At 34.3% G+C, this 144179-nt stretch overlaps 1 protein-coding gene and 1 long non-coding RNA gene across 2 annotated transcripts; both read left to right on the forward strand.

Moving 5' to 3' along the window:
• The first annotated feature begins 21826 nt into the window (after positions 1-21826).
• LOC117332390 lies at positions 21827-33377 on the forward strand. Its single transcript, XR_004533722.1, has 3 exons — positions 21827-21933; positions 32026-32088; positions 33314-33377. It is a non-coding gene; the product is annotated as an uncharacterized LOC117332390 (long non-coding RNA).
• A 4879-nt stretch (positions 33378-38256) lies between these two features.
• Positions 38257-112017, forward strand: LOC117332109. The gene is made up of 10 exons (XM_033890993.1): positions 38257-38282; positions 38525-38587; positions 39827-39889; positions 42255-42317; positions 49647-49709; positions 62164-62194; positions 64902-64964; positions 110969-110989; positions 111235-111255; positions 111973-112017. The coding sequence occupies exons 1-10, from the start codon at positions 38257-38259 to the stop codon at positions 112015-112017; spliced, it is 459 nt and encodes a 152-aa protein (XP_033746884.1).
• The last annotated feature ends 32162 nt before the right edge of the window (positions 112018-144179 follow it).

Here is a 144179-nt window from a genome sequence, read left to right on the forward strand (position 1 = left end):
CGACATCTAGAAAATCAAATATATACTGTACACCCTTATTATAGCATCTTTTGAAGAAATAAAATGCATGGCCTATTTGTAGAGTTGAATTGTAACAAATAAGAGCTATTGTAATTCCTTCATATTATGTAATACAGATGATCTTACATAACTTTGCATGTGAAATGAAATGTATTAAAAGAGTTCAATAATGTGATATACCACAAGCCTTTAGTACAGTTGTAGTTTAACTGGTTAATCCGAAGAAAGGAGTTTGATCAAGTAATAACTAAAAGACTTACCAACAGGTACCACACACGAGGCAAAATTTAAATACCAAAGGAGCTGCAACAGCTCCAACTTTGTCAGTGGCTTTCTTCCATGAAATTCTTTAAACATCTGAAGAAACCTCTCCGGTTCGGGAACAGGCAATATAGCTTCCATCTTTACTGAATATAACGCAATCCCTAAATATTCCACCACACACCAATAACCTTCTGTGGCGAATGGATAGTTATGGAATCATCTAGCAGATGCAAGATAGTCCCAGCCTTGTAATTTTCACGTGTGATCCAACAAAAAGCTAGTGATAAATTGTCAAATTTCTTAGGGCTGTACCTACATCCGAAAGCTAAGCGCTTGTTGTAGTAATACTCTGATCGTCCCGATTCACACAGAAAAGATGCCATTGCAAGGAATGAATGGGTATTAAATCAAATACGTCGGATATGTCTGTTTTTCATATCGCTATGCTATTTTGTGCTATTTTCTTTACAACATTGATAGCATCCTCTATTCTAACATAAGAAAGATAACACTCCTTCATATTGGTAAGTTTATTAGCACTGGGATTGTTCTCATCCTCATGAGGGGCAGGCAAATCTCCGGTAAGCCTCTTTTTGCAAGAATATTTACCTGTCGCAAGCCTGATAGGACTAACATGATATATTTGTTCAAATGGTGGTTGTTGAAATGGTCCCAATAGAAAACCTTTATCAATTTCTTGCTGAATTAATTTTGTCACTGTTTATTCTTCTAACAAGGCTTAATTGATTTTGTTTTTACATTCTTTACTTTGCAGTTCTGCACATGGTCTTATCCTTTGATCAAAAACCTTGTTCTAGCTCAGAACAAGGTTTTGACCCAATTTTGACCAGGATGATGAGTTAATTCTTCTCTCAAATTTACCACATTAATAGATGTGGTTGCCGTAAATGGATTATTCGAACTGTTCAGTCAACCTTTCTTGATTGGGAAGGACACAGCTCTTACACTTTTACATGCAAGGCCTTGCATGCAGCTCTGAAACATTTCTCGTTGTTAAAACAATTCTATTCCTATCAACTCCTTCCACTCTTGTTCTTCCATATCTATCCAGGTCCCCTTTTGCTGGTTGAATCTTTACATTCTTAGATACGGGTAGTCTTGTTCCTCCAGCACCGGACAAAATGGTGGTGTGTGTTCTGGAGCCACAAGAACAAGCAAAATGTTTGGCTACTGTCATTAACATAGAGAGGATTTGATTGTTTTTAAGGGACCAGTCGAATTATTACTTGGCAGATTGTTTGTCGTTAGCGATCTTGTGTTTGACGAACGTGAATCGACCCCTTGTTTTATTTTTGCAATAAATACCATAGCTTTAGACGTAGATGACGGTGTCCAAAACCCAATGTCTTGTAGCTGTTTCCGCAGAATACCCAGTTTAATTGTTTGAAGTCTCCTTATCATATAGATGCTCCGTACCATTCTTTTGCGAGGTCATCGTCGGCAAATGTTTACATGTACGTGTTCATGAAATGATTCCAATAATGCATGTCTTAAGCGACATACAACTCCCAAATATATTGTCGAAGATACATTCAGCATCAGTCTGGTTTATCATGATATTATAAGCATCGTCTATAAACCAATTAAAAGTCGTAAATAAAATTGTGTGCAACAATGTCTATCTTCACTTAAAACACCTGCTGAAGAGACTGACCGATGATGTGATGAAGTGACCAATCACGTTACTTACTATCGAACTCTGCTGGGTTTTTTTTTTTTTTTTACTTCTAACTGTCTTCCCTATATGCATACCTGATACAAGGAACATAGAAAATTGTGTAACAAAATGGGCTTAGAATATGTAGAAGTGTAATACACCATTTAAAATAGTATTTATCAGAGAGAGCAGGTCACAAGTCATGCAATACTCGACTAGGGAAAACAACACCTGTGATTGACAGGTTGTGTGTAGAATCTGATACAGAGCTCAGGGGTGTAGGCCATGTGATTTCCTGAGTGATAGAACAGGGAAAGGATCACTCAAATCTTAGATGGTATTGCTATAGTCAGGATAAGCGATGACAATAGTAGATAGATTACTTGGAAGGGGAGCAATGATCAGGTACATATGTTTCCGCACGTGCAATGTTAATTATATGCAGAGAGGCGGGGCTGAAGGAACGTTGCTAAACTTAAGTACAGGGGATATGAGATATAGAGGAAAAAGCTAAAGTTGTCAGAGCAGAACGCTGAAGGAGAGGGAGCTCCCCCGGACGGGGAAGGGAGAGCTCCCTTGGGGAGAGCACGAACGGGAAAGGGAGAAGAGAGGCCATGCGGAAGTGAGGGTGAGAGCAAACCATGGACAAGGATGTGATATCATCGGAAAGAAGAGACCTAGACAACCCTTGTTTCTGGAGAAACTTTGCTTTTAGAGAAATCAGCAGTTTGTAGACAATGTTGCGTTATACGAAACTGTAGATAGTAGTAACATTATCTATGTTGTGACGGAGGATGTAACCAGTGTATTCCTTTATGTGTAAATGGAACTTGTGTTGTAAAAGTAGTATTGGAAAAGGCCGTGTGAAATTTACTTGACCTACGATAGCATTGTCTTGAGATCATGTGGATGTGGTGTCAATTATGGACAACTGAAACATTTCAGAGTGGTATCTGAACCACATGGTGACCACGGAAGGGGTTCATGATGTATAGCGCAATGAGCTCAATTGATAAGGCAAGTAAATACAGTAGATATGTGAGTTGATGAAGAATTAGGAAAAATCGTAACGAAACCTAACACTTGGGCGAAACTTTGTGGTTGGTTTGGTGAGTTGGTAATTCTGTAACATATTCCATTGAAGAATTGAGAAATAGGAATTATATCTCGGAGGTGATGCCGTTTGCTGATACGGGAAGTGGGGATTACGCTTTGTGGGAACGTGAATAGTTACCCCATCACCATGGCAAGGACCGATAGGCCGTGTTGGAGAACATTTGGATGGTACCAAAGTTTTCCGTTATTATGTAAGGTGGAAGATGCACCTTGTGGATTAGCGATGGAATCTGTTACCGAAGTTTGCTGAGCACTACTTAGCTAGTAATATTTGTGTCAGGTCCTGTATTATCGTGATTGGAACTCTGTGGAATTGTAACTTGTGTGACCTTAATATTGACAAAGTGTTGTTGTACGTGGAATAGACTGGTGTCGTCTAAACTATCAAAAACTGATAACAATTATAGTAGTAAACGAACTGTTGGATCAATTGCTTTCGTCAACTGTTGGATTAAGTACTTTAGTAAAGGGATGATTCATTTTGTGAATTGAAATATTGTCGTCTTGAACTATAATTGTCGTGTACTGTGTTGTGAACTGATACCAGGAAATATAACTGACTGGTGAAAGATTTATTGCATGTACAATTGTATGTTAGCATTTAGAATATGACACTGGAAGCTTTAAGTTTATTGGACAGGTATAAAGTGATAGTATTCATTCTTAATAGGACATACCTCGGAAGCTTTTGAAAGTATTCTAGAAACGGACTAAACACGAAATGTGTTTCAAATAGGACACTAGAAGTATAATGGACATGAATCGGGAGAAACGGAGTATTCATTATAATAGATTACAATATATTTCATACATATTGATTAGCATGATAATGTGCCATTTTATATTGATTACGGAATATTAGTTAATATTCTTGGCGGTGAAGGTATGTAACAAAATGGGCTTAGAATATGTAGAAGTTTAATACATCATTTAAAATAGTAATTATCAGAGAGAGCAGGTCACAAGTCATGCAATACTCGACTAGGGAAAACAACACCTGTGATTGACAGGTTGTGTGTAGAATCTGATACAGAGCTCAGGGGTGTAGGCCATGTGATTTCCTGAGTGATAGAACAGGGAAAGGATCACTCAAATCTTAGATGGTATTGCTATAGTCAGGATAAGCGATGACAATAGTAGATAGATTACTTGGAAGGGGAGCGATGATCAGGTACATATGTTTCCGCACGTGCAATGTTAATTATATGCAGAGAGGCGGGGCTGAAGGAACGTTGCTAAACTTAAGTACAGGGGATATGAGATATAGAGGAAAAAGCTAAAGGTGTAAGAGGAGAACGCTGAAGGAGAGGGAGCTCCCCCGGACGGGGAAGGGAGAGCTCCCTTGGGGAGAGCACGAACGGGAAAGGGAGAAGAGAGGCCACGCGGAGGTGAGGGTGAGAGCAAACCATGGACATGGATGTGAAGCACAAATAAAATTAACTATTGTAAACCATATGGTGTTTTTTTACAATTGCCACAGATCGTCGTAGTTGATAAACAACATTTATGTACAATACATACATTTATATACATTCTAGCCGTCAATATTTGATATGCAATTAAAACATGGAAAGTACACACATGCTATTAAGCATCTATACATGGAACAAGTTCCTAATTAAATGTCTTTGCAAAATGATTTACAGTGGATGACCCTAATGTTTTTACAAGGAAGTTCAGTAGGCATGTGCATGATCATTCTAAGAACTATCGCTTAACACTACTTATTTCCACAAGAATAGAGTTTCCTGCTTCGATCTTTTATTTTCTCCAAAAACTCCTCATTTCGGTATGGGTAATTTTATTGATATATCCGAATATGTGTTTACATGTGTTTAAGTTTTATAAGAAATAGTACATCCGATGATTAACACATTAGATACAAAGACGAGCAGGAAAATGAATATATATTTCAACCTAGGAATCGTAGTGAAAACTGAAAAATATCGTTCTAATGTACATAGGTACATATACAACCCCTCTTAAAATGTCGAATGATAAAACATGCATATTTCAGAACAAATATTGAAAAATAAATTAAAGAAAATAAAGAAATAAAGAAAAAAAATATATTAGCACCAGGAAACAACAATACATTGAAAAGTTAAAGGAATAAAGGTTCAAATCAGCGAAACGTATGCCAAAATATCGATGTCATTCAATATGCCATCGGGAACTTCTCAAAATGGGAAGCAGTCCGGACAGACTCAGCTCGTACTACAAACGCCTGCTCGTCTTTCCAAGAACACAACAAGACGATCCTTCTTTTTTTTAACACATACACATCTCCATTGACCCCTGCTGTTTGGATATCTGTTTGACTATTGAGGGTAAACAGGAATCATTAAAAATCTGTTTATCTATAACCTGGTCCTTGATGATTCGGATAAGCTCGTTACCTTTAAGCAACATCAAGTGACTACCAGAATCGGTCAACTGCCCGATAAAGCGTGAAAATAATTCTGTCTGCCTAAGCACTTGTCAATATTGTAAAATTGTATGAAATTATTCAATCCTAAGGACTTCTGCGTCATTTTGTTAATGGTCTTGAAACGCTAGCTACCTACAAAATCAGAAATATTTATATTTTTTTTAATACAAAGTTACATCTCCGTCATTCTTATTATTAATTTTTCTATGCTATTTTTGTGTAAATAAACTCAACCCAATCGTATTTTGTTACGGTATCCTTTTTGACTAACTAAGACTAAGGCAGCTCTTATGCGTTGCAATACTATATAAAAAATACCCCATCCGTTGTTTGATATGCTATCGCGAACTTTGAATATATCTTCACCTCGCTTTCGATCTAGGTTAAAGTCCAGCTGTATCCTCTTCCGTCCACATTCTTAATAGTTTCTAAGGTTCTAAGGTAAGTGTTGAGTTTTGTATTATTATCATAAGACATGACTGTAGACTTTGAACTGATGATATATATGTTTTATATTCATTTTATAACGCATTTCAAACGTTAATTGTGTATACGAAACAAAGGAGTGGTGATTACCAGGAAGTTAAATTCAGGCCAGGTAGACATTAGCTCTTTACCGAAGTAAACTTTAGATATACTTGTATGTTTTTAGTAGACGCTGGTTATAAGTATCGAAATGTCTTGTTACAGTGATATATTGTTTAAAACTAATTTCGACCCCTTACCTTGTTTACCCGTACAAACAAAAATGGTAACTGCATATAGACATCAACTAAGATATATTTAGATATGTGACTAAATATGACTGTCCTAACAGAAAAAAATCAGACAATGACAGTATGTTTTAAAGATATAACAGGGCCAACAGCGTATACACCGCCTGATACAAAAGTGCATATAAAATGTATCCACATTAACAGTTCTCCGATTATCACGATGAAGAAGGAAACAATAACACAATACATGCATAAATAGATAAAAGTAAAAAAGTAATACTATTGAGTACATATACTACTGATGATTGCTTTTAAGACCAAAATAAATTATCCCTTCAGGGGCACCTGTTGCGTTGACCCCGGATTGACGGTATATTGCACACATGTATCCATATATCAAACTTTTAACATGCTACCCTAGACCAATCGTATTTTGTTACGGTATCCTTTATGACTAACTAAGACTAAGGCAGCTCTTATGCGTTGCAATACTATATAAAAAATACCCCATCCGTTGTTTGATATGCTATCGCGAACTTTGAATATATATTCACCTCGCTTTCGATCTAGGTTAAAGTCCAGCTGTATCCTCTTCCGTCCACATTCTTAGTAGTTTTATATACGTATGATCAAAAAGACTTTTTCCTGGAAAACTAGTATGTGTTCAAAAACCATTTCAATTCTATTGGAATTGATACTATTTATGAAACAACAACAACAACCAGCGTTTCACCTGAACATCATGATAAGCCCGTCATAATCAAAATATCATCAAATGTTGTAATTACATTACTATCAAAAATTAGCATCGTGCTTTTAAACGGCTCATACAATTAACGATGTAGCGAAAGGTAAAGGTAACGATTTGTATCATTTGGCGCGGATTCAACAGGATTACGGAACATAGCATTCTCGTTGAGTGTTACCTTATTACGTGTCTGAAATTAGAACAAAATTTCATGGATATTGTCAACACTATGTTGTGCACAATAAACAAACAAATGCTATTGCCTCAAGAAAGATAATCCTCTGAACATAGGATTGTTCAACATGCGACAACCTATATCGAAATGTGTAGAGAAGTTATGTACCATGACTTACGGTGCTTGTTGTTAAAAGTTGTTCATATGAACACCACCGACATATGTGCAGTACATTAAAAAGATCACGTTACTCAATGTAGAACTAAATATAACTTTTGTGATTGTGAAGCACATACAGTAGACTGGTCGTAATATCGACATAATAACAGGTACATACTTGGAAGTGATATACACAACGACGAATCATTCGTTAACATCAGACACTTCTAAGGTTCTAAGGTAAGTGTTGAGTTTTGTATTATTATCATAAGACATGACTGTAGACTTTGAACTGATGATATATATGTTTTATATTCATTTTATAACGCATTTCAAACGTTAATTGTGTATACGAAACAAAGGAGTGGTGATTACCAGGAAGTTAAATTCAGGCCAGGTAGACATTAGCTCTTTACCGAAGTAAACTTTAGATATACTTGTATGTTTTTAGTAGACGCTGGTTATAAGTATCGAAATGTCTTGTTACAGTGATATATTGTTTAAAACTAATTTCGACCCCTTACCTTGTTTACCCGTACAAACAAAAATGGTAACTGCATATAGACATCAACTAAGATATATTTAGATATGTGACTAAATATGACTGTCCTAACAGAAAAAAATCAGACAATGACAGTATGTTTTAAAGATATAACAGGGCCAACAGCGTATACACCGCCTGATACAAAAGTGCATATAAAATGTATCCACATTAACAGTTCTACGATTGTCACGATGAAGAAGGAAAAAATAACACAATACATGAATAAATAGATAAAAGTAAAAAAGTAATACTCTTGAGTACATATACTACTGATGATTGCTTTTAAGACCAAAATAAATTATCCCTTCAGGGGCACCTGTTGCGTTGACCCTGGATTGACGGTATATTGCACACATGTATGTGTATATAAAACTTTTAACATGCTACCCTAGACCAATCGTATTTTGTTACGGTATCCTTTATGACTAACTAAGACTAAGGCAGCTCTTATGCGTTGCAATACTATATAAAAAAATACCCCATCCGTTGTTTGATATGCTATCGCGAACTTTGAATATATATTCACCTCGCTTTCGATCTAGGTTAAAGTCCAGCTGTATCCTCATCCGTCCACATTCTTAGTAGTTTTATATACGTATGATCAAAAAGATTTTTTCCTGGAAAACTAGTATGTGTTCAAAAACCATTTCAATTCTATTGGAATTGATACTATTTATGAAACAACAACAACAACCAGCGTTTCACCTGAACATCATGATAAGCCCGTCATAATCAAAATATCATCAAATGTTGTAATTACATTACTATCAAAAATTAGCATCGTGCTTTTAAACGGCTCATACAATTAACGATGTAGCGAAAGGTAAAGGTAACGATTTGTATCATTTGGCGCGGATTCAACAGGATTACGGAACATAGCATTCGCGTTGAGTGTTACCTTATTACGTGTCTGAAATTAGAACAAAATTTCATGGATATTGTCAACACTATGTTGTGCACAATAAACAAACAAATGCTATTGCCTCAAGAAAGATAATCCTCTGAACATAGGATTGTTCAACATGCGACAACCTATATCAAAATGTGTAGAGAAGTTATGTACCATGACTTACGGTGCTTGTTGTTAAAAGTTGTTCATATGAACACCACCGACATATGTGCAGTACATTAAAAAGATCACGTTACTCAATGTAGAACTAAATATAACTTTTGTGATTGTGAAGCACATACAGTAGACTGGTCGTAATATCGACATAATAACAGGTACATACTTGGAAGTGATATACACAACGACGAATCATTCGTTAACATCAGACACTTCTAAGGTTCTAAGGTAAGTGTTGAGTTTTGTATTATTATCATAAGACATGACTGTAGACTTTGAACTGATGATATATATGTTTTATATTCATTTTATAACGCATTTCAAACGTTAATTGTATATACGAAACAAAGGAGTGGTGATTACCAGGAAGTTAAATTCAGGCCAGGTAGACATTAGCTCTTTACCGAAGTAAACTTTAGATATACTTGTATGTTTTTAGTAGACGCTGGTTATAAGTATCGAAATGTCTTGTTACAGTGATATATTGTTTAAAACTAATTTCGACCCCTTACCTTGTTTACCCGTACAAACAAAAATGGTAACTGCATATAGACATCAACTAAGATATATTTAGATATGTGACTAAATATGACTGTCCTAACAGAAAAAAATCAGACAATGACAGTATGTTTTAAATATATAACAGGGCCAACAGCGTATACACCGCCTGATACAAAAGTGCAGATAAAAAAATATCCACAGTAACAGTTCACCGATTGTCACGATGAAGAAGGAAAAAATAACACAAAACATGAATAAATAGATAAAAGTAAAAAAGTAATACTCTTGAGTACATATACTACTGATGATTGCTTTTAAGACCAAAATAAATTATCCCTTCAGGGGCACCTGTTGCGTTGACCCTGGATTGACGGTATATTGCACACATGTATCCATATATCAAACTTTTAACATGCTACCCTAGACCAATCGTATTTTGTTACGGTATCCTTTATGACTAACTAAGACTAAGGCAGCTCTTATGCGTTGCAATACTATATAAAAAAATACCCCATCCGTTGTTTGATATGCTATCGCGAACTTTGAATATATATTCACCTCGCTTTCGATCTAGGTTAAAGTCCAGCTGTATCCTCATCCGTCCACATTCTTAGTAGTTTTATATACGTATGATCAAACAGATTTTTTCCTGGAAAACTAGTATGTGTTCAAAAAAACATTTCAATTCTATTGGAATTGATACTATTTATGAAACAACAACAACAACCAGCGTTTCACCTGAACATCATGATAAGCCCGTCATAATCAAAATATCATCAAATGTTGTAATTACATTACTATCAAAAATTAGCATCGTGCTTTTAAACGGCTCATACAATTAACGATGTAGCGAAAGGTAAAGGTAACGATTTGTATCATTTGGCGCGGATTCAACAGGATTACGGAACATAGCATTCTCGTTGAGTGTTACCTTATTACGTGTCTGAAATTAGAACAAAATTTCATGGATATTGTCAACACTATGTTGTGCACAATAAACAAACAAATGCTATTGCCTCAAGAAAGATAATCCTCTGAACATAGGATTGTTCAACATGCGACAACCTATATCAAAATGTGTAGAGAAGTTATGTACCATGACTTACGGTGCTTGTTGTTAAAAGTTGTTCATATGAACACCACCGACATATGTGCAGTACATTAAAAAGATCACGTTACTCAATGTAGAACTAAATATAACTTTTGTGATTGTGAAGCACATACAGTAGACTGGTCGTAATATCGACATAATAACAGGTACATACTTGGAAGTGATATACACAACGACGAATCATTCGTTAACATCAGACACTTCTAAGGTTCTAAGGTAAGTGTTGAGTTTTGTATTATTATCATAAGACATGACTGTAGACTTTGAACTGATGATATATATGTTTTATATTCATTTTATAACGCATTTCAAACGTTAATTGTGTATACGAAACAAAGGAGTGGTGATTACCAGGAAGTTAAATTCAGGCCAGGTAGACATTAGCTCTTTACCGAAGTAAACTTTAGATATACTTGTATGTTTTTAGTAGACGCTGGTTATAAGTATCGAAATGTCTTGTTACAGTGATATATTGTTTAAAACTAATTTCGACCCCTTACCTTGTTTACCCGTACAAACAAAAATGGTAACTGCATATAGACATCAACTAAGATATATTTAGATATGTGACTAAATATGACTGTCCTAACAGAAAAAAATCAGACAATGACAGTATGTTTTAAATATATAACAGGGCCAACAGCGTATACACCGCCTGATACAAAAGTGCATATAAAAATATCCACATTAACAGTTCACCGATTGTCACGATGAAGAAGGAAAAAATAACACAATACATGAATAAATAGATAAAAGTAAAAAAGTAATACTCTTGAGTACATAAACTACTGATGATTGCTTTTAAGACCAAAATAAATTATCCCTTCAGGGGCACCTGTTGCGTTGACCCTGGATTGACGGTATATTGCACACATGTATCCATATATCAAACTTTTAACATGCTACCCTAGACCAATCGTATTTTGTTACGGTATCCTTTATGACTAACTAAGACTAAGGCAGCTCTTATGCGTTGCAATACTATATAAAAAATACCCCATCCGTTGTTTGATATGCTATCGCGAACTTTGAATATATATTCACCTCGCTTTCGATCTAGGTTAAAGTCCAGCTGTATCCTCATCCGTCCACATTCTTAGTAGTTTTATATACGTATGATCAAACAGATTTTTTCCTGGAAAACTAGTATGTGTTCAAAAAAACATTTCAATTCTATTGGAATTGATACTATTTATGAAACAACAACAACAACCAGCGTTTCACCTGAACATCATGATAAGCCCGTCATAATCAAAATATCATCAAATGTTGTAATTACATTACTATCAAAAATTAGCATCGTGCTTTTAAACGGCTCATACAATTAACGATGTAGCGAAAGGTAAAGGTAACGATTTGTATCATTTGGCGCGGATTCAACAGGATTACGGAACATAGCATTCTCGTTGAGTGTTACCTTATTACGTGTCTGAAATTAGAACAAAATTTCATGGATATTGTCAACACTATGTTGTGCACAATAAACAAACAAATGCTATTGCCTCAAGAAAGATAATCCTCTGAACATAGGATTGTTCAACATGCGACAACCTATATCGAAATGTGTAGAGAAGTTATGTACCATGACTTACGGTGCTTGTTGTTAAAAGTTGTTCATATGAACACCACCGACATATGTGCAGTACATTAAAAAGATCACGTTACTCAATGTAGAACTAAATATAACTTTTGTGATTGTGAAGCACATACAGTAGACTGGTCGTAATATCGACATAATAACAGGTACATACTTGGAAGTGATATACACAACGACGAATCATTCGTTAACATCAGACACTTCTAAGGTTCTAAGGTAAGTGTTGAGTTTTGTATTATTATCATAAGACATGACTGTAGACTTTGAACTGATGATATATATGTTTTATATTCATTTTATAACGCATTTCAAACGTTAATTGTGTATACGAAACAAAGGAGTGGTGATTACCAGGAAGTTAAATTCAGGCCAGGTAGACATTAGCTCTTTACCGAAGTAAACTTTAGATATACTTGTATATTTTTAGTAGACGCTGGTTATAAGTATCGAAATGTCTTGTTACAGTGATATATTGTTTAAAACTAATTTCGACCCCTTACCTTGTTTACCCGTACAAACAAAAATGGTAACTGCATATAGACATCAACTAAGATATATTTAGATATGTGACTAAATATGACTGTCCTAACAGAAAAAAAATCAGACAATGACAGTATGTTTTAAATATATAACAGGGCCAACAGCGTATACACCGCCTGATACAAAAGTGCATATAAAAAATATCCACATTAACAGTTCACCGATTGGCACGATGAAGAAGGAAAAAATAACACAATACATGAATAAATAGATAAAAGTAAAAAAGTAATACTCTTGAGTACATAAACTACTGATGATTGCTTTTAAGACCAAAATAAATTATGCCTTCAGGGGCACCTGTTGCGTTGACCCTGGATTGACGGTATATTGCACACATGTATCCATATATCAAACTTTTAACATGCTACCCTAGACCAATCGTATTTTGTTACGGTATCCTTTATGACTAACTAAGACTAAGGCAGCTCTTATGCGTTGCAATACTATATAAAAAATACCCCATCCGTTGTTTGATATGCTATCGCGAACTTTGAATATATATTCACCTCGCTTTCGATCTAGGTTAAAGTCCAGCTGTATCCTCATCCGTCCACATTCTTAGTAGTTTTATATACGTATGATCAAAAAGATTTTTTCCTGGAAAACTAGTATGTGTTCAAAACCATTTCAATTCTATTGGAATTGATACTATTTATGAAACAACAACGACAACCAGCGTTTCACCTGAACATCATGATAAGCCCGTCATAATCAAAATATCATCAAATGTTGTAATTACATTACTATCAAAAATTAGCATCGTGCTTTTAAACGGCTCATACAATTAACGATGTAGCGAAAGGTAAAGGTAACGATTTGTATCATTTGGCGCGGATTCAACAGGATTACGGAACATAGCATTCTCGTTGAGTGTTACCTTATTACGTGTCTGAAATTAGAACAAAATTTCATGGATATTGTCAACACTATGTTGTGCACAATAAACAAACAAATGCTATTGCCTCAAGAAAGATAATCCTCTGAACATAGGATTGTTCAACATGCGACAACCTATATCGAAATGTGTAGAGAAGTTATGTACCATGACTTACGGTGCTTGTTGTTAAAAGTTGTTCATATGAACACCACCGACATATGTGCAGTACATTAAAAAGATCACGTTACTCAATGTAGAACTAAATATAACTTTTGTGATTGTGAAGCACATACAGTAGACTGGTCGTAATATCGACATAATAACAGGTACATACTTGGAAGTGATATACACAACGACGAATCATTCGTTAACATCAGACACTTCTAAGGTTCTAAGGTAAGTGTTGAGTTTTGTATTATTATCATAAGACATGACTGTAGACTTTGAACTGATGATATATATGTTTTATATTCATTTTATAACGCATTTCAAACGTTAATTGTGTATACGAAACAAAGGAGTGGTGATTACCAGGAAGTTAAATTCAGGCCAGGTAGACATTAGCTCTTTACCGAAGTAAACTTTAGATATACTTGTATATTTTTAGTAGACGCTGGTTATAAGTATCGAAATGTCTTGTTACAGTGATATATTGTTTAAAACTAATTTCGACCCCTTACCTTGTTTACCCGTACAAACAAAAATGGTAACTGCATATAGACATCAACTAAGATATATTTAGATATGTGACTAAATATGACTGTCCTAACAGAAAAAAATCAGACAATGACAGTATGTTTTAAATATATAACAGGGCCAACAGCGTATACACCGCCTGATACAAAAGTGCATATAAAAAATATCCACATTAACAGTTCACCGATTGTCACGATGAAGAAGGAAAAAATAACACAATACATGAATAAATAGATAAAAGTAAAAAAGTAATACTCTTGAGTACATAAACTACTGATGATTGCTTTTAAGACCAAAATAAATTATCCCTTCAGGGGCACCTGTTGCGTTGACCCTGGATTGACGGTATATTGCACACATGTATCCATATATCAAACTTTTAACATGCTACCCTAGACCAATCGTATTTTGTTACGGTATCCTTTATGACTAACTAAGACTAAGGCAGCTCTTATGCGTTGCAATACTATATAAAAAAATACCCCATCCGTTGTTTGATATGCTATCGCGAACTTTGAATATATATTCACCTCGCTTTCGATCTAGGTTAAAGTCCAGCTGTATCCTCATCCGTCCACATTCTTAGTAGTTTTATATACGTATGATCAAAAAGATTTTTTCCTGGAAAACTAGTATGTGTTCAAAAAACCATTTCAATTCTATTGGAATTGATACTATTTATGAAACAACAACAACAACCAGCGTTTCACCTGAACATCATGATAAGCCCGTCATAATCAAAATATCATCAAATGTTGTAATTACATTACTATCAAAAATTAGCATCGTGCTTTTAAACGGCTCATACAATTAACGATGTAGCGAAAGGTAAAGGTAACGATTTGTATCATTTGGCGCGGATTCAACAGGATTACGGAACATAGCATTCTCGTTGAGTGTTACCTTATTACGTGTCTGAAATTAGAACAAAATTTCATGGATATTGTCAACACTATGTTGTGCACAATAAACAAACAAATGCTATTGCCTCAAGAAAGATAATCCTCTGAACATAGGATTGTTCAACATGCGACAACCTATATCAAAATGTGTAGAGAAGTTATGTACCATGACTTACGGTGCTTGTTGTTAAAAGTTGTTCATATGAACACCACCGACATATGTGCAGTACATTAAAAAGATCACGTTACTCAATGTAGAACTAAATATAACTTTTGTGATTGTGAAGCACATACAGTAGACTGGTCGTAATATCGACATAATAACAGGTACATACTTGGAAGTGATATACACAACGACGAATCATTCGTTAACATCAGACACTTCTAAGGTTCTAAGGTAAGTGTTGAGTTTTGTATTATTATCATAAGACATGACTGTAGACTTTGAACTGATGATATATATGTTTTATATTCATTTTATAACGCATTTCAAACGTTAATTGTATATACGAAACAAAGGAGTGGTGATTACCAGGAAGTTAAATTCAGGCCAGGTAGACATTAGCTCTTTACCGAAGTAAACTTTAGATATACTTGTATATTTTTAGTAGACGCTGGTTATAAGTATCGAAATGTCTTGTTACAGTGATATATTGTTTAAAACTAATTTCGACCCCTTACCTTGTTTACCCGTACAAACAAAAATGGTAACTGCATATAGACATCAACTAAGATATATTTAGATATGTGACTAAATATGACTGTCCTAACAGAAAAAAATCAGACAATGACAGTATGTTTTAAATATATAACAGGGCCAACAGCGTATACACCGCCTGATACAAAAGTGCATATCAAAAAATATCCACAGTAACAGTTCACCGATTGTCACGATGAAGAAGGAAAAAATAACACAATACATGAATAAATAGATAAAAGTAAAAAAGTAATACTCTTGAGTACATAAACTACTGATGATTGCTTTTAAGACCAAAATAAATTATCCCTTCAGGGGCACCTGTTGCGTTGACCCTGGATTGACGGTATATTGCACACATGTATCCATATATCAAACTTTTAACATGCTACCCTAGACCAATCGTATTTTGTTACGGTATCCTTTATGACTAACTAAGACTAAGGCAGCTCTTATGCGTTGCAATACTATATAAAAAATACCCCATCCGTTGTTTGATATGCTATCGCGAACTTTGAATATATATTCACCTCGCTTTCGATCTAGGTTAAAGTCCAGCTGTATCCTCATCCGTCCACATTCTTAGTAGTTTTATATACGTATGATCAAAAAGATTTTTTCCTGGAAAACTAGTATGTGTTCAAAAAACCATTTCAATTCTATTGGAATTGATACTATTTATGAAACAACAACAACAACCAGCGTTTCACCTGAACATCATGATAAGCCCGTCATAATCAAAATATCATCAAATGTTGTAATTACATTACTATCAAAAATTAGCATCGTGCTTTTAAACGGCTCATACAATTAACGATGTAGCGAAAGGTAAAGGTAACGATTTGTATCATTTGGCGCGGATTCAACAGGATTACGGAACATAGCATTCTCGTTGAGTGTTACCTTATTACGTGTCTGAAATTAGAACAAAATTTCATGGATATTGTCAACACTATGTTGTGCACAATAAACAAACAAATGCTATTGCCTCAAGAAAGATAATCCTCTGAACATAGGATTGTTCAACATGCGACAACCTATATCGAAATGTGTAGAGAAGTTATGTACCATGACTTACGGTGCTTGTTGTTAAAAGTTGTTCATATGAACACCACCGACATATGTGCAGTACATTAAAAAGATCACGTTACTCAATGTAGAACTAAATATAACTTTTGTGATTGTGAAGCACATACAGTAGACTGGTCGTAATATCGACATAATAACAGGTACATACTTGGAAGTGATATACACAACGACGAATCATTCGTTAACATCAGACACTTCTAAGGTTCTAAGGTAAGTGTTGAGTTTTGTATTATTATCATAAGACATGACTGTAGACTTTGAACTGATGATATATATGTTTTATATTCATTTTATAACGCATTTCAAACGTTAATTGTGTATACGAAACAAAGGAGTGGTGATTACCAGTAAGTTAAATTCAGGCCAGGTAGACATTAGCTCTTTACCGAAGTAAACTTTAGATATACTTGTATATTTTTAGTAGACGCTGGTTATAAGTATCGAAATGTCTTGTTACAGTGGTATATTGTTTAAAACTAATTTCGACCCCTTACCTTGTTTACCCGTACAAACAAAAATGGTAACTGCATATAGACATCAACTAAGATATATTTAGATATGTGACTAAATATGACTGTCCTAACAGAAAAAAATCAGACAATGACAGTATGTTTTAAAGATATAACAGGGCCAACAGCGTATACACCGCCTGATACAAAAGTGCATATAAAAAATATCCACATTAACAGTTCACTGATTGTCACGATGAAGAAGGAAAAAATAACACAATACATGAATAAATAGATAAAAGTAAAAAAGTAATACTCTTGAGTACATAAACTACTGATGATTGCTTTTAAGACCAAAATAAATTATGCCTTCAGGGGCACCTGTTGCGTTGACCCTGGATTGACGGTATATTGCACACATGTATCCATATATCAAACTTTTAACATGCTACCCTAGACCAATCGTATTTTGTTACGGTATCCTTTATGACTAACTAAGACTAAGGCAGCTCTTATGCGTTGCAATACTATATAAAAAATACCCCATCCGTTGTTTGATATGCTATCGCGAACTTTGAATATATATTCACCTCGCTTTCGATCTAGGTTAAAGTCCAGCTGTATCCTCATCCGTCCACATTCTTAGTAGTTTTATATACGTATGATCAAAAAGACTTTTTCCTGGAAAACTAGTATGTGTTCAAAAAACCATTTCAATTCTATTGGAATTGATACTATTTATGAAACAACAACAACAACCAGCGTTTCACCTGAACATCATGATAAGCCCGTCATAATCAAAATATCATCAAATGTTGTAATTACATTACTATCAAAAATTAGCATCGTGCTTTTAAACGGCTCATACAATTAACGATGTAGCGAAAGGTAAAGGTAACGATTTGTATCATTTGGCGCGGATTCAACAGGATTACGGAACATAGCATTCTCGTTGAGTGTTACCTTATTACGTGTCTGAAATTAGAACAAAATTTCATGGATATTGTCAACACTATGTTGTGCACAATAAACAAACAAATGCTATTGCCTCAAGAAAGATAATCCTCTGAACATAGGATTGTTCAACATGCGACAACCTATATCGAAATGTGTAGAGAAGTTATGTACCATGACTTACGGTGCTTGTTGTTAAAAGTTGTTCATATGAACACCACCGACATATGTGCAGTACATTAAAAAGATCACGTTACTCAATGTAGAACTAAATATAACTTTTGTGATTGTGAAGCACATACAGTAGACTGGTCGTAATATCGACATAATAACAGGTACATACTTGGAAGTGATATACACAACGACGAATCATTCGTTAACATCAGACACTTCTAAGGTTCTAAGGTAAGTGTTGAGTTTTGTATTATTATCATAAGACATGACTGTAGACTTTGAACTGATGATATATATGTTTTATATTCATTTTATAACGCATTTCAAACGTTAATTGTGTATACGAAACAAAGGAGTGGTGATTACCAGGAAGTTAAATTCAGGCCAGGTAGACATTAGCTCTTTACCGAAGTAAACTTTAGATATACTTGTATATTTTTAGTAGACGCTGGTTATAAGTATCGAAATGTCTTGTTACAGTGATATATTGTTTAAAACTAATTTCGACCCCTTACCTTGTTTACCCGTACTAACAAAAATGGTAACTGCATATAGACATCAACTAAGATATATTTAGATATGTGACTAAATATGACTGTCCTAACAGAAAAAAATCAGACAATGACAGTATGTTTTAAATATATAACAGGGCCAACAGCGTATACACCGCCTGATACAAAAGTGCATATAAAAAATATCCACATTAACAGTTCACCGATTGTCACGATGAAGAAGGAAAAAATAACACAATACATGAATAAATAGATAAAAGTAAAAAAGTAATACTCTTGAGTACATAAACTACTGATGATTGCTTTTAAGACCAAAATAAATTATCCCTTCAGGGGCACCTGTTGCGTTGACCCTGGATTGACGGTATATTGCACACATGTATCCATATATCAAACTTTTAACATGCTACCCTAGACCAATCGTATTTTGTTACGGTATCCTTTATGACTAACTAAGACTAAGGCAGCTCTTATGCGTTGCAATACTATATAAAAAATACCCCATCCGTTGTTTGATATGCTATCGCGAACTTTGAATATATATTCACCTCGCTTTCGATCTAGGTTAAAGTCCAGCTGTATCCTCATCCGTCCACATTCTTAGTAGTTTTATATACGTATGATCAAAAAGATTTTTTCCTGGAAAACTAGTATGTGTTCAAAAAACCATTTCAATTCTATTGGAATTGATACTATTTATGAAACAACAACAACAACCAGCGTTTCACCTGAACATCATGATAAGCCCGTCATAATCAAAATATCATCAAATGTTGTAATTACATTACTATCAAAAAATTAGCATCGTGCTTTTAAACGGCTCATACAATTAACGATGTAGCGAAAGGTAAAGGTAACGATTTGTATCATTTGGCGCGGATTCAACAGGATTACGGAACATAGCATTCTCGTTGAGTGTTACCTTATTACGTGTCTGAAATTAGAACAAAATTTCATGGATATTGTCAACACTATGTTGTGCACAATAAACAAACAAATGCTATTGCCTCAAGAAAGATAATCCTCTGAACATAGGATTGTTCAACATGCGACAACCTATATCGAAATGTGTAGAGAAGTTATGTACCATGACTTACGGTGCTTGTTGTTAAAAGTTGTTCATATGAACACCACCGACATATGTGCAGTACATTAAAAAGATCACGTTACTCAATGTAGAACTAAATATAACTTTTGTGATTGTGAAGCACATACAGTAGACTGGTCGTAATATCGACATAATAACAGGTACATACTTGGAAGTGATATACACAACGACGAATCATTCGTTAACATCAGACACTTCTAAGGTTCTAAGGTAAGTGTTGAGTTTTGTATTATTATCATAAGACATGACTGTAGACTTTGAACTGATGATATATATGTTTTATATTCATTTTATAACGCATTTCAAACGTTAATTGTGTATACGAAACAAAGGAGTGGTGATTACCAGGAAGTTAAATTCAGGCCAGGTAGACATTAGCTCTTTACCGAAGTAAACTTTAGATATACTTGTATATTTTTAGTAGACGCTGGTTATAAGTATCGAAATGTCTTGTTACAGTGATATATTGTTTAAAACTAATTTCGACCCCTTACCTTGTTTACCCGTACAAACAAAAATGGTAACTGCATATAGACATCAACTAAGATATATTTAGATATGTGACTAAATATGACTGTCCTAACAGAAAAAAATCAGACAATGACAGTATGTTTTAAATATATAACAGGGCCAACAGCGTATACACCGCCTGATACAAAAGTGCATATAAAAAATATCCACATTAACAGTTCACCGATTGTCACGATGAAGAAGGAAAAAATAACACAATACATGAATAAATAGATAAAAGTAAAAAAGTAATACTCTTGAGTACATAAACTACTGATGATTGCTTTTAAGACCAAAATAAATTATCCCTTCAGGGGCACCTGTTGCGTTGACCCTGGATTGACGGTATATTGCACACATGTATCCATATATCAAACTTTTAACATGCTACCCTAGACCAATCGTATTTTGTTACGGTATCCTTTATGACTAACTAAGACTAAGACAGCTCTTATGCGTTGCAATACTATATAAAAAATACCCCATCCGTTGTTTGATATGCTATCGCGAACTTTGAATATATATTCACCTCGCTTTCGATCTAGGTTAAAGTCCAGCTGTATCCTCATCCGTCCACATTCTTAGTAGTTTTATATACGTATGATCAAAAAGATTTTTTCCTGGAAAACTAGTATGTGTTCAAAAAACCATTTCAATTCTATTGGAATTGATACTATTTATGAAACAACAACAACAACCAGCGTTTCACCTGAACATCATGATAAGCCCGTCATAATCAAAATATCATCAAATGTTGTAATTACATTACTATCAAAAATTAGCATCGTGCTTTTAAACGGCTCATACAATTAACGATGTAGCGAAAGGTAAAGGTAACGATTTGTATCATTTGGCGCGGATTCAACAGGATTACGGAACATAGCATTCTCGTTGAGTGTTACCTTATTACGTGTCTGAAATTAGAACAAAATTTCATGGATATTGTCAACACTATGTTGTGCACAATAAACAAACAAATGCTATTGCCTCAAGAAAGATAATCCTCTGAACATAGGATTGTTCAACATGCGACAACCTATATCGAAATGTGTAGAGAAGTTATGTACCATGACTTACGGTGGTTGTTGTTAAAAGTTGTTCATATGAACACCACCGACATATGTGCAGTACATTAAAAAGATCACGTTACTCAATGTAGAACTAAATATAACTTTTGTGATTGTGAAGCACATACAGTAGACTGGTCGTAATATCGACATAATAACAGGTACATACTTGGAAGTGATATACACAACGACGAATCATTCGTTAACATCAGACACTTCTAAGGTTCTAAGGTAAGTGTTGAGTTTTGTATTATTATCATAAGACATGACTGTAGACTTTGAACTGATGATATATATGTTTTATATTCATTTTATAACGCATTTCAAACGTTAATTGTGTATACGAAACAAAGGAGTGGTGATTACCAGGAAGTTAAATTCAGGCCAGGTAGACATTAGCTCTTTACCGAAGTAAACTTTAGATATACTTGTATGTTTTTAGTAGACGCTGGTTATAAGTATCGAAATGTCTTGTTACAGTGATATATTGTTTAAAACTAATTTCGACCCCTTACCTTGTTTACCCGTACAAACAAAAATGGTAAGTGCATATAGACAAGTATATCATTCCATCTATTACGATCCCCCTGATTTTAACTGAATAGCTCCTCATGCAGTGCATGGAATCCTCCGTGTTGACATATAAAGTAGGCTATACACAAGATTGAGAGTGAATACATATAATGATTTCGGAATTTTGTTTATATTACATTCACGCAAATATTTACCTTCACAAAAGGCATTTGGGGATATCGCTGTTGCCAAGTGGGGATTTGATAGAATTTAATATATTGACTAAGAGACAGTGTTTTACAAATGTATTGAAATCAGTGAGTACTTAATATGAAGATAATGCTTGACATCAGTTACACATTAACACTTTTTTAACATCGCCCGCCCCAATTCGTATTTTTCCATTATTTGATGTAACTGAAATTAAAGTGACATTAGACGTCATATTTATATACACTGTATTATTTTGGTATTGTTTGTCTTGTTTCCATGACAATAATGTCTTGAATGAAAATGATAGCCCTTCATCAAAACGACAGCGCTGTGTTACACACTTATTTTATAATATTGATAATTAAAAAGAAACTGACACTCATATTTGGGGCCGCGGTGGCCGAGTGGTTAAGGTGTCCCTATACTTTAACACTAGCGCCTCCACCTCTGGGTTGCGAGTTTGAAACCTATGTTGGGCAGTTGCCAGGTACTGATCGTAGGCCGGTTTTTTTTTTCACGGGGTTCTCCGGATTCCTCCATCTTCAAAACCTGGCACGTCCTTAAATGACCCTGGCTGTTAATATGACGTTAAACTAAAACAAACAAACCAAACACTCATATTTGTTTCTAACTGTAATAGACTTGATATTATATGTGTACAGGAATTCCGTTAAACTCTGTGCGTCGACACTGGAATATTAAGATGTAGTTATACGGTTTTGGCTACGTTTACAAATTGGTTAAAATCGCGAAGACGTAAAGATACCAAACACTTCATATTGTCATATATGTGAGCATTATAACATTATTTGAATGAGTAATGTATCTTATGTATAGTCTGCACAAACATCAAATATAGTAGAATAAAAGTAATCTGTTTATAAAATGATGAAAGGTTTTTACCAAGTGACCATTAGTTTTAAAACGATAGCAGATTGTCGACACAAAGATTTGTAAGTTGTAAGAATTGTAACAACGTGTTTTCCTGTTTCCTTCCATTTTTAAAGGGTCGTAGTAGTAATTGTAAGATAAAATAAGGAATTTATACATCTTTGTCACATTTACCTATGTAAATCTTGCGCCGCTGGCATTCGTTTGATGATGGTATAAAATGTTTTAAACTAGCCAACTTTCAACCAGATTGCAATCGTGGATCAGCGAATGGAGCTCATTGGTCCTCAATAGTTACAAAAGCTCAATGAAGGGGTCCACTTAGGGAAGAGAGAAAGCCTAACACCGTATTCGTAAACCATACATATTTCAATTTCCTAGGAGGACTCAGAGGTACCAAGCAATTGTTTATAAGTCTATTTATCACAATCTTCATCTTGGCCAAAATTGGGTAAAAGGGTACTGTATTTTGATGTATATACAGTGTAGCCGTTAAAACATCAAACTATTGATAATAATGTTATATAACGGCATTAATCAAGCAATGCGTAGAATTTGTAATTTAAACTGTATGTCAATAAAAATCAATTAGAATTATGATGAAACATACATGAATATAATAACTAATAAATCATATGTTAATCCGGCGATATATTGTAACGTGCTCGTTTTGCAAATAAACAAATATAAATTCAACGCATCCATTGTAAACACAGCAAAGAGAAACATTACCTTCAATGATAATCTGGCCCCGGAAGGAATCTGGTTTCATGTTGTTTACTACAGTACAGGAAGGCAGCTAACAAATATATATCCACAATTAGTTTTGTGACAAAACTAAGTCGGTTCGAGAATAAGCGCATGTATTACTATAAACAAAAGGACAGATGATGTGTGAAGCAAACGCCAGTTATCTATCGGCAGTTAATGTTAATATCGCATTACCAAATTACGTGGCCTATAAGGTAATCGTCAAACTCATATAAACTGATATCTAATTATGGAATTTTATTTCTTAATTTTCTCTCCTGATGTCTTCAAAATGTGTGTACACTACCAATCTCGACCTAATATCACATTTGTCCGAACGTAATTTGTCTTCCGGGAAATAGGCAGAGTGAAATTGAGAAGTGTCATAGTATATGTCATAGATGATGTAATCGTTTCCTTATTATATTGTATAAATATGTGTAGTTTTCGACATAAATTATTAAGTTTTTGGGCCAGTGGTCGATTTAGTTTTAGTTTCAGTTGCTGAACAACAAGGTGAATCTAATATTTTATATAATTTATATACAATAACGTGATATGCACTATTATTCCGTTAAAGGAGTGGTCGAAAAAGGCTATCATATAATCATGAATATTGTGTTTAATATACAAAACTATGATTATAACACGTTATAATTGCTACTTATGTCACCAATATACGTTAAAGTCTATTACAATATCCAACATTATTACAGGTGAAAAGTACTAAGTATCACCAAAGTTGTTAAAAAATATAAAATCTGTAATAATATGTACAATAGGGTTCATTGCATTTAAAAATATGGTAGAGACGTTTGTTATCATCTGCTGATATGTTTCAATACTATACTGATACAATAATACCCGGTGCCAGATCTTTTGTGTGGATTTCTGGCCTTTTCCACCGTGATTCACCAATCTCTTTGCCTTGAGCTTTACTTGTATAGATAAACTGATATATATGTAACTACTCTTAAGGTTGAGTTCATATAACCAAACACCCATTGGAGGTAACGCTTATACTACCGCAAATGTTAGTAAAATATTCCGGTAATTAACTTTTAGAAAACACAAATTACTATCTTGGAATAATGATTGAACGCGCATTTGAAGACCTTAGAAATTGTAATCATGGGGTTGGCTGCAAAACTTAACAGAATATTCCAAGTTTTGAGCACGCTTAAGCCTATATTGTCTTCTAAGGCTTTAAAACACTCCGTTATTGATGATAATCAATGTTTGAGACTTGCTCGAAACTCACCTTCCCGATACACTTAATTTCGTGTTATAAAGCACACCCGAACGATTTCAATCACAAAAATACAATTGTTATATGTCAACCAGTTATAAGGCTAAGTTGTGATGGGATGCGTAACATCTATTTGGCGAAGATCCATTTGAACTTATTCATGGTGAAATTGTAAAAAAAAAAAAAGAAAATTCATTGCAAATATAACATAATTGATAAAATAGTCATACTCTAACACAAAGATCAATTATGTTTGCTTTATATTATTTCAAATGATTCGTCTGTTTTAGTATGGATCTGATTTAAAATGCAACTGATAAACATAGCCATCTGAGCTATGTAAGTTAGCATGCACTACTAAACAGTGATAACAAAATGCAGGTTGATGGATATAGGTAGAAATAACGTAAGGTTACTTATTTAAGGAAGATTTACGTTATTTGCAAAATCATGACATATGACAACGAAAATTAATAGATAAATTACTTGGCACAAGCTGCCTTTTGAATATATCTGAAAATACTATTTATTCAAAGTAAACAGAGAAGAGTGACATTAGGTTATATTCAAGTATTTGGTATATACAACGGTATTTGATGGGATTTTATTTGTTTATAATCATTAGTATATTGAAAATACATAGTGCTAATGCCTGTATCATGAAAAAAAAACTAATATTTTAAAATGTTTCGGGTCATTTCCATTGACACATTTGAAAGAAGAGACTAGAACTTGTAATAGCACAAACACAGTGTATGTTTCACCGTCCTTTTAAATCTGCACCAGTGTACACACCGCGGTGCTAGTATCTGTAATCTGATCTCTATTCACATAACAAAGGATTTACAGGTTGAGCGGACTTTGTTCGTTTAACGCTGAAGATATACCTATATCGTTATTACTTCAGTGAGACACATGAACTAGTCTCCTGAGTCATATGTTAGTGGTCACATTAATATTGATATACATTGTGTATTTATTAAATCGTTGCTATCACCGCAACACAAGCTATTCGTTTCTGTAGTCATAGGTGAGAAAATAAATATACGCACACATTAAAATATGGGGGAGAGAACCCAGACAGTCAGACATATATCCGATATACCCTGTTTTCTCTGATCATTAAAACATCGTCTGTATCAAATATTTGAAAGTGATGATTCACAATGAAAAGTGTTATTTTTTATCCGTTCAATCTCAATTTCCTATTGCTTATTCTGAGCTCATAGTAGTTTTGAAGAAAAATAAACATGATTTGTCTCAAGTTCCAGTCTTGAGCTGTGTCTCATTTAATTGTTCTTATATTGAGAATAGTTCAGATCCGTGGATATGTTATTTCATAAAACAGGATACATACAACAAGGTTAATTTTCTCGCATATTATTTAATCTCATTGATGTAAAGTATGTTTCTTGTCATCTATGCAAACATATTTTGTTTTCATTTTGCATTTCCTCCTTCTATCTTCGTCATATTTACCTATTCGATTGTGTATCTGTCGTGTCTTATGCATGTCTCATAATATTGTGTTTTCTGATCAGTTCTGTCAAATCTCTTATTTGATTGTCCTAGACTGTCTGGAATTTTGACAGTCCTTCACTTGCCAATCTTTACAGTAATGGTTTTGAATGAATCTTTAGACATTTTTGTTTGAACATTGTTTGGCTCGACCTACTTTTGTTTCGCAGTTTACGCATAAATAAATATGTCCATTCTTATCCGCCGGATTGTCCCATTGTACTTTTCCTGTAACGTGCATTTTTTTTTAATATTGACTGGTCTGGTTTGAAATTTGACTTTACTAGCTGGTATTACTAAGATACCGAACACAGGGGACTGTTGTCGATAACAGCTTTGCCGTACTTATTATTAGGAAACGTAATTTTGCATAGCTTTGACAATGATTTAAACGGCGCATATGTGATATAGTAATGTAATAAGTAAAATTGATGAATATGTTATCTGCCTGACCCTTGGGTGTAACCCATGTGTTTAACCTGGCCAAAGCGTATCGGTTAACTTATGTAATAACTGGTCCTTTGGATCCGTGTGACCCTTGTGTTACCTAGCAAACGTATATTGATTGATTTGCTTATGTAGTTATCTATTGACCTTCCTATGTACCTTCAATCCGTTGGCCAGCTATTTCGTATAAGACCATGTAATAGTTTCATGTAATAGTTAAAGGTCAAGAAAAAACAACTGGCTTATTCTTGTATATATAAGGAACACCTTATACCTGTTAACGGCGTCAGACTACCTGGGAGTCAGAGGAACAAGATCTATGCTCTGTCCCGGGCTTTCGCCCGGGACGGGACGGTACAGGACTGACCAGTACAAATGAATGTATGCATGCTACCGTTTACGAAGTCAAGATACATTTATTAAGCATATGGCAAATTGTATATACATAAATAATTGCGGTATTTAAAATTAAATACATGTAATGGACTCTGTCGATATTGATATAAACTAAAAGGGCAATAGGCTTTGTCTGTTGTTAGTATGCCACAAATCACTTTCGCAGCGTTTATATATCAAATCTTAATTAATCACTGTTAACAAAATATACTAAGACTCTATACCGAAGTCGGATTTTGTTAAAAAATGTCATTTGGTGTCACTGAAAATATGACTTAATTGGTAAAGGGAAGGTATTACTCTATTACAATGATTAAGAATTTGATTTATTTATCTCCTGAGAGGGTAAAACTTGGTGTAAATATGCAGATAGGCCATACTTACTCCGTAGTTAAGGTAGTTTGCATGTAAACATAATTTTTTTTCTAGTGTTAACACATGTTTTGGACATGAATACATGCGAATGAACAACATGTCGATATGGACACCTTTTTGATATAAATTGCTGAAGTTTGCGTCTTAGATGAGAACAAAACAGCATGAACGATGAACGTTGTCAGGAAACAGTTGTGTACACTAAATAAACGCTCTTACCGCAAGATCGACAACTCCTTTAAAGAGAGGGTCGTTCACCAAGTGGTATGTTGAATCATAACGGACGAGGAAGCTTTTCAACGTTTGTTGGTTGAGGGATGGTCATCACTGCTATTCATCGATATGAATATAAAAACTCTCATTAAGTGCGTCTACTAATGCATATATCATAATCGATAATACAGATAACAAAGATGGTAATGTTGCTCTTACGATTTCTTTGTAATTACGATAATTCAAATCCACTAATCAACGATGCATTATCTAATTCTACATGTATTTGACATATATTCCACTTATATCTCCATTAATTATCTTAATCTTTCCTGCCCCTCCCCTTTTTTCACTAGCATTTATTTTTGTATTCAAGTAGGCATATTATTAATAGATGTTGATGTATCGATATCGATCTGACATCTTTAACTATCTGTATATTACGTTCTTATTTTTGATGACAGCTCCTGTATGTAAGGTACGGAATTTTTTTCATGTGTAAGGGTGACTGATTGATCAGATATGGAGTCCTAAGAATCCAATCCTTTCAACTTTATCATCCATCATTTTTATATTTCTTACAATACAAAAATCTCGACACCTTAATCGAGAAATCAATATAACCACAAATGCGTTTTTGTCTCTAATATTGAAACTACTCATACTGACTAGTCATCAATGAAATTAAATCATTTGATAGATGGGTTATATAAAAGAACAAATAGTAAATAAAACAACCATATTTGCAGATAAAGACGTTATGTCTATAAAACCGACAACCGAGAAGACATTGTAGCAACGTGTCGCTGACTGGTTATCACAACAAAACAGTTCTGCAACGATAACCTTGTGTATATACACACATCTAACGTGTGTAGTGTATTTTAAAAGATCATGTTACTCAATGAAGAGCTAACGCATTGCACATGTTAACTAAACAGCCTACATTGAGGTGATACACACACCGACGAATTAGTTTACATCATTTACTTCTAAGGTTCTAAGGTAAGTGTTACTCAGTGTTTAGTATAAGATGCCGCTTTAGACATTGATCTGACGATATACTTGTTTTATATTTATTTGATAACGTATTAAGTGTAGCTTGTTATATGTAACAAAGGGAAAGTAGATAAACAGGAAGTAAAATACAGACTGAATAGACAGTAATGCTTTACCCAAGTGAAGTTTCTATGTACGTGTATGTATTTCAGTAGACGAGGATTATAAGTCACGCAATATCTTGTTATGCAGGTAAACATATTATTCTGTACAACCAAAACAATGACGATGGATAAATTGGTTATTTGGAGTATTTTTAGACAAGTTTTTGACAAAATACTCGCTTTACGTTAGCTATTCATGCACAAATTATCCTATAACAGCAGACAACGCTACTTTCAAAATTACATCGTTAAGATTACGTGTAGGAACGTCACAAAGAGATGGCGTCAAAGTTATCTTACTGATTACGACACTTTTTGACACTGTTAATTTTTCGATGTGTTGATTTTTGTTTTTAAGTATATATCAAACGGGAAACAATTCAATATCCTCTATAGGATTCCTAGTTAGTTTTAATACCAATATATAGTTTATGGTAAAGTTGCAAGTTTGTAGATGAATTGATTTAGTTTGCTTCCGTCTGTTGAATGTTTGAGGTTTTTCTTTAAAAAAAAGACACAAACGAAGAATTGAATTGTACAAACTCCCATTTTCCTCCCCGCTGTTAATAATTGACGGTTTGAAGGGAATACATATGGTAAAAAAAAATCAATTTTATGATTATGAAACACCATATAAACTATTAGAAAATGTACATAGTGATTCAGAATCGAAGTTTTTACTTGGCATAAAACGGGAAACAATTCAATATCCTCTATAGGATTCCTAGTTAGTTTTAATACCAATATATAGTTTATGGTAAAGCTGCAAGTTTGTAGATGAATTGATTTAGTTTGCTTCCGTCTGTTGAATGTTTGAGGTTTTTCTTTAAAAAAAAGACACAAACGAAGAATTCAATTGTACAAACTCCCATTTTCCTCCCCGCTGTTAATAATTGACGGTTTGAAGGGAATAAATATGGTAAAAAAAAAATCAATTTTATGATTATGAAACACCATATAAACTATTAGAAAATTTACATAGTGATTCAGAATCGAAGTTTTTACTTGGCATATTCCGTTCATCATTCAATCCATTTTTGTTCGACCAATTCGAATTTAACTTAAACTGAATAGCTATCGTTGTTATGCATTGAACACGTCACGTTCGCATTTAAAGAAGGCTTAATGCAAAAGGTTTTTCTATATAAGAGTTTTGTGTTATTTATATATCAGCACGTGAAAATCATCAATTTTAAAATCTGGTGAGCTTTTGTTTGAATACTGAACAAATATAAAATATTTCAAAATAGACAAATGAAGTGGTTAAACAGACATTTAGATAACTAAATCAAAGCTGAAAAATATTAAGCTATATATATGTGTGCAAGAACAATACCCTATAATCTATGATAACTGTAACTGACTATATCAACCGAATAAAAGCGACGGATTTTCTGGGTGTATGATATATTTTGGTAATTGAAGGTATCAGATAGATAATCGATTTTTTTCCACTTCACAATTTTGCAGCTAAACATACTAACATGAATCGCCCAATTATCGATACTATTATGGATATGTGATCGGAATACATTACAAAAACAACAGCTGAAGCATAATGAAATTAATAGCTAATTGAATGACTTGTTATATTCTAGAGCCATAGGAAGCAGACAAAAATCACACTCTATATCTAAATAGCAAGTATTTCACATGAGTGAACAAATAACGAAAGAAAAATAATAGAATAATGTGGCAGGATATATCCAAAGAGTTCAGATTACTAAGTCCATATTAAAAGATTACAAAAAGAGCTGCTGATAACCATCAAACATTTTTCTTTTCCTGGCAATATGCGATTGTTTTCAAATATATTGTTCAGTATTATCCAAATTAAAACAGCGGAATCCACAGAAAAAAAAAAAACATTTATTTTCCGTTATTTACACAGACTTCGAGTCAAAATGGGGGTAGAATTCAAGTTTGCTATTTGTATTGAAATACGATCCAAGTACTAAAAATGTATAACTATATCTACATAAACCTGAACATTTTGACAAATCACGAATGGATTGTTCAATAAAGCCTGAAATGCCTGTGTTATCATGTTTTAATCAATAACAATAAATGAACCCCCTTTCTACATAGTTTGAAAACAATGCAAAACGTAGTTTGTTAACAGTTCTCTATGGTAATGGAAATCATTATTGTCACGATCATCAAGGTACGGAGGCATATAGGGACATCAAATAAATACTACACCTTGATAAATCAGTTCTACTTCTATGTTGATAAAAGGATTTGTCTGCAAAGTCAAAATATCTCTGATGTGTTAGTCAGTTTAAGGACGTAAATGTATATGAGAAAAGTATGTTAATACGTAAGTTATGTATATATAGTGCTACAATGTCGTTTCAGTTGCTTTATCATATACACATTAAGTAGCTATATTATATCAACATTGAGTAGCTTTATTTTCAATACTGATTAGATAGCTACAAGTAAAGAATATAGATTAGTGTGCTAGTTGAATGGTTATGATTTACAAATTGAGATATTTATATTACGATAAGTAATTGTAAGCATAATAGAATGAATAAAATGAGTCACGTGAGAATCACCTATTATTGAATAGTTTCACTTGATATGTTGCAGGGGTCAAGATTATCAAGCCAACATCGATAAAATGGAAAGGGAATTGCAAAATGACAGGAAACGGTGAGTTTGTTCAATAGAAAAATATTATCTATAGATTTGAATGAAAATTAAAACAATAATGAAATAATCATGAATAAAACGTACTTCATTTAAGATTAACCAATCTGATGTTATCAATTTATTTGATAGATAATGGATACATGATCGGAATAAATAAAAAAAAAAAAAAAACAGATGAAGAATAATGAACTTAATACATAATTGAATGACTTGTCATATTCTAGAGCCATAGGAAGCAGACAAAAAGTACACTCTATATCTAAATAGCAGATGTATCACATGCATAAACACATAGCTAAAGAAAAGTAATAAAATAATGTGGCACGATAATTCAAGGAGATTACTAAGTCCATACTAAATAATGCAAGAAGAGTGGCTGATAACCATCAAACTATTTTTTTTCTGGCAATCTGCGATTTTTTCCAAAGATATTGTTCAGTATTATCCGAATTAAAACAGAGGAATCGACAGAAAAAAAACCCATTTATTTTCTGTTATTTACAAAACATGTTATACAGACTTCGAGTCAAACTAAGGGTAGAATTCAAGTTTGCTATTTGTATTGAAATACGATCCAAGTACTAAAAATGTATATCTATATCTACATAAACCAAAACATTTTGACAAATCACGAATGGATTGTTCAATAAAGCCTGAAATGCCTGTGTTATCATGTTTTAATCAATAACAATAAATGAACCCCCATTCTACATAGTTTGAAAACAATGCAAAACGTAGTTTGTTAACAGTTCCCTATGGTATTGGAAATCATTATTGTCACGATCATCAAGGTACGGAGGCATATAGGGACATCAAATAAATACTACACCTTAATAAATCAGTTATATTTCTATGTTGATAAAAGGATTTGTCTGCAAAGTCAAAATATCTCTGATGTGTTAGTCAGTTAAAAGTATGTAAATGTAAATGAGAAAAGTATTTTAATACGTAAGTTATGTATATATAGTGCTACAATGTCGTTTCAGTTGCTTTATCATATACACATTAAGTAGCTATATTATATAAACATTGAGTAGCTTTATTTTCAATACTGATTAGATAGCTACAAGTAAAGAATATAGATTAGTGTGCTAGTTGAATGGTTATGATTTACAAATTGAGATATTTGTATTACGATAAGTAATTGTAAGTATAATATTATGAATAAAATATGAGTCACGTGAGAATCACCTATTATTGAGTAGTTTCACTTGATATGTTGCAGGGGTGAAGAGGATGAACTCCACATCGCAAACTTGCAGGATGAATTGGAGAGGGCAAGGACAGAGTAAGTTTTTTTCAAGAAAAAGAATTACATTTAGATTTAAATAATGATAAAAACAATAATGAAATAACCATGAATAAAACGTACTTCATTTAAGATTAACCAATCTGATGTTATCAATTTATTTGATAGATAATGGATACATGATCGGAATACATAAAAAACAAACAGATGAAGCATAATGAACTTAATACATAATTGAATGACTTGTCATATTCTAGAGCCATAGGAAGCAGACAAAAATTACACTCTATATCTAAATAGCAGATGTATCACATGCATAAACACATAGCTAAAGAAAAGTAATAAAATAATGTGGCACGATATATTCAAGGAGATTACTAAGTCCATACTAAATAATGCAAGAAGAGTGGCTGATAACCATCAAACTATTTTTTTTCTGGCAATCTGCGATTTTTTTCCAAATATATTGTTCAGTATTAACATGTGATACAGACTTCGAGTCAAAAGGGGGATATAATTCAAGTTTGCTATTTGTATTGAAATACCATTCAAGTACTAAAAATGTATAACTCTATCTACTAAAACGTGAACATGTTGACAAATCACGAATTGATTGTTCAATGGAGCCTGAAATGCCTATATGATCATATTTTAATCAAACACAATCCATTGTCGCCCATTCTACATAATTTGAAAACAATGCAAAACGTAAATTGTTAACAGTTTCCTATGGTAATGGAAATAATAATTGTCACGATCATCAAGGTACGGAGGCATATAGGGACATCAAATAAATACTACATCTTAAAACAATAATATGTTTATTTTGTCTTTGTTTATAAACGATTCGTCTGCAAAGTCAAATATCTATTTCATGTTAGTTACTTATACGTGTGTAAATGTAGATGAGAAAAGGATTTTACTTCGTCAGTTATTTTCATATAGTGCTACAATGTCATTTCACGTTTCAGTTGCTTTATTATATAAACATTAAGTAGCTTTATTTTTTAAATACTGATCTGATAGCTATAAGTGAAGCATATATATTGTAGTGAAAGAGTGCGCGGTGAATCTCAAAATAAACAAGGGAGATGATCACTTACAATATTTACAATTTATTTACTACAAATATACACAATATACACTCTACCCGTTACACACACAACTCTTTCACTCACTCAGATGGTATTTACACTGCATATATATAAATGTCTCTGAACAGTTCATGGATTTTCCTGGCCTCAATCAAATGTTGTCTCCTCCCTATGGCCATCATAGAATATGACACAATGACGAAACGTGGTCTTTGACCAGTCCATGGTTTCGCTAAACCAAACAAGAGATCCCAGAGGGATCTTGGCGCCCACCATTGAATGATCTTCATAGATTACATGTCAGATTGATCTTTTCTCTACTTTTCCCTTCATTTTACTAATCTGTGCAAATTGAGACATCCCTCCAGTACTTTTCAAACAAGGGAATCCGAGCTATATAAGAAATTTGAGATTTAACGATAATGGCTGTTTGTTTGTCAGGTTGTTTTCAGGACAGACTGGTCCAAAAATGCAATACAAGGGACCAAGGGGAACCTACTTATGAAATTTGAGAAAGATCCCTCCAGTACTTTCTCAGAAATAGCGATAACAAACTTCAAATGTCAAAATCCAAGATGGCTGCCTGTCGGCCATGTTGTTTTCAGATTGGTCTCAAAACGCAATATGCATAACTAGGCACCAAGGGAAACTTACATATGCAATTTGAGAAAGATCCCTTAAATACTTTCTCAGAAATAGTGATAACAAACTTCAATTGTCAAAATCCAAGATGGCTGCCTGTCGGCCATGTTGTTTTCAGATTGGTCTCAAAACGCAATATGCATAACTAAGCACCAAGGGAAACTTACATATGAAATTTGAGAAAGATCCATTCAGTACTTTCTCAGAAATAGTGATAACAAACTTCAATTGTCAAAATCCAAGATGGCTGCCTGTCGGCCATGTTGTTTTAAAATTGGTCTCAAATCGCAATATGCATAACAAAGCACCAAGGGGAGCCTACATATGAAATTTGAGAAAGATCCCTTCAGTACTTTCTCAGAAATAGCGATAACAAACTTCAATTGTTAAAATCCAAGATGGCTGCCTGTCGGCCATGTTGTTATTTGATTGGTCTCAAAATGCAATATGCATAACTAAGCACCAAGGGGAACCTTCCTATGAAATTTGAGAAAGATCCCTTCAGTACTTTCTCAGAAATAGCGATAACAAACTTCAACTGTCAAAATCCAAGATGGCTGCCTGTCGGCCATGTTGTCTTTCGATTAGTCTCAAATCGCAATATTTAAAGCTAGGCACCAAGGGGAACATACATATAAAATTTGAGAAAGATCCCTTCATTACTTTCTCAGAAATAGCGGTAACAAACTTCAATGGTCAAAATCCAAGATGGCTGCCTGTCGGCCATGTTGTTTTCTGATCGGTCTTAAAATGCAATATGCATAACTAGGCACCAAGGGAAACCCACATATGAAATTTGAGAAAGATCCTTTCAGTGCTTTTTCAGAAATAGCGATAACAAACTTAAAAGGTCAAAATCCAAGATGGCTGCCTGTCGGCCATATTGTTTTCCGATCGGTCCCAAAATGCAATATGCATAACTACGCACCTGGGGGAATCAACATATGAAATTTGAGAAAGATCCCTTTAGTACTTTCTCAGAAATAGCGATAACAAACTTCAATTGTCAAAATCCAAGATGGCTGCCTGTCGGCCATGTTGTTTTCCGATTAGTCTCAAATCGCAATATTCAAAGCTAGGCACCAAGGGGAACATACATATAAAATTTGAGAAAGATCCCTTCATTACTTTCTCAGAAATAGCGGTAACAAACTTCAATGGTCAAAATCCAAGATGGCTGCCTGTCGGCCATGTTGTTTTCTGATCGGTCCCAAAATGCAATATGCATAACTAGGCACCAAGGGAAACCCACATATGAAATTTGAGAAAGATCCTTTCAGTGCTTTTTCAGAAATAGCGATAACAAACTTAAAAGGTCAAAATCCAAGGTGGCTGCCTGTCGGCCATATTGTTTTCTGATCGGTCCCAAAATGCAATATGCATAACTACGCACCTGGGGGAATCAACATATAAAATTTGAGAAAGATCCCTTTAGTACTTTCTCAGAAATAGCGATAACAAACTTCAATTGTCAAAATCCAAGATGGCTGCCTGTCGGTCATGTTATCTTCTGATTGGTCCCAAAATGCAATATGCATAACTAGGCACCAAGGGAAAGCTACATATGAAATTTGAGAAAGATCCCTTCAGTACTTTCTCAGAAATAGCGATAACAAACTTCAATGGTCAAAATCCAAGATGGCTGCCTGTCGGCCATGTTGTTTTCCGATCGGTCTTAAAATGCAATATGCATAGCTAGGCACCAAGGGAAACCTACATATGAAATTTGAGAAAGATCCCTTCAGCACTTTCTGAGGATTAGCGATAACAAGAATTGTTTACGGACGGACGGAGGGAGGGAGGGACGGACGAACGGAGGTACGGACGGACCACGGACGCAGGGCGATTTGAATAGCCCACCATCTGATGATGGTGGGATTATAAAAGGGCATTCCCAAAGCCTATATCATCTGATGATGACACTGGTGGAGCCGCAGCCTGTATCCAGCGAGCCACTCCGACCTCTATATGCTACTGAGACCAACCAACCAATTGTTTTCCCATAGACCTTAGTGTTAACGTTTTGGATTATTTCATTCAAATTCCTGAATTGAATATGACGATTATGGTTTATAACAAACGTTTAGGGTCTGATATAACACCTAATCAAAAAAAAAAGTTGGGTCCTTCAGCTCAAATTTTCTCCAGGGTAGCCATTTTGAAAATAGGTGAATTTCGCAGAAAAAATTCTCAAAAATCTAAAATGTTTACCTGTTTACTATTATGACGTGAACTTTTGGGGAAAAAATCAATCGGACTTAAGAAATTTATATCAACATTTCTTATTGATAGTTACCTATCAGGCTACATATCTATTTTCTCACTTCGTAACATACTGGCCAATCAGTGGCTGCCAGACATTTTATCCTTGGCTCAACGATCTATACACAGGGGCTGTTTCAAAAATGTATTTTTTCAATTGTTTGGTTGTTCCCTACTGCTGTACATATTGTATAGTAGGTCCCACGAGTGCTCCTCTATGTGGAACCGACATAATCCACCGCCAGTTGTCTTCCCCACAAATCCATCCAGCTCAGGCCGTGTATGTTTTGGCCGATGTCCCAACGTGAAAACCAGACATCTGTAATGCACAGACGTATAAAATCATACAAACGCGCCATACAAACTTTTACACACCACACATAAACCATTCATATTGATATGATAATAATTACACTGCCTAACTACATCAAGCTACAATTAAACAACAAAACGACTAAACGACACATATTATAATGACCCAGTGTGCATATCTATATATCTATATATATATACATGTATTTATATTATTATGTATGTAATAGACTATAGTCTATATAAATAACATAGATAAATGAATCAGAATTGACCAAACAGTTACTGAAATCTATTTTACTGTATATGCATGACAAAATCTGCGCAGCAGAATAAATGATGATGAAATATACAACTTATATAGTATAACATACAGGTAGAATTTAGTAATATGATCTACAATTACTATAATGAGTGACGCGCACCCTTACATACCTAACCTAGCATACCTGTTAATACATGCACACTGTAAATGATCTTAAACCCCGCTGGTAATAGAAACAAATATAGTAATACAGGTTTGCATAGAGTGAATAAGATGGAAGTAAAAGATACTTACCCCGTCAATTGGTGGTCTTTGCGACTCTATGTCTGGTTATGGCCTCAAAAATGACACACGTCTTACCGGTATGGCGGTCAGTGACTGTGTGTGAATACTTTTACCTGTACAGTGGTCAGTATTATGTTCAAAATCTTCGTCCAGTAAAAATCGGAACGAAACATCATGCTCAGTTTTAAAATATACTGTATACTACATACTAAAATACTTACTTTGCTAATATGTTTCGTGACCTCCATCTGTAAGTATATTATAATGAATAAAATGAGTCACGTGAAAATCACCTATTAAAGAATAATTTCAATTGATGTATTGCAGGGGTCGAGAGGATAAAGAACGCATCGGGACCCTACTGGAAGAATTACAGAAAGCAAGTGAAGAGTAAGATTTTTTCAAGAATTTTTTTATCATCTATAGATTTGAATAATGATAAAAAAAACAATAATGGAATAACCATAAATAACACGTACAAAATTGCACTTCATTTAAGATTAACCAATCTGATGCTATCAATTTATTTGATAGATAATGTATATGTGATCGGAATACATTTAAAAAATAACAGCTGAAGCATAATGAAATCAATAACTCATTGAATGACTTGTCATATTCTAGAACCATAGGGAGCAGACAAAAAGCACACTCTATATCTAAATAGCAAATGTTTCACATGAGTGACACAAAACTAAAGAAAAATAATAAAATAATGTGGCAGGATATATCCAAAGAGTTCAGATTACTAAGTCCATATTAAAAGATTACAAAAAGAGCTGCTGGTAACCATCAAACTATTTTTTTTCATGGCAATCTGCGATTGTTTCCAAATATATTGTTCAGTTTTATCCGAATTAAAACAGAGGAATCGACAGAAAAAAAACCCATTTATTTTTCGTTATTTACAAAACATGTTATACAGACTTCGAGTCAAACTGAGGGTAGAATTCAAGTTTGCTATTTGTATTGAAATACGATCCAAGTACTAAAAATGTATAACTATATCTACTTAAACCTGAACATTTTGACAAATCAACAATGGATTGTTCAATAAAGCCTGAAATGCCTGTGTTATCATGTTTTAATCAATAACAATAAATGAACCCCCATTCTACATAGTTTGAAAACAATGCAAAACGTAATTTGTTAACAGTTCCCTATGGTATTGGAAATCATTATTGTCACGATCATCAAGGTACGGAGGCATATAGGGACATCAAATAAATACTACACCTTGATAAATCAGTTCTGTTTCTATGTTAATAAAAGGATTCATCTGCAAAGTCAAAATATCTCTGATGTGTTAGTCAGTTAAAAGTATGTAAATGTAAATGAGAAAGTATTTTAATACGTAAGTTATGTATATATAGTGCTACAATGTTGCTTCAGTTGCTTTATCATATACACATTAAGTAGCTATATTATATCAACATTTAGTAGCTTTATTTTCAATACTGATTAGATAGCTACAAGTAAAGAATATAGATTAGTGTGCTAGTTGAATGGTTATGATTTACAAATTGAGATATTTATATTACGATAAGTAATTGTAAGTATAATATTATGGATAAAATGAGTCACGTGAGAATCACCTATTATTGAGTAGTTTCACTTGATATGTTGCAGGAGTCAATTTTATCAAGCCTACAGCGCAAACTTGCAGGATGATTTGGGGAGGGCAAGGACAGAGTAAGTTTTGTTCAAGAAAAAAAATTACCTCTAGATTTAAATAATGATAAAAACAATAATGAAATAACCATGAATAACACGTACAAAATTGCACTTCATTTAAGATTAACCAATCTGATGCTATCAATTTATTTGATAGATAATGGATATGTGATCGGAATACATTAAAAAATAACAGCTGAAGCATAATGATATTAATAACAAATTGAATGACTTGTCATATTTTAGAGCCATAGGGAGCAGACAAAAATCACACTCTATATCTAAATAGCAGATGTATCACATGAATAAACACATAGCTAAAGAAAAGTGATTTTCCCCAAAGATATTGTTCAGTATTAACATGTGATACTGACTTCGAGTCAAAAGGGGGATATAATTCAAGTTTGCTATTTGTATTGAAATACCATTCAAGTACTAAAAATGTATAACTCTATCTACTAAAACGTGAACATGTTGACAAATCAAGAATTGATTGTTCAATGGAGCCTGAAATGCCTGTATGATCATATTTTAATCAAACACAATCCATTGTCGCCCATTCTACATAATTTGAAAACAATGCAAAACGTAAATTGTTAACAGTTTCCTATGGTAATGGAAATAATAATTGTCACGATCATCAAGGTACGGAGGCATATAGGGACATCAAATAAATACTACATCTTAAAACAATAATATGTGTATTTTGTCTTTGTTTATAAACGATTCGTCTGCAAAGTCAAATATCTATTTCATGTTAGTTACTTATACGTGTGTAAATGTAGATGAGAAAAGGATTTTACTTCGTCAGTTATTTTCATATAGTGCTACAATGTCATTTCACGTTTCAGTTGCTTTATTATATAAACATTAAGTAGCTTTATTTTTCAATACTGATCTGATAGCTATAAATGAAGCATATAGATCGTAGTGAAGGAGTGCGCGGTGAATCTCAAAATAAACAAGGGAGATGATCACTTACAATATTTACAATTTATTTACTACAAATATACACAATATACACTCTACCAATTACACACACAACTCTTTCACTCACTCAGATGGTATTTACACTGCATATATATAAATGTCTCTGAACAGTTCATGGATTTTCCTGGCCTCAATCAAATGTTGTCTCCTCCCTATGGCCATCATAGAATATGACACAATGACGAAACGTGGTCTTTGACCAGTCCATGGTTTCGCTAAACCAAATAAAAGGGCATTCCCAAACCCTATATCATCTGATGATGACACTGCTGGAGCCGCAGCCTGTATCCAGCGAGCCACTCCGACCTCTATATGCTACTGCTGTACATATCGTATAGTAGGTCCCACGAGTGCTCCTCTATGTGGAACCGACATAATCCACCGCCAGTTGTCTTCAGCACAAATCCATCCAGCTCAAGCCGTGTATGTTTTGGCCCATGTCCCAACGTGAAAACCAGACATCTGTAATGGACAGACGTATAAAATCATACAAACGCGGCATACGAACTTTTACACACCACACATAAACCATTCATATTGATATGATAATAATTACACTGCCTAACTACATCAAGCTACAATTAAACAACAAAACGACTAAACGACACATATTATAATGACCCAGTGTGCATATCTATATATCTATAAATATACGTGTATTTATATTATTATGTATATAATAGACTTTAGTCTATATGAATAACATAGATAAATGAATCAGAATTGACCAAACAGTTACTGCAATCTATTATACTGTATATGTATGACAAATTCTGCGCAGCAGCATCAATGATGATGAAATATACAACTTATATAGTATAACATACAGGCAGAATTCAGTAATATGATCTACAATTACTATACTGTGTACTATACATCGATGCGGCCAACAGTAATCATGCAATATACATGTTAACAAGTTACGCTTGAGTGACGCGCACCCGTACATACCTAACCTAGCATACCTGTTAATACATGCACACTGTAAATGATCTTAAACCCCGCTGGTAATAGAAAAAAATATAGTAATACAGGTTTGCATAGAGTGAAAAAGATGGTAGTAAAAGATACTTACCCCGTCAATTGGTGGTCTTTGCGACTCTATGTCTGGTTATGGCCTCAAAAATGACACACGTCTTACCGGTATGGCGGTCAGTGACTGTGTGTGAATACTTTTACCTGTACAGTGGTCAGTATTATGTTCAAAATCTTCGTCCAGTAAAAATCGGAACGAAACATCATGCTCAGTTTTAAAATATACTGTATACTACATACTAAAATACTTACTTTGCTAATATGCTTCGTGACCCCCATCTGTAAGTATAATATAATGAATAAAATGAGTCACGTGATAATCACCTATTAAAGAATAATTTCAATTGATGTATTGCAGGGGTCGAGAGGATAAAGACCGCATCAAGAAGTTACAGGAAGAATTAAAGAAAGCAAAGAAAGAGTAAGATTTTTTCAAGAATTTTTTTTTATCATCTATAGATTTGAATAATGATAAAAAAAAACAATAATGGAATAACCATAAATAACACGTACAAAATTGCACTTCATTTAAGATTAACCAATCTGATGCTATCAATTTATTTGATAGATAATGGATATGTGATCGGAATACATTAAAAAATAACAGCTGAAGCATAATGATATTAATAACAAATTGAATGACTTGTCATATTTTAGAGCCATAGGGAGCAGACAAAAATCACACTCTATATCTAAATAGCAAGTGTTTCACATGAGTGACACAAAACTAAAGAAAAATAATAAAATAGTGTGGCAGGATATATCCAAAGACTTCAGATTACTAAGTCCATATTAAAAGATTACAAAAAAGAGCTGCTGATAACCATTAAACTATTTTTTTTCATGGCAATCTGCGATTTTTTCCAAATATAATGTTCAGTATTATCCGAATTAAAACAGCGGAATCCTAAGAAAAAAAACGATTTATTTTCTGTTATTTACAAAACATGTTATACAGACTTCGAGTCAAAATAGGGGTAGAATTCAAGTTTGCTATTTGTATTGAAATACGATCCAAGTACTAAAAATGTATAACTATATTTACTTAAACCTGAACATTGTAACAACTGTTATCATGTTTTAATCAATAACAATAAATGAACCCCCATTCTACATAGTTTGAAAACAATGCAAAACGTAGTTTGTTAACAGTTCCCTATGGTATTGGAAATCATAATTGTCACGATCATCAAGGTACGGAGGCATATAGGGACATTAAATAAATACTACACTTTGATAAATCAGTTCTATTTCTATGTTGATAAAAGGATTTGTCTGCAAAGTCAAAACATCTCTGATGTGTTAGTCATTTAAAAATATGTACATATAAATTTGAAAAGTATTTTAATACGTAAGTTATAAAATATGAATGCAAAACAAAGACATCATAAATAGGTTTGATTGGATTTATTAGTCACAACTTTATTATAATTGGCAGTCGTCCCAGCATGGGTATAAATGACATGCCACAAATCAATAATACAAACAATGATAATTAACGGTTTCTAGTTGTGCAGCTCCCCGTTAATTATGAAGCAAATTCAATGAGAAATCAAGTAATCAAATCAATCAACGGTTCATTGGTGACAACTCCCCGTTAATCAATAGTTTACAAATAATCAATATTTAACAGATTCTGGGTGCCAGCTCTCTGTTAATCAAGATGCCAAATCATTGAAATCAATATTCAACAAATCAATATGCAGCAGCAACTGCATTCAATATAAACAGATCAGCAGAACAATGTTCACAATGAATAAAATGTCCAAAATATTGTAAATTAGACAAATCAGTTAATAAACTGTATCCTGGGCAGCAGCTCTCCAAAGATTTATAGCGAAAGTTCAATAAAACCTACCTAAAGTAACTTGTACCGCGAACTATGCTAAAATACCAGTAAGTCCTGTATAATACACAGCGAATACATGAAGTCCTTAAGGTTGGCATCATTTGTTCCAAAATTCATGTTACAACAGGAAAGTTCCAAAGGATCACAGCAATTTAATGTTGGAAACAGGTGCTCATCGAAAGACATCAAAGTTGTCCAATAAATATTATCTGCAATACAGAATAAGAAAAAGACAGCAGCAAAATAACAAACAAGGGGTGGAATATGGGTGGGTTTTGAAATCTTATTTCCTGCTAACAAACAGTTTCTGATACTTAATTGGACGAATTTGTTCCACAGCCAAATTGATTTCATCTTCTTGCTGAAACCGGAAAGAGCTTACAGACAAGGGAGATAGCTCAGAAATGTATCCTGTGTTTTATATTAAAGCGTCTTGCTCCAACCTTTTTCGTTAATACATGCAAGTTACAAGTACCAGATTTCGAATCTAAAAGAAACAAGTAGTATCTGCACCCAATTTTATAACGTGAATTGCGGGTTATTCCGCAATACGTATTATCAAATATGAATGCAAAACAAAGACATCATAAATAGGTTTGATTGGATTTATTAGTCACAACTTTACTAGAATTGGCAGTCGTCCCAGCATGGGTATAAATGACATGCCACAAATCAATAATAAAAACAATGATAATTAACGGTTTCTGGGTGTACAGCTCCCCATTAATTATGAAGCAAATTCAATGAGAAATCAAGTAATCAAATCAATCAACGGTTCATGGGTGACAACTCCCCGTTAATCAATAGTTTACAAATAATCAATATTTAACAGATTCTGGGTGCCAGCTCCCTGTTAATCAAGATGCCAAATCATTGAAATCAATATTCAACAAATCAATATGCAGCAGCAAATGCATTCAATATAAACAGATCAGCAGAACAATGTTCACAATGAATAAAATGTCCAAAATATTGTAAATTAGACAAATCCGTTAATAAACTGTATCCTGGGCAGCAGCTCTCCAAAGATTTATAGCGAAAGTTCAATAAAACCTACCTAAAGTAACTTGTACCGCGAACTATGCCATATGAACGAGACAACTCAAATTGGCTTGTTCACCGCCAACGGCCAACAAAGTCGCGGACAAGGTTGTGACTAATAAATCCCTTCCTAAGTTCAGGGAAAGTCCTACCATTAGTTGTGAAAAAGGTTTCAATCGCTCCTTGCAAGGTGTTTACAAAAATATCATTGCCCAAACTAGACAAGTGAACATTGTCATTAGCAAGGAAGAACTGGTCTTCCAACTTCAACTTAGGGTATTGAATAAAAGCACTTCCCCTCTTTATCATAAATGCAGAAAAGGACCCATTCAATCTTCGCCTGGCCCTTTTTGATGATACAGTGTTATTAGACCCTCTCCAATGCAATCGAGGTAATACCTGTGACCAAAGCATTAAAAGTTCTCGGGAATTTTACCTCTAACCAAATTACGGCCTCTTTGATTTCTACTCTTAATTTTCCCCATCCTTGTCTCCACAAGGTCATTACCCCCAACATGTGATATGAAAAATGCATGAAGGATCCTCAAACTTAACCAAATGCTTAACTACCGGTTGCAAGTGCTTGATCTTCATCCCCCCTTTGCTCTGCACCACAAGGACAGTCCAACTCTGCCAATGCTCCATTGCATGCCCCCGGTCTACTTTGGGCATGTACAAAAGCCCTCCTTATTATCGAGGACCCCACCAGCCAGACCTTTCCTTGAACATTCTTAAGTGCCACATTTAGCATTTTGGTCCAAACATGTTTGTGTTGGAATCCTTATGTACTTGTTATATGTTAGTGACCGCCAACGGCTGTGTCCATGACTCCCCCTCCAACATGTTGGTCATTGCAGCTGTTGTTGCTGCTCCGATACGGAATAATGAGATGTATATCATTGTTAGTCTCTATGCCTACTGCCTTAAAAGCCTCTCTTAATATGCTTGAGAATTTATACCAGGTACGTGGTTTACCACCAAAATGACAAAGGAATGGGCCCCTTACACCAGGCCTAATGTCCAAGTATAACTTTATATTTGAAACAGGGCAGCTGATATTGTAAACATAGGCAATATCATCGTAGTTCCCTTGTCATATTGGTCTGTCTTGGAAAATGATAACTGTATGTAAGCAAAGCCATCTTTTACAATAACTAATGAGCTGTCTACACATCTTACTTGTGTTTTGCTACCACATGTTAACTCCCCATCTCTGAAAAATCCATAAAATACCATGGAATAAGCACATAAAAACGGTCACACTTCAGAGGAGCTACAGATCTGAAGAAGAATTATGAACAGAAATAATCTTTATCAACAAATCCAATGTAATTGACAGTCGTGAACCAGCCACACCATTGCATCTTCTAATACCCTTCAACATTTTATGTGCAATGGAATGCTGAGTTGGGTCAAGCAATTTTTTTTTTTTTTTTTTTAAACCAAGACCTGCTAAGTAACATTTTACTATTGAATGCCTTGAACCCTGTAATGACATATAAGCTGTGTAATGAACTATTTGTTTAATAGATGGGGCCAATTATACACCAAGTTCATATCACTTAAACATTTTTCCAAACTAGTCATAGCTTAATTGTATAATGCCTTAGCATTTTCTGCCAAAGAACTCCCTATCAACCTGTCAACTTCACTGTCAATATGTAACACAGAAATATTTTTGGTATTTCTGTCGATCCTGTGTCTGCCCCTGGGATTACCTGCCGAAACTTTTAGAACTAAAACCATGATAAAGCATCAGCTGCTGAATAGGATACCCCTGTCACATGTATTGTCTAAAACTGAATACAATTATTCATGTAACACAACGCCAGGAGGCACAATAAGGACATAAACCCTCAAAGACTTTGCAGTTTTCTTGTTGAGTATAGTAACAAGTGCCTCATTATCAACATACAAATTTTTTATTTTTTTTTTTTTTTTTCCTTTGAAAACTGTTTTCCAAGTAAGAAATGCAAGAAGAATTTGTAATATCTCTCATGAATGGTTCGTTCTGCCATAGGGTTGGCTACCTAAAAACAGACCAATGGTTCCCAAAAAGAGCCCTACAACTAAAGGTGTTATTTCCTGCACTGTCTGTAAGTAAGCCCTAAGGCTCCTAAGATGACTAATCTACTTCAGAAATATAGGATTCGCCATTGAAATGATTTAGGAAACTACCCATAATTCAAGATCCTGCCTAATTCATTCAGTACTTAGAACCGAGTGTAATGATTTATTTACATGCACCTGTCATTGCATCAAACATCCGTCTGATGAATTCACATGCCACAGGGATTGCCCTAGCATAAATTGACAAGGAACCAGCTAATGATGTTAATTTCAACAATAAGTACTACTTGACACTTGGTTGTCATGGGGAATTTTCACATTAATCTTTTCTGTGTCAATTTCTAACCCTAAATATATCAGTATAGTTCTTGGGACCCTGTGCTTTCTCTCTAGCAATACTAGGAATACCAAGTTCATCAAAAACTTCCCTAAACTCTCCCATCAAAATGCCATAGGTTCCTGTGTTAGCTCTACCAGAAAACAAGACTTATCTAAATCAATCTAAATAATGATCCAATGATATATCCCCAGACTTCTCCTTTACTATCCATTCAATAAACCTTGCAAATTTCTCAAAAATGCTACAATATATAGAGCAACCCCTTTGGAGACACTTGTCAAAAATTAGTATTACCCTTTAATTGAAAGCCTAACAGGTCAAAATCTGAAGGGTGTATTGGAATCAACCTGAAAGTGGACTTAATGTCCATTTCCCCAAATGACGAGTACTGAACTAAAGCCTCCTGGGGGTCAATCATATTATTTATGCCTCCTCCCCTAGGATAAGATAGGTGTGTAATGAGCCTCCATTTACCGTCCTTTTTAGGTTCAACTCCTAAAGGGGGATATATGGAGTGTTGAAATAGGTTTAACCGTGAAAGGGCCAGCTATTCTACCTAACTCAACTTCCTTCATGATTTTTCAATTTTTTTTTTAATGTAGTTACCATGGGCCCTTGATATTGAATTTTGAACCCCTCTATAGCTACTGAGACCTGTGGTACTCGGCAACCATTTTCTGAGCCCTGATTACCAGCCTGATAACATTTTGAAATGGGATGTGCCCTGTTGCACCGCTATCACTTGTCAAAATTCAAAACGTTCCTACATCTAGCTACTAGTATTACATTATGCTTGTCCCTAGGGCCTTGAGGGGTCATGTACAGTAAAATGTAGTTCATTGTCCACCCTTCCCCATGAACTTTCTGGGTTGCGAGCTTTTCTCAACCTGAACAGTTCATCATACAGTTTCCATTGAACACCTAACCGCACTGTATACATCTATTTCAGAATGCTATGCCAAATGCTAATGATCATCAGTATTTTTAGCTGTTTTAGGCCTGACTATCAGCTCCCCATCAAATGACAATCAAGCATATTTCTGTGCATTACCACATTCACCTAGCTTGTTTAGCAACAAAGTTCCCAGATCAATGTATTTCACATTGTTTTAATGATCGAAAAACATTAATCCCCAAATCATCTTCAACACTGACAATTTGAGTTATTGGTGTACCTGTAGATAGTTCTGATGACTTGTCATGTGACTGCTGGCTGCCATAGGCGACTCCCTTGTAAACGTGGTATCTAGAGGATCTCCACCTTCAATGACCTGCACATGTAGATCTGAATGAGGTTCATTGTTGCCTGGATCAATCCCTCTATTCCTCTTTGACATAACCGACTCGGATGGTCCCTTTTTAATCATGTAACGACATCAATCAACAGCAATTTAATGTCAGGCGAGGTAATATAATGCCATACTATAAAGCACATGGGTTCCGTTACACAGAACATACTCATAATCTTAACACCATGCTATGTTTCGTTTTATAAATAGGCAACATAATGCATCTGAACGATTGTTATCACTGATAATAATGACACATAATCATTTAACTTGGGTTCCAAATCAATCGGCACCCCGTGGTCATCGACCATATTATATATATAACTGGCACGGACATTTCCCAACATAAATTATTGACTTTATAAACATCTTCAAATGTAGTACTTAATTTAATGCTCCGAATACAAGAATGAAGTTGCATGACTCGATATTTAATATCTGATAGTCGCACTATATTTATAATGTGCATTTCATCCGCGCCATGTGTGACTAGCATGGCGTCGGATAAATTTTTTGACACGAAAAGCAATCGGCCACAATCAGGCCTAAATTTGCACATCTACGGGTAAATTAGGTTCATCCGTAAAAAACAAATATCTATACATATTCTTGAAATCTTATTTCCTGCTAACAAACAGTTTCTGATACTTAATTGGACGAATTTGTTCCACAGCCAAATTGATTTCATCTTCTTGCTGAAACCGGAAAGAGCTTACAGACAAGGGAGATAACTCAGAAATGTATCCTGTATTTTATATTAAAGCGTCTTGCTCCAAACAGTTTTTATTAATACATGCAAGTTACACGTACCAGATTTCGAATCTAAAAGAAACAAGTAGTATCTGCACCCAATTTTATAACGTGAATTGCGGGTTATTCCGCAATACGTATTATGTATATATAGTGCTACAATGTCGTTTCAGTTGCTTTATCATATACACATTAAGTAGATTTATTATATAAACATTGAGTAGCTTTATTTTTAATACTGATTAGATAGCTACAAGTAAAGAATATAGATTAGTGTGCTAGTTGAATGGTTATGATTTACAAATTGAGATACTTATATTACGATAAGAAATTGTAAGTATAATATTATGAATAAAAAAAAGTCACGTGAGAATCACCTATTATTGAGTAGTTTCACTTGATATGTTGCAGGGTTCAACTTTATCAAGCCTGCAGCGCAAACTTGCCGGATGAATTGCAGAGTGCAAGGACAGAGTAAGTTTTTTTCAAGAAAAAAAAATTACCTTTAGATTTAAATAATGATAAAAACAATAATGAAATAACCATGAATAAAACGTACTTCAATTAAGATTAACCAATCTGATGTTATCAATGTATTCGATAGATAATAGATATATGATCGGAATACATTAAAAACAACAACAACAGGTGAAGCATAATGAGGGAGCAAACAAAAATCACACTCTATATCTAAATAGCAGATGTATCGCATGAATAAACACACAACTAATGAAAAGTAATAAAATAATGTGAAACGATATATTCAAGGAGTCGAGATTATTAAGTCCATATAAAAAGGTTGCAAAAAGACTTGCTAATATAGTTTAACGAGAAACGGTACGTTAAGCGTAAGAATTCTACTTTCACTTTGTCACCGCATTCCTGATCGAAGCCGGGATCGACTGTTATGGCAACGACGAAGGCCTTGTTTTATTAAATTATCAAACGTACAAACTTGTACGTATGATTAAAAACCTTTCATATAATACAGCATGTCATTATCTGCAAATAATACATTCAAACAATTACGAGTCGTTGCATTCGTGTAGTGATGTTTGTTCGTTCTATGCCGCCTTTCGACAATAAAACACTGAAGAGTTCCAATATCGGGACATGAACATTAATATCTATTGCAGCTTTTCTGAAAGTGCAACCTTGCATCAAATTTTGAAAAAAGTCTGGAATGGGTCTTTTCTAATATGAAATTAACTCATTTATATGAATTTTGCTGTGCACCTGAATGATTTCCGTGATATATTTGGTATAAAGTTGGGCCTTTCCCAGACAATAAATCACCGTTTTTGAAGAAAATCGTTAAAATCAATCAGATGCATAGGGCTTTTTAGATGCATATTGATATACCCTTTCCATTGATTTAAGATACCTCGTTCAAAAAAGTGATTTAGAGGTTGCACTTTGCAAAAATATATAACGGTGTTAACTCTTTCCGTACTTTGCCTCCTTTCCGGATTCCGTACCGGAAGTAGTTATTAGCCTCGCCCCCAGACGTTTAAACAAAATGGCAGACTACATGTGCGTTTTTTGGTGTGTTGTTTTTTTCATATAGGAACACAAAGGTTAGTGTGATCTTTGTACATAATTAAGAAATATTTAACTTAATAAGATCTAGAGGTCAGATTGAACATTCTGAAACGCAGTGATATCTAAAATGCAAATGTAGCAAGCCGCCATATTGTTTACATTTACAACACAGAGAAAATATCACCTATTGCTCTAACGGAAAAACATGTAACCCAAACGAAATAAAAAGGAATATGTCATCAAAAATGTTTGTTTCAAAAGTTTTGAGCACCTTATATTTGTCATTGCCTCGGATGGTTGTATATGTCGGGTGATAGTTTCAACAAATCTACACTTTAATAACGTCAACTAAACCTGTCGACTATAGTCGACAACGGGGAAGAGGGAGCACATTTTTATGTCGACTATAGTCGACAACGGTACTGAAAGAGTTAATGCTACCGCATTTACCAGTCACGTGATCTTACTAAATATGCGATTAAACTGAAAGGGCCGTCGTTATACAGAGGAGAATGTGTATTTTCATTTCAAATGCTTATCGAGGACGTCAAGGTGCTTATAAAATGAAGGACACGTAATTGCTAGGAGTAGTGATATTACCCTCATCATGCAGTCAAAGCCCCTCAGCTATTCGGATTACTCGAGTCACTGATTGACATATTAGTCACAGTGCCACATAAACTTCAACTTATGACAATGCGAAGATAGAATAAATGCTTATTTTCCCTAAAAAATCATTATCGTTTTAAAACGAAAGGAAGATCAGTCATAAGCATGTAAGATCACATCTGTCTTCGGGAAAGACTAGAACTAGGTTGTAGGATGTCATTTTAGGCCACGTCATCCATAATGCGGTCTACAATTATGCACGCGTGCGACATCAAAGTCGAATACATTTGACTCGTGCATATTTAACTAGTCTAAATTGTTTGTGTTACTGAAAATTGAAAGGCGAATCCCCGTTTACATTTTTACGGATCAGATAAATCATGGTCTTGCTTTCGGCGGCGACGATTCAATTATAAGCAAAGAACCGAATAACATTAACAGTCCCGATGCGACAAAATCAAGTGAAGCCAATTATGAAGCCTTTATCATGGCGCTTTTATGATGTCATTGTTCTAGACACGGTCAATACTAGGAACCACGGAACCATAATGTAAAGGTTTAACACTGTCCTGCTTAAATGGAGTCTGCTAGCAATATTTTTTTTAAATAATGTTATATCGGAAACCTGTAAATAGAATCCTTAAAAATACTACCAATTTTATTTTTTTTTATATTAAGGCCACCATCTTGTATTGAATTCAACACCAGAAATTCACCTTAATTTAAAACAAAATAAAACTTTTCTCATTCTAAGTTCTCTATTAAATCTTCAGTCTAAACGGAGAAAACTCACAATATATTTTTGATTTAGTTCTGAGGTCCCCACACAATCGTACACATTTTTTACATTTACCTTTTCTGGGACTGGATATGACCATATGGTATGATGTCCAAATAGGAAGTGGATGGCTTCAAGTCTTGGGCTGGTGGGTTAAGTCTTCTATTGGTACCAGAGATGGAGATTGCTATCATAAAAAGACATGAACATTGAAACCATTTTCAAATTAAAATATACATTTCTTGATGAATTTTGGATATAGTCAAATGTCTTTTAATCATAACCAAATATGGATATTGTACTACTGAGAAATATATAAAATACGATATATCTGTAGATCGGGGATATAGCATTGTCTCCACAACCCCATTATTTCTTGTCTTAATCTAAAACACCTAAGACAAGTGCAGTTATTTATGAAAATAAGTCAAAACACAGACACATGGCATTGAAGAGGGCTTGGGACAAGAGAACAACTATAAACACCACCAAAAATCGAACAGGGGTAGGGACAACAGAACAACTAGACACATCACCGAACACCGAACTGGGCTAATGGCAAGAAAAGAAATACCACCAAACATCGAACCATGGTAATGACTACATAACAACTAGACACACCATGTGACTACGAAACACGCTTTGTACAGCTACCATTGAAATACAAACTATATATAAAAACGAAAACCTTTTAACTTTGCGTTGTCACCTTTAATGTATTATTCAGCAACCAAGCAAGAGGCCATAAGGGCCTGTATGAATTGTTTGATTATCTGAACGTATTTTTCATTTAAGCATGTTTGACTGCCGTGACCTCGAATTTTCGTCAATGTCGTTCGTTTTCTAAACAGATTTCGTATCCCTTCCCAGCATACTACAGGTCCAATACCAGGTATCTTGGCCTAGGGGTTACTGAGTTAAAGATTCGCAAGGTTTTTGCATGTCTGGCTCTAGTGGGTTTTAGTGAAGCTTAATGTCATTCATTCAAACAAGACAGGTAGCATTCGTAATTTGGACAATAACTATAGAATGTGCATTTCAATTGTAGAAATACCCTTTTGGGTCCTACCCCTCTTCCTTAGCAGCCAGTCTCAAATTTCTTAAACAACAATAAGGCCAAAAACATTGTGATCATCAAGTTAGCCATACATAGGGAACAATTAACAGAGATGTTGTCTTGCACTATATGCTCTTTTTAATCTCCTTTCCACTATCAATAAGTTTTTCCTCTATTACAAACTGTCACAATTAGATTAAAACCACAAGGAAAAAAATGTTTGAGTCAGGTAAACTTAAAAGGAATTCAAAATGTCCCACAACATTATTATCAAGCAAAACAACAAGCACAATACTGATAGTAATGGCATCTTCTTTTTTTTTTTTTTTTTTTTTTTGCCAATTCAGAAAGTCAATTACGGCCCACAATTCAGGAGGCGCCAATAACGGTCTAGGCAAGAAAGGCGGCAATACCGGCCAAAAAGTCAAAAGGCGTCAATAACGGCTAACACAAGACAGGGCGTCAATAACGGTCATTACAGAACATAAATAAATTAAAGACGTCAATAACGACCCAACAGGCATAAATACCAGTACAATGAAAATGCAAATTGACTGAGAATTAAGACAGTTGTTGATCAAGGAGTATTCAATGATCATCCATACTATGCCAATATATGTGAAAGAAATAAAATATATAATTATTCACTGCACCAATGTTAGCAAAGCCCTATATATATATATATATATATATATATATATATATATATATATATAGATTTGTTATCTTGAATTGAGTGCCTCAACTTCTATCAGAACATTCTCTCCAAAATTTAAAATTAACATGAATGGGTCACCTCTTGCAATTACCATACCCTTGTGAAATTACTGAGTCCCATCTTATCCCACTATGTCCCACAGTTCTTCCGTTGCAATCATAGATTCTGATAACTAAGCCTACTTGAGGTACGTGTTATAATAGACGAGCAAACTATATATGGAGCGTCTATGATTCCCTAAAAACTTAAAGTAAGCACATATATTTGTGTAAATGGTCACAAGCTAACAATAATGAGAACAAGGATAAATCAATGCTCTGGGACAAGATCTAATAAACACGTTGAAGTAAGTGTGAACATGCCTTGCGGTGGGGAACAGGGATAAACCGGTGTTCCTGGCTGATGTTGGTTGACATTTTTCAGGTATTCTAATGTAACGTTTAAACGAGTCTTAACTCCAAAAAAGTTGCAGACTTTTCAAAAGCTGCACATAAAATACTACAGCCATTGGTTAAGCATTTACCGAGCTTTTGAACCATTTGCATTGCTTGATCGAATGACGTGTAATGCACTGAAGTACGTGTCTCATCGATGAAATCATTTACACTGTCTATATTAGGATAAAACGTGTTTTGAATTAGCTTCAATCCTCATTTCTTTTTTTTAAACTTAACTTACTGGTGAAACCCTAAGATTTGGAATTGGTTTTTATTAAAGGGGCCCATCATCCTACCGGCTTCAACCGCGTCCTATAGTTTTGTAACCAGCATATCATGATTTTGTAAAGCCGAACACAAATATGTTTGACTCCTGGGTATCTTGGACCATAATATTGACGCTTTAAACCGTGTTGATATTTCACACTTTTCAAGTTAGCATTGTGAGACTGTATTTAATTGCATCATCAACAAAATATGTCTGCAAATAGCTTAGCTAGCATCATACTTCAACGTATAAATAGTAATATAATTGTAAATAGTTATGTTAAAATACAAGTAGTATTTTATCAATAATCGTCGATTACATTGTGCTATCAGGTTTCTAAAACAACTTCCTTTTCAGTATCTAAATTAGTTTCGAGTGTATCTTATAGCTCGGTATGGAGATCTGTAATAGACTATTGGACTACTGAATTTATCAGTGATATAAGCTACCTTATTATAAATATTAAAAGTTATGACTGTTTGTATTCCATGTAAAGGACTTGGTATTAGGTTATGATATGTAGTAATTATTATGAGTTGAATAGTAGAAATTGTCAAAATATCAGTTTAGTTTACAGTTTGATAATACATAGATATAAACAAATAGATATAAAATCATTTGTTTCTCCACATACATAAAGAAGCAGATTTTGATAGTATGACATGAAAATAGGATGTAGGTATACTTTTAGATCACAATGTAACTTATATCATCACTTCTATTAGTAAATAACCCAACAATAAGACCCTGTTATAAAGTGACACGTCAATCACCAAACAAAAGGAGTATAACCTTTGGTGTCTTTGGCTGTTGTTTTAGCTCACCCAGGTATCACACCTTCACGTCTGAGTGAGCCTCTCTTTGTCCCTAGCTCTACAGGTAAATACAAACACCAGTATAAGCAGATCAGTATTAAACAAATTGTTTATTCTATTTTTTCTTTTTATTTCTCTCTAAAACACTGACCCATTTGATAGTTCATAGCTTGAAATATAACTTTATAGTATATAATTTTAGGTAATATAATAGAAGTTAATCGTTATATAATCATGTGGAAAAAAACAGATCCATAATTGCTGCATGCTTACAGGGTACCGCCAGGTTCTTTTTATGTAAATTGACATTCGCCAGTATCTTATTTTTTTCAAGATTCAAAGTTGAAGTGCGCATGTACATTTTTGCTTTTGATATTTTGTTTATTTCGCATCAGTATTTGTAGCAAAACATGCATGATAGGTTATTCCTTATTGATAGTAATATTTAAACTTTTGCCTTCCGTTTATAAATATTTATTTTTGATATACAGTTTGAGAAACCATGTGTAGTAAAGAGTTGGATTAGACATGAAAGAGACATGGGAGATATATAAAAGATATAGTCATAAAGACATATAATACATCCTCACTTCTTATTAATAAACAGCCAAACATGAGAGCCTGTTATATAAAAGGTTTGTTCTCCCTTCTTCCACTTTTGCGGATAAAAAGAATTATGTAAATACTCGTTCATATTGTTTTGTAATGATAATTTACTCCAGATTCTATTTACCCAGTTCAATTAATAATACAAAAAAATCATTTTAAAGTTTAAATTTTTTTGTTAAAACATAATTTGCAGTGTTATCCTATTCCATGATATATAATGCACAACTCCTAAATCATATGGAAATTGATATTATGTTACACCATTTAAAATGGCACTTCAATTACTAAACAAAAGAAGTGTGGTCCTTACTCTCCTTGGCTTTTGTTTCGGTTTGCCCAGGTTACACACCTTCAACCTTAGTGACCCTCCCTCAGTGCCCTGCTCTACAGGGAAAGATTAACACACTGAAAGCAATATTGTGCCTTTCACAGAAGTTTTAGGTACATTTCACAAAATTCGGCTGTAAGGCACAAAAAATAGTGTATAAATTTCATAATTAGGTATGTTTCAGAAAAAAATAGTCTATGCTGTGCTAAATAAGTGCTTATTTGGTAAAATTGGTAAAAATTTCAAAATTTGTAGAAAATATGAAAAAAAAATAGGGCATTCGTGTCTCCTAGTGGCAACCTCTAGCAACAGTATGTCTATTATGTAACGAGTTATCTCTAGTCTAAGATATGCCTGTAGGCAAACAAGTTAACCACAATTTCCCGTCGACTACAGCCATGACCAATCAAGCTGACGAGCTTGACGGACACTGGATTGCTCGTTGTAGGTTTTCACTCCATATCCTTGATGGATTAAGCCGCCAACCTGACAATAGACATGTATTTGAGCGATTTCTGTCCCCTTATCATGTCTCAGAGTAAAAAAATACGCTGGATATCATAAAGGCGTCTGTCCTTGCTTCGATCGTGTCAATTCGATGCTTGTACCCTTTGGCACCATCTACTAGGCTAATGGTCTGTGTATTAAGGGTATCTTGACTAGTCTCAAGCAGTAAAGCCAAGTTTATGAACTCAGACCTCCACATATTGTCCCTTTATTATTTGTGACGTAGTCTCCCATCTTGTCAATGGGGACGGCACTCCTGAAGCCGGGACTGCCTGTCTGACTGGCAACGAATGAGTCACTTGTGCATTGGTAACCAGGGTCGCCTCAGGCTCCTGGACCTCATTCTATATGCCTCGTCCTGGACATCATGATCAGGTGTTGAATGACCTCTGTCGTATCGAGTAAAACCCCCTCGCACTGCTCGCGCATATGGATTAATAGTTTCCTTTTACCTGGATGGAGACATTCTCAAATGTGTAAAAGGAAGATAAATTGAATTATAAAGCAATATTTATCAACTTCATGTATAATGGCAAGATGCCTAACACCTATATCTTTCCCTTGGTTATCATTAAGATTAAGAATAATTTAATATTTCTCATTTGATATAGAAACAGAGAATATTTCCCGACACATAAAGTGTCATCGCGTCAGACATAACTTGTATTACTGTCTAAGTTTGTGGTTTAAACGGGAATGGACTACACAATGCAAATATTAACATGTTACTGTGTCATTAAATCTAAATGCTTTCATCTAATAATTGAGGTTTTTGTTGTCATATATATAATTATTTATAGATAAGATTATGCCAGAAAACAACCAAAATTACCCAACAGGTTGGCAGGGATTCGATTAGTAACAATACACATCTCCATATACCGATTACAACCGTTCGTTATGATATTGTCCGGTTCAAACAAGAACCGATTCGAGTTACGTAACATGATATGTTTGTTACCAAATGAATGTATTCATTCATTTCTACACATCAATCGTAATAATTATTGATAAACGAAAACACTCAAACTATTCAAACGTGTAAAAAAAAACTGCTATAATTGAACTTTGCCGATTCGTAGCTTCCACGATGTTTACACGTGAAAACAAATTCGGGATTTTAAATCTTTCGTGTATGCCTAAAATCGTCAAAAGTGATATTCACATACAAATTACCATTCATCGCGACGAATAGCGCCAAAGAATAAATCTCCGCGATGACGATGTTTGTCGATATTTGTCAAACTTTAATGTTTTTCTTCCTTCTTTTTCTCTGCGACGATATATGATCAAAATGTCAATTCCGATGCAAAACAAAAGGTCAACGATGTTTGTGACTGGTACAAGGGAGGTAACTCTAATAACCAACAAATCAATAAGTCCCCAGACTTCGTTTAGGAACTTAATTCTACCGTCCAAAAGGAATTAACAAATTTGCTGTTCGTTAATAGTAACTTGTATTATGGGAAGTTGTAAACAAACTCGAGCATGAGTAGAGCATGTCTGTATAAATGTTATTAAGACATGCAAAATATTGATGTATTGCAAAATAAAAAGCAAATTTTGAAAATAAACAAATTCTCAAATTTCAACGAAATATTTTTCACCATAAGGAAACTGGAAATCTTGAAATGGATGAATCGGAGAAATGAAGTCAATGTGACTCAATAATATAACCTATTCCATGTTTTAACACTTTCAAATAGCATCAAATGTATTATAATGAGGTGTAGAACAATTAGATATAAATATGAATAGCCAACTTCAAGCATAAGATTGATAGGAAAGAAAACAAAAGGCACAACGCTTCAAATTGGGAAAAGTCACACCGTGAACTTAGCATGTGATCATCTGTTATTTGAGAATATGTTCCTAAACTAAACAACTGTATGCGATTTTGTCAGTATCAACTTCCGGTGTTGGGGCCAGAAGAAACTATGGCTACTCACTGATTAGTCCCACCAAAAGTCTTTGACTTGTTAGAATGTGGTGGTTGTCAGATATATTGATTGATAAAATCTGACATTTTGTATATTTTAATCAGACTATTAGAATTGCAGTATTTTTGGATTCATAGTCCAAATATGTTTTCTTGATATTTTCTAATCAAGGCAAATACATTATTTTACAACAATCATTTTAATTATATATTTGGGTAAATAAGGACATGTTTCTTTGTTCGAGTCGATCAAAGAGATATAAAACACCGTATTACAATGAATTAATTGTCACATAAATATGTCAACTAATAATTTGCGGAACGCAATGGATGTTGAAAGTTAAGTAGTCAAGAATCATATTCTTTTAATGTATACATATTTGACTTTAAAATGTTATTGCGAGGATTTATAAACACACAAAAAAAACAGAAAACAAAAACAAATAATAAATTCCACAAATGAACACAAATTTTAAAGATGGACAATAAAATTGGGTAATTTGTGTAAAATGAATTTGCTTTTACATGTTTGAAGCTGTTGTCATTTCTCTTATCTTCAATAACCAATTGTATTTTTTATTGTTTTTTTTTATTGTTTTTTTTTTTTTGGGGGGGGGGGGGGGGGGGGTATTTCACCTTTTCATGACTTAACCTTGCTATATCTTTTTTTTAAATACTATAAAAAACAACTTTGACTGTACTGACCCGATTGACTCCTAAAAGTCTTACATGCTTTTTTTTCAAAATTCAGTGTATTATTCTATAATAGAAATATTTGTTAAGATTGTGTAGTCCATTCCCGTTTAAACCACAAACTTAGACAGTAATACCAGTTATGTCTGACGCGATGACACTTTATATGTCGGGAAATATTCTCTGTTTCTATATCAAATGAGAGACATTAAATTATTCTTAATTTTAATGATAACCATTGGAAATATAGAGGTGTATAGTGATGGAACAATCTTAAAGAAAAAATTAGTTTTCCACGTTAATATCACAAGGAGACATAAGCATAAACACAACGCAGACTCCTGTAACATGTATATAGAGGATATCTAACAGTGTCTTCAGTAATACCAAATATATTTCACGAGTGGGGCTAATATTTTGATATTTTTCACGAGTGCGCAGCACGAGTGAAACATATCAAAATATTAGCCACACGAGTGAAATATATTTGGTATTACTGAAGACACTGTTCGATATTCTGCTTATTACATTTTTTTTCAACGAAAAACCTACCCCGTATGCTAACTAGGCCTACAGCGATAATTTGTTTACAAAAAAAGTAGTTCCCCCTGTCCAGGTGCTGACATATATGTCGGGCTTTCTGATTGGTCAATTATTTTTGTATTTTCGAATCATTAATTTGATTGGTCAAATCAGCAAAAGTGATATTTTTCACTAGTGAAAAATATCACTTTTATAGAATGAATAATTTTGATATTTCACTGGTAAAAATGTAATAAATACATTTATTCACACATTCAACACACACACATACATGCATGTCACAAACATGGAAGGCTGTCCATAATTATAAATGACCCCTGTTGGTAAGTTGTACATAAACAATACATAACAAAACATTTATTTGCATATGGAGTATATGTATGTTGGTTAAGGAGAAGGATGGCTATCTAGAGGTCCCAGGTTCGATCCGTAGTGAAGGCATTGAATCAATCGTATCATCCTCTAAGCTTCGTTTGATTAATTTCAAAAAAAATAATACACTTTTTGATTAGTTAAATGTAACTTCACCAAAATTGAAACTGCACTGTATGAATCATTGTATGTTTTTCAGTTATCTATGTGGTTGTCTTAAAGTGATGCTTTATACATTTAAATGCTTTCATCGCCTGACCTGGAATCAATTCTTAGCCTTGCCAAGGCAATACCATTAAACAAAACGATATTTCTCAATAAAGTAAAAATTGACAACAATGTACCCCCTGTGCTCAGTGTCTAAGTAATGCCAGTCAGACACTTGGCCACATCACTATTGTATTGTTTTGTAAACAATTGGTAAGTCTCTAGCGGAACTAGGTCAATCATCGGAGACCAGGCCACATAGCTCATTGTCACAGTTTCCGTATAGAGTTCGGATGGTCCCGGGTTCGAACCCCGGTATGGCTATGTACTACATTTGCTCTTTCTCCTGTTACCTTTTTTGCGAGCTTGCTTACCCTTGTTTAAAACACTGGGATTAAGCTTAGCAAGAGTGTATCCGAACTTTTGGTCTTTGGGAGCGAAGACTTGAAAACAGGATGGAGGAATGTAGCGGACATAGGATTGGGTCGATCATTGGCAACAAGGTAGCCCAGTGGTAGAGTTTCCGTCTAAAAATCGGAGGGTCCTGGATGCAAACCCCAGTCTGGCTTCTACATTTTCTCTTTCTCTTGTAACATGTCTGTTTACTAATGACGTATAACCTGTGACACACTTGATTTGTCTATTACCCTATAACTCATTACCAGTAAACCTGTGACAGGTTATGAGTCATAAAGTAAAATACGTGTTATGAGCTCGAGTCATAGGGTATACAGACATATCAAGTGTTTACAAAAGGAAATGATAGTAACGTAGACCTGCGGTCAGGTAAAGTCAAAAACACATCAGACCAGTCAAGTTTAAGCAAAGATGCACTGTACATGTAATGAGAAGAACAAGATACTCTAAACAGAAAACAAACTTAACTCTTTAAAAGGACATAGGACAAAATGAGCACACGGGGAAATAATTAGTTTTGCATTTTCTGCTTTGTAGTTAGCTTTTTTTTTCCAAAAAAGAAAGTATTCGAAAAAGTTATTCAGAAGTGGACATATGTACATGTATGCAATACATTTTTTTGTTTTTTTTTAATAGCATTATATATATATGTATATTTAATTTGTATGTGCATCATCTCAATCGAAACTTTATCTGAACAAATACGCTTTGCTACACAATTAACCGATTATGATATATTTTGGTTACTGGTTATCTGTTGTGTATATATGAAATTAACATCGCCTTTCTAGAATTAACTTCTGACTTATTTTTTTACAATTCCAAACACACTGCGTACTCAACATTCCAAATGTACAAAAGGATTGATCGGTACTGTATTGACATATCCTCTAAGTTTCCAGGGATGAGTATAAAGGTTGATAGCAACTGTGTATAAGTCAATGTTAAGCCTTTATCTTTAAGTGTGTGACTTGTAGATATTTAAATGATACATTTTGCATTTCAGTGAGAAGTCAAACAAACGTATATGCTTCCTTCTAATAGAGTAATTGGATTAGTTACCTGAATGTTTAATAATTACAATTACAGAAGTAGCGGTGCTATGCAGTATCAACCACAGGTAAGCTGTTTGATATGTTCAATTAAATTTACATACAAGTTACATACATGTGAGATACCATATATGTTTAAACAATTAGTCAAAGAATATCTAATTAAAATGTCACGAAAATTCAACGGAGTATAGTCGAGTAATTCTTTTGGTACATAAACTTCAAACATACGTCGATGACAGAGATTTTACTTAAGACAATATTGTAAATTCCTTGAGCTGTTTGATCAATTAAATGTGTATGATTTGTTGAGTAAAGAATGAAGTGTAGTGAGGGGCGATAACTCATTAGAGTTATCGTTCATTACGGAACGTAATGATAATACGAGCTAATTCGCCTATTTTGCCGGATATAATAGCGATTTGAGGACAGAAAAATTGGCACATACAATTCGGTTGATACTTTGAGCCATTGTAAAACTCGGCTCGATCTAGGTCTGGGTGTATCTGGTATCCCTGTGGAAAATCGTTTTTGTGAGATATTTTGGGTCAAACATGCCAAAATCGACATTTTTACCGAGAGGTTCTGTTTAAATCGCCCTCAAAATTCAGAAAAAAATCCACAGATATATACAACGGTCATACAAAGAGATAAATGTTTCCTGAAGAAAACAGTCTGTTTAGTTTTTTGATATCTTTAGCAGAACGGCCACAAAATTGTTTTGAAAATGGCCTATTTTTTCGACCGTCTCAGTTTTTTTTTATATCTTTTGAATTGAAACTTTACTTGTATAAAGGTATTATAGAAAATTATTCGACAAATTCAAACAATGACCATAATTTTAATGATAACCATTCTAAAAAATAGTCTTCTTCATAATGTCATCTCCACACAGGTAAAATACTGTAACACAGGGACTAGTGAACATGTTAACAGTTTATATGTCTCCTTTTTTAGGCCAACACCACCATATGCAAATATTTACATTGGAAAGGGTGTTCTAAATTGTTGGCCAAAGACCGCAGTTAATTTCCTTCTATATTCTACTGAAGAAACAAATTCAGAATTTTGAAACTTTACATAAAATTTGGTTTTAATTTCATATTGTAGAACTATTCTCTCAATATCAAATATTTTGATATTGGGATAACACCATTTTATTGAATTTTCACATCTTTTACAATTGCAACTGTGACAAATAAGAATTAAAAAGTTTTAAACAGTTAGTGTAATTGCAAGCCTTAGACTACAACTAATTACCCTCTATGTTCTACTTAAAAAAAAATGTATTTGAGACTTTGCATGAAATATGGTTTTCATTTCATTTTGTAGAACTATTCTCTCAATTTCAAGCCATTTAGATATTAAGAAACAAATTTTCCACAATTTTCACTGTAATATGGTTTATTAATTATTTATTATTGAAGGGCCGCGGTGGCCGAGTGGTTAAGATATGTCATGACACTATCACTAGCCCTCCATCTCTGGGTTCCTAGTTCGAAACCTACGTGGGGAAATTTACTGGTACTGATCATAGACCGGTAATGTTTCTCCTGGTACTCCGGCTTTCCTCCACCTTTTAACCTGGCACGTCCTTAAATGACCTTGGTTGTTAATAGGATGTTAAACCAAGTACACCAAGTTGATTAATATTTATAGAAGAAGTATAGAAAAGTTTGAACAGTTATCCTGCAGAAGAAAAGGGAAGCTGACAATCAGGCCGGTATGTGCTGTTGTAGTTGTGTCTTTTGGCAAGACCACTTTACCCTTATTGATCTGGATGATTTTTACCTCAAATGATGCATGACATTTTTAAAACTTAGAATACTGCAAGTGCATTTGTTCCTGAGCTGAACTTAGTTTGGTTTCTTTGCTGGTTTTATCACCACACATATGGTTCAGTCATGCAAGATCATTTTGAGACTTGGTCTCCTTGTAGTAGTTGGTGACTACCTCATTGAACAACACACTAGAACCCTGATTTTAACATCATATTATATAATATGCATGACATTTCTTAATCTTTGATGGCATATGTCACTCTTTATGGATTAGAATACTGCGAGTACATCTGTTACTAAGCTGAACATAGGTTTGTTTGTTTGTTTGTTTTATCACCACGGTTCAGTCAGGATCATTTTGAGGCTGGATCTCCTTGTAGTAGTTGGTGACTACCTCATTTAACAACAGACAAAAGGCCCTGAACTTATGCTTGGATAGATGCGAATTGATGTCTCATAATCAATTAAAGTGTCATATTCCAGAAAACTGTAGAATTTTGAGAATTATTATTATATAGGAGGTACCAGTTATATATCACTGTATCGGAGGTATATATTGGTATAAGAGGTGACTACCTCATTGAACAACACACCAGAGACCCTGAACTTTTGCTTGGATAGATGCAAATTGATGTCTCATAATCAATTAAAGTGTCATATTCAAAAAAACTGTAGAATGTGTGATAATTTTTGCATTGGTAGCCCCATAACTTTCAATTTCCTCACGCCAGTATGAATTTTTAAACTTAGATAAATGTCGCGTGTGTCAATTAAGTGCAAATGTGGAAATTTAGTGGAGGTGAGGAAAATCAGTGCACGTGAAGGTATTAATGCTAAAGGAAGGGAATTTATTTGTATTTATCTGTCTTTCATGCTCAAATATAGTTATCACCCCTCACTACACTTCATTCTTTCTGTGACACTCCTTTAGGTGTCACCCCACTAGTAAGACATGTCACCCCACATATTTTGCATTTGGCAATTTTAAACACAGACACAGGGCTTCAATATGCAGATGAACTGGCCATCGGTAAATCCACCAATAAACAACTGTCAGGTGAGTACTGTAGGAACAGACCTTACTTATATATCATAACAATCAATATGATTATGTAAATTAACACAGTGATTAGCATATGACATAACTGAACAGCTCTTTCATGTGATACATATGTGTTATTAATAATCCAAATATGGAATGAAGTGCAGTAAGGAGGAGATAACAGAGTTATCGTTCCTTACGGAACGTAATGTTTACACGGCTACTTCTGCCTAATTTACCGCAGATAACTGGGATTTGAGGGCAAAAAAAAAGTCCGTAACTTCGTGATGAAACTTTCTATACTTGTAAAACTCGACGTGATCTATGTCCTGGCATGTCCCGTATATCTGGGAAAAATCTAGTTATGGAGATATTTTGGGTCAAACACGCCAAAATCGTCATTTTGACTAAGAGGTTCTGTTAAAACCGCCCTCAAAATTCGAAAAAAAAATCCAGAAGCATATACAATGCACATATAAGTAGATAAATGTTTCCTGGAGAAAATCGTCTGTTTAGTTTTTCGATATCTTTATCAGTACGGTCACAATATTGTTTTGAAAATGCCCTATTTTTTCGACCTTCTCAGTATTTTTCCACTCGACAGGGGTATTTTGCTACAGCAGACGATCGCATGTTTTGATGACGTAACACGCCCAACCTGAACTCGTCACGAAAGTGTGTTGTGAAAGCGCCGGTTGATTGAAGTGCTCGGTGAGCTGGGTTCAGTTGTATTTTACTGTCACTGCCAGTTTATATTGCTATTTTTCAATATCAAAGGCAATGCTCCAGAATATAGATGCTTTGTCACGATCATTGTATGTCGCTTTTCACAAACATGCATGCGAAAAATCAACCCGGCGTTCAGAATGTCAAGCAAATTCCCGAAGCCTCGTAGGCCTAACGCTGACGGTAAGTAAACTTGTTTGTTACGTTGATGTAAACAGACGACGGTAAATATGCACGAAGAATAGTTCCTGTTTATTTGACATTTACTGCACATTGTCTCCAATTTTCAGATTTAGATAGTCTCTGTATTTGTTTGTGACTAGCTTCGACAGGGATTTTTTTCATCGTATTACGTCTAAAAATAACAACGGAAATCTCCAGATTGATGTGACAAATGTACACAGAACCGTGTGCTCTCGGACACTTTCTCGTGAACGAATACATTCCAGGTTACTCAGATTCAGCTTTGTAACTCCTGTGATATATGCATTACCTTTAGGGAAGAGAGATGGAATAAATCTTGATTTTTTTAGCGATCACACACTAAGATAGACTTACTAGAGTCTCCAACTCGGCTCGTCTTCCATGTTGCTGTACGTACAATGTACGCTTGTATTATCGGTGAACATTACAGCGGATGTGAGCGGTTACATAGAATCATAACAAGTTGATGCAGAACAGGCGACTGATAGATTCTACAGGACTGATATTTCAATTAATTTTGTAAAACTATCTAAATTGAACCTAACAGTTACAGTACAGGGAGCTGGACAGTTCCATGGGTTCTGTCACCTGACTACATCACATGAATTGATTAAAAATAAAAATCTTCAGAGTTGAAATAGGTTTCAGCATGAAATATTGAATGAGTACAGCTTGTGTGACATTTTACATTTTGAAAGGCCAATTTAAACTACATACACAATTGTATGTAGATTCATTGTTTTCTTTACATCATATAATTTTTTTTATCAACAATGTGTTCAATAATTTTTCAGGCTTTTAATGAAATAGTCCATTATAAATTCAAATGTTTATAATTTTAAATAGAGATTGCTAATCTGCCCTTGATTAAGATTATGTCTCTGGACAGGGTCAAATTATTTCATCTTTTTATTTGAATAAACAACGTAATGTAAATTTTCAAATTCTTTGCCACAAATACCATACAACATATTAAACCTCTCGCTTACTTGTGCCAGAGAAAACAATGTATGAGAACCATGTTCTGACAAAATTATACTAAAATAATGTCAATTATTTTGTGGAATTAAGTGAAATTAACTAATTTAGGGTGTGGAACCATGTTGGATTTGTTTTATATTTTGAATGTTAATTAATATCAACATATTCAAAAATGTATTCTAGAAAATTATTTGACACATACACATAAAAGATATTTTTTCTTCAAAATGTTATCTCCACGCAGGTAGAAATTAGTAAATTTTCAAATATCTTTACCTAAAATACTATTTCAACATATTTTAACAGTTGTTTACATACATGTGCCAAAGAAAACAATGTGCGAGAAACCTGTTCAAACAAAATTACAATAAAATAATGTCAGTTATAAATTTATTAACTTTTTCGCAATTTATATGGGTTGGGAGAAACCTGTTATAACAAATTTACACTAAAACAACTTAAATTAATATGTCACATTAAGTTAAATTCAGGAATTTCAGGTTATAAATCATGTTATCATTTTCAATGATTATATTAGGGCAACAGATATGGACACATAGGATGAGAAAGGCATGCCGATAACGAATATTGCAAAATTAGGTCACTGTGACATATTTTTTCAATAATTGTATTAGAGTAACAGAAATGGACACCTAGATATTGTCCTATTTTAATGATTCTTGATTTGTATGTACATCAAGGGAAACCAATCACTTTCGTAGCCTAATTTTCACATTTTAAGAAAATGGCCGCCATCAACTGAGCTCTGCTTGGTTTAAATTTAGATATTGTCAGATTTTGATCAAATTTGATGTGAAGGAACATCATTGGATATCGGTCCCTTTCGTAGCCTTACTTTCACATTTAAACAAAATGTCCTCAATTTCCTGCACTCTGATTGGTCCAAATTTAGATATTGTTCGATATTGATGAAATTTGATATATAGGAACATCATTGAACACCGGTCGCTCTCATAGCCTCACTTTCACATTTAAACAAAATGGTCGCCCATTCCTGGCCTCTGATTGGTCGAAATGTAGATAATGTTCAATTTCAATTAGATTTGATGTATGGGGGTATTAAGGGGACTACAAATTCAACTTGTTGGGTTTTGTTGCCTTTAGGAACAACAGTCTTTTTATTGGTCGAAACTTAGATATTGAGCGATTTTGACAAAACGTGCTCAAACAGAGTTATCGCCCCTTACTACACTTCATTCCATCTGTGACTCCTTCATGTGTCACCCTCTAGTAAAGAATGAAGTGTAGTAAGGGGCGATAACTCAGTTATCGCTCCTTGCGGAGCGAAATGAAAGTATGGGCTAATTCACCCATTTTGCCGGCTATAGTAGCGATTTGAGGGTGGAAAAAATGGCACATACAATCTTTATGGTTTTTTGAACCATCGTAAAACTCGACTCGATCTAGGTCTGGATGTGTGGGGTATTCCTGTGAAAATTGTTATTTATGAGATATTTTGGGTCAAACATGCCAAAATCGTCATTTTGACTGGCAGCTTCTGTTTAACCGGTCCTTAAAAATCAGCGTTTCAATCCGAAAATCTGAAACTCCAATGATAGTAAGTAGAGATAGATCTGAAGAAAAGGATATCTTTAGTTTTTCTATACCTTTCATAGAACGGCCACAATAGTGTTTTGAAAAAGGGTCGTATTTTTCGAGAGATTACGGATGTTACGTCACGTGTACGTGACGTAACCAAGAATGTGTGGAATGTAGTGTATTGCGGGACGGTAATATACATGCGGCTAGTTCAGACTACTTTGCCGGAGCTAACTGAAAAACGACTCTATACGTTTTGATTAAACTTTCCACACTTGTAAAACTCGGTGTGATCTAGTCCTGGCATGTCCCGTATATCTGTGAACAATGTAGTTATGGAGATATTTTGAGTACAAACACGCCAAATTCGACACTTTGACTGCTGTTTTCTGCACAACTCGGCCTAGAGAATTGACGCATAAAGCCAACTTATTGAAACTCCACACATCGCAAGTACATGTAATTCCAAAGAAAACTGTATCTTTAGTTTTTCTATATCTATCACAGAACGGTCACAATAGGGTTTTAAACATAGGTACTATGTACCGCGAGGTCACACATTCCGGAGAGTCTATTACATGTACGGACGTACGTCAGGAGTGACGTTACTAAGTCTCTGTTCTGCTTGATTGAACTTGTAGCGCTCGGTGAGCTGCTTGTATTTATTGTCACTGCCAGAATTTCTTACAATTTTGCAATATCAGGGAAAATACAAAAGACACAATTCTCTACAATTTTTTTTTTTTTTTTTTTTTTTTACATATTTATCACAAACATCTCTATCCAAAATACATAATTAATCTTGTTTCTACATATATGGTACATTATGTGCTTTTTTACTGTCGTGTCCGTGATGCAACAGTTTCCGCTGAGGTCACACGGGTACGTATAATCGAAAGACAGTAAGCCCGACATTTACACTGCACTGGGGAACCCACGCCTGGGGAATTCCCGACTTTTTTTACACCAGAATCCTACGTCATTCTATTTTCACAGTAACAGTGTGTATTTGTGATTTTCTAAATCTCAACATACTACTCTTTATCCTCGTATCATTTACGAAGTACCCGTTTCATGTCTTACATGTATTTACTCGGGAAAACAGATACAAATCACAGAAACGCATTCTACACAGGGACTTGGTTCACGTGAAACACAAGCTGATTGGCCGGTTGTGTTACGCAAATCAATAACACACTTTTGGGTGTGGATTTGACCTCTACGCCTGACCTGGATATATATAATTTGTATTTGGTGACAGCTGTTGACAGACATCTCCTGATTATGTCCAACATGCTGTGTTGAAACCATTATACTTTTGTCTCTCAGATGTTGATCTTGGCCAAGTGAAATAAAAAAAAATTGTAAATCCAATTTTAGGAAGTTATTATGAATTTTAATATTACAATGAAACATTAAACGAAGATTATTTTGAACTCGGTCCCTATATATGATTTTATAACCAGAAGTGATGTTTAGGATTTTGTGTACGCTTATGGAATTGTTTTTTTAGTATTAATACTCAAGAGGTATTCTAAACTTAGGAATAAAAAGACTTAATTAATTTTAAAATATAATGAACGGCAGTATAAGCAACGAAATTTATTAATTATTCATTATTCTACCATGTTTGCTATGCAACGACAGTTTTGATTGGTTAAAAACAATGTATTATTTTCCAATATACACGCACGTGTCAATATACACGTTTGTGAGTCACGGCTGTTACAATGCTATATATCTAAAATATTAATTAACCCAACCAGTCATACGGTAACTGTAGCCGAGTGGGTTAATCGTCTTTCTTCCTTTTTCATCAAGACGTGAGTTCGAATCCTAAGAAGGTCTCCTTTTTCCATCGCCTTTTTTTAATTTTCAAAATCAATGCCATATGATAGATGTTTTTGTAGTAGTTGTAGTGCCTACAAAGAAATATATATTTTATGAACATCTTTAGTTTGTCTATATCTTTCATAGAACGGCCACAATAGGGTTTTGAAAAAGGGTCGTATTTTATCGAGAGGTGGCGGATGTTACGTCACGAGTGTTACGTCACAAGAATGTGTGGAATGTAGTGTATTGAAGGACAGAACGTAATGTACATGCGGCTAATTCAGACTACTTTCTGGTGCTAACTGAAAAGCGACGATATACATTTTGATAAAACTTTCCACACTTATAAGACTCGGTGTGATCTACATGTATGTCCAGGCATATCCCGTATATCTAGGAATAATCTAGTTATGGAGATATTTTGAGTACAAACACGACAAAATCGACACTTTGACTGCTGGTTTCTGCACAACTCGGCCTAGAGAATTGACGCATAAAGAGAACATATTGAAACTCCACACATCGCATTTAACATTACCGTTGACCGGTATACATTTAACACTATCGTTGACCGGTATACGTTTAACACTAGCGTTGACCGGTATACATTAAACACTAGCGTTGACCGGTATACATATAACACTATCGTTGACCGGTATACATATAACACTAGCGTTGACCGGTATACATTAACTACTAGCGTTGACCGGTATACGTTTAACACTAGCGTTGACAGGTATACATTTAACACTAGCGTTGACCGGTATAAATTTAACACTAGCGTTGACCGGTATTAATTAAACACTAGCGATGACCGGTATATATTAAACACTAGCGTTGACCGGTATACATATAACAATATCGTTGACCGGTATACATTAAACACTAGCGTTGACCGGTATACATATAACACTAGCGTTCACCGATATACAATTAATACTAGCGTTGACCGGTATACATTAAACACTGGCGTTGACCGGTATACATTTAATACTAGCGTTGACCGGTATACATTTAATACTAGCGTTGACCGGTATACATTAAACAGTGACATTGACCGGTATACGTTTAACACTAGCGTTGACCGGTATACATTAAACACTAGCGTTGACCGGTATACATTTAACGCTAGCGTTGACCGGTATACATATAACACTATCGTTGACCGGTATACATTTAATACTAGCGTTGATCGGTATAAATTTAAAACTAGCATTGAGTGATATACATTTAACACTGCCGTTGACCGGTATACATTTAACACTACCGTTGGCCGGTATACATTTAACATTACCGTTGACCGGTATACATTTAACACTACCGTTGACCGGTAGACGTTTAACACAGGCGTTGACTAGTGCCACTTTAACAAAAGCGTTGAACGGTGTCCATTTAACAATCACCGGTCAACGGAGGTGTTAAATGTATACCGGTCAACGGTAATGTTAAATGTATACCGGTCAATGGTAGTGTTATATGTATACCGGTCAACGGTAGTGTTAAATGTATACCAGTCAACGGTAGTGTTAAATGTATACCAGTCAGCGGTAGTGTTAAATGTATACCGGTCAATGGTAGTGTTAAATGTATACCGGTCAACGGTAGTGTTAAATGTATACCAGTCAACGGTACTGTTAAATGTATACCGGTCAACGGTAGTGTTAAATGTATACCGGTCAACGGTAGTGTTAAATGTATACCGTTCAAAGGTAGTGTTAAATGTATACCGGTCAACGGTAGTGTTAAATGTATACCAGTCAACGGTAGTGTTAGATGTAAACCAGTCAACGGTATTGTTAAATGTATACCGGTCAAGGGTAGTGTTAAATGTATATCGGTCAATTGAAGTGTTAAATGTATACCGGTCAACGGCAGTGTTAAATGTATACCGGTCAACGGTAGTGTTAGATGTATACCGGTCAACGGTAGTGTTAAATGTATACCAGTTTAGTTAAATGCATACCAGTCAACGGTAGTGTTAAATGTATACCGGTCAATGGTAGTGTTAAATGTATATCGGTCAACGGTGGTGTTAATTGTATACCGGTCAACGGTAGTGTTAAATGTATACCGGTCAATTGTAGTGTTAAATGTATACCGGTCAACGGCAGCGTTAAATGTATACCGGTCAACGGTAGTGTTAAATGTATACCGGTCAACGGTAGTGTTAAATGTATACCAGTCAACGGTAGTGTTAAATGTATACCGGTCAATGGTAGTGTTAAATGTATACCGGTCAATGGTAGTGTTAAATGAATATCGATCAACGCTAGTGTTAAATGTATACCGGTCAACAGCAGTGTTAAATGTACACCGGTCAACGCTAATGTTAAATGTATACCGGTCAACGGTAGTGTTAAATGTATACCAGTCAACGGTACTGTTAAATGTATACCGGTCAACGGTAGTGTTAAATGTATACCGGTCAACGGTAGTGTTAAATGTATACCGTTCAAAGGTAGTGTTAAATGTATACCGGTCAACGGTAGTGTTAAATGTATACCAGTCAACGGTAGTGTTAGATGTAAACCAGTCAACGGTATTGTTAAATGTATACCGGTCAAGGGTAGTGTTAAATGTATATCGGTCAATTGAAGTGTTAAATGTATACCGGTCAACGGCAGTGTTAAATGTATACCGGTCAACGGTAGTGTTAGATGTATACCGGTCAACGGTAGTGTTAAATGTATACCAGTTTAGTTAAATGCATACCAGTCAACGGTAGTGTTAAATGTATACCGGTCAATGGTAGTGTTAAATGTATACCGGTCAACGCTAGTGTTAAATGTATACCAGTCAACGGTATTGTTAAATGTATAACGTTCAACGGTACTGTTAAATGTATACCGGTCAACAGCAGTGTTAAATGTACACCGGTCAACGTTAATGTTAAATGTATACCAGTCAACGGTAGTGTTAAATGTATACCGGTCAACGGTAGTGTTAAATGTATACCGGTCAACGGTAGTGTTAAATGTATACCGGTCAACGGTAGTGTTAAATGTATACCAGTCAACGGTAGTGTTAAATGTATACCGGTCAACGGTAGTGTTAAATGTATACCGGTCAACGCTAGTGTTAAATGTATACCGGTCAACAGCAGTGTTAAATGTACACCGGTCAACGTTAATGTTAAATGTATACCGGTCAACGGTAGTGTTAAATGTATACCAGTCAACGGTAGTGTTAAATGTATACCAGTCAACGGTATTGTTAAATGTATAACGTTCAACGGTAGTGTTAAATGTATACCGGTCAACGGCAGTGTTAAATGAATACCAGTCAACGGTAGTGTTAAATGTATACCAGTCAACGGTGGTGTTCAATGTATACCGGTCAATGGTAGTGTTAAATGAATACCGGTCAACGCTAGTGTTAAATGTATACCATTCAACGGTGGTGTTAAATGTATACCGGTCAATGGTAGTGTTAAATGAATACCGGTCAACGCTAGTGTTAAATGTATACCGGTCAACGGTAGTGTTAAATGTATACCGGTCAACGCTAGTGTTAAATGTATACCGGTCAACAGTGGTGTTAAATGTATACCGGTCAATGGTAGTGTTAAATGTATACCGGTCAACGGTATTGTTAAAAGTATACCGGTCAACGGTATTGTTAAATGTATACCGGTCAACGGTAGTGTTAAATGTATACCGGTCAACAGCAGTGTTAAATGTATACCGGTCAACGCTAGTGTTAAATGTATACCGGTCAACAGTGGTGTTAAATGTATACCGGTCAATGGTAGTGTTAAATGTATACCGGTCAACGGTATTGTTAAAAGTATACCGGTCAACGGTATTGTTAAATGTATACCGGTCAACGGTAGTGTTAAATGTATACCGGTCAACGGTAGTGTTAAATGTATACCGGTCAACGGCAGTGTTAAATGTATACCGGTCAACGGTAGTGTTAAATATATACCGGTCAACGGTAGTGTTAAATGCATACCGGTCAACGGTAGTGTTAAATGTATTCCGGTCAACGGTAGCTTTTAATGTAAAACAGTCAACGCTAGTGTTAAATGCATACCGGTCAACGGTAGTGTTAAATGTATACCGGTAAACGGTCGTGTTAAATGTATACCGGTCAACGGTAGTGTTAAATGTATACCAGTGAACGGTAGTGTTAAATGTATACCGGTCAACGGTAGTGTTAAATGAATACCGTTCAACGCTAGTGTTAAATGTATACCGGTCAACGGCAGTGTTAAATGTATACCCGTCAACGCTAGTGTTAAATGTATACCGGTCAATTGTAGTGTTAAATGTATACCGGTCAACGGCAGCGTTAAATGTATACCGGTCAACGGTAGTGTTAAATGTATACCGGTCAATTGTAGTGTTAAATGTATACCGGTCAACGGCAGCGTTAAATGTATACCGGTCAACGGTAGTGTTAAATGTATACCGGTCAACGGTAGTGTTAAATGTATACCAGTCAACGGGAGTGCTAAATGTTTACCGGTCAATAGTAGTGTTAAATGTATAACGTTCAACGGTAGTGTTAAATGTATACCGGTCAACAGCAGTGTTAAATGTACACCGGTCAACGGTAGTTTTAAATGTAAAACAGTCAACGGTAGTGTTAAATGTATACCAGTCAATGGTATTGTTAAATGTATACCAGTAAACGGTATGTATACCGTGTCAACGGTATGTTAAATGTATACCGTCAACGGTAGTGTTAAAATGTATACCGGTCAACGGTAGTGTTAAATGTATACCGTCAACGGTAGTGTTAAATGTATACCGGTCAACGTAGGTTAAATGTATACCGGTCAACGTAGTGTTAAATGTATACCGGTCAACGTAGTGTTAAATGTATACCGTCAACGGTAGTGTTAAATGTATACCGGTCAACGTAGGTTAAATGATAAAGTTTCAACGTAGTGTTAAATGTATACCGGTCAACGGTAGTGTTAAATGTATACCGGTCAACGGTAGTGTTAAATGTATACCGGTCAACGGTGTGTTAAATGTATACCGGTCAACGGTAGTGTTAAATGTATACCGGTCAACGGTAGTGTTAAAGTATACCGGTCAACGGTAGTGTTAAATGTTAACCGGTCAACGGTAGTTTAAATAAACCGGTCAACGCTAGTGTTAAATGTATACCGGTCAACGGTAGTGTTAAATGTATACCGGTCAACGCTAGTGTTAAATTTATACCGGGCAACAGTGGTGTTAAATGTATACCGGTCAATGGTAGTGTTAAATGTATACCGGTCAACGCTAGTGTTAAAAGTATACCGGTCAACGGTATTGTTAAATGTATACCGGTCAACGGTAGTGTTAAATGTATACCGGTCAACGGTAGTGTTAAATGTATACCGGTCAACGGTAGTGTTAAATGTATACCGGTCGACGGTAGTGTTAAATGCATACCGGTCAACGGTAGTGTTAAATGTATACCGGTCAACGGTAGCTTTAAATGTAAAACAGTCAACGGTAGTGTTAAATGTAAAACAGTCAACGGTAGTGTTAAATGTATACCAGTCAACGGTAGTTTTAAATGTATACCAGTCAACGGTAGTGTTAAATGTATACCGGTCAACGGTAGTGTTAAATGTATACCTGTCAACGGTAGTGTTAAATGTATACCGGTCAACGGTAGTGTTAAATGTATACCGGTCAACTGTAGTGTTAAATGTATACCAGTGAACGGTAGTGTTAAATGTATACCGGTCAACGGTAGTGTTAAATGTATACCGGTCAATTGTAGTGTTAAATGTATACCGGTCAACGGTAGTGTTAAATGTATACCGGTCAATGGTAGTGTTAAATGTATACCGGTCAACGGTAGTGTTAAATGTATACCGGTCAATTGTAGTGTTAAATGTATACCGGTCAACGGTAGTGTTAAATGTATACCGGTCAACGGTAGTGTTAAATGTATACCGGTCAATGGTAGTGTTAAATGTATACCGGTCAACGGTAGTGTTAAATGTATACCGGTCAACGGTAGTGTTAAATGTATACCAGTCAACGGTAGTGTTAAATGTATACCGGTCAACGGTAGTTTTAAATATAAAACAGTCAACGGTAGTGTTAAATGTACACCAGTCAATGGTATTGTTAAATGTATACCAGTCAACGGTAGTTTTAAATGTATACCGGTCAACGGTAGTGTTAAATGTATACCGGTCAACGGTAGTTTTAAATGTATACCAGTCAACGGTTGAGTTAAATGCATACCAGTCAACGGTAGTGTTAAATGTATACCGGTCAATGGTAGTGTTAAATGTATACCTGTCAACGGTAGTTTTAAATGTAAAACAGTCAACGGTAGTGTTAAATGTATACCAGTCAATGGTATTGTTAAATGTATACCAGTAAACGGTAGTTTGAAATGTATACCAGTCAACGGTAGTGTTAAATGTATACCGGTCAACGGTAGTGTTAAATGTATACCGGTCAACGGTAGTGTTAAATGTATACCGGTCAACGGTAGTGTTAAATGTATACCGGTCAACGGTAGTGTTAAATGTATACCGGTCAACGGTAGTGTTAAATGTATACCGGTCAACGGTAGTGTTAAATGTATACCGGTCAACGGCAGTGTTAAATGTATACCGGTCAACGGTAATGTTAAATGTATACCAGTCAACGGTATTGTTAAATGTAAACCGGTTAACGGTAATGTTAAATGTATAGCATTCAACGGTAGTGTTAAATGTATACCGGTCAATGGTAGTGTTAAATGTATACCGGTCAACGGTGGCGTTAATTGTATACCGGTCAACGGTAGTGTTAAATGTATACCGGTCAATTGTAGTGTTAAATGTACACCGGTCAACGGTAGTGTTAAATGTATACAGGTCAACGGTAGTGTTAAATGTATACCGGTCAACGGTAGTATTAAATGTATACCAGTCAACGCTAGTGTTTAATGTATACCGGTCAACGCTAGTGTTTAATGTATACCGGTCAACGCCAGTGTTAAACGCATACCAGTCAACGTCAGTATTAAATTCAGATTTATTTGAATCGATTTACATATTTTTTTTTAATTGATTTCAAATTGATTTATAATCTTTTAAATGCTTTCCAGTCAACGCCAAGGTTAAATGCCCACCAGTCAACGGCAAGGTAAAGAATGAAGTGTAGTGAGGGGCGATAACTCATTAGAGTTATCGTTCCTTACGGAACGTAATGATAATACGAGCTAATTCGCCTATTTTGCCGGATATAATAGCGATTTGAGGACAGCAAAAAATGGCACATATAATTCGGTTGATACTTTGAGCCATTGTAAAACTCGACTCGATCTGGGTGTATCTGGTATCCCCGTGGAAAATCGTTTTTGTGAGATATTTTGGGTCAAACATGCCAAAATCGACATTTTGACCGATAGGTTCTGTTTAAATCGCCCTCAAAATTCAGAAAAAAATCCACAGATATATACAATGGTCATACAAAGAGATAAATGTTTCCTGAAGAAAACAGTCTGTTAAGTTTTTCGATATCTTTAGCAGAACGGGCACAATATTGTTTTGCAAATGGCCTATTTTTTCGACCTTCTCAGTATTTTTCCACTCGACTCGGGAAATTTCCTATAAATAGGCTGCCTGTTTTGATGACGCAAGGCCAGGTGTTTCCTTTCCGTTTAGCACGGTTGAACAGATGGACCGGGACGGCATACATAGTTATCAGCATTAAAATCATTACAGATCAACTGGTTTTATATTTGCTTTGCGCGAGTCATCTAGATGATGTCTTTTAAAGCCTGCATTAACATCAACAGGTCCGTAAAAATTGCCATATTAAGTTTATACGGAATAGAAATTATAAACGCACTTGGTTTGGTCGTCTTGTCCGCATAAATAAAGGAAAACTATAGAAATAAAGCCATCCTGAACTCATCGGGTTTATCACTGAAATGATTCCCCGATGAGTTCCGGATGAAATAACACCGGGGACTTCACGCCGCTTACTCGTTCAACTTCAGGCTTTAGCTGCATTCTAAGTGAGTTGTATTACATTTTCCAGTCAGGACCAGGACTTTTTAATATTATGTTATATTAAAAGTAACATTGGAGGTTACAGTTGTTCTATTATGATCATACTTAATGCTTTCCAGGATCAGTATTCATCGTCAACCCAGACCAGCGTCCAATTCTTTCGATAACAAATTTAAATCTAAACTCGTACGGAGTCGTAGGCTTCCAGTAGGCCTAGTGTAAATGTGACGTGCTTATCAACGTTTTTGAGACAGGTGACGTTTATAATATATGTAATATTTAATTTCTTAACTGTTTGTTTGATGAAATTACTGTGTCGTTAGTTGATGCTTTGATGTCTTGATCAGCTGATATTTGTTTATGTTGAGGAGCAACGACATTTCGAGAATCATATCTCGTACATATTAGCTTACGATGACACGAACTTTCAAGGAACTACTGTGCATTTACTTAAGTACACACTAGCAGTATATTGAACAATTCTTTTTCAGTAATAGAAGTTTATTTTTTATTTTTAATGAAATATTTATATTCTAATACTTTAAATTTTGAAATTAAAGTCTCTGACCTGCCCTTTATAATTAAGTTAATTGGGATGGTCCCTAGGACAGTGTCAAATTATATCATCTTTTGCATTAATAAATAAATGTAAAAAGTGTTCAAATATATTTAAACCCTTCACTTTTATACACCAAAGAAAACTGTTATGCACCAAAGAAAACAATATGCAAGAAAGCAGTTCTGATAAATTTAAGCTAAAATATTCTCAATTATTATGTTGTATTAAGTAAAACTATGCTGCTTTGGGCAGAGACATGTTATATGTCTCTGCTTTGGGTGTGTAAGAAGATGTCATGTATTTATTTTTTATCTTTTGAAATTAAATTAATTTCAACTTATCACAAAATAGTTATGAGATGGAAAATTATTTGCCAAAATCAAAGAGCTACCAGGTTTTAGCTATCACAATTAAATTTTAAAAAATAGATGACTTTGGAATTTATTGAATTAGTAAATTTTCAGATATCTATAAGTTGCTTTATTATCAATTCCACATCAACATATTTCAGCTCTTTGCTTACATGTGCCAAAGAAAACCAAGTGCGAGAAACCTGTTCTGACAGATTTTACTAAAATTATGTCAATTGTTATATCACATTGAGTAAATTAACTCATTTATCTTTTGAATTTTTAATCTGTTTCAACTTATTACAAAGGGTATTATATCAAACTACTTGTCAAAATTAAAGAATTACCAATATGTTATTATCTAGTTTTTCTCCAAAATTTCATCTGCACACAGGTTGCAATAAGTAAATTTTGAAATGTCATATTTCAACCTTTCACTTACATATACCAAAGAAAACAATGTGCAAGAAACCAATTCTGACAAATTCATACTTAAGTTTTTTGAACTATTATGTATTTATTGTGTTGCACAATGTTAGGGAACCATAATAATGTAGTTTTTTTTATATCTTTTGAATTTAAACTTTACTTGTATAAAGGTATTATAGAAAATTATTCGACAAATTCAAACAATGACCATAATTTTAATGATAACCATTCTACAAAATAGTCTTCTTCATAATGTCATCACCACACAGGTAAAATACTGTAATACAGGGACAAGTGAACATGTAAAAAGTCTCTTTTATTTAGGCCAACACCACCAAATGCATAATCATTTATTATTGAGGGGCCGCGGTGGCCGAGTGGTTAAGATATGTCATGACACTATCACTAGCCCTCCACTTCTGGGTTGCTAGTTCGAAACCTACGTGGGAGAGTTAACTGGTACTGATCATAGGCCGGTAATGTTTCTCCTGGTACTCCAGCTTTCCTCCACCTCTTAACCCTGCATGTCCTTAATGACCTTGGTTGTTAATAGGATGTTAAACCAAGTACACCAAGTTGATTAATATTATATTTATAGAAGAAGTATAGAAAAGTTTGAACAGAAGAAAAGGGAAGCTGACAATCAGGCCGGTATGTGCTGTTGTAGTTGTGTCTTTGGGCAAGACCACTTTACCCTTATTGATCTGGATGATTTTTACCTCAAATGATGCATGGCATTTTTAAAACTTAGAATACTGCAAGTGCATTTGTTTCTGAGCTGAACTTAGTTTGGTTTGTTTGCTGGTTTTATCACCACACATATGGTTTAGTCATGCAAGATCATTTTGAGATTTGATCTCCTTGTAGTAGTTGGTGACTACCTCATTGAACAACACACTAGAACCCTGATTTTGACATCATATTATATAATATAATATGCATGACATTTCTTAATCTTTGATTGCATATGTCACTATTTATGGATTGGAATACCGCGAGTACATCTGTTACTAAGCTGAACATAGGTTTGTTTGTTTGTTTGATCACCACGGTTCAGTCAGGATCATTTTGAGGCTGAGTCTCCTTGTAGTAGTTGGTGACTACCTCATTTAACAACAGACAAAAAGCCCTGAACTTATGCTTGGAAAGATGCCAATTGATGTCTCATAATCAATTAAAGTGTCATATTCCGGAAAACTGTAGAATTTTGAGAACTATTATTATATAGGAGGTACCAGTTATATATCATTGTATCGGAGATATATACATAATGTATTGGTATAAGAGGTGACTACCTCATTGAACAACACACCATAGACCCTGAACTTATGCTTGGATAGATGCAAATTGATGTCTCATAATCAATGAAAGTGTCATTTTCCAAAAAAACTGTACAATGTGTGAGAATTATTGCACTGGTAACCCCCATAACTTTCAATTTCCTCACGCCAGTATGAATTATTAAACTGAGATAAATGTCACGTGTGTAAATTAAGTGCAAATGAGGAAATTTAGTGGAAGTGAGGAAAAGCAGTGCAAGTGAAAGTATTAATGCTAAAGGAAGGTAATTTATTTGTATTTAACTGTCTTTCATGCTCAAATAGAGTTATCGCCCCTCACTACACTTCATTCTTTCTGTGTCACCCCACTAGTGCATGTGTAAAACATTTTGTTGACGTTTCCGATAATTTATTTCATCCTGATATATATAAAATATTGCTTTCTTTGTAGAGAAAAAAATGTTGTCCCATTACAAAGTATTGGAAGGCTTTCAATTACATTAATAATATGAAAAAAGAATGAAGTGTAGTAAGGGGCAATAACTCAGTTATCGTTCCTTGCGGAGCGAAATGAAAGTATTGGCTAATTCACCCATTTTGCCGGCTATTGTAGCGATTTGAGGGTGGGAAAATGGCACATAAAATCTTTATGGTTTTCTGAACCATCGTAAAACTCGACTCGATCTAGGTCTGGATGTGTGGGGTATTCCTGTGAAAATTGTTATTTATGAGATATTTTGGGTCAAACATGCCAAAATCGTCATTTTGACTGGCAGCTTCTGTTTAACCGGTCCTTAAAAATCAGCGTTTCAATCCGAAAATCTGAAACTCCAAAAATAGCAAGTAGAGATAGATCTGAAAAAAAGGATATCTTTAGTTTTTCTATACCTTTCATAGAACGGCCACAATAGTGTTTTGAAAAAGGGTCGTATTTTTCGAGAGATTACGGATGTTACGAGTACGTGACGTAACCAAGAATGTGTGGAATGTAGTGTATTGCGGGACGGTAATGTACATGCGGCTAGTTCAGACTACTTTGCCGGAGCTAACTGAAAAAACGACTCTATACATTTTGATTAAACTTTCCACACTTGTAAAACTCGGTGTGATCTAGTCCTGGCATGTCCCGTATATCTGTGAACAATGTAGTTATGGAGATATTTTGAGTACAAAAACGCCAAATTCGACACTTTGACTGCTGTTTTCTGCACGACTCGGCCAAGAGAATTGACGCATAAAGCCAACTTATTGAAACTCCACACATCGCAGGTACATGTAATTCCAAAGCAAACTGTATCTTTAGTTTTTCTATATCTATCACAAAACGGTCACAATAGGGTTTTAAACATAGGTCACACATTCCGGAGAGTCTATTACATGTACGGACGTACGTCAGGAGTGACGTTACTAAGTCTGTTCTACATTTGATTTTTTTTTTTTTTTTTTTTACATATTTATCACAAACATCTCTATCCAAAATACATAATTAATCTTGTTTCTACATATATGGTATATTATGTTCTTTTTCCTGCCGTGTCCGTGATGCAACAGTTTCCGCTGAGGTCACACGGGTACGTATAATCGAAAGACAGTAAGCCCGACATTTACACTGCACTGGGTAACCCGCGCCTGGGGAATTCCCGCCTTTTTACACCAGAATCCTACGTCATTCTATTTTCACAGTAACAGTGTGTATTTGTGATTTTCTAAATCTCATCACACTACTCTTTATCCTCGTATCATTTACAAAGTACCCGTTTTACTCGGGAAAACAGATACAAACCACAGATACGCATTCTACACAGGGACTTGGTTCATGTGAAACACCGGCTAATTTGCCAATCGGGTTGTACGAGTTGTTGTTTAAAGACATCCGGAAATTCATATTCCGGAACCAGCTTTAGGGCAGTGAGTGACATAAACGGGATATATATTTAACATTGGCGTTGACCGGTTAACAAATTACACAAGCGTTGACCGGTATACATTAAACACTAGCGTTGACCGGTATACATTTAATACTAGCGTTGACCGGTATACATTAAACACTAGCGTTGACCGGTATACATTAAACACTAGCGTTGACCGGTATACATTAAACACTACAGTTGACCGGTATACATTAAACACTAGCGTTGACCGGTATACATTTAATACTAGCGTTGACCTGTAAACATTAAACACTAGCTTTGACCGGTTTACATTAAACACTAGCGTTGACCGGTATACATCTAATACTAGCGTTGACCGGTACACATTTAATACTAGCGTTGACCGGTATACATTAAACATTAGCGTTGACTGGTATACATTAAACACTAGCGTTGACCGGTATACATTTAATACTACCGTTGACCGGTATACATTTAACATTACCGTTGACCGGTATACATTTAACACTACCGTTGACCGGTATACATTTAACATTACCGTTGACCGGTATACATTTAACACCAAATTGTCTTTTTACACAAACAACAGTAAGGCTAAGCAGTAGTACAGTAGGCTAGAGATAGATTTAGTACTATCTTTTCGTAGCTCATTTGCAAATATAATTTTACAATAATTTCAATATCTTAAATCAGTGCATTTACGCAGAAAATGATTTGAGTTGCTCGTCAATTTGACGTTTCAAATTTTGACTAACACTTGTGCTGCATGTAAGTTCTTTTGTTTTGTCCTATAGCTATTGTCAGTGACACTATTTGACCCCAGGGGGTTAATTACAAGTTGCCAGATTGGGTCACAGGTGAATTCTCCAATTAACAACTTTACCTGAAGTGAAATTTACAACTTTGATATATTTGCTAAGAAACAGTATAATTTCAATTGACTTATGAATATTGGTAGGACTGAACTGCAGCCGTTCTCTCATAACAATCGGCAAAATCTCTCTTTTCTTTTTTTTTCAAACACAACTGATAAACATGATTTTTTATCAAAAAAAAAAAAGACAATGACATATCTACTAATATACATATTGTGACTGTAATAACTGTATGTTTAAAATGTTCTGAGTATAAAAGAAACACCGGTATATATCTTAAATAAATTCTTGTAAAAACTCATTCAAATTAATGCTTTAAATTTTGAAATACAAAAGTGTAAAAGTCTCTCACCTCAGTGACCTGCCATTTATTGAGATGTCTCTTAGGACAGGGTCAAATTATATCATCTTTTGCATAAATGAATAAATGAAGTAAAAATATATTGGCCTCAAATACTGTCCCATACAACATACTTAAACCTTTCATTTTCATGCACCGAAGAAAATAATATGCAAGAAAGCAGTTCTGACCAATTCATGCTAAAATTTGTCAAGTTCAATTAAGTTACTTTGGGTGCAGAAAGATGTCATATATTATATTAATTTCTACTTATTCCAAAAGGTATAAGGGTAACATATGTACACCAGGGTAACATATGTACACCAGGGTGACATATGTACACCAGGGTAACAGGTGTACACCAGGGTAACATATGTTGATATCTCCACCAGGGTAACAGGTGTTGATATCTACACCAGGGTAACAGGTGTACACAAGGGTAACAGGTGTACACCATGGTAACAGGTGTACACCAGGGTAACCTATGTTGATATCTACACCAGGGTAACAGGTGTACACCATGGTAACAGGTCTACACAAGGGTTAACAGGTGTTGATATCTCCACCAGGGTAACATGTGTTGATATCTACGCCAGGGTAACAGGTGTACACCTGAGTTAACAGATGTACACCAGGGTAACACATGTACACCATACTAAAATTGTCAAGTTTAATTCAGTTACTTTGGGTGCAGAAAGATTTCTACTTATTCCAAAAGGTATAAGATCGAACATTATTTGACAAAATCAAAGAGTTAGCAGGTTTTAGTTATCACAATTTTACAAAATGGTCTTCTTTGGAATTTCATATTATAGTAAATTTCAAATATCTGTGAGTCACTTTATTATAAATTCCATATCATCATATTTCAACCTTTTGCTTTCATGTGCCAAAGAAAACCATGTGCCAAAGAAAACTAAAATTATGTCAATTAATTGATTTGTCACATTTAGTTATATTAACTAAGTTAAGATGTTGAGTCATGTTGTATTTTTTTTTATCTTTTGAATTTAAATCATTTTCAATTTATTACAAAAGGCATTATAGAAAACTCCTTGACAAAATTAAAGAATTACCAATATTTTATAATCACTATCTTACAAAATACAGACCCGTGTACGTTCGCAGTTCCGATTTAAGCGTAGCGTTTCCGTAGCACTTCCGTAGCATTACCGTATCACTTCCGTACCATTTCCGTATCACTACCGTAGCATTACCGTACCATTTCCGTAGCGCTTCCGTAGCATTACCGTACCATTTCCGTAGCATTTCCGTAGCGTTTGCGTCCACTTACCGTAGCATTACCGTAGCATTTGCGTTTACCTATTTTCACTCGCTGACCGTCTCATAACCGTTCGGTAGAAAATTTTGCGGAGTGTATTTTTTATCGAAACGAAATTTAGTTAAATATACTTACCGAACGTCACTAAAGCATAGTAGCGACAGCAAATAATTTAATAAGGAGGTGAGAATTAAATATATATGGTTATACATCTTTCTGTATCTTTGTTTAGAAAAAATAACACTCTCACAAAAAACAAGTCAAGTCACATGGTCCATCGATCTTAGTGTGATAAAAAAAATGGCGGATCCTAGTATAGTAGTCGACGCATTACGATGGAAACGAAGATGAAGATCGTGTCAAATAAGCAATATGTCCTTTACTGTGCTATAGTCAAACCTTTAAAACAGTTCCATGTAATATGCACTGGTCAGGCTACATGTATAGGGTACAAATGGTCCAGACAGTATCACACAGGTAAACTAGGGTAGTTAGACTTAATTGTCAGCGATGATACAAACAACACAGCATGTTGTACACTGGTCAACTAAAGGTACGGTATTCTGTGGACCAAGTGATACTAGGATGTGAAAGGTAGAACAATAAGAGATAATTATGACCTACAGGTAAGGCTATAGACTGCTTCATAAAACTTGGCTTCCAACATTAATGAGAATGTCATCGTGATCTACGGAGTTATTCATTATTTATTTCAGTTTTAAAACCCAAAGGTCTAATCACAAAATTGATAACAAATTTATAAAATCAGAGACCGTATAAATGTGATATATATTTCTCTCGGTAAAACTACGACAGGAAATTCAAATCTATATCTTCGGATCATATGTGATATATATGTATGCATCTGATAAAGTATAACAAGAGTAAATTAATTACAAAGTAAGAGCAAATACGGTATATAAAGTACATACACATGTGAAATAGAACTGATGTCCTAAATATAAATCATCCAGATAATCAAGTTAGTCTTGTTATGAACAGTAAAAAAGAGACTTAATTCTGAAAACAAATCTTCGTCCGACATAAATCTCTCAAGTGAGACGTTAAAAACCTGTCAGGAATATGACAAACGTAGTTTTAATTAATTAGGACTCTTTTAAGAACATTACAATTTCTTACAATAATCCAGAATTTACAGGGATAAAGCAGGGTTGAGCTACTCGACCTAGTCAAAAAAAGATGTGGAACTAAAAAGTTAAATTATCCTGTACAAGTTCGATCAAGCAGGCTATGTAAAGATTTGAATAAAAATATATGTATTAATGCCTACATACCAGACTAGGTAAATTGAATTGTGTACAAAACATGTAATATAGACAATGATCGTTTAAATTTGCTTTAAAACACGTAAAAGATGTAAAAGAGAGGGTGAATCATTTGAATCGCGTAGTTTAAGGACTGATATTATACAGATATTTTTTGTATCATCACACTCACATCATCGTCAAAGTTGGAATAGCAAAAACTTTTCTTCGTGGCAACGTTGCTTTACTTCATTAAGAAACACATCCGCTGCTAGTTTGATAGAATTTTATAATTATTGGTATGCACAAAAAATATTTGCTTTGGTGTCTTTTCTAAAATTGTTATTTTGTAAAAAAAAAATAAAAAAAAAAATAATAATAACACACACACCCTCACACATATACACAGATTTAAATAACAGTCATACAAGACACTTGTTAATACTTCTATTGTAAAAAGCATACATTTGTAATTTAAACTCTTGAGATGGCGATGGTTTCATGATAGATGTAAACTGAATAAATTTCGATTTTTACTGTGAATATCTAAGATTTGTTATAAGTAGCCTTTATAAATTCATTTGAATCATTATTGTATAAGTCATATTCAACTTGACATTTTCATATTTTTCATATATAAGAACAGGCTACTGCTATAGTTTAAACTCACTCAGGTGTAAAATTTGACATGTTGGCCAGGTAATACAGGTAAATTTCTGTATGTTGGCTAAGTGAGAATAAGCCATAATTGGACCCCGGGGGGGTTAATTGGGGACAGGTCACCTGGCCAGGTATACCACGTGCCAGACATAAAAGAGCTGGACTGATCGGCATCTTAGAGGTAAAGTGTGATAGGATGCATGTCCTCAATGCTGCGGGTTGCATATTGCGCCCAGTTGGCCATTGGCAACAGGCCTTTCATAGATGTTTGGCTTCAATGTAATGCACATGTGGTCTGGACATGTACATGTCTCAAGATCTGTCGACAGAACATACAATGTATAATATCATATAGATGACTTGTACTGTAAAAAAACCTTTCAAGTTGAGAATAACAATGTAAAAGAAACTTTAGTAAATTAACATTCAATTAAAATTTAAAATATTAATATTTTGTCTGACAAAATATTAACATGAAGTATATGTACACCTGAGTCAGCCATTATTAGGCCTTTGACACAAACTGATGTATTGTAATAGAAGCATGTAAATGATTAAAATGATCGCAAACAGCATCAAAATTAATTTCAAAAGTAGATTCTTCACTCTACACTGTTGAAGTCTTTATATATTGAATCAAAGTATTACCGGGTTATGTCCTTTGTGATAATAAGTTTTTTAAAAAAACTATTGTGCACTAATTATACGTTTACTTCAGTACCTTAAATCTCGTGCACTCCTCACTTCTCCTAGGGTGCAAAGGTTAACTGATTGTCACTCAACTGTAGTTGTAGTCCATTAATAAATATTTTCAGAGTGTTATCCATTATCACGTAAACATACAGAGACTGCTCCATTGCAGACGTGTGATATCAGAGACATATATATGTCTCTGGTGATATACACGTATCTGATTGCACATGTACATTGTAAAGTCTTAAGTATATAATTATTGATGTTTTGTTTTTAGTTTTTATCCCTCCCCATGCAGCCAGAATTTCCTCTGATCCGACATCAGACTTTTAAACAAATCGTCAATGCTTACCATTAATATTACCAGTGATTGTTATATATAGACTTGCCAGGCATGTACATGTACTTGACTTAATTGTCCCCCTTACTTGTTGCCATGGGTACTAATCCCCCCTCCCCACCACCATCAACTTCACCTGATGGCCATGGATAAACACTTGATTAGGAGTCACCGGGCTCAGGTGTGTAAGTCATAACCACACCTGGTCAGTTTCTCCTTTTAACAATTAGCCCTAGGCGGGTCTATTCATAGCCTGGCCAATCTGTGTTCAGAATTCTTGATCTGTTTACCTGTACCTAAATTAACACTTTGATACAAGTTTTACAATTCAATTAGTTTATTACTTAAACCTAGGGGTTTATCAGTACAAATGCGGTGAATAAATGCAGTAAAATATAGATAAATACATAAAAACAAAACGATAAAGTTCGAGCACACAGAGACAACACATACGCGACCGCAGCGCTAGTGTAGAGAGTGATTTTATTTTAAAATTAAATACTATCGTCTTTTGTTGCCGAGAATAATAAATTATGACCTTAATATTTCCGGTTTCTAAAAGTTGTACAAATTCTCGCAAACTGAGGTTTTCTATAGTAGTACAGTTTGATAAAACGTTCTTCCACTTCCCGATACAACATTCACTCCATCAGACACCTTTCACTGTCGTTTCTACGAGTTCGCTTCGTCTAGGATCCGCTTTTTATAAGAACCAGATAATTTATTCAGAAACGGTCGATTATTTGTGAGCGTCAACCGTAGCATTTCCGTAGCATTACCGTAGCATTACCGTAGCACTTCCGTAGCATTTCCGTAGCATTACCGTAGCATTTCCGTACCATTTCCGTAGCATTACCGTAGCATTTCCGTAGCACTTCCGTAGCATTACCGTAGCATTTCCGTAGCGTTTGCGTTTAAGACGGAACATCGAACGTACACGGGTCTGTAGTTTGTCTTCAAAATGTCATCTGCACACAGGTAGCAATAAGTCAATTTTGAAATATCTTGGCTTTAATACCATACCAACATATTTTAATCTTTCGCTTACATATATACCAAAGAAATAAAATGGGCAACTATTGTGTATTAATTGTGTCGCACAAAGTTAAATTCAATTTAATTTGGGGTGGGTAACCATGTAAAATTATGTTCAGTTGATTATTTTTTTATCTTTTGAATTTAAACTTATTTCAACTTATTGCTATAAAGGTATTATTGAAAAATATTTGACAAATTCAAACAATGACCAGGATTTAATGGTAACAATTCTGCAAATAGTCTTCTTTGAGGTGTCATCTGCGTACATTTTAAATACAGAAACACAGGGACTAGTGTAAATAGTTTATATAAATCTATTTTAGGTCCACACCGCCATAGGCAAATATTTACATCTATTTACATTTAATATATGTAAGTGTAACGAGAACCGAACAGGATTGCTCACTTCCCTAATACATAAGGTTAAATACTGAGAAACAATATACACAATTTATTTACAACAATAATTACACAATAAATGGTCACTCTCACATTCAACTGGTTCTCTCTCCCTCTCTCTATATATCTCAATAACCTAGGTATTATGAATAATTGATACAAATGCTTATTTACAGTTATTGAAATAGTAAATTCAGTCTTTCGAACGGGCCTTCTCTGGCGAATCCAATACATGAGTCAATATGGGTTTATGTAGATCACACAGACCAGTCACAATCAGTAGCATTTACATTATAGGTCACACAGACCAGTCACAATCAGTAACATGTAGGTCACACAGACCAGTCACAATCAGTAACATGTAGGTCACACAGAACAGTCACAATCAGTAACATGTAGGTCACACAGACCAGTCACAATCAGTAGCATGCAGGTCACACAGAACAGTCACAATCAGTAACATGTAGGTCACACAGACCAGTCACAATCAGTAACAGGTAGGTTACACAGACCAGTCACAATCAGTATCATGTAGGTCACACAGAGCAGGCACTATCAGTAACATGTATGTTACACAGACCAGTCACAATCAGTAGCATGCAGGTCACACAGACCAGTCACAATCAGTAGCATGTAGGTCATACAGACCAGCAAGTAGCATGTAGGTCACACGGACCAGACATTATGTACATAATCAGGTATGGGTCACACAGACCAGTCACTTCCAGTAACATACTGGTTGATTTCAAAAGGACACCGACGAAACTTTGTACTGCCTGGGACCATCTTTATTATGGTCTCCTGTCTTTACAACGCTTGCCCATAGTTGGAATAACATACGCCTATATATGCATGTACGTATGGTAGGTTAATATACGGTAGGACTTATATATAACAATATTGTACACAAAACCCGGCCCCATACACACGACTATATAGACAGTCCGTTCACGCACCGTACCGAGTACGCATACATCACCGGGTGAAATACACCTAAATACTGCATTTAAACAATGAAAATTGTCTAACCAAATATACTTTGGTTTGTTTGGTTTGTTTTTGTTTAACGTCCTATTAACAGCCAGGGTCATTTAAGGACGTGCCAGGTTTTGAAAGTGGAGGAAAGCCGGAGTACCCGGAGAAAAACCACCGGCTTACTGTCGGTACCTGGCAACTGCACCACGTAGGTTTCGAGTGTTGGGACACCTTAACCACTCGGCCACCGCGGCCCCTGAATACCTCATAGATATATAGTTATAATGGATAGTTTAACTTACAGCAAGCTGTAGTTTGCGCTTTGAACATGTATTTATCCCTAGCGCTCCAATGTAAGGTTTGTTAACCATTTACCTGCATGTCCTCTGTTCTCACTTGCTCACGCATGCGTAACTTACCTTTGTACTCACGAACTAAGATTAAGAAAAGAGTGAGTAATTCAAAACACATATATAACTATACACAAATATAGACAATGGCATGTGACAGAGTATGAGACGCCACTTAATTTTCAGAAACCGACCAAACTGATGAACACTGAAACATAACAAGAGATTGAAAAAAAATAATTTAAAAAGAATAACATGATTTATTATACTTGGTTAAATCTTTATTTACATAAATTATTGCTGAAATTCACTTGAAATATTTTAAAACTTGCTGATTTCCTAATTTGTCATCTGGGATGGCTTATCTGGGCATGATAATAAAGGTACATCACAGTATAAACGTTGCTATTTTCATTGAATGTATGTGTTTTGTTCCTTTCCAGTTATATTTCTGTGCTGGCCCAATGCTCACAGTCGATCCCTATGTCTTGCTTGACCACTCAATTTAGTTGGTTATTCGGACCCTCTAAATTTAGCGTGGAAATTATTTTTAAATCATCATGTGACTGTTTTGAAATCGAGGCAACACAAATATTCCATCTGGGCTAGTTGGATAACAATATTATACAGTGTTTTGAAATGTTAAATTACATGTTCTGTATATATTCTGGCACACATATTTATGTGCAAATAAGTGTAAACACTGTACATATAGTATAGTGACAGCAGCTTTATGCTGGTACAGACTGTATAAATATTACTGAGTTTGTGTAACTTTTACCAACTTTGTGTAAATATTACTGAGTTTGTGTAACTATTATCGAGTTTGTGTAAATATTACCGAGATTGTCATGACCTACTTCCCAGCAATCAAGCAGAATACGAGCTGCAGCGTAGCATTCCTATTACTGCTGTTTTCATGTTTGAACAGTTCTTATCTATTATACTGCTTCCCCAGTTTAATTCTAGGATTGTGTTTGACCCATTTTCCTATTATTCTCTTCATTGCGGAAGCTGTTATAGTTTTCAACCACAGTCGATTCACATTGGAAGCAATTTTATCGTATATGTCACAAAATTTGCATACTCAGACTATTGATCAACGAATTGTGCTAACTTTTTTATAATTAATAATTGATGTTTTTTATGTACATACAGTAAAACTTCGTTAACTCGAACGCGGAAAACTCGAATACCCCGCTTAACTCGAAGTACATTGTCAGTCCCGGCCAAATTCTCTCTTTACCTTAGTAAAGAAAACTCGGAAAACTAAAAAAACTCGGATAATACGAAGTGAAAATTTGGTTCTAACAATAAAAATCCTATTTGAAACGATCGAATAACTCAAAGTATAATTTTCGTGCGCTGACATTTTGTAGCAGCTAAATTCCGTTTGTAATACTGAATATATCGAGTGTAGGACAAAAGCCCCCCTGGATATTAGCCCCTAGGAAAAAGCCCCTCCGGACGAAAGCTCCCCCGGACAAAAGCCCCTTCATTATAAATTTAGCTGGTATACTTTATATAAATCTATACTTTTGAAAAACAAAAACTGTATATATACTGCTGTTTTTATCTCTGAAATTTGGAGACTAATTGTGTGGAAAATGAAGGTCCTTGGTTCAATGTCAGAGCTGCATTATATGTCTGTGGTTAAACATCATAATTTATTTGTTCAAACTTTATATTATTAAGTAAGCTGAAAATTTCAGGAAAGCTTATCATTTAAAACAAAATGTCTTGAAGTTTGTACAATAAATTATGATGTTTTCCCACAAACTTACTCACATTTTCTGTCATATATGTTCCATACTTCAATTAATGAATACACAAACATGGTGTAGATTTCATAGTTTTTAATTTGTTATTATTCATTAATATCACACAGCCATATAACAACACATGATATCAAACTGCATAATGATAAATATTTCATGTACTAAACAGTTCACGCGCTTCACGAATAGCATAACATAGCTGGGCATAGTCTGCAAGCAATGTGGCTACAACACATTAAGGTTCACTCACTTAATATATGAAAAGTCTTTGGTACCACGATTCATGCATAACACACTAGTCTGTGAGTATAACACAATAATGTTTAAGTGCGCACTTTAAACCGTATACAGTGTCCAACACCAAGAAGGAAATCCTCAACGTTTCTCCTACCGGAAGCAATGTCCGAACACAAATTTCGAAGTCTCACTTGTAGATCTCTCGTTGCACGTTTCACACGTTTGGTAGGGGAGCACCACGGGAGTCTGCTAGCAATGCTGCTGCCACCAGTTCCTGTACCTTGTGCCATGTGTTCTGTGTAAGATGGTAGAAGTATCCTCGGGAGTTCACATGTCTAAATGTAGCCCTCAATGCACTGAATACAGCTTGTTCAAAGTCTGTGATAACCGTGGTTGGATCTGGAGCATATCCAAGTTTGTTGCACTTATCCAAAATACCCGAAAACATCTCTTCATAGATGCTCTGTGTCTTGCAGGATAGGAAGGCATACACACATGTAACAGCTGAAGTACCTAATGGAGCACGGATCACATACAACTGTTTGAAGATCTTAGGAGCTGAAGAAAATGTCCCATCCATAAACCAAGTGTCTGAATGACAAAGGTGTTGCAGTCCTTGCTCTGACGCAAACACAACTGCACGACTATGTGACTCTGATCCACTATCATGAATGAGGAATTGTTCGTCATCATCAGTTCCTGTTGTCGTCCATTCGCCATCAATGATGAATTCCCGAAGGGTAGCTGGCTCCTTGGGAAGAGTACCACGTTTCTGTCTACGAATGGCCCACTTAACACTCTCTATGTTCCCCATGGCAACACGAACATCCACTGGACATTGCTGTAAGGCATCTGCAACAATCTGTCCTGGTCGTCCTCAATTTGTTACAACATTGTCTTTCATAGCTACACGTATCTTTGTCGCTTTTACGCTATTGATGTCATTCTCATGGCTGTGATCAGTTGACGAAACTATTCTTTGCATCTGTAGATCTGTTACAATGGCACTACAAACCTACATGCTATTATAAGTGTTTCATAAATTCATTAAAGAAATTGTCGGTGGAATCTTATAACAACAACTCTTGGTGATAAAAAGTACTGCTTTACTTACATCAAGTAATTTCCTAAGGCGGTCGCCGATATTAGTACACACGATAGTCAACAACTCATCTACCCGCTCGCTCAAGCGGAACTAATCTCTGACACGCCGGTAGATCTACTCGGCTGATGTTTTTACAGGTGTAGAAATGAAACAGTCACCGGTGCCTATTAAATCTTTAAACCGCTGAAACAATAGCGTAATTACTGCCGAGGTGTTCAGAGTACGACTGTAACGGTCAGCGATGTCTATTAAATCGGATAACATGCCAACTTAGTAACAGTAACATTTTATACGCACATGCGCAGCCCAACTTCCGGTGCTAATACATGTGGAAATGGCGTGGTTATCAATAACGTAAGTAGGCCTATCAAACAGTATTTTATATGTCCAATAAAAGGTAATGGTTCTGTTACGTTTTACATAAAATCTGTGTTAAACTTAAGCGGTTATTTGATTTGACATGAATAAATTGTTCCTTTTCAAACATGACTTGCACATCAGATCGTTATTGAAGTGACCAAGTGAAAGAAACTTTACCGCGACTCTATATCGGCAAAACTACACCAAACTACAAGTGACAGAATGAAACATTACATATACATTTACATGTATTGATATGTCTTCACACTAAACTGATGAGCGACAGAGCGGAGGTATAATGATTATATAATGTTGACAAATATTAACCAAACTTTTCACCAAAAATGATATTTTGCTTAATTCGAACACTCGGATAACTCGAAGTTTATTCGTGGTCCCGTCGACTTCGAGTTAACAAAGTTCCACTGTATTTCATCAAATTCGAATGGTTATTGTTAGCCCACGTGGCCCGAAGGGCAAGTGAGCTAGCTTATGCCGTGGTGCGGCGTCCGTCATCCGGCCATTCAACCGGCCGGCCATCTGTCCATCCCGCGTCAATTTTTAAGCCCACCATCATCACATCATCGCCCTGCGTCCGTGGTCCGTCCGTCCCTCATAAGTCGGTTCCTCTCTGTGCCTAGTTATGTATATTGCATTTTGAGAACAATCAGAAAACAACATGGCCGACAGGCAGCCATCTTGGATTTTGACAATTGAAGATTGTTATCGCTATTTCTCAGAAAGCACTGAAGGGATCTTTCTCAAATCTCATATGTAGGTTCCTCTTGGTGCCTAGTTATGCATATATCATTTTGAGACCAATTGGAACACAACATGGCCGACAGGCAGCCATCTTGGATTTTGACAATTGAAGTTTATTATTGCTATTCCTCCGAAAGTACTGTAGGGATCCTTCTCCAATTTTTTTGTAGGCTCCCCTTGGACTGTAGTTATGCCTATTGCATCCTGGGACCAATAGGAAAACAACATGGCCGACAGGCAGCCCTCTTGGATTTGGCAATTGAAGTTTGTTATCGCTATTTCTTAGAAAATACTGAAAGGATTTTTTTCAAATTTGATTTGTCGGTTCCTCTTGGTTTCTTATTTTGCATATTGCATTTTGGGACAGATCGGAAAAAAACATGGCCGACAGGCAGCCATCTTGAATTTTGACAATTGAAATTTGTTATCGCTATTTCTCAGAAAGTAATGAAGAGGTCTTTCTGAAATTTCATTTGTAGGTTCCCCTTGGTCCCTGGTATTGCATTTTGGGACCAATCGGGAAACAACATGGCCGACAGGCAGCCATTATCGCTAAATCTTAAATTTTATATATAGGTTCCCCTGGTTTGAAAAGTACTAGAGGGTTGATAATGAATTTACAGATTAGTATGACTTACAGTAAGGGAAAAGTAGAGAAAAGATCAATCTGACATGGAACCTATGAAGATCATTCAATGGTGGGCGCCAAGATCCCTCTGGGATCTCTTGTTCATTTAAACAACTTCTTCTCAATAACCAAGAGACCCAGGGAGTTGATATTTGGTCTGTAGCATGCTGGGGTGAAGGGCCACAAAGTTTGATAAAATAAATGACCCTGACCTTCATTCAAGATCATATTGGTCAAATAGGCTATAATCTTCAAACAACTTCTCAATAACCAAGAGGCCCAGGGACTTGATATTGGGCCTGTAGCATGCTGGGATGATGGGCTACAAAGTTTGTTCAAATAAATGACCCTGAACTCTCATTCAAGGTCACATGGGTCAAATAGGCTATAATCTTCAAATGACTTCTTCTTACTAGTGGGGTGACACCTAAAGGAGTGTCACAGAAAGAATGAAGTGTAGTGAGGGACGATAACTCTGGTTGAGCACGAAAGACAGATAAAAATAAATGCTGAAGATGATATAGAAATGTCCGTCTTGAGTTCAGAGGTTCCATGCACGAGTCATGGTTTACATTAAAATAATTCATTGTCAATATTTCGACCAATAAGAAGCCTCAGCGTGGTTCTATGGCAAGAGAACCCGTGAGGTTGAATTTGCATCTAAAATTTTACCACCTGAATTCCCCCATGTGGTTCCTATGGCAATGAATCCCATGTGGTTGAATTCGAATTCCCCTATTTACCATTTTGCATCCAAATCCAATATCTAAACTTCGACCATTCAGAAGCCTTGATATGGCAATGATACCCATGCAATGGAATATGCAGTCCCCTAATACCCCTATATATCAAATACCAATTGTAATCGAAATCAAACAATATCTAAATTTTCACTAGTCAGAGGCAAGTAAGTCTGTGGCGGCCATCTTGGTAGACCGATCGGAAAATAAAGCGTCATGCAGTTGCACACCCCATAATCTTGAAGAACACCTGTGTCAAGTTTTTTTTAAGTGGGGGATTTAATAAAGTATTGGTTATCTTATAACACTGGTAACCCCCAAAACCTTTATTTCCCTTCCTTTAGCATTAATACCTTCATTTGCACTTAATTTCCTCATTTTCACTTAATACATTTGTATCCTCACTTGCACTTAATGTATTCGTGCGACATTTAAAACTCTCAATTACGTTTAGATATTAATACTGGCGCGAGGAAATTGAAGGTTTGGGGGTTACCACTGTAACAATTTTCACAATTCTTCAGTTTTATGAGACAGCAATTGGCATCTATCCAAGCATACGTTGTAGTCATCCACTACTATAAGGAGACCCAGCCTCAAAACGATCCTGATTGCAATATATATACACGTGGTGATAAAACAAGCAAACAAACAAACCTAAGTTCATCTTAGTAACAGATGTACTCGCGGTATTCTAATCGATAAATAGTGACATATACCATCAAAGGTAAAAAAAAATGTCATGCATATCATATGATGTCAAAATCAAGGCTCCTAATGTGTTGTTCATACTGACAATAACTTCCACAAGTGTACACACAACCTTAAACATCACTTCTGGTCTGAACATGATATTGGGACAGAGATCACAATTAACTTCGATATATTTTATGGAGATAGCTGTCAATATTCATCTATAACCAAAGTGTAGATTATTTACATCTGGGTCAGGGTTAGAGGTCAAATCTACATCCAAAAATGTGTTAACGACTGGTGCAACTCGATCGGCCAATCAGCCGGTGTTTCACCTGATTCAAGTCCCTGTGGAGAATATGTTTCCCTGGTTTGTAGCTGTTTTCCCGAGTAAATAACACATGAAACGGGTACTTTATATACCATACGAGGATAAATAGTGTGTTGAGATTTAGAAAATCACAAATACACACTGTTACTTAAAATAGAATGACGTAGGATTCTGGGTGTAAAAAGGCGGGAATTCTTCCCCAGTGCAGTGTAAATGTCTGGCTTACTGTCTTTCGATTATACGTACCCGTGTGCCCTTAGCGGAAACTGTTGCATCACGGACATGATGAACTTAATGTACCATATATGTCAAAACAAGATTAATCCTGTCTTTGGGATGGAGATATTTGTGAAAAATATGTAAAAAAAAAAAAAAAAAAAATGTGCCGAGAATTGTATCGTTTGTATTTTCTCTGATATTGTAAAATTGTAAGAAATATAGGCAGTGACAGCAAAATACAACCAGCTCACCGAGCGCTACAAGTTCAATCAGACAAGCAGAACAGACGTAGTAACGTCACTCGTGACGTACGTCCGTACATGTAATGGACTCTCCGAAATGTGTGACCTCGCGGTACATAGTACCTATGTTTAAAACCCTATTGTGACCGTTCTCTGATAGATATAGAAAAACTAAAGATACTGTTTTCTTTGGAATTATATGTACTTGTGATGTGTGGAGTTTCAATAAGATGGCTTTATGCGTTAATTCTCTAGGCCGAGTTGTGCAGAAACCAGCAGTCAAAGTGTCGATTTTGGCGTGTTTGTACTCAAAATATCTCCATAACTAGATTATTCCTAGATATACGGGATATGCCTGGACATACATGTAGATCACACCGAGTCTTATAAGTGTGGAAAGTTTTATCAAAATGTATAGAGTCGCTTTTCAGTTAGCTCCAGAAAGTGGTCTGAATTAGCCGCATGTACTTTACGTTCCGTCCTTCAATACACTACATTCCACACATTCTTGTGACGTAACACTCGTGACGTAACATCCGCCACCTCTCGATAAAATACGACCCTTTTTCAAAACCCTATTGCGGCCGTTCTATGAAAGATATAGAAAAACTAAAGATACTCTTTTCTTCAGAACTATCTCTTCTTGTTATGTTTGGAGTTTCAGATTTTTGGATTGAAACGCTGATTTTTAAGGACCGGTTAAACAGAAGCTACCGGTCAAAGTGACGATTTTGGCATGTTTGACCCAAAATATCTCATAAATACGAATTTCCACAGGGATACCAAATACATCCAGACCTAGATCGAGCCGAGTTTTACAATGGTTCAAAAGACCATCAGAATTGTATGTGCCATTTTTTCCGCTCCCAAATCGCTACAATAGCCGGCAAAATAGGCGAATTAGCTCATACTATCATTACGTTCCGTAAGGAACGATAACGAGTTATCGTCCCTTACTACACTTCATTCTTTACAAGTTTGAATAAATTCAAAAATAAATTTAAAATAAATTTTAAAATTTTAAAATAAATTCAAATAAATCTGTGTTTAACGCTGGCGTTGACTGGTGTGCATTTAACACTGGCGTTGACTGGTGTGAATTTAAAATTTATAAATACATTTAAAATAAATAAATAAAAAAAAAATCAATTCAAAGAAATCTGGATTTAACACTGCCGTTGACTGGTGTGCATTTAACACTGGTGTTGACCGGTGTCCATTTAATACTGGCGTTGACCGGTGTCCATTTAATACTGGCGTTGACCAGTGTCCATTATCATAATACTGGCATACTGGCGTTGACCAGTGTCCGTTTAACACTGGCGTTGACCAGTGTCCATTTAATACTGGCGTTGACCAATGTCCGTTTAACACTGGCGTTGACCAGTGTCCATTTAACATTGGCGTTGACCGGTGTCCATTAAATACTATAGTTATTACAGTGTGCATTTCCATGTTGTGTGACGTCACAGTGAAACAGGGTGTCCCCACCCGCAGTAGGGGTTCGACTCCCGTCGACGGATGTTTTTTAAATAGATTTTTATTGTCTATTTCATTGCTTTGTTTATTCTACATTTCTTGAATATAAAATATAGTAAGAAAAGAATAAAATATGTATTTAAATTCATTAATGAAACTCAATGACAGAATTAAACCATAAAATTGAATAAATTTGACTGACAATTAAATCAAATAGCCTTTAACATAGAAAACACTATAAAACCTTTCGTGCTTTGATTCCCACCAGGAGTCGAACCTGGGTCTCCTGCAACACAGTAGCAAGTGTGAAACCCCTTCACTATAGGAATGTGTATAGCACTACTTGATTTCAGACTGATTTTGTTGAATTTCTTGATACGGCATTTCGAAATATTTCCCCTCTGCTTTTACAAGGGCTTGGGACCTTCTAGCATTATGCTAGGCAGCATTACAAATATTTCTATAACTTTCCATTTAATACTGGCGTTGACCGGTGTCCATTTAACATTGGCGTTGACCAGTGTCCATTTAGTACTGGCGTTAACCAGTGTGCATTTTACACTGATGTAGACATACCAGTGTCAAATGGACACCGGTCAACGCCAGTGTTAAATGGACACTGGTCAACGCCAGTGTTAAATGAACACTGGTCAACGCCAGTGTTAAATGAATACTGGTCAACACCAGTGTTAAATACAATTTCCGCTATCGTCCCTTACTGCACTTAAGCTGGTTCCGGATTTCAAATTTTCAGATTTTCCGAAAATGTGTTAGTGCGTTGGATTCTGGGTGTAAAAAGGCGGGAATTCTTCCCCAGTGCAGTGTAAATGTCTGGCTTACTGTCTTTCGATTATACGTACCCGTGTGCCCTTAGCGGAAACTGTTGCATCACGGACATGATGAACTTAATGTACCATATATGTCAAAACAAGATTAATCCTGTCTTTGGGATGGAGATATTTGTGAAAAATATGTAAAAAAAAAAAAAAAAAAATGTGCCGAGAATTGTATCGTTTGTATTTTCTCTGATATTGTAAAATTGTAAGAAATATAGGCAGTGACAGCAAAATACAACCAGCTCACCGAGCGCTACAAGTTCAATCAGACAAGCAGAACAGACGTAGTAACGTCACTCGTGACGTACGTCCGTACATGTAATGGACTCTCCGAAATGTGTGACCTCGCGGTACATAGTACCTATGTTTAAAACCCTATTGTGACCGTTCTCTGATAGATATAGAAAAACTAAAGATACTGTTTTCTTTGGAATTATATGTACTTGTGATGTGTGGAGTTTCAATAAGATGGCTTTATGCGTTAATTCTCTAGGCCGAGTTGTGCAGAAACCAGCAGTCAAAGTGTCGATTTTGGCGTGTTTGTACTCAAAATATCTCCATAACTAGATTATTCCTAGATATACGGGATATGCCTGGACATACATGTAGATCACACCGAGTCTTATAAGTGTGGAAAGTTTTATCAAAATGTATAGAGTCGCTTTTCAGTTAGCTCCAGAAAGTGGTCTGAATTAGCCGCATGTACTTTACGTTCCGTCCTTCAATACACTACATTCCACACATTCTTGTGACGTAACACTCGTGACGTAACATCCGCCACCTCTCGATAAAATACGACCCTTTTTCAAAACCCTATTGCGGCCGTTCTATGAAAGATATAGAAAAACTAAAGATACTCTTTGCTTCAGAACTATCTCTTCTTGTTATGTTTGGAGTTTCAGATTTTTGGATTGAAACGCTGATTTTTAAGGACCGGTTAAACAGAAGCTACCGGTCAAAGTGACGATTTTGGCATGTTTGACCCAAAATATCTCATAAATACGAATTTCCACAGGGATACCAAATACATCCAGACCTAGATCGAGCCGAGTTTTACAATGGTTCAAAAGACCATCAGAATTGTATGTGCCATTTTTTCCGCTCCCAAATCGCTACAATAGCCGGCAAAATAGGCGAATTAGCTCATACTATCATTACGTTCCGTAAGGAACGATAACGAGTTATCGTCCCTTACTACACTTCATTCTTTAATAACCAAGAGGCCCAGGGGCTTGATGTTAAGCTTGTAGCATGCTGGGGTGAAGGGCTACCAAGTTGAATCAAATGAATGACCTTGACCTACACTCACATGGGTGAAACCGGCTTGAATCTGTAAACAATAATTTTATGATAGCCAAGAGCCTCCAACACCTGATATTAGGCCAAAAGAATGCTGAAATGAAGGACTAGAAAATTTATTAATATGAATAAACCTAGCTTACTATGATATTTGAATAAAGAGGTATTCAGCATGGTATCTGTAGAAATAACCGCCATCAATTTCAAAGTTGCTGTAGAGCCAGGTGATCGATACAGGCCCATTGGGCCTCTTGTAGATATATCTTTCTATTCATGATCGATCAATAAATGATCATAGATAGTTTAAGAAATTATGACGATCGATCATGACCTTTATATTTATAGTGATTCCAAACATTAGTTGTAAAATTTTCAAATCAGCAAAAAAAAATTGTAATACCTAACCATTTCCCTATTTGCTCCACATGAACTATTGTAATAGACACTAATACTGACTTTGAATTCTATGGATGATGTATCGAAATATTGTTCTGAGTAAATGGCTAAAGCAAAAAACAAACAAACAATTTTCCTTCTCTCTTTTGTAATCCACTGGGGAATACAAAAAAAAAGGATTTTCCTCATACAAGTGTGAATCATTTCCCTTTTCCTCCAAGATTAAAAATATTGGAGTGAGCAAATTCCCATCAAATCCTGAAGATTTACAAGTGATTGAGTGAATTCCCATTTTTCGAGGAAATAGGTCCAAATTTAGATATTGTTCGATTGCAATGAAATTTGGTATGAAGGTACTTCATGGGACACCAGTTACTCTTGTAACCTCACATTAACTTTTTTAACAAAACGGCCACCATTTTCTGGCCTCTGATTGGTCTAAATTTAGATGTTGTCCGATTTTAAAGACATTTGATATTTAGCTACATCATGGGACACCGGTCCCTTCCGCAACATCATTTCACATTTTAACAAAATGGTTGCCATTTCTTGGCCTCTGATTGGTCCAAATAAAGATATTGTCCAATTTCAACAACATTTGATATGTAGCTACATCACGGAACAACGGTCCCTCTCGCAACATCATTTCACATTTTACCAAAATGGTCGCCATTTTCCGGCCTCTTATTGGTCTTAATTTAAATATTGTCTGACTTTGATGAAATTTGGTATGTAAGCACATCTATGGACAATGGTCACTCTTGTGACCTCAAATTCACATTTAAAGAAAATGGCCACCTTTAACTGGCCTGTGATTGGCCCAAAGTTAGATAGTCGGATTTTGATGAAATTTGAAAAGGATACCGGTACAAAATGGTACACTCTTTACTCTTGTCACCTCACTAACATTTTTTACAAAATTACATTTACTGACCTCTGATTGGTGCAATTTTAGATACTGTCCGTGTTCAATAAAATTTGGTAAGGTACATGGTCCAATTTAAGATATTGTCTGATTTTTATAAAATTTGATATGTTGGTGTATTAGGCAACTGCAAATTTCAACTTGATGGATTTGGTTGCATTGGGACCAACACAGAGACTTCTTATTGGTCGAAATTTATATATTAAGTGGTTTTGATGAAAACCACTCTAAATCAGAGTTATCGCCCCTTACTACGCTTCATTCTTTCTGTGACATCCTTCAGGTGTCACCCCACTAGTAAAGAATGAAGTGTAGTGAGGGGCGATAACTCATTAAAGTTATCGTTCCTTATGGAACGTAATGATAATACGAGCTAATTCGCCTATTTTGCCGGATATAATAGCGATTTGAGGACAGAAAAATTGACATATACAATTCGGTTGATACTTTGAGCAATTGTAAAACTCGGCTCGATCTAGGTCTGGGCGTATCTGGTATCCCTGTGGAAAATCGTTTTTGTGAGATATTTCGGTCAAACATGCCAAAATCGACATTTTGACCGATAGGTTCTGTTTAAATCGCCCTCAAAATTCAGAAAAAAATCCACATATATATACAACGGTCATACAAAGAGATAAATGTTTCCTGAAGAAAACAGTCTGTTTAGTTTTTCGATATCTTTAGCAGAACGGACACAATATTGTTTTGAAAATGGCCTATTTTTTCGACCTTCTCAGTATTTTTCCACTCGACTGGGGTAATTTCCTATAATAGGCTGCCTGTTTTGATGACGCAAGGCCAGGTGTTTCCTTTCCGTTAGCATGGTTGAACAGATGGACCAGGACGGCATACATAGTTATCAGCATTAAAATCATTACAGATCAACTGGTTTTATATTTGTTTTGCGCGAGTCATCTTTATGATGTCTTTTAAAGCCTGCATTAACATCAACAGGTCCGTAAAAAGTGCCGTATGAAGTTTATACGGAATAGAAATTATAAACTCACTTGGTTTGGTCGTCTTGTCCGTATAAATAAAGGAAAACTATAGAATAACGCCATCCTGAACTCATCGGGTATTATCACTGAAATGATTCCCCGATGAGTTCCGGATGGAATAACACCGGGGACTTCACGCCGCTTACTCGTTCAACTCCAGGCTTCAGCTGCATTCTAAGTGAGTTGTATTACATTTTCCCGTCATGACCAGGACTTTTTAATATTATGTTATATTAAAAGTGACATTGGAGGTTACAGTTGTTCTATTATGACCATACTTAATGCTTTCCAGGATCAGTATTCATCGTCAACCCAGACCAGCGTTCAATTCTTTTCGATAACAAATTTAAATCTAAACTCGTATGGAGTCGCAGGCTTCCAGTAGGCCTAGTGTAAATGTTACGTGCTTATTAACGTTTTTGAGACAGGTGACGTTTAAATATGTAATATTTAATTTCTTAACTGTTTGTTTGTTTGATGAAATTACTGTGTCGTTAGTTGATGCTTTGATGTCTTGATCAGCTGATATTTGTTTATGTTGAGGAGCAACGACATTTCGAGAATCATATATCGTACATATTAGCTTACGATGACACGAACTTTCAAGGAACCACTGTGCATTTACTTAAGTACACACTAGCAGTAGGACCTATATTGAACAATTCTTTTTCAGTAATAGAAGGTTTTTTTCAAATTTTTAATGAAATATTTATATTCTAATGCTTTAAATTTTGAAATTAAAGTCTCTGACCTGCCCTTTATAATTAAGTTTATTGGGATGGTCCCTAGGACAGTGTCAAATTATATCATCTTTTGCATTAATAAATAAATAAAAAAAGTTTTCAAATATATTTAAACCCTTCACTTTTATGCACCAAAGAAAACTGTTATGCACCAAAGAAAACAATATGCAAGAAAGCAGTTCTGATAAATTTAAGCTAAAATATTGTCAATTATTATGTTGCATTAAGTAAAATTATGTTGCTTTGGGCAGAGACATATTGTATATATATGTTATATGTCTCTGCTTTGGGTGTGTAGGAAGATGTCATGTATTTTTTTATCTTTTGAAATTAAATTAATTTCAACTTATTTGCCAAAATCAAAGAGCTACCAGGTTTTAGCTATCACAATTAAATTTTGCAAAATAGTTGACTTTGGAATTTATTGAATTAGTAAATTTTCAGATATCTATAAGTTGCTTTATTATCAATTCCACATCAATATATTTCAGCTCTTTGTTACATGTGCCAAAGAAAACCAAGTGCGAGAAACCTGTTCTGACAAATTTTACTAAAATTATGTCAATTGTTATATCACATTGAGTTAATTAACTAATTTATCTTTTGAATTTTTAATCTGTTTCAACTTATTACAAAGGGTATTATAGAAAACTACTTGTCAAAATTAAAGAATTACCAATATTTTGTTATCACTATTTTACAAAATAGTTTTTCACCAAAATTTCATCTGCACACAGGTTGCAATAAGTACATTTTGAAATGTCATATTTCAACCTTTCGCTTACATATACCAAAGAAAACAATGTGCAAGAAACCAATTCTGACAAATTTATACTTAAGTTTTTTTAACTATTATGTATTTATTGTGTTGCGCAATGTTAGGGAACCATATGTAGTTTTTTTTTTATATATCTTTTGAATTTAAACTTTACTTGTATAAAGGTATTATAGAAAATTATTCGACAAATTCAAACAATGGCCATAATTTTAATGATAACCATTCTACAAAATAGTCTTCTTCATAATGTCATCACCACACAGGTAAAATACTGTAATACAGGGACAAGTGAACATGTAAACAGTTTATATGTCTCTTTTTTTAAGGCCAACACCACCATATGCATAAATATTTTTTTTTTTTTATTATTGAGGGGCCGCGATGGCCGAGTGGTTAAGATATGTCATGACACTTTCACAAGCCCTCCACCTCCGGGTTGCTAGTTCGAAACCTACGTGGGGAAGTTAACTGGTACTGATCATAGGCCGGTAATGTTTCTCCTGGTACTCCAGCTTTCCTCCACCTCTTAACTTGGCATGTCCTTAAATGACCTTGGTTGTTAATAGGATGTTAAACCAAGTACACCAAGTTGATTAATATTATATTTATAGAAGAAGTATAGAAAAGTTTGAACAGTTGTCCTGCAGAAGAAAAGGGAAGCTGACAATCAGGCCGGTATGTGCTGTTGTAGTTGTGTCTTTGGGCAAGAGCACTTTACCCTTATTGATCTGGATGATTTTTACCTCAAATGATGCATGACATTTTTAAAACTTAGAATACTGCAAGTGCATTTGTTCCTGAGCTGAACTTAGTTTGGTTTGTTTGCTGGTTTTATCACCACACATATGGTTTAGTCATGCAAGATCATTTTGAGACTTGGTCTCCTTGTAGTAGTTGGTGACTACCTCATTGAACAACACACTAGAACCCTGATTTTGACATCATATTATATAATATGCATGACATTTCTTAATCTTTGATTGCATATGTCACTCTTTATGGATTAGAATACTGCGAGTACATCTGTTACTAAGCTGAACATAGGTTTGTTTGTTTGTTTGTTTGTTTGATCACCACGGTTCAGTCAGGGATCATTTTGAGGCAGGGTATCCTTGTAGTAGTTGGTGACTACCTCATTTAACAACAGACAAAAGGCCCTGAACTTATGCTTGGATAGATGCCAATTGATGTTTTTTTATAATCAATTAAAGTGTCATATTCAAGAAAACTGTAGAATTTTGAGAATTATTATTATATAGGAGGTACCAGTTATTCATGGATATATGCAAATTGATGTCTCATAATCAATTAAAGTGTCATATTCCAAAAAACTGTAGAATGTGTGAGAATTATTGCACTGGTAACCCCCATAACTTTCAATTTCCTCACGCCAGTATGAATTTTTAAACTTAGATAAATGTCGCGTGTGTCAATTAAGTGCAAATGAGGAAATTTAGTGGAAGTGAGGAAAATCAGTGCAAGTGAAGGTATTAATGCTAAAGGAAAGGAATTTATTTGTATTTATCTGTCTTTCATGGTCAAATAGAGTTATCGCCCCTCACTACACTTTATTCTTTCTGTGACACTCCTTTAGGTGTCACCCCACTAGTAAAGAATGAAGTGTAGTAAGGGGCGATAACTCAGTTATCGCTCCTTGCGGAGCGAATTGAAAGTATGGGCTTATTCACCCATTTTGCCGGCTATTCTAGCGATTTGAGGGTGGAAAAAATGGCACATACAATCTTTATGGTTTTTTGAACCATCGTAAAACTCGACTCGATCTAGGTCTGGATATGTGGGGTATTCCTGTGAAAATTGTTATTTATGAGATATTTTGGGTCAAACATGCCAAAATCGTCATTTTGACTGGCAGCTTCTGTTTAACCGGTCCTTAAAAATCAGCGTTTCAATCCGAAAATCTGAAACTCCAAAAATAGCAAGTAGAGATAGATCTGAAGAAAAGGATATCTTTAGTTTTTCTATACCTTTCATAGAACGGCCACAATATATAGTGTTTTGAAAAAGGGTCGTATTTTTCGAGAGACTACGGATGTTACGTCACGTGTACGTGACGTAACCAAGAATGTGTGGAATTTAGTGTATTGCGGGACGGTAATATACATGCGCTAGTTCAGACTACTTTGCCGGAGCTAACTGAAAAACGACTCTATACGTTTTGATTAAACTTTCCACACTTGTAAAACTCGGTGTGATCTAGTTTTGGCATGTCCCGTATATCTGTGAACAATGTAGTTATGGAGATATTTTGAGTACAAACACGCCAAAATCGACACTTTGACTGCTGGTTTCTGCACAACCCGGTCTTGAGAATTAACGCATAATGCCAACATACTGAAACTTTACACATCACAAGTACATATAATTCCGAAGAAAATGGTATCATTAGTTTTTCTATATCTATCACAGAACGGCCACAATAGTGTTTTGAACATGGGTACTATGTACCGCGACCTCACATTCCGGAGAGTCTATTACGGACGTACGTCACGAGTGACGTTATCAAATCCCTTCCTCTTGTCTGATTGAACTTGTAGCGCTCGGTGAGCTGCTTGTATTTTCACTGTCACTGCCAGTATTTCTTAAAATGTTGCAATATCAGAGAAAATACGAAAGACACATTTCTCTTTTTTTTTCTTTTTTTTTTTTTTTTACATATTTATCACAAACATCTCTATCCAAAAGACATAATTAATCGTGTTTCTACATATATGGTACATTAAGTTCTTTTTCCTGTCTTGTCCGTGATGCAACAGTTTCCGTTTAGGTCACACGGGTACGTATAATCGAAAGACAGTAAGCCCGACATTTACACTGCACTGGGTAACCCGCGCCTGGGGAATTCCCGCCTTTTTACGCCGGAATCCTACGTCATTCTATTTTCAGTAACAGTGTGTATTTGTGATTTTCAAAATCTCAACACACTACTCTTTATCCTCGTATCATATATAAAGTACCCGTTTCATGTGTTACATGTATTTACTCGGGAAAACAGATACATACCAGAGAAACGCATTCTCCAAAGGGACTTGGATCAAGTGAAACACAAGCTGATTGGCCGGTCGTGTTGCGCAAGTTGTTAACACACTTTTGGGTGTAGATTTGACCTCTACCCCTGACCTGGATGTATATACTCGGTATTTGGTGACAGCTGTTGACAAATATCTCCTGATAATGTCCAACATGCTGTGTTGAAACTTTTATATTTTGTTTCTCAGATGTTGGTCTTGACCAAGTGAAATAGAAAGTTGTAAATGCAATTTTGGGAATTTATTATGAATTCTAATATTACAATGTAACATATAGCGAAGCTAATTGTGAACTCGGTCCCAATATATGATGTTATAACCAGAAGTGATGTTAAGGATTTTGTGTACAATTTATTTTTAGTATTAATACTCAAGCGGTATTTTATACTTAGTAATATAAATACTTTAATTAATTATAATATTATAATGAATGGCAGCATTAGCAACGTAATTCGTTAATTATTTAATATTATCGTGGTAATGATATCTCAGGATTCCGATCGATAAATTGACGATAGAATATTATAAACGATGAAATGTAGTAACGGAACGTATTAATGTTCGAAGATTTAAGTTATTGTCCGATTGCAATGAAATTTAAATTTGGTATGTAGGTACATCATGGGACACTGGTTACTCTTGTAACCTCAATTTATTATTTCATTAACATTTTACCGAAAAGGTCGCCATTTCCTATGCTCTGATTGGTTCGAATTTACATATTGTTTGATTTCAATGAAATATGTAAATAAAGTTTTTAACGTCATATAAAAAGGAAGGGTCATTTACATTCGGATCATCCTCGAGTTGGCTATACCTACCCTCGGACGCTAACGTTAGTAGTCCAGTAATCTACCCAGATCCTGGAGAAATGCGGTTTCGCGTAATAATGACGGAGCAAAATAACTGGCAATTGAGTTCGCGCATGATTTAGGTAAAACATTTCTTTTAATAATTTTAGATAAAGTTACTGGTTCTAAGGTTCAAATTCGACATTCCACATGATTAAAATTTGTTTATTGAAATATCTTTCATTATTTTAAGTTATACTGAGTACATTATAAGCAAACATGGCAGCGCCCATAGACTTTTTAACGTGTGTTAACATCGCTTTATCTAAATTTGATAATGCAATTAGTTTAAAGACGAAACAAAAAAAACTTCAACATGTATTTAATGGAATTCAAGAATTCAGCGTGTCTTGCTGAAACACAACCTTTTTTGGCGTGGCCGCCATTTTCATTATCAAATGATTTGTCACGTGACAAAACGTTTCTTCAAATATCCATTCACGTCCGAGGTGTATTTTGAAAAAAAACGAGGGGTTCCGAATGGGTCATTTAAGGACGTGCCTGGTTTTGTTGGTGGAGGAAACCTTGAGTACCCAGAAAACCACCGACCTACAGTCATAAAAAGGCATCTGCCCTATATGTGTTTCGAACTCGCTACCCAGAGATGAAGGGCTAGTGAAAAAGTGTCTGGGCCCCTTAACCAATCGGCTACGGCGGCCCACAACACAAGGTCTAATTATTGGTCGAAATTGAGATAGTGAGCGGTTCTGATGAAAACTGCAGGAACAGAGTTATCGCCCCTTACTGCACTTCATTCCAACTGTGACATCCTTCAGGTGTCACCCTCTAGTATGTAAAGAACAATAGTTATTGAAACTTTGTGTAAGACAGAGTTTATTGCAGGTGGAGTAATTTGTCCGTGTTCTTGCAAATGTATTGCATTCGTTTCAGTTAACATCAGTTACTTGTAATTTGTCCGCAATAGGTTATACGATTCGTACTACATATACCCAGATAATCGAAGGCTGTTAGTTTGCTTCAACATTCAACAACTAAATATATGTCCCATTAAACTGCCTGGGGATGTGTATTTTAAATACCATGTTCTTTTTTTAGATATCAATAGCAAATCACTTATTATCCGCGCATTTCATATGGATTAATGCTTATTTTTGTTGTTTTTGTTGATAGCATGATTTTTTTTGTGTTTCGTTAGCTTCCCATGTTACTAGCATAGCAAGAATGTGCATGTCAACCTGTTGACTATTTCATACCGATGGCGCAAATTTGAAGCTTACCATGTACACATTGACATGATTGATCGTTATATAGTGAACAGTATAATTATGTATGCAAACTGGGACATCTGAAGTGAACTGTTTTTCTCAATTTGTAAGTCACCAAAGGACATATTAAGCAAGGTTTTTAAATCGGGTTTAAACATGATACAAATGTATACATATGCAGCTGCCAACCTATGCATACACCATTGCTTGAAAAAAATAGCATCATCGTTTAAATCATTCTGATGATATAGATTTCAAGTAAAATGTCTCAAAACACTACATCTATAACAAGAATACAAAGAACTCGCAGTAATGTTTATTAAAGTACAATATCATTTTTGATTTACAGAGGACCTGCCCTGAATGTCAGGTAAGTACTGACGGGATCTATTGTGGTGGGGACCCTTAAACTCTTGACATGATAAGCAATAGAGACACTGTAAGCTAATCATAATCGTATAATAGTTTTGATCTGATACTAACATTAATTATTTTCTGTCAGAAATAAAAACAACACAAAAGAAATCAAATCTGACAAATATCTAAACTATTTCGACTTTGGAAAATATATCGCTGTATTTGTGTTTATGATGATTCAATGTTTTATACTTTCAGTATGAAGGGAATGACTTCATAGTAAGTATTGTGTTTCACATAATTTGTTTATGTAACTATTATATAATCCGAATATTCATACAATTTGCCAAGCACACTACTGATCGTTGAATCAATACATCAGGATGTATTAACAGCTAAGGCAAAAGGCTGGTTTGCCAAAGTTGCAATTATAATGTACGGAAATACCAACATTGTTCATCCGTAAGAATATCAAACATGAATATTACCACCCCCATCACGGAATCAATGTCATAAGATAGCAGCATTATATAACTAACAATATCGGTAAATGTGCATACTTATTATGAACATCTGACATATATATCACGAATGCTACAATTTAATGCTTACTTGATAATCATGTTCATGTAAATGATTAAGGTAGCCACGGACCTAACCTACATTGTCTGTTATAAATCCCGCTTATAATGCCAGCATAAGGTTCCTCCTTGTCTTGCATTGAAAAAAGTTCAAACCCATTTATACATGTAAACTGTATATACGCTAAGTTAAAAGTTCAATTAATCAGATATAAAGTTTAAATTTTGCCGTTGTGATGGGCAAACTCCTTAATTGATGAAATAAAACTGTTGGTGGTTTGACTAGTTTAATTCAAAAGTAACGATTGAATACCATTGAACATATAATGTACAAACACCACATGTAGTGTACTAAATAACAGGGTATGACATCCCTGTAAGTGGAATCAATCTTTAATCATGAATTTATATCTAGTTTGTCCGCTTCTATGCCCCATTCGGTTCTAGAGTCACCGATTAAATTTGGAACACAGAAACATGAACATTAACACTTTGGCTATAAATCGCTCCAGTGCACCCTATTACTCACAATCATTATTAAAGAACACTGAAGTAATGATTCATAGTTTTTAATAAAGTAATTAATATAATGTGATTATCCTTAATGTCATAGTTTCTTTGGAAATCAAAATGGTTTTGCAAATATACATAAAAAATCTTGCTATTTTATCATCTATTTCTCTAAAAGCAATTTTTAGGACAAGCAATGGAGTTTAGAGCAAATCAATGCCCATATCGGCAATCAAAAGGAATATTCAATTTAATGTGACATGGGCAAGAAGTCGATTTTAATTACTAAGAGTAGTTTTCACAAATCATTTTTGACCCTTTGTTATTCTTATGGAGGAGGAGGGGGGGGGGTCGGGTTTGGGGTTTGGAGGAATTGTGTGTGACCATTCAAGACACCAGGAGATTGTAACACTTAATTATTCCCCTGATCTCGCTCCATCAGATTTCCTTCTATATCAGAAACTAAAACCGCTATTTCAGGCATCATAAGCCTTACACTAGCATGCAGTTGATGACTTTCTGATCGGGCAAGAAAACGAATTCTATAAATGTGGCACTGAGGTCATTATACCGAAGGGGATTATATTGAAAAACCAAACAATATTTCCGGCAAAATTCAAATCCTTCAATATGAGGATCAAAACTTTACTAATCACCCTCGTATGATAATAAATCATTTTCATAAAAAATAACCTTAATAATATTACGAGCATCAGTCTCTGTAAGATTCATCAAACCGATAATTACATAATTATAATCAATCATTTCAAACTTGTATATAAATTTTTTTTTAAAGTGCAAAAAAAAAAGAGAAGAAATGAACAAATATTGCATTTTTAGTAAAAACATATACAGCCTGACATGGTTTCCAATGTTCAGAATTAAACTACAAAAGCTTGATAACATAAATTGTAATAGACATTGACAGAGATTGGTTTGACCTGAAATAGGCTTACCAAGCCTCTCAACTTAGTGGACTATGTTAGATATTAGCTAGAATATAGTGAAATTCAGAGAAGATAAATGACAAATAAATCGTGTAATATATTCATGCGATGGAGTAGTCTCTCTTTATAATACAAAATTAGTTCCAAACCATAATCTAACTGGGAGAATGCCTCTTTTTTATTAACAAGTTCCATAAAATGTTAAATAAAGTCCGTAATGTCAATGCCAATGAATTATTAAGTAGCAAAAGTATATTGATGCAAACGTATGACACTGTACTTTGACAAGGGTGACTAAGGGTAAGTATTTAACACAAGGGTCCTTATAAAAAAAAATCAAAAAAATCATGGTATAGGAATATTATGTACAAGAAAATGACTTTAATCGCATATTAGATATACATCGAGTTGCTCTTTAAAGCAGGAACAAATCAATGTTGAAAAACCATTTTCTTCATAATAAATACATATCAATGATTGGTATACGACAGAATTCATGAACTAATACTATAATTCGAGAACGGTTTTGTTTAAATTGGTTTGATCAAAACGTATTGAAACGTTCTTTCGCAAAAGACATCGTGAACCTGCAAGATATTATGTGTACCAAGCAACAGGGTGTATCATTGTTTAAAGTTAAATTCATTATAATTTTACTTTTTTCCAATTTCTATAATATATTGAAGACCACGTTCGTTATTAGTTTACAGTTATTTTAGGTAAAGATTATAATGTTATATGAATATGTTAACATATATATACCTAAAGATAAAATATTTCAAGACAACTTTCGTTGCTACAAGCATATCATACAATTCATGCAGATGTTGTAATAAGGATTTTATTTTATGTTTTCAACGACATCTATGAAAAACACCAACATACATAAAATTGCATTGATGACAAGCACATGCCCAAACTCTACGATTCCTTCACTAAACAAAATATGAAGAACGTAGTTGCAAGGTTTCATTTATCAGAATTTTGTCTAGAAATCTGCTAACAATTACACTTCAGTTCTTCTGTTTAACATTCAAATCCAATGCTTGTTGGTTAAAATTTGGTTTCCACATCCTGTCGCATGTTCCTGTAGTTGAAAACCTGAATCGTCCCTTTCACAACATAATTTGAGTTCGTGACTGAAAACAATATATCAAGTAGCAGGCATTATTGTATCAGAATGCATCGAAAGAAAAAAAAGAAAACAGAAAGGAAAAAAATAGTCTTCATCACGATTATAATGCCTATCATTTCATGAAAGGTGTCAGATAAACTGTGCAAGGAAATGATAGGGTAAACAAAACTTTTACATGCTTTTTAAATCATTGATTACATTTATCTTCGGATCTTTTCAGGGGAGGTTTCAATACGTTTAGATCAAAACAATATATCAAGTGGCATGCATTATTGTATCAGAATGCATTAAAAGAAAAAAAGGAAAGAGAAAATATAGCATAAACTTTAGAAGGAAATGATAGGGTAAACAAAACTATTCGCCAGACGTACGGGAAAAGTAATACCACAATACTCAAACTTTTACATGCTTTTTAAACCATTGATTACATGTATCTTCAGATCTTTTGAGGCGAGATTGTTAGAGGTTTCCGACAACATCATGCTAACATACAAGTCAAAACATGATTTTATTTATATCGTCCTCCTCAAGCGACATGTTTGCTTTACTTCTGATTTCTTTTGATCGTATTTTGGATTTTGCTAGAAAAAAATAAGACAAATAATATATCGGATGTTATTCAAGAAATAGCGTAGTTACAATATCACTACTTCCTTCAATGATATATCGATGAAGTCCTACTCAGTTGATCGATATTATGTCATTTGCGACCTTTTAACGATGTTACAGATCGATATCCAGGATGTAAAGATACACACATCTAAGGAATTCTACTTTTTTTCTATCTACAAAACCATATTTATGATTTCATTTATAATATCAGTCCTAAATACTTATTTTGATATCAATATTCATATTACTAGTCAGTATTTATAATTTAACACCAAAAGAGTTTGGATATCGCTTGTTTGCACTACATGTGTAAATGAAGCATCGGTTTCTTGAACGAGTAGGTATGAACATATCTTTCCTCTTTATGATATTGAATCAACGAGAGATCAAATAACCTTGAACACTATGAACATTAGGGTACCTATCGGGAATGTACTTGTGTTTAGTATAAAACCATAATCACTTCAACATTATGCAGAATGAAGATGGCAATTGAAATTCAAATTGTACGAAATTGATAGACTTGGGCAATGGTATAGCTGCATTTTAACCAGGATGATAAAAAGTAATCGATTAGCATGTACTGTTCTATTTATAGAGAAAAAAAACAAACGAGCATAAGTATTAACCAAATATCAACTCCCTTTATGTTTACACTGATGCGATTTTAAATGGCAACAGTAGGGGAAGTAGTTTCGATATGAAATAACTTCAACAGCCCTCCAAAGGGTGGTGCAGTATTTTATTACCAAGCTAGAATATAGTGATACCGATAGACGGTCAATCGATGCCTACGATGAAGTAATTTTTAACTATTTGTCATCACTATTTATTACAGTCGTCTTTCTTGATATAAAACATAGTCATGTCACCAGAACACGTCCTTATTCTATAATGACTTTCCGAACAAGTTTAATTAAGTCAGTAACATTAATCTAAGTGTAAAGATTATCTAGTAGCAAACTATTATTGTTACAAATTACGAACCAGAATTTTGCCAGGGGGAAGTGAAAGTGACTTTGTAACCAAATCGTCACAAGAGACACTAAACACTAATCTGTTGCAATACGAATGAAAATAAATCAAATAATACAAATGAAATGATTTTCAACACTACACATTATAAGTATAAGTTTATTTCACAAATCAAATAATTTTAGATTTGAGCTTATATGTAAACGTTGACTATAGCACTGTTTTAAATAATTGTTTTCAGTTGAGTTTAAATGTCTTTAATTGAAAAAATTTACGGTACATTTATTTATGCGTTAAGTATATTCCGTTTTTGTTGTTGTTTTTTTTTTTTGCTTTTTTTCTGGATACATTTATCAGTCTATGTTGACTATTTCTTCGCGATCGATTCGGATTACACTACTGTTGATATTTTATTTTATAACTCCCGCGTTTCATAAGTCAATTGTATTTTATGTTTGTGTTTTGGTTAAAAGGCGGAAATGTCGTGGGGGTCGCTGAAAACAATGATATAAATGATCGATGCCGTATGATTCAAAATGTTCTGTTGTAAATAACTTGTGATTTTTGGTTACAAATCTTTGATGAGGTGTGTAATTCAGTAATAGTGGTGATTTTCGTGCAGATTTTTTTTATAGGAAAGCATTTTTGTCTTTTAACAAGTTCTCAATCATATAATGATATTTGTTGGTAACGTGTCTTTGTCATGTTCATCAAACCTTTGCTTATTTAAATCTAATCTATCTGGTCGAAATATAAAAAAGCGAAAAGTATTTTTTTTAATTGTATAAACAGTATAAGTAAAAAAAAACCAGCAAAAACATATACAGATCCACATGCTAGAATAGTCGTTTATAATTCAAACTTAGTTCAAAATTATACTTCTCTTTATTCATTATGACCTCAACAAACCGTTAATTTAAGTCAGTAACCTCGATTTCGATTTAATGAAATATTTAGTAGCAAATGTGTATTGATGCAAAGGAATGAACCTGTAATTTGATCAGCAGAAGTAAAGGATACTATGCAACCAAATGTAATAAAAGACCAATCGAAAATAAAAAAAAAAAAAAAAAACAATGACTAATCACTCGTTTACATTTACATATGATAGAGTAATCTCTTATAATTCCAAATTAGTTTAGAATCATTTTTCTTATAATTCATTTTTTATTTTGAAATCTTGGTGTATAATACAGATACATGTATAATCACATACACATACATATAATATATATTGTATTAATGCTCATATTTTTACAGTTGCATTCTCATTCACTCATAGAGTACGTAATATATATTCCTACATACACACATACATCCTCACGTACACCATTTTAAAACTTATTCATTGTATCAATATTCATATTTATATATTCATTTATTGTTTCATTTACACCCATACACCCATGCATACATACTAGTATATTCACTCTCACACTGAAACATAACATATTTAAGAGAAGGGAAGAAGGAAAGGAGGAGGAAAGAAAGAAGAAAAAAAAGTGATAGAAACAAGGAGAATAGTTGCGGTTAATTTGAATAGATGTACATAGAGTAAATTATTTATTTCTGTAGAGAGATAGAAATTAAAAGAGTTTCCTTCAGGGTAGAGATGTGGGGAGTAATATTCATAATGGCATCGTTTTAGTTACAAATAGAAAATAATAGTGTTTGTAAACTGTCAGGAATAAGTTTTGGCTATTAAATATCAAGACAAATAAGGTTTTTCCATTTACACCAAGTATTTGCGAATTTTGCTTTGAAAATATCATTCTGACCGTTTGATATGAATTTCTGCATATTGTAGTAATCTTTTATGTTGTTTGACAAAGCGTTGACATTTGAGGATTTATTAAGACACCTCGTTCTATAAATGTATTGTTTGATGATAAGAATTACTATATTATCAACTGTTGCATTAATACTATTGTTTGTGAGTCCAAAAAGAAAAGACTGTTTATTTATTGCAAAAGGAATATAGAGTGCATCTACCAGTGATTCAAAATTTTGTAATAGAATTTGCACTTCCTGGCATTCCCACATCAAGTGAATTATTGTTTCTCTTTCAGAGTTAAATAAAGTGCACATAGGGCTATTTACTATACCATATTTAAACAAATTAGAATTGGTGGTAAGAATATAATGAGATATGCGATATTGAAGCCATTGAAGTTTAGTATTTTTTGTTACTTTACATGGTATATTGTATATTTTACTCCATTCTGCTTCATCAAATAAGAGCTGTTCATTCCATTTTGATTTGCCAGTAGCGATAGTGTCTGTTTTATTGAAAATATTATAAAAGAGTTTTGAATCACTGATACTTGAGAGAAAACACTGTATATTAGGAGGTAGCAAAGGGCGGATAACTGGTGGGATATTTTGGGGTAGAGGATCTGGCAGACATTTCCGAACTGCAGATATTAATCCTTGGACCTGAAGAAAATTTGTATGTAATTGATATCTCTGTGAAAGTTCCTCAAATGAATAGAAAGTTATGTCCTCTGAAATCTTTAGAAGGTCTGCAATTGTATGTATTCCTGATTTATACCATGATTTATAAAACACAGATTTACCAGCAACAGTTATGTCCTTATTATGCCAAATGCACTTAGTCAAAAATGAATTTTGTTGGGGTTCTTTAATTTCCTTAGAGTTAGTCAATTTATACCAGGCATGAAAAACGTCCTTCCAAAAATTATTAGTACATAATTTACTACAGTGAAATATATATTCCCCACAAATATTTAATAGAAGATCCACATCAAAATTTGCTTTTAAGATATATTTCCATTTCCCCTCAGTGTTATGCAGTCTTCTGACCTACCCCAATTTAAGAGAGTTTATAAACGCATATAAATTTATCATTTTCAAACCTCCTTTACAATGGTCTTGAACAACAATGCTTCTTTTAACTTTGTCAGTTTTACTATCCCATAAAAATTCGAATAATAATGAGTTTATTTCCTTTATCACCTTTTCACTTGGGTTAGGAAGAGATATAAATAAGTGGTTAAATTGGGATATCAATAATGACTTGATGATGTGGATCTTGCCAATAGGAGTAAGTTTTCTTTTTTTCCATGTTTTGATTAAACTTTTTAATTTGACTATTTTCTTATCAAAATTCAGTTTAGGGATGTTATCTAGGTTCACATCGAATTCAATACCAAGCAATGTAAATTTACTTTTCCCCCAATTAAGGTTGTATTCTGGGATCATGGTGTCATTACTATATTTCATACTTCCAATCCAAATTATTTCAGTTTTATCTACATTAATTTTTAAGCCAGAGATGTTTTTAAAAAAAATTAATTCTTTTAGAGTCTCACGAAGTGATTTTTCTGAACCGTCTAATGCAAGAAATGTATCATCAGCATACTTGGATGTACGAATTTCAAAATTGTCTGCTTTAATTCCTTTTATATTACTATTTTTCCTTAAACGAATTGCTAAGACTTCAGCACATAGAATGAAGATATAGGGAGCTATTGGGTCACCTTGACGACAAGATCTTTTTATTTAAAAAAATGGAGAAAGATTCCCCCCTTGATTAATTGTTGATGAAACATTTTTGTGTAATGTATCAAACCATTTTAAAATATCATTGCCAAAGCCAAAAAATCTCAAAACTTTTCTGATATAATTCCAAGACACAGAGTCGAAAGCCTTTTCAAAATCTACCATCAAAATCATGCCAGGGATATAATTTTCTTCAGTGAATTTCATAAGGTCGTATAGTAGACGTGTATTCTCCCCAATATACCTCCCCGATAAAAACCCTGTCTGATCATGACTTATAAGTTTATTTAATACACCTTTTATTCTGTATGAGATCACTCCAGAATCAATTTTATATGTTATATTCAATAGGGAAATTGGGCGCCAATTTTTCAAAAAAAGTCTTGGTTTGTCACCTTTTGGTATACATGTAATTACACCTTGTCGTTGAGTTACTGATAATTTTGTGTTCGAAAAGCCAAAATTTAAAGAACGAACAACAAATTTACCAGCTTTATTCCAAAAAAAACTTGAAAAATTCTACAGTGAAACCATCAGATCCTGGACTTTTATTGTTTTTCATATTTTTCAAAAAGTAACTTGCCTCTTTGAGAGTGATCTCACCTTCTAGAGACTGTGACTCTGACTCTGTAAGTCTGGGTATATCAGGAAAATCTAAATAAGTTTCAGGATCAATGTCATTTATGTTTTTGTTCTCTTTATATAAATTCTCATAAAATAATTTGATATTCTCCAAAATATCTTCTTGCTTTTCTATTATAGTTCCATCATTCTTTTGAATCTTAGGGATAATTTTAGAGGTAAAGTTTCTATTCTCTAGGCTAAAAAAGTAACGGGTAGGTTTTTCTCCTTCTTCTTCCCACTGAGCTCTAAATCTTATTATACTACCCCGTATTTTATGCAGACGAATAGCTTCTAACTCTTTATTTTTTACCTCTATTTCTGTAATATTGATAGTTTCACTGTTTTCTAAATCATGTAAGGACTTTATTAATTCATTTTCTGCCAAATTTTGTTGTTTTTTCCTGTAAGATGAGAGGGATATGGTTTTACCTCTTATGTTCATTAAAAAGGTTTCAAGAAATAGTTGGTCATCAATGGTAAACTGTAAGACCATCTCATCAACATTATCTATTTGATTTTCATTAAATACAGGTAAACAATATTCCTTTTTTGTATCAGTAATTACTTCATTAATTAATCTAACATAATCTGTAGCATAAAGAAGAGAACTATTGAATTACCACAGACCCCTTCCTCTTTTGAATTCACTAAATTTCAATACAAGCTTTGTGATGGAATGATCTGACTTATAGCTAGGCTCTATAGAAGAAGAGGTAACATATGTTAACAAACTATCAGTTATCAAGAAGAAGTCTAATCTGGATTGCTTAAGAGGATTTAATTTTCTCCATGTGTATCTTTTTTGGCTCGGATGGTACTCTCTGTAAATGTCTATCAAATTATATTCATCAATTAAATTTAAAACCTCATCTCGAGCTTGTGGATTATTTATATGTTTGTAAGTTGTATCATAATCAAGCTGAGGATTTAGAACCAGATTAAAATCACCACAAATTATAGATTTATTATTTCCAAATTCCTCAATTGTTTCTGATATGTTACTGTAGAAATCAGGTTCATCTTTATTGGGACCATATATTGTTATAAGAGTCAAATTTACAGAGTCGATTTCAATTTCTAGAGCTAAAAACTTACCAGTGTGATCTTTTTTAAGTTTTTTTAAATTTGAATTCAAAGTTATTATTAGTTTAGAATCATACTCTTTTGGGAGGAGTACTTCTTTGTTTTCATTATGATTTCAACAAACGTTGATAAAAGTCAGTAACCTAAATTTCAATGTTATGATTTTTAAGTAGCTAAAGTATATTGTGGCAGGCGCATGATCCTGCAATCAGCAAAAGTAAGGGTTACTATGTAACCACATGTCATTAAAGGCCAATCGAAAATTTAAAAAGTCTCTTTTGCGATAATATTCTCAAAACAAACTTGATCCTTAAGTTGTAGCTAATTAAGTACACACTGAATACGTCAAACCATTGTATGTTTCATTTCCATAGATATACTGTAGTATTCGGGATATAATCCGCGGGTTATCTGTATTTCCTTTTGGCCTCCTGCAGGCTCTGTGTCGGGGCGAACTACCTATTAGTGTGCTCACATAATAGTGTAATATTGAAGGATATATACGTAGTATATACTTGGTTTGGTGTTGTTTTCTTTTACTTGTGATGATCCTTATTTTTGTACCAGAGTATTGTTTTAGTATGTAACATTAGGTAAAATACATTAGACATTCCTAATCTTTACAACAGATTGTCATCGTATAGCCGGCAGGCTATCCGTTAATATTTCATATACACAGTATACATTGGCGCTTTGCAGGCTATCCAATGTCCAATATGATGGAAAATGTTGTACATCGACCTCTAACGTTACGAGTAATTCGTAGTACATTTACCTTACATTTTGATATGTAGTCGTTAGTATATTCAATCCATTTAATGAAACAGAAATAAATCCTCTTATGAATTATCAAAGACAAACTTTAAACAATGTTCTTTTAATACAATCAAATATTAGTCAAATGTTGGTTTAAGTATGTTTCTTTCTAATCGACTTGTTTTTATTTTCAGAAGGTGAGTATCTTGGAACAGTCCCGATGCGGTAGTATATGTAACGTGCAACCCCTGGTAGCGTTCGTGCACGGTTTAGATCTCAATTATGACGGAGCTACTTGCTCTAGAAGCGATTGGGATCCTCGGCTACCTGGCTAAGTAGTTGAACATCAACACGCAAAATTTTAAGAATATATATAAAAAAAATGTACTAAAATGTAGGGCACGGACAGTACCGCTGTCCTCAGCCTTTGCCGTCGTACCAAGACACACGTCGCCTAGACGTACACAATCTCTCGAACCAGCTATCACACTTATATAATAGCAACCACGTAACAGTCAATCAACGCCTAACACTCACAGCTTCTGATATGCCCTTGATCGCCAAGCTCGACACTAACATCTTCAGTGTGTCCTATCACTGAGCTGATCCCTGGCAGCTCCGAGGGAAATAGCCACTGTCCACAACACAGCTCACAAGTTCCCGATCAGCTGCAGGCTTGGATTACCAGAGTAGCCTTCTCAGGCGACCCCTTACTCAGGAGCTACTGGTGTTCCCAAAACATTCACTTAGCGGTACTATATATGCAACTGAACACAATTAAAAGATAGCCACCAGAGTAGCCTTTGCAGGCAACCCCTTATTGCAGGAGCTTCTGGTACACATGTAGTATCTTGAATGTGTTCTTACTTTGCCTGTTTGTCAATAATACCACTTGAAACTGTGTTAAATTTCCAGCAGTCCGCCCACAACGCTGGTACTAGCCTACTTATATGTGGAAACCGTCTTTCCGAAATCACGGTTCAGATAATTTGCATAATAATCACATTAGTCTAATTCAAAACAAACAACTTGAAAAATACACAGAGAAATAATGTCATATCTATGTAAAGTAATCAATAGAATATTCTAGTAATATTGGTTGTGTTGAAACTGCTCTAATCATCAGTAATTAAATAGAAATTAACACAATCGAACATTTCAAGAGACGTTTAACTAACGTTCCTCAAGGGAAATAACTCTAACCAAAATCACATAAACATCACATATGTGTCGCCTTACACTTTTAATGCACTAGTTCGCATGTGTTGTGTATTGAAATCGTGTTAAAATGGTCTAATACAACACATAGAAAAGATTCATTTTCTACTGCAATAGCTTGATGAAATAATATAAAATCAAATTCATATACTAACGCATATATAAGACGTACACGATCTCTAAGGTACACAAGGCAGTGCTTATAGCCTGATTGCTTCATAAATCAAGGGACAGGTAGATTTGATTCAATTTTTTTTAGTAATAGACCATTAGTTTTTATAACGCATTGTTGAAATACAGACACGAACAAAAAAAGGTATTAATCAAATCAATAAATCAATCCCCATAGGTTAGAATAAAGGAAAGTCAATATATAACATATATAACATGGAAATCACAATAACAAACATTATACGCATGTTACCATATCAGTGAAAATAAAACCAGAATGGTAATTAAAACAGTACCAACACTGTACCTTCATACAGGTAATCAAATCTATCAATCTGCCTGATTATTTTTCTTTTCTTTTTATTTAATAATCTGTTACAACAATTCCCTTCCTCAATAAACAGCCAACAAATAATAAATTTCTGGACAATAAAGGAATAAAGGTATACTAAATATGACTTGAAGCGTCTATCAGAGCTACAATATGTGATAGAGTAGAATCACATCAACGTCAAAATTCCTATCATGTCATAATGAATGCATATGAATGATTAGTATACATATTGATATATGCACAGAGATATAATTGGAGTAGGGTGAAGTATCAATTGGTTTTATCTAAGTTAATGCTTAAAATATGCTTTTTACCAACAACATGTTCTTTGTACTAAGCAACACTCTTATGTTATAATGACTCCCCGAACAAGTTTACTGAAGTCAGTGACATTAATTTAATTCAATAAATTAATAGATAGCAAACTGTATTGCTACGATGTACGAGCCTGTGTTTCCAAAGCGGAAGATAAACGATATTGTTAAAATAAATGCAACTAAAGACTACTCCATAACTAAATATGTTACAAGTATGATAGTATTCACAACCGCGCTCGGTCGTTTAGTTGTATGTGAAATATCGAGAAAGTAACACTGAATCATTTAATATTGATTTTTTTTCCAAGTAACATACCTCAGTTCAAGTTTAAACCATTTTTTTTAGATGCGCACGTGCAGTTGATGATTCAGTTCGTGCACACTTAATGTCATACCATTAATACAAATGAAATTTTAAAAAATGTGATTTTGTAAATAAGTGTCTAGATTAAGAAAAGTTGTGTAAGGTTTTGCTTTTCAGATGAAAAAGTAATACTGTACCAATTAAAAACATTTCTGGGTTAAATAATACAATAATTTAATTTATACGATAACATAGGTATTGTAACTAACCATAGTTATACTATTTAACTACAATTGGTACAGATCACTTCAATATACCCGTAATATCATCTTACGTAATGACATGACCAAATTAGATTCATTAAACATCGAACGGGCTGAACTTTAATGCATTTCCTGGATATAGTCATCATTTATTGACAGTAAATGGAGCACAGGATTTAGCTATAAAACAATACAACCATTAGAATGTTGTTACTATGATGACCTAATATGCTATGTCTAAATCTCAGAGAGATAATAACAACTATTGCGTATTTTGAAAAAAAAAAAATTTAAAAAAAATAATAATAAGGCAAGTATTTGATAACTGCAAAGATATATTTATACTGAAATATGGCTAATTTGTTACTATTCGTGTTTCCTTTGACTTCCTGCATTTAGGAAAAAATATGTCAGGTATACTGGAAAAACTGAAGAAAAAATAGCTCTGTTTTTAACTGTACTTTCGAATTTTCCATTTGGCCCTCTTCTTCCAACTCCCTCCATCCCTTGCACCGTTCCGTCAATCTTTTTTTTTTTCATTTTCTGCTCCCTTCAACAACTTGTTTTGATAATTATCATTATCAATCCATATTGAAGGGCTGTGGGAAGTGGATGCTTAAGTGCCTTGTATTAATGGAATGTTATAGAATCGTGCACATTTTTCAAATTTAACTTTTCTGGGACAGCATAGGACCATAGGGAATGACGGCTAAATAGGAAGTGGCTGGCTGCAAGTCTTGGGCTGGTAGGTCAAGTCTTCTATTGGTTCCGGAGATGGAGATTCGTATTAGAAAAGACATAAAAATTGAAACAAATTTTTAGCTAAAATAGAAATATCTTGTTGTATTTTAAATCCAGACAGATGTCTTTTGGTCATATAAGAGTATTGATATTGTACTACTGAAAAATATAAACAAATAAGAAATACCCTGAAGATCAAGAGGAGATATGCTATCTCCCCACCCCCTTATTTCTCGCCTTTATCTAAAAAAAACCTAGGACAAGAGCATTTCTGTATAAAATTGAGTCAAACACACACACACAGGACAGTGGGCCGGGCTAGGGACAACAAAACTACCAAAATAACCACCAGAAATCGAACCGGGGTAGTGACAACAGAACAACCAATCACATCACCGAACACCGAACCGGGCTAGAGTCAAGAGTACAACCAGAAAAAAACACCAAAAATCGAACCGCTGTACTGACTACAGAACAACCAGACACACCACGGGACTATGAAACACGCGTTATACAGTTACAATTGAAATAAATACTATATTTTCCTATTAACCTGGTCTATGGCCCCCTTTACACTGTACACAGGCCCATATTTTCATTATAAAGAAGCTCAGAATCTAATTTCCTGCTTAAATTCTGCCAAAATACCTCCATGATGAAAATCCCAGCCGAACATGTTCAGATGGGTCCCGTAATCTGGTGTCCAGGGACGCTGAACGGCATAAAATGTTAAATCAGGCAGCTCCCTATAGGGACCACGGAACCAAATGATTTCCCATAGACGGTAATGTTAACGTTTATCACTGTACTGCTTAAATAGAGTTTTCAACACTGGTCCAGTAGCAATAATTTTGAAGTATGTCATCTTGGAAACCTCTAAATGGAATTATAAAAAAATCTACCAATTTGAACTTTTTTTATATGGGGGCCGCCATCTTGTTTTGAAATCAGCACCAAAAATTCATCTAAATTAACAGCAAAATACACACGTGCTTACCTCCCCCTGACAAAAACAGGCTAGCAAAAAAATAACTGTTTTTCTATATATTTTACATCTATATGTATTGCCCTACCCACATATTAAAACTTTGGAAACTTCTCTCACCTTAATATCCAATCAGTAGGCCCCGATGTATTCACCTTCCTATTAAATCTTCTGCCCAAACGGGGAAAACCCACATTCTATTTTTGATTTGTTTCTGTGGTCCCTATATTATAAACCGTAGCTTCAGTGAGGGAAACATCTCAAAAGAAAAAGAAAAATATAGTACACAATTTAATGAGTCCCTTAACATCGGATATATCAAGTAAACCCTGACCTGTCACATATTTAAGTTTGGAAATGAGTAAGTAAGATGCGGTGAGGATATTTCCCCCCCCCCCCCCCCCCCCCCCCCCCCCTTCGGTTTCTTTGGTAACACAATACATGTATCCATTGATAAATAATGTTTGCTCCGTGATAATTATAGTAAAGATAGTTTAAGTTATATCATTTCTATCATTCTGTGCTTAATTTCAAAATATTTTTAAGTTTTTGAGATTAACAGTAGCAAACGTGTGACAAGAGTTCATTTCAACTAGACAGTGATATATTAAAATGTTATCAATGCATATTGGGTTCATTTATTCAATTTGTATATTTAATATGACATTATTTTTATCTAACGCCAGGTCATACGTCCTTCAGTTACAATTACAATTATCTAATATTTCTTATGTTTCCATGGATGAACAAAAGGTAAATGATGATCAATGAATCATTGTAAATACTGAAATATTGCCAAACATAATATATGCATGTGTGTATTTTTTCTTTGCTTTTTAATTGTTTGTGGTTTTTTTCTCTTTCAGTGCCCCGTGAGTATCCTTCTACAGTTTTACAGTAAAGTATCTATAGCCTCTTTTTAGATTCCCTTTCGCTGAACTTTTTTTATTATTTAAAACAGTCATTTTCGTGTTGAAAGATGGCCTGATACTTCCATATACTTACTCGCTACTTATACATACATACTAGTACTTAGTATCGTTAGATGTTTTGAAAGAGACATCCAATATCAATTTACTTGATATTAACAGCAAGACTATTTGTGTCCTAGAATAGAATATTACCAGATATTAATTAAGATAACAATTATGTACATTAGTCACCGCAAATTTCTGATTAGTATGTCTGTATATATATACTGGTCTCACAACATTTGAATTAGATGATTGCTTGACGGTGTTTTTTAAAAATTATAGATGTATGATATATCGATCAGATCGACGAATGCCAACATGCTTAGTTTTTATTTACATTGAAGTAATATATGCGAATAAACTAATATGCTAGTTAAAAATCAATTATTTACTTCTTATCCGGTATAAAGAGTAAAGTATATACTATATAGAAAAGTGTAATTTTATCTCATTGCGTATTGTTTAAGATAACAAGCACGGTAATGTTCTTGATAATTTCTTAAATGAACATTGTGATATTTCATTCATTAAGAAGATTTAATACTTTTACAAGTAGGTCCCATTATTCTAAACACAGAAAATGTCAACATTTCATTAGCATCTGGTTAACCTTTGCAGAATGCTTTGAATAACACATTTTTGATGAAATGCGGGTGATTTTTATGCTAAAGCCATCCAAAATAAATAATGTACGTTCACTAGTATAGCTTACCTTCGAGCGAACAGATACCGCATACTATTTAGCAAAATAATTTAGATACTTTAGATGTCCCACACAGCTCGGCGACGCTCAGCAGGCAAGCACCAACAGTGAGACGAATGGAAACGAGGTTGACCTGTTGTAAGGTCAACCGGTGTATACAAAATAACTACTGGTATAAAAGTACCAGGTACAATACACAATACACTACCGGTGTATATGGAAATAACATAAAAATTGGTGATTACAATTTCCGATTTGTTGACCATTCAGTGTACATCACAGTTTTAAATACAAACGTTTAATTGATGTAGTGTTCATGTAGGTTTGCAAATAGGTGGTGCTAAAATGGATCCGTAAACAAATCTATCTAATAATTAAAAGAAAAAATGTTGTACAATCACCAAAGGTATATAGTATATCATATATAGGTATCTTCCACAATCCAAACGAACGTTCCGTTAAATTCACGTATATTCTTTATACAAACTTAAGGACCGTGGTACGATCAATCCGTCACAATAACTACGCCAAAGGAACACGTTCATTGAACGCATAACAAGGAATATTGATAAGTCGTTGACTATACCCGCTTCATAATCTCTCTCGATATAAAACTTTGTTTACACATCTTTACCATATTTTTAAGAATATTGCAGTGACAATTACACTGTTTTAAAAGTGAAAGAAGTTTGAAAAAAGTAAAATGGGTAGGACTGCGCATTAATAACAATCTGTTGAAAATCCTAGTACAGACGTTTTATACTCTCTTTCTTTGGGATAGTATATATGTCATTAATAATATTGTCCGAGAAAAAAATATTACTTATGAAAAAAAAAAAAAAAACATGAAACAAACAAGAAAATTGACGTATATCTATATCAAGGATACATGTATGCCTATCTTCGATAATCCAGAAGTTATGGTCACTCTCAAGAGAGCGTATTGGGACCGTAATGAAGTTTGTGGTTTAACCCCGCCTTCTTGAAAAAATTACATTACGTCAATCAAACATTTTTATTTAAACCTGTAATTAACACCGATTGGTCAACCAATCAGTAAAGTTTTGTCTGATGCATGTCACCGAGCTGTGCAGGACATCAAAGAACATCCAACGTGTTTACCGTTAGTTATTTTGCAAAAAAATATACGGTATCGCTTTAAAACACAACTGATAACATTAGTTACGATTCTACATTCGCCTGTCAACGATCATATTGTTTTATTTGTAATAATCTTATATTCTGGGTTATATCAGCATATGGATAGGTGGTAAGACATTATTTGTTTTGCAAATGATGTTAACAAGGAGAACAAATTGTAATGGGATATATATTGTACTTATAACATAACTCTTACTCCTCCTTTTTTAAGGTATATTGATATAATTTATACTCAGTTGATTAATACGTAGTAAATTGTGGACTTTTATCAGTGTTACATAATATTGGTATCTTACGATCATATAATCACCTTATGAATTAATGAACAGTTTCGACTCTAAATGAATGATATATCACGAATGCTAAATTATAGTTGTTCTGTTTTCGATAAACATCCCACCTTTAAATAAGCATTTATAGATATTTTTAATGTTGAAATGATATACTGCATGACTGTGACATAACGTTATTACTGGTTCTGTTTACATTCATTTTTTCTATTGATTTATGTAGTACACTGCTTTTGTTGCCATCATCTATACAGATTATTTGACGAAACTCTTAAATCAAATACTCATGATATTAATGTTAGGACATAGGCATATCGTAACTGATGTCTTGATATACATTTGTATATTTACCGTGCTAATGTGCTACAGTAAAAATGTATGATTTAGTTATGATTACTTGACATTTAACTAACGCTAAAGTTTGATGAGATAAAAGCGGAGTACAAATAGCTATCTAAAACATCTTTCTGACACATTGATAGATCATCACACAGTTATACGATCCTGGTTGTAAATTCAGTATTAACGGAACAAGAGAATAACAAAATATTTACAAAGACTAATGCTATGAAAATACATGAATAAATGACACACGGCAAGTTACGTATGTAATTTTAATAAGAACAAAACATGTTTATTAAGTGCCCAAAAGGCAATTGTGACCTCGAATTCCAACAAGATCTGTCGACAGAACATACACTGTAATATCATATAAATGACATGAACTTTTAAAAAACTTTCAAGTTTAAAATAACCATGTTTAAGAAATGTAAGTAATTTAAAATTCAATGAAAATGTGAATATTTTTCTCGGACAAAACATTTACATGAAGCATATGCATACCTGAGCAAGCCACCATTACGCCTCTGACACAAACTGATGTGTTAATAGAAGCTTATAAATGATTATAGTGATCACGAATAGCATCAAAATCAATTTCAAAAGCAGATTATGTATCTTACGCTGTTGAAGTCTTTATATACTGAAACATTGCACAATGTATTACCGAGTTATGTATTTTGTGAAAACTAATGAATAAAACCAGTAGTGCACTAATTATAAGTTTATTTCAGTAGTTTAACCTAAAACAGTGATTAACAAAAATCTGCATTAACCCGGAAATGATTGTCAAGCTAATTATGTCACAATAAAACATTGTTTTTCGTTATAAGGGTTATGTTTGTACATCATTGACAAAAAACACGTTTGAATTTGATACGTTAAAAGGGACACAAACTCCTGGGTCTAAAGGTATCGAATATTTAGTATTCATGAATTTTTGGCATTTTAGTGATCAGTAAAAAAAAGGAAAGAATAATATGACTGGTTTAATATTCTTAATACAAAAAAAGGAGAAAAAAAATAAGGTTAAGAATAATAGTCTATTCCTTCGCATTTATATCCGTGTTTACGTTACGTTATGCATATACTCGACTTATTTTATTGAACTTCTTTCAAAGCAGTATAGTTGAAGTGTGTTGTAACAATAACGAAGAAAATAGTGGCATAGTGATTACAAATAGCATAACAACACACAGTGAAAAACTTGTTGGGACGCTTGGACAGTATATAATATTAGTACAATACCATAATATTCTATCCATGCTGTAACATGCATAGAACATAAACATTTTAATCTGCAATATATCAACAATATTGCCTAACTATCCTATTGAAATACCCGCATACTTGTTCAGATCATGTGACTGCTCTTTTCGTCGGTTATATCGATCAAGTATGGAAACATAGTACTCACTTTACGTAAACTATATATATATAGGATTCCATATAATCTTGGCATTCCATAACTTGTAGCTGTAGCTATCCATTAGATAAGGACATTTAACTGAATTATGGATACAGATTACTGGTATTACATACATTGCAACTATACCATTCCATTAGCTATGGGTAAATCATTCAAATGTAGATGGATTGTCCTGACACTCCATCAGCTATATATAACTTTACAACATTACATTACCTTGAGACATCATTTGCCATTCTCTTATGATTTAGTTATCTATGGTCCTGCTGTGTCCTAGCATTAAATGGTTATTTTGTTTTTGTTATAACTTCTAATGCGATTTTCAATGCAATAAATGGTTATTAAAAATCACGCTATTCAATTTGCATACTATTACATGCATTAAGTGCAATGGATAACCTGATGATATATTTGCATTATTATATATGTTATAATCTAATCGTTCTCGGTAGGGTAGGCAAAACTGCTCAACTATAAAAGGAAACATTGATATACTTAGTAGGTTCCCGCTTTATTAAAGTAATGCGTGGACGTTACATTTTTCATTAATTATTCCATTTATAAATACACAATTATGACATTTGCTAAGAATATTCCACAAATTGCTTCATGCCACTCTACAAGAGAGTCATATCAAGAATATCCGTTTTCTATTTCAATTGAAATAGATCGTGCAATTACTATTTATTCTAGTACTAATTTCTTTTGATATAATTAGGAACGTATTATTGCATATCGAATTTAGTTTTTCCATGTTAAATGTAGAGGCATCACTGGATGATCTTCTAGCATATTCAACTGAAACATACACATGGTAGGGCTTTGCTTTTTATGCAACTGGATCATATCTAAATGAAAGATAACGATTGGTTCCAGATATTGTGAATTCTTCTTTATATTTACGTTCACGTGCATAAATGAGTGAGAAATCAGAGGTAGACTGATGGGGCGATATCATCTGCACGAATTGTTTTTAGCATCAGACATGTTTAGTGATATAGTGTTTAAAGGTACATGACAAAGTGGGAAATTAGACTGCAAACAAACTGGTCAAACATCGTGTTTTCCTCAGCCAACCGTTAGGACCTAAACCTGTCATCTTGTGTCACGCCTACCGGATGGACACGCGCAGCTGTTTGATCACTCCGTGTACACATGATAAGTTTCATTCGACAATTTGTGATACCGATTACAATCGTTTACCGATTCTTTACAGGTGTAATTTACATTTTTGATATATCTAGTTATATGCACGAATAAATTTAGCTTCATGCGTTTTTGATAATATATTATATAACAATATCAAGTAAAACAGTAATTCTTGCGCATAAAATGATGCAACCATTTCAAAAACAAAGATAATATATATATATATAATGCGCAACTATATATAGACCATTTGACATGCACCGATATACTTTGGTTCAGTAAAACTTATTTTCGTATTATATGTATATTGTCTTACGTAATAAGATATCCAAATCCGATTAATATCTAAAGGCTGTCGATGTAGTTGTGATAATACGAAATTTTGACATTTAGCTCATTGAATAACTTTACTCTCTTTTTTGGACAAGGTTATCCTCATTGAAACCGACTACTTGACGGAATATAGAGATCAAAATATGAAGCCAACTGTTTTATTGTTGTTATCATCGTAGTCTATGATGCAATATTTTGATCATGCAGAACATACTATATTGTATGCTTTTTGAAAAGAAGATATATAAATAAAACTAAAACAGCCTCATACTCAAATGTAGTCAGCACTGAGTCAATTTATATCATAGCATGAGTAAATAAAGCATTGGTTTCTTGAGAGAGAAGATATGAACACATTTTTCCTTTTTATGATAAAGAATCAACGATAGAACGAACGACGTTGAACACTATGTACCTGTGTCTTGTATAAAACCATAATCACATAATCGGAACGTTATGTAGGGCATAATCAATACAATTTAACTGGTGCAAAATGAATAAACTTAGGTAAAGGTATAACGGCATATTAACCAGGATAATAAGACGTAATCGATTACCATTTATCCCATAACTACGCTTGTTTCACAACTGATATGACACGCGATAAAATTCGGAGCAGTGTGTTATTGTTTTTGTTTACACACCGCATTGTGTAACCACTTTCTAAGCCTCCGATTGGTCAGTTGTGACCTCCAACGAATCTGATTGGCTGACCTTTGACCTTTGAACACGGACTATTTTTACTACTCTCGCTTATCTTTTCTTTATTTTTTGCCGTCTGTCTTCAAAAGATCAGCATGGACACGTTTTGTTGATTTTCAGTGCTCAACATTAGCATATATTAAACTTGATGAGAGGGGTCCCCGGGTGTTCTCATGGAAATGTCGATTAATCTGGGGTTTTAGTCGTACAAAGTATAATTTGATGATGGTAAAATAGACGACGGTAGCGAGATATTGCATCGATTAGGCCTGCTGATGGAACAGAAAAAAAAAATCAACGAATAAACAAAAGTTTTCTTATCATTGCACTTACCTTTATTACGAATATATTGATCCCAAACACAAAAATTTAAAAATCATCTTGGAACATGTGTCTCATGTCAGTAAACTGACGAGATTTCGTGTCAACGCACTGACAAACGTAAACTATATAGGCCTAAGCTTACTGTAACTGTTAGGCTTGCTCAACACTCCAGCTCGGTTTCCGAAATATTTGTTGAAATGCACGATGTCTTGAATGAATAAATCTCAGAATGAACATTTAACATCACAATAACCAGTCAAAGCATACCTGCGAAATCCAGGAAAGGACCGATAATTGAATCTGACAATGATTACTAGTAGTTTAATATATTCAGCGGTGACGTTCAACTTCGCGATGACGGTGTCGTCTTCGAATATTTCGAGCGGAGTTATTTAAACAAGTTACCTATTAATAAATTACACAGATACAAGGACTTTCAAACTTATATTTCGTTTTGCAAAATAATATCATTTACATAAAGTACAGAAGATATTATTCGTGCATCTAAAATAAGTGATAAGCTTTTGTTCATAACAACCTATATTTTGTCCCGTAGTGATTTGGTTCACAGAATTTAGTTGTTACGTTGGGAGAATTTGAACTTGACATGCTTACATTTGTTAGTAAAGAAGTTATGGGATAAACAAGTTCCCATACTCGTGACGATTGTTTATCATTTTTATCCAACTCTCGTTAGTTAATTTTCTAATTTTGAAAAGACACTCGCTAAAGCTCGTGTCTTTTCAAAATTAGAAAATCAACTAACTCGAGTTGGATAAAAATGATAAACAATCTCCACTCGTTGGGGAACCTCTATGTACTGTTCTATGTATAGAGACAAAAACAAACGACGGGGACATTATTTACTATGTATTATTACTCTTTATCACAGTCGTCTTTCATGATATGACTCATAGTCCTGTCAGCAGAACACGTCCTTATTCTATAATGACTTCCCGACTAAGTTTAATAAAGTCAGTAACATTAATCTAGGTGTATCAAATATCTAGTAGCAAGCTATTATTGCTAATTATCACTTTAAAACCAACCAATAACTATAAATATGCAAGAGTTACGATAGTATTTACTACCATGCTGTGTCATTTAGTTGTAGCAAATTTACTAAGGAGGTATCATTGAATACGTTTTTAGCTACAATATAGGGATATGGATAGAAGGTCAATCGATGCCTATGTTGGAGTAATTATTTACTATTTATTATTACTCTTTATTACAGTCATGTCAGCAGAACACGCCCTTATTCTATAATGACTTCCGAACAAGTTTACAAAAGTCAGTAACATCAATTTAAGCGCATTAACTATCTAGTAGCAAACTCTTGTTGCTGCAAAGTACGAACCTGTATTTTGTTAGGAGGAAGTGAAAGTGACTTTGTAACCAAATCGTCGCTAAAGACCAACCTATCACTATAATATGCTTCAGTTACGATAGTATTCTCTACCGAGCTCCGTCATTTAGTTGTTTACTTTTATCTGCAGATTCAGGTAAAAATTGCAACCAATCCACTCCTTTGTCAACAGTTATTAGCCTTTCATTATATATATATATATATAATAAAAGATTTACAAACAAAAACAAGATAGAATTATACCGGTCACGATAAAAAATTGATTTAATTCATGTTTTTTCGTAGATTGGTTTTCGATATGTATTATTGTTAAGTATTGCTCGATATCTTCATCAAAAGAATTAAAAAAATTAAAAACAAAAAAACAAAAAAGCATATGTGTTTTCCTTTTACCTAACAGTAATATGTTTTCGCCATACGCATAAAAATATTCAAAATCATGATAATGGAATTATACTTAACAACACTTTGTAAATATTTGTATATTACACAAAATCGAAATGTTTACGATTTGAGTTTATATGTATATGTTGACCATAACACCCTATTTAATTTCTTTTTCCAGTTGAGTTAAAATGTCTTAAATTGATACAATTCAAATTCATTTATGCGTTGAGTATTTTCCATAATGGTTTGCTGGATACATTCTAAACAGAACAATATCAGTCCATGTTGACTCATTCTTCGCAATCGATTCGGATTTCACTACTGTTTGCATTTCATTTGATCTCTCCCATATTACATAAGTCAATTGTATTTAATGTTTGTGTTTTGGTTAAATGACAGAAATTTCGTGGGGTCGCAGGAGACAATGTTCTAAATGTTTGATGCCGTATGGTAATTCCGAAATATTCTGTTGTTAGCTTGTGATTTTCACTAACAAGTCTTTGATGAGATATTTATTCAGTAATAACACGTGTTTGTTTTTACAAGGGCTCGTTAATAAAAGGACATTTTGGTAACGTTTCTTCGTCATTTTCATCAAATTTAAATTCAATCGATCGATAAAAAATATTCGACATATAAAAGGGGTTAAGTATTTTTTTCTTTTTTCTTCTTTTTTTTCTTTTTGCCTTTTTTATCGTATTAACAGTATAAGCAAAACAAATAAACAGCATGTCAGATATTGTAAAGAAATAAACTGCGTCAGCTTGATGAGACAAAGAATAGTTTTTTCAAATGAAACTGGGCCAAACCCCTCGCCCTTTTTTATCGTATTAACAGTATAAGCAAAACAAATAAACAGCATGTCATATATTGTAAAGAAATAAACTGCGTCAGCTTGATGAGACAAAGAATAGTTTTTTCAAATGAAACTGGGCCAAACCCCTCGCCCCCCCCCCCCCCCCCCCCCCCCCCCCCCCCCCTTCCAGGTAGTGCATTATGTCAGTAGTTCGCTAGAATTCACTGAGTTATTAGGCGATCAATGACTAATCACTCGTCTTACATTTACATATGATAGAGCAATCTCTTATAATTCAAAATTAGTTTAGAATCATACTCTTTTAGGGGGAGTACTTCTTTGTTTTCATTATGACTTCACCAAAACGTTGATAAAAGTCAGTAACCTAAATTTCAATGTTATAATTTTTAAGTTGCAAAAGTATATTGCGACAGGCGCATGAACATGTAGTTTGATCAGCAGAAGTAAGGGTTACTATGTAACCACATGTAATAAAAGACCAATCGAAAATTTAAAAAGTCTCTTTTGCGATCATATTCACAAAATTAACTTGATCCTTTAGTTGTAGCTAATTTTATGAGAAGTAGACACTGAATACGTCAAACTTTTGTGTGTTTCATTTCCATAAATATACTGTATCATCAGGGATATAACCCGCGGAATAACTGTATGATTTAGCCTTCCTGCAGACACTGTGCCGGGGCGAACTATCTATTAGTGTGTTTACATGATAGTGTAATATTAATAGAGATATATGTAGTAAATTCAATATTTTACAATTGTTATTGTTTTTAGTATATTTCTTTGTTATAATTTGTTTCTTTTATTTTCAGAATGTGAGTATTTTGGAACAGTCCTGATACGGTAGTATATGTCGCCTCACACATTTAATGCACTAGTTCAAATTTGTTGTGTATTGAAATCATGCCAAAATGGTCTGATACAACACCCCGAAAAGATTCATTTTCTACTGCAATAGCTTGATGAAATAATATAAAATCGAATTCATATACTAACGCATAGGTAAGACGTACACGATCTCTAAGGTATTCAAGACAGTGCTTATAGTATTAGCCTGATTGCTTCATAAACCAAACAACAGCTATATTGTCTTCAATCCTAACTGGTAATAAACCATTAGTTTTTATTATGGATTGTTGAAATACAGACACGGAGAAAAACGGGTATTAATCAAATCAATAGATCAAACCCCATAGTTTAGATTGTAGGAAAGTCAAGGTCATATCACATGGAAATCACAATAATAAACCTGAAACGCATATTACCATGTCGGTGAAAATAAAACCAGAATGGTCATCAAAACAGTACAAAGATGAATCTTCATACAGGTCATCTATCAATCTGTCTGATGATTTTTTTTTTCCTCTCTATTTAATAATATGTTACAACAATTCCCTTCCCCAATTAACAGCTAACAAATAATAAATTTCTGAATAAAAAAGTAATTAGGTATACTAAACATGACTTGAAACTTAATATTATAACAAAAATACAAATAAATACAGTAATGGTCAAGATTAAGATTAGTTTCGTAAGGATTTCTTTTCAGATTAAAGAGTAATGCTGTACTAATTAAAACGGTAAATAATTGCAATTTAAACGATAAAATAGATACTGCAACAAATTATAGTTACATTATTTGACTACAATTGATACATATCAATTCAATATACTCGTTATATCATCTTACGTAATGACATGACCAAATTAGATTAATTTAACATCGACCGGACTGAACTAATGCATTGCCTGGATGTAGTCAATACAAGCGAATGTTGCTACTATGATGACCTAGGATGCTACGAGTAAATCTCTGAGAGATAACAACTGCTATTGCATATTTTGAAAAAAAGACAAGGGAAACTCAACAAATTAAAAAAAAAAATCAAAAATCCGGCAAACTCTTGATAACTGCAAGGATATATTTATACTAAAATATGGCCATTTTGTTACTATTTGTGTTACTTTTAACTGCCTGAATTTAAGAAAAAATATATTTTCGTCCCATATACACAAATTCAATTCGACATTAATATACTGCTCTTAAATACCGACAAACACAAGCATAACAAACACAAAACAGGTTAACCAATGTTGTGTAGGCGTGTATAATTTAGTGTATATATCATATGTTCAAATTCAAATTGCCAACGGCATCAAAATTCGAAATGCTATAAATCGTAGCTTTAGTGAGGGAAAAATCTTAGCAAGCCTCGGGTTTCACCACATTTTGTGACCCCTCGGGTGGAATATCCCTATCCTACATACGCACATAATGAAAGAGTCTTTTTCTCTCATATCATTACCGAATTTCTGGCGAAAGTGTCCCTCAGCCATCCATTTTCTTCAATTTTTTAATTTCTTTATTTGACGTTTTTACTAAATATACTTGTGATATTCTGAAAGATCATACCCTTTTTTTGGCAAACAATGTTTGCACACAAATTTCATTCATTTTGTGGTTAAGTGATGAACGAATGAACAATTCGCCGATAAAAATTACCGTAACTTGACCGACTTTTACGTGGCCGTGATCAAATTGTCAACATCCGAGAAAAAGAAGTTCTATCAACAATACTGAAAGCCAACGCTGAAATGAGTTTCCCAACTTCACATATAATTTGATTTGCACCTCGACATATTTAATCATTTCACAGAACACACTACTTTTAAATGTCAAGTCAAATTTTTTTTTATAAAATACTACGTCACTACATGACGTCACGACTGTCATTGGAATTCCATTCATAGTTCAATGAGAGTGATGTCGATCTCGATCGCCATGACGCGGCGATGTTTCGTGGCTGGTAATTTTAAATTCACTGTGACTCTATACGAGTATTCGATCTTTTCTGTGACATAGGATTATATGTGTTTAACCGGTTGTCTTGATGGAATGACGAAGGTAGGTCAGTCGATAGGCTAACGATGATCATATTGAAAGGCTAGGATGGCAGTTAGTTTTCATGGTTACTCTACACAAATATAGACTCTGAGTTACAATTGAAATAAATATTTTTTATATGAACATCGAGGGGTGTCATTTTTACCGAATGTTCGTTCATTTAAGAGCCAATTTCCAACTTCCAAATACACAGGTTACTGAGTAGGCCTAACAGTTACTGACAGTACCGTAGAGTAAACAAATTCCAGGGCCCCCTGCTGACGCAAACGGAACCATTTCATAGGTTGTGACGTTTGACATTTTCTTTTTTATATTTTTTTATGTATGGCTTTTATTTTACTTCCTGTCATTGCCAGGTGATTGTGTGTGTTTACATGTTTTTAATGACAAATGACAAATCTGTCGGGTAGGCAAGTCTGCATTGTACTGTAACTGTTACAACAGGCCTGTAGGCGTAGTCTAACTGTTTGTTACAGTAACGGAGTTATATGTTCGCTCAGATGAAATGTCTAATCGTTTAACCGTGTAGCCCTATTGCTTTACTGCTGATATGATATATATTTATCTAAGAATGTATGTATTTTTATAGTTAAGTCCAACGTTTCAAAACCGACACCGACGATAAGGACTGTCGGATGTGAACACAAGCAGACGACGTTGTGAGAGTTGTCCCCCTTGAACGCAGATTAATCCGCGCGCGTGAAATGCTATGTAAGATAGATGTATCTTACATAGCTATCTTACATGGGCAAACTCTATCCAACATGGCGAGATATGAGAGAAATAGGACACATTTAAATTCAAGCCCCCTATCATCGGATATATCAAGTTAACTCTGACCTTTCACATCTTTAAGTTTGCAAATGAGTAAGAAAGATGCAGCGATGATATTTCATTAACCCCCCCCCCCCCCCTCCTCCCTCCCCATCCTCGCCTTTAGTTTCTTTCGTAACACACTGACAATAAATACATTCATTGTTTAATAATGTTTGCTTCGTGATAGTTATAGTAAATTTGATATTTTAAGCTAAGTTCTTTCTATCGTTCTGTGTTTAATTTCAAATTATGAAGAAGTTTTTTTAGAATAACAGTAGCAAACTTGACAAGAGTTCATTTCAACTATACAGTGTTATATTAAAATGTCATCAATGCATATTGGGTTCATTCATTCAATCTGTATATTTTATATGATATTCTTTCTATATAACGCAAGTAATACGTCTTTCAGCTATAAGTATAATTATCTAATATTTCTAATATTTCCATAGATAAAAACAAAAGGTAAATGATGATCAATGAATCATGGTAAATACTGAAATATTGCAAAAACTGACATATGCATGTGGCTATTTGTAAGTGTAAGTGTCATATTGGTGTTGAAAAATTAATGACGTAGCACTTATAGTACTTAGTATCGTTAGATGTTTTGAAAGAGACATCCAATATCAATTTACTTGATATCAATAGCAAGACTGTTTGTGTCCTAGAATAGAATATGACCCTAACCCAATTAAGATAACAATTATGTGCATTAGTCACCACACAGTTTCTGATCATTATATATGTATATATATACTAGTCTCACAACATTTAAATTAGAGGATTGCTTGACGTTTTTTGAAATTATAGATGTATGATATGTCGATCAGATCGACTAATGCCAGCATACTTAATTTCCATTTAATATATGAAAGTTAACTCATATGCTAGTTAAAAATCAATTATTAACTTCATATCCAGTATATAGTATAAAGTATATACTATATAGACAATTGCAATTTTATCTTATTGCATATTGTTCAAAACAACAAGCACGGTAGTGTTCTCGATAATTTTTTTAATGAACATTGTGATATTTTGTCAATCAAGAAGATTTAATAATTTTACAGGTCGGTCCCATCATTCAAAACACAGAAAATGTCAATGTTTCATTAGTATCAGGTTAACCTTTACCGAAGGATGATTGTTATGCTAAAGCCATCCAAAATAAATAATGTACGTTCACTAGTATAGCTGACCTTCGAGCAAACCGGTACCATTTTTATCAATTGAGTTTTTAATAAACAGATGTATCTTAAGTAGACAAATGGATTTCAGTTGAACGTTTTATTTAATCCAAATTGAGATATTATTATGCGAAAATATCAAAACTACGTTTTTATCCGTATTTTGCATAAAATCAATCTCAGTGAGTATATTCGAAAGCAAATCTTTAAGATAAATCGTCGGTAAAACAACACTTGAAAACTAAATATATCAGAAAGCCAATTTGACTTGCGATATCTTATATTATCCATTTCTCGTGAACAGCGGTATAAAACATCTACAAAAAGTTCTGTATAACTTCTATAATCCATTTCGGTGATTACATCTGTTATCTTATCACATGATTTGAGAAGAGTTTAAGATTTGACAAATTAAAATAAATATGTTTCATATAGGTACATTTTTTTTAAAACTTTAATATTAATGTTATTATAAAATGATATTAAGAAGAATAATATGTTTAAAACTATTGAAGAAAACATATGGTAATGATCATTGATACCATCATAACAAGACACGACTATCCATAGGTAATCAGATGTGACTGTTTTTACAATCATCAACATGACCCATCAGATCGAATCTATTAAATCACCATATATATCAATGTAACGGCATTTAGCTGAATCGACTATTTAGTGTAACATTATACATTCGCACTTATAAGCATTGATATTGATGCAAATGTCACAGGGGCTTGACTGCGAATAGACCTAGATGGCAGCGGGTTTGAAAATAATGACAAAAAATACTATTAATAGAGAAAAAAAATTAAAAAAAAATCCATTAACACAAATGCGAATAACTGCTTATAACATTACCATCCGATAAATTATCGTATTTATAACCTCGTACTGTCATCAATTACCAACTGCAATTGGACATGATTTGTTCCCACTATAAGCAACACTGGAATTATTTTACCGAACTTGAAATAGAGTTTAATCGTATCAACAACAAATCTTAATGTGTGCACCTTCATAAAATATGTTACTATGTCGACTATGGTAACCTGCAACTTCAGTAAGATGGTGAGATTTACGGAATAAGTAAATTATGTCGTGCTTGATTGAGAAAATAGCATTGTGGATTTTAGGACAAACATGGAACCATTGGCCACATGAAAACGTAAATATATTAGCAGTGGTGCATCCAATTATACAAATCATATTTTTAAACCGATCGCATATTGTCGTTAGTTATTAAAACTTTCTTCGTAAGTGTCCGTAATAATCAATTGTTTTTCGTGAAAATACTGTCTTTGATACCATCATCTGCAAAGCTCAGTTAACACGCGATCAATAGTGTTGTCCTCACGCAGGAGGGATCCCATATTGTACTTGCAAATAAACTAAATTGTCTATAACATTCATAACGGTATAGTGACTTTTGGAGATATCTTATCATAAAGGTTAACGGGTAGCAATATTTGGGAAAATTTAATTGAACAAACAAAAGGGAGTAATTTGTTGAATTGATATGGATACTAAAATACTCAATCAAAACATGTGTATGAATCAAATGAGAAAACAAGAAGTCAAATCATTGATAGGCCAAAAATGAAATTAAATGTTTATTTTAATTTGGAAGACAACGGTCAATTACAATGTGGTATATTTTATTATACTGTATAGATAGCTATTAGTTGATACACATGTACTTAATTGTTTTATCAAAATTCAATAAGATATACATGAATTATCAGAATTTCAACAACCTGGGAACTACAGCAACGGGTAAAGCCAAACCAATTTTCGAACATCACTTTCCAATCCCTCCATATCTGATCAAAATTGTCAATAAAAGCATTTTTTATTGACAATTCTTTCTCAATATCATATTAAGAAGTCAAAAACTCATTGAAACTATTTGGTTGTATTCGTTGTTTTTCCTATGCGTATAATATATATATAAAAAATCACGTACATAGTTAAAAAGAAATAATGGCATTGAAAAAGGGTTTGCTTTCCCAAAAACGACTGTTTCTTCTCTAAATTGTATTATTTTACTTGTCTTATACAATATTCTTGTTTGCAAATCTTATCATAATTGAAAAGACTGTGGACATACCCAGAAAATGTGTACTATGGTGCCGATTTCTGTATCACAAATAATACAAATATTATTGTTTAAGACGCTGATGGTTAAGTATAACCGTTTCATCTAAATTGATTAAAAATCAATACCAAGCAGACAGAATTCTGTTTCGCCCGAGTTGAGTTTCCATCTTTGATTGTAGACATCAGCACCGAATTTCTTTTGTCCAATCCAAAGAACTTTTTTTTTCATTTTTGACTTTTAAATCTGATGTTTTACTAAAATGATCTAACTGGTTTAGAGTTTTGTTGGATGAGTTTTTAGATCCAGCTAAGATTACTGAGTTGTCATCTGCAAACTGTGTGAGTTTATGGACTTTTTGTTGTATGTTGATATCTTTGATATTTTTTGCTGGGTTGTTTTACAAGAATAGCCAGCATTTCAGATAAGCAAAAATAAATATTGGGAGTCAGAATCCCCTCTGTCGACAGTTTGAAAGCGTACAATTTTGAGTAACGGCTGAACATGTTTCAACATATAAAGTTTTATATCCATCGTTTCGTTCTCTCTCCTAAAATTAAAAAAAATAAATTACTTTATGTAGGAAATTCCATGATACTGAATCAAATGGTTTTTTTTCAAAGTCAATAAATATAAGAAGGCCTGGTCTATCATTTAATTAAGAATAATTCATTATGTCATATATAAGTCTAGTGTTTTCACCAATTCAGAAATAATACTGTCTATAACTGTTTTTAGTATATTTGCTATACATGCTGATGCTAATTTATAAATAACGTTTAGCAAAGTGATTAGTCTCAAATTAAAAAAAAAAATCTAGCTTTATCTCCCTTTGGTAGGCAAGTGATGATACCCTGTCTTTGTGTGACAAATGAATCCCCTTTTGTGTAGCCTAAATTCAGTGATCTCACAATGAAATGTTTTAGATTTATCCAAAAAGATTTTAAAATTTCACTTGTAAAACCATTTGAACCTGGTGATTTGTAATTCTTCATTTTTTTAAAGCTAACAGCAATTTAGTTTCCGTTTATTTTTCCCTTTAGTTTTTCTTTCTGTGCGTCACTTAATTTAACAAAGTCCAAACCGTTTAAGAGATGATCCAGATTTACATCCTCGATAGAGTCCGAATGATCTGCATA

The sequence above is a fragment of the Pecten maximus genome, chromosome 8 (assembly GCF_902652985.1).
Source record: "Pecten maximus chromosome 8, xPecMax1.1, whole genome shotgun sequence".
NCBI lineage: Eukaryota > Metazoa > Mollusca > Bivalvia > Pectinida > Pectinidae > Pecten > Pecten maximus.

Coding starts and splice junctions, on each gene's coding strand:
- LOC117332109 (XM_033890993.1), top strand. CDS start 38,257: ATGACACACGTCTTACCGGTATGGCG. Junction 42,318..49,646: donor TTAAAGAAAGCAAAGAAAGA/GTAAGATTTTTT, acceptor GATATGTTGCAG/GGTTCAACTTTATCAAGCCT. Junction 62,195..64,901: donor CTATGCAGTATCAACCACAG/GTAAGCTGTTTG, acceptor TTTTAAACACAG/ACACAGGGCTTCAATATGCA.